Consider the following 118,896-nt stretch of genomic DNA (forward strand, 5'->3'; position numbering starts at 1 on the left):
GTTGGCAGCAGCAAGACTATCAACCAAGTCCCTAGCATGATCAATATAGGATCGCATGGTTTGGGACCCTTTCTTAAGGGCACACAACTCACAGTGAAGATGATGGACTTGAGCATCTGACTTTGAAGCATACAATGATTCGAGGGATCCCCAGATTTCTTTTGCTGTGTTAAGGCGATGAACGTGTCTAAAAACAGAAGGAGTGAGTGAAGAGAATAACCAACTTACAAGGATTTTATCTTGTTTAACCCAAGAGAGAAAGTATGGTGTAGGAGCAGCACCGTCAACAGGAGCAGCCGAACAAGATGTGGAAGCAGTGATATGATCTTCAAGATCATGACCTTGAAGGTAGGGAAGGAACTGAGCACGCCACAGGTTGTAGTTTGTTTCATCCAGCTTCACTGTTATGATGTGATGAGGCTGGGATAATTGTAAAGAAGACATACCAGAGTTGAGAATAGTTGAAATAGATGATGAAGCTGTGGACATTGCGGAAGAAAGAGGATCGACTAACCTAATGATACCAAGATGAAACTAATATAGGAGATGAGACTAACACAGAGAAAGAAGAGATGAGACTTAAACAGAACTTCTTGTTATTGATTCACTTAAAACTTAATAAATTACACAAAGTTGTAATGCATATATATACATGAGTTCCTTGAGATGCAAGGTAAACAGGTTTCCTAACTAAAGAGAATTGCCTAATATACAAGGAATTCTAAAAATAATAAACTCTAAAAATAACAAACTCTGAAAGCTTAGCCGTGTATAATTGTTGGGTCACAATATACACTAGAACTGGCAAACGGGCGGGCCGGGGCTGGTTTATTACGGGTTACACGGGTTCGGGTTAACACGGGTCAAAACCTGCGGGTCGATATTCTTCACGGGTGGTCATTTCTTCAACCCGCGCCCGTAACGGATAAAGCTTGCGGGTTCACGGGTTACCCGGCTTGTTTAGTTCAAAACAAAATTAAAGCTTAATTTTAATTAAAACAAAATTAAAGCTTAATTTAACGAATAAAGTTCTCAAAAACATCAAGTCAAGGAAATTAGCTAGGGCCTAGGCGTGCTCCTCTTATAGTTTCCACATTACACTACCGTATTACTTGATAGATTCATTCCATCTTCGCTCATTTGCTGAACTTCTGAAGGAGACAAAATTCGGATGCAACGGACACAACTAACGAACTCCCTACACAATGGAACCCAATTATAGCTTTTTATCAGTTCTACTGATTGTCAATTGTGTTATTTAATCTGTTTACAGATTCAAACAGAAATCGGCAGTACAAGTACTAGAAGCGACTTACTCCCACGGATCATCACCAACAAGAAGCACATCATTTTCGTAATCTACATATACAAGCTTCCAGCTTGAACCTCTTGGATCATCAAGCATACCATCGAGGCCAAACATGCAAGCTATAGCAGATCTGAGATCATCGTAGTTCTTAAACCTTGTAACATCAATTGATCTCCCAACGGATCCTACCTTTTGGACTTGGAAGATAAAACATCAAATGTCATCAGTATTCACTCTTAACAGATAATTTTCTGGCGACACTGATATCAATTCAATACCTTTGTATACGTTCTTAGAGGTGGGGATATTTGCTGCCATGAGCCATTCTGTAAGAGGCCAGTGTCATCGAGATCTATATTGCTAGATGAAGTACCTCCTGAATTGTCCTGTAGTTCTTGGAGAGAGAAGGCTTGAGAATCTACCATGCTTGCTGTGGTAATCTGAGACTGAACATCTTGGTTTGAACTGAAGTTACCAACTAAGCAATTAGAACTCTGGAAGACTGGAACCCTTCAATCCCCAATGAGCCAATTCCGTCGAAGGAGGTGCTCGACACAGAAGGATCTATAATAGTGCTTCCTCCATTGCTTGATTCAAAATAACCCCAGAATTTAACTACTAGAACCACATGTATACGAGCATTCCTTAGAATCAAAACCCATTATCTCAGACTAATACAGGACACCATCACTCATTTTCAAAACCCCACAAAATCAACAAAAAATTCCTCTACAAATACAAACATTCTTTGATAGAAACTAAACCAAATTCCATTTTATAAACATCAATTTCAACACCACAGAATTAACTAAAAAATCCTCTTCAAACACCAAACCAAATTCCATCTTCTAAACAGGAAAATTCAGTCAGCTCATCAAATCAGTAAACAAAAAATCCAGAAAATCAAAACCCTAATCAGTAAAAACCCCAAATCAACACTAATCTAAAAATTTTAAAAAATCAGAAAAAAAAAAATCAAAGATGGTGTAAATAGAAAGAGAGACAAAGAGAAAGAGAAGGAGAAGAAAAATCCTCACCAGGATCGCACTGCATGAAAAATGCTTCCACATCTACACCACGCAAAACAGAAACAAACATTAAAAACCAAAACCCATAAACCCTAAAATTCAAAACAAAATAAAAAAATAAAATCAAAATCAAACAAGAAATTGAAGAGTCAAACACTAACCAGAAGTGATAGCTTTAATCATCCCGGCTCTTCTACCTTTAAAATCCCTAAAAACTTCTTCTACTACTGTTCTTGGGTTATACTGTCCACCATTTCCATCCATCTCTTCAAAATTCCGGAAAGTCGATTACCATTACAAACACCCAGATCCCCTTTCAATTCACGACTTCTTCATCTTCTTTGTACTTAATTAATTAAATTCAATAACACCATTACAAACACCCACGAAACCTTCCCCTCAACTCTCTGTCCCAATCTCACCATTATAATCTCTAATTACCAGCCGAAGAACGCAGAGAATAAGAGAAGGAGCAGAAGAAAAAAAAGAGAAGGAAAGAGAACGATGTCTCTTTAGTTAGTTTTAGGTTTAACCTTTTATAACTTAAACCTAGGGATAGGATTAACCCTAGATAATCTGACGGTCAGGATTAAATAAAAATTAGTAATTAGGTATTGTAGACGGGTTAACGGGCTGAACCCGCGGATTTACGGGCCGGAACGGGTTAACCCGTTTACTCACAAGCCGGCATTTCTCCAACCCTAACCCGGCTTGTTTAGACACCAGCCGAGCCGGGTGCGGGTTTTTCACGGGTCGGGTCGGGCAAACCCGCGGGTTTTGGCTTGTTTGCCAGCTCTGGTATTATACACGGACTAGGTGTTGTGTTAACACTAATATCTGATCAATGCAAGTCTGGTCATATCAAGAACCTTAATGACGCATTAGGATACTTTTATAAGTTGGTTTCCATGAACCCTTTGCCATCAATTGATACATTCAATCATCTATTATCTTTAACTTCCCAGATAAGATGTTATTCCTCTGTTTTCACGTTGTATCAGAGGATGAAACTGATGGGAATCAGACCCAGTATCGTCACGTTTACCATTTTGATCAACTGTTGCTGTAGATTAAATCAAATTGATTATGGTTTTGGTGTGTTTTGTGAGATTTTAAAGAGAGGTTATGATCCAGATAGTATAACGTATACTTGTCTGATTAAAGGGCTCTGTTTAGAAGGGAGGATTCTTGCTGCACATGAACAGTTTGGTAAAATGACCGAGAGTGAGATTGTACCTACTGATGTTGCATGTGGAAGTGTTATAAGTGGGCTTTGTAGAATTGGTGAAGTTGGTCTAGCATTGGAGTTGCAAAAGAAAACGGATGATTGGAATTGCAATCTTTCTGTTGTCTCGTACGGTTTGATCATAGATACCCTATGCAAAAGTGGTTTGGTAGATGAGGCATTGAGTCTATTTTCGCAGATGATAAGTTACTCGAAAATTGTCCCGAATGTTGTTGTTTATAGTTCTTTGATTAATGGACTTTGCAAAGCAGGTCGGCTAAATGAGGCTATGGGATTGTTTCATAACATGTCTAATCGAGGAATTTCAGCGAATACCATCACTTATAGTTCTCTAATTCATGGTTTTAGCCAACGTGGGCTGTGGAAGGAAGCCAAGAGATATTATGATGAAATGGTGGACAAAGGGATTTTTCCCACAGTGGTAACTTATAGCATACTAATCGATTCTCTGGCCAAAGAAGGGAAGATGGGTGAAGCTGGTAAGTTATTGGGGGAGATGATTAAGTTAGGCAAGGAACCTAATATAGTTACTTATAACTCGATGATGAGTGGTCTGTGTTTGACAGGTAGGTTAGAGGAAGCACAGATGTTGTTTGATTTGATGGTGGATAAGGGTCTTAAACATGATGAACACAACTTCACAGTGTTGATTAATGGGTATTGCAAGAACTTTAGGCTGGATGATGCTATGCAGCTCTTCAAGAAAATGAAGCAGAAAGGATTAAAACCAACAAAAGTTACTCACGCTACGCTTGTGGATGGACTATGCCGTAATGGAAGAGACAGAACTGCAATGAGCCTATTACTCGAGATGCAATCAGTTGGTTTATCTCCAAACGAAGTTGTCTATGGTGCCATGTTGGATGGCCTTCTGAAGAATGGATATGTTGATGAGGCCGTAGAGTTATTTCAGTCTATGGAAGGTAAGGGTTTTAAAATTAATATTCAGACTTATAGTTTAGTAATTGATGGGTTGTGCAAGGCAGGAAAATTTGAAGATGCAAGGAAATTATTCTTGGAAATCTCAGATAAAGGATTAGCTCCAAATGTTGTGACATATACCATAATGATTAATGGCATGTGCAAAGAAGGTATGTTATTTGAGGCCGAAACATTGATGTTTGAAATGGAAAAGAATGGTTGCACACCGGATACCATCACGTATTACACCATCATTAAGGGTTTTCTTGGAGGAGGAGATGTTAAGAAAGCTGCAGAGTTTCTTCAAAAATTGCGAGAGCGGAACTTCCCCCCAACAAGGCCACTGTTGTCTACTCGAAAACCTAGAATTGCTAAACTCAGCTAAATTTGTGGTCTTGACACTATTTGCGTTCTCCACTGAGAACTGGCTTCCCCAGCAAATCAGCCAACCCTTGAGCCTCTTCGGGAAGAGAAAGAAAAAGGTCAGTCAACTCTTTTCCTCTACGTATACATCTCTGTAACACTGCTTCAAATTTATTTGTTGATGAATATATTTGTGTTATCAGGTCGAGGTTTATATAACTCGTTGAAAAAGCTGGAAGTATTCGTGAGTTCTTAGAATGACTGTCAACTTATCTCAAAGCTTCAAAAATGTGCAGCATTGCGTGGAAATCCCCCATCTTTGAATCAAGCAAAGTAGCAAATGGTATGGCCGGGTCCTTTGGTCCTGTAAATTCAAAATTAGTACCTGACCTCTAATGCTGCTTCAATTTTGCAGCATTTTATCAAACCTGTGCTCGTAGTGTCCTACCTTACCCAAAATTGGACCTTATCCTACTTTAGGATACCATAAACCACAAACTATAAACTGTGAAGACTTTGTACATTGATGTGCCATATAATCGTCATTTTTGACCTAACAAGCTGTCCTTTGACTACATTATCATGTGAAAAACCATATCTAACTCGTCTCTCACCATTAAAAGCATTCTCACTTCTTCTCAATTCCACTACTGGTTACCACAGACATCCTCGAGCCATCTTCCAAATCCCATGGCTTCTTATTTTTCTTCTTCTAGTATTCGATTTTTTCATCTTCTTTGCTTTTTCTTTGTTTCTCTCTCTAATTCCCAGCCTTCTTCTCCTTCACGACCTCAAGGACTCATCCTTCCTGTTTTCCAAGATCAATATACTCTTCAATTTGTTACCCAATTAAGCCAAGGAACTCCAAAAGTCACCTTAAATGTTGTCGTTGATCTCGGAGGTAAGTTCTTATCTGTCTATTCCAGTCAAGGTTGTTCATCAGTATCAAAGAAACCGATCCGTTGCAAGTCACCTCAATGCTCACTAGCCAGACAATCAGTTGATTATGTACGTTGCCATAGCAATACATGTGACTTTTACACAACCAGTCCAATAACACATTCAGCAACCAAGAGTGAGCTCTTTTCAGGTGTTGTAACTGTACAATCAAGCGAGGTTCGGGAGCCAATATCTGGGGCATGGATTGCAGGTCCAAATCTTACCGCTCGTGGGTTTGCAGTCAGTTGTGGAACAACTACTAGTGTCCTGCATGGACTAGCTAAGGGTGCTAAAGGATTAGCTGGTCTTGGACGTTCAGGACTTTCCTTGGTTTCTCAATTTTCAGCTGCTTTTCAAATCCCTGAAATATTTGTTCTATATTTATCACGATCTGAAAATGGTTTCATATATTTTGGAAATGAAACATATCTTTTGCAAACCCCTCTATTTTATACCCCTCTATTGGTCAACCCAGGGTTTAGTCGAGGTTCTTTGGCTGCTACTGACAGTGATTACTTCATTGATGTGAAATCTATCGAGATAGACGGTGAAAATGTCCCCATAAATAAAGAATTATTGTCCATTGACAAGAAAAATGGAGTTGGAGGAACAAAACTTAGCACTGTAGTTCCTTTCACTGTTATGGAGACATCAATATACAAGGCTTTCATTGGTATTTATATAAAGAGAGCTAAAGCTATGAATTTTCTCAGGGTTGCTTCGGTTGTGCCTTTCAGTGCTTGTTTTAATGCATCTACAATGCCTACGGGAGTGGGAGCATTAACATTTTCCATACCAAAGGTCGATCTTGTCTTGCCCAACAAATTGAGATGGCAGATGACTCGGCCAGATAATATTTTGGTTTATCTTCCGGGTAATTTGGTGGTGTGCTTGACATTTGCAGATGGCGGTGCAAAACCGAGGACTTCGATTGTTATTGGTGGGAAGCAGTTGCTATACACCGTTCTACAATTCGATATTCCAAGATCAAGATTAGGATTCAGTGCAGGGCTTCAAGTCTGATCAAGTTCATGTCCCAAACCTTCAAAATCATGTGGCATGTCAACCGTGCTCTCCGTGGCATTGTTAAAGTAGATAAATGCTGTTTATATATATATATTGTGCAGCGCCTCAGATCTTAACATTGTCGAACAAGTATAGATTATAGCTTAAATGTATCCAATCTTAAGACATTTCCCTTAATATATCATCAGTTTATGTTCATTTCCCCCCATAATAGAGATTAAATTCTTCTTTACATTTCTTTGGGTAACTATGGCCATCTGATCTTCACTAGAGATGGTTACTCATTTTAAATCGAAATGGCACCTTTGTTGGTGTACTTAGAGAGCAATACAGACTAGAGGCATGCGTAAAATTGCAGGAAACCAGGATTTTTGCAAGAAAATCAGAATCTTGTCTAGTTTCCGTACAACAATTTTAGGAGTAAGAAAATTTAAGAGCTGACTGAAAACCGCTGAATTCTTTATTTAGGTTCCTAGCGAACCCAGAACCGCTATTATCAGCTCGATATCTTGCATCCAAACTTGATTCGTCCCAAGAAACTGGTCCAAGTATTGTCGGCCTTGGTTTGAAAAAAATGCTAAGGTCCTCAGATGATGAACAGGGTGAAGATCGTTACGCAGGAAAGGAGGATGAAGGAGCTGCTCGTATACCCTGGTACTGGTGTTATATGCCCAAACATACTTCTTGTAACTAAGCATGACCACATTTTTGTCAACTGGACTGAAAGTTACATAACACCATTATAGGTAACATAATTGTCAGAATAATCGAATTCCCGAGTAGCACCCGGTGGACATGAAACATTACAAACAACCCATTCACCCGAATCAGAAGAAAACATTTCAACTTTAAATTCTTTCGTTGGAGCTTCAAACTTTAGTATGCGAACAACCTTATAACCCGTAGATTCTGAAAAACATTAACTATCGCAAATGAAAGCAGTGACAATACTATGATAAACATGATCTCGTGGTGGCAGAGGAAGCAAAACACATTCTTGAGTGAGTGGATTACATACGTAATAACTCATCGGACGAAATAAGGCTGGTGTGCAGAGAACCAAACCATTTCTGGAACCTAAAAGGTACAGATTTTTATCTACTAGTTGATTTAAGAATCTAAAAGAAAACCCATGATGAGATATATATCGTGAATGTAAATCAGGAAATGCACATTTGTATGTTCTTTGATGTTCACCTACAGGTAAAGGAACATCATGAACAAAACCCCATGGGAGGCATGAAATGTTGAGTATATACCATTTGTTAAGAAACCTAGGGTTTCAGAGAATTGAAAACCAGACCTTTGAAACGCATTTGAATCTGAAGATTGAATCAAGAGTAAGTTGGAGAAAGATTTCATACCAAATATCATCTGTTAAATGCTTTCGATTGACTCTCCTAGTTGAATAATTCTCCATTGATAATTTGATATTAGTTTCTTGTAATTTTTACTGTAAGGAGAGGGATAGTGAGTTGGGGATCTTAATATGCCCTTTTTTTTTCCTAATGCTGCAATCTTTTACATCAACTAGTTGGTGCAACAATATGAAGAAGTTCACACGCGACTTAACTAATGGGCTTTTTATTTTGTTATTTAGGGCTGAGCATTTGACCTGAAATCCACAGATTCGATCCAAACCAACCGCATTTGCAGATAGTTATCCAAACCGTTCACTGGATTAGATGCCAATGTAATTTTTAAAATCCAACAGATTTGAATTGAGTACGGTGCAGTCTTAAAGTTTTAATTATAAAAAAAATAATTATCGGATTATCCGCACCCAATCCGTCTATCCGTACATCCATTGAATGCAAACCCGTTGGATGATTAGATGCAGATGTCAAATTCGAAATATGTACAAAATTGAATTGGTTGCGGATGAGATGAAGACTGATCCATACCGGCCCATGTTCACCGTAGTCTTTTGTCTATTCGGTCCTTTTGTTTTTCGTACTTATAAATATTATATAAAATGGGCCCAGATCTATCCTTATCAGGTCTGAAGCCACCAAACCATGGTTTGTCATATCTACTGATACAGGCCCGTATATGCTTATCGTACCTGTATATGTTGACATTGATCTAAGATCCTCACTTTATCTATATATTGGTACCCGATAAGTATCTACACAAAGAGTCCGTAAATATTGCATCGATCTGTATCCATTGATATCGTACGCTATTAATGGGTACGGAAAGAATATACATGTTAATTCATGCTCAATATCTTTATACTTTGAAGAAACGGTCCGCGAGTTATAACCCCAAAGGTATCACTATCTATCCACAAAAAACCCGCCAAAACAAAAGTAACACAAAAACCCCAAAAAACAAAATTTCGATGAAACCTCATAGAATTTGACGAAACCAATTTTTGGTTTCATCATAAAATTTGATTCAAATAGTTAAAAGTACCACCATTCACTTGTGGTTCAAAGTCAGGCATATCGATCAACCTACATACATTCCCACTCACAGCTAAAATCTTGTTATTTCGCTTTTGAAACCAGCACAAAACACCGTTATGCGTAACATAATGCTAACAAGAATTGGATTCCCAAGTAACATTCTGAGTGTTGGGGTTCAGAGCCATCTACGTGCTAATCTTGCGGAAACATATTAGCTAACAACAAACACTTGATCTCTCGGATTGCTCCATGAACCTTACTATGATCTAGGATAAGAAGAAGAGAAAGAGAACCACATATATGCAAGCCATAAACAAAGCAACAAGAAGTAAAGTACTCACGGATTTAACGTGGTTCAACAATATACATAATGTGTGTAATATTGTCTACATCCACCAAACAACTACGACCTATTTATTCATTATAGAATCACCACTGAGAATCACACAACTGATTGACTAAATCAATCCATCGACTCACCACAACGTGACCGAACATAAGAACTCTCACAAGCACCCTATAATATCCAAAGTAACATCTTCACCCATACGAGATAATGTTTACCACAACCAGACGATCTTCTCTACACACCCTGATATAGATTATCATGGACGCCTTCGTCTCACAATAATCTAATCCAGCACCACCAAGATGATCTTCTCCTTAACAAGATGTCTTACCAACATCTCCACATGAATACTCCATAACAACATATCTTCCAACATCGATAAGTATCCCATAAACACCATAATGATGTACTCCTTCTACCATTGGGTCTCTCACATAACCACCTCAATAGGTGGGATGAATCCCTCACATCTCTATGAGATTTACATTGAGGATTCCATGACTAAAAAACTTAGCCTAGACCTCCTTATATAGGAGTCACAAACTTGGTTCCAAAGTCTTGGCCTCCTTGGATTAGGAAACCGACTCATACTAGGAAACCATGGTCAATTTAGGTATTCCATATTACTATGGGAATTGACCCTAATTAGGAAATCCACCGTTTAGCTACAATTCTCCACCTCGGATCATGCATGAGACGATCAACTGTTATCCCTCCATCTTCTGAACATCGATTGCACCATCACTGGTTGCCTACATATCCTAAATAGGAATCAAACTGAAATGTAGATTACCCAAACTTGTTCTGTAGAACCTCCACCAGAAGAGAGCAAACCAAATATGAATGTTAACAACTCAGACTTAACAATCCAACCTATCTGTGATTCTACAAATCTACACCACGGCGAAAAATCTTGACCATCTTACAACTATCATCATTTGATCATCCGTTATGTAACATCTTGAGAAAATACACCTTACTACTTTATGTTCACAACTCCACATTGATTGACACCATTCTAGGTGTATTGTACCCATATTGTCAAACCAATTTTTCTGAGAGTCCCTAATCTAGGTTTGGAACTGTGTGACTCCCAAGTCCTTTTGGACTATTTTGCATCTAAGTATAATATCTTTGAGGAACCACAGTTGGAATTAGCATGTGTACCCGTCCCTAGCAAAGTTCATTTCGAATTAGACCTTGTGCATGATGAACCCCCAAAACTGCGAGATTTTGTATCCAAAATTTTATATGTTGAAAAATCCAGGTTTGGGGGTAGCTCATTTTGTTTCACAGCTTCACTTGCATGCCTATCATATTATTATTGTGTGAAGCTGTTGAAACCTCTACACTTTGTCTTTTGGGTTGATCTTCAACTCTTTAGATTGTTAGTGTATGGTGAATTTTTTGTATATAATCCAGTAGATAAAAATTTTAAAAACCCTTTTGTTCCTTTTGTATATATTTTTCTAATCCAATATGATCTCGGCTGACATATGTTGGATTCTTGCCCTGAATAACGGAGTTCTAATATTACTTTCGCCGAAATCGGGTATTCTCTTTCCTTTTTCTCTACTCAACATGATCCTCTTCATATGTTGTATTATAATTTTGTTCATATTTTGAAACATTGAGGACAATGTTTAGTTTAGGTTTGGGGGTGAAAAGTAGATACTTTGATAATATGCCATAATTGAAAACAAGAACTCCCTCTTTTTGAAAAAATTTAAAAAATTCCAAAAAAATTAAAAAAATGAAAAATCATAAAAATGGAGCTCATTTACCTTGAAATGTTGACTCTTGTGCAAATATGTAATTTTTAGGAGTCTTAGTCTAGATATTTAGGCACCCTGATTCTAGCACAATTCACATAGTGATAAGAAATTTGCACGCGCACGATCTACCAATACATGTATAACCTCGATCTTCAAGGTGTTTGATAGGAAGTTAGATTGCCAATCACTTTAGAATACTGAATGAGACTTGACTAGCTTGTTCTTTGGTTGGCTGGGATAGAAGTTGGAGGATACGTTAAGAAAAGCAACCATAGAATTTGACCGGATGCATTCGATAAGGGCCACCTCTTGCTAAGAGTCATGTAATTATGTTTTTCTTTTTGTTCATGTATCAAAAGTGTCACTATGTTGTAAAGATCAAAGTTATTTCTTCAAAAAAAAAATCAAAAAAATCAAAAAAAAAAAATTCAAAAAAAAAAATCAAGTATTTATTTATTCCATGTTTTGTCATGTTAAAGACAATAGTTCTCTCTTGTTCCAAAAATAAAAGAGAGTAATCAATGTAAATAAGAGTCATGTAAAGAGTCATCTTTTATTGTTTTATTGTAATAAGCAAGGAGGGTGCAGCCATCGATGTATAACGCGGGTAAACTGAAATATCACCAACTCATTGGGTGAACATTCACAATTCTCGTAAAGCCGGACAGCTAGCTTGGCTTAGAATTCGGTTCTTAGCCTAAAAACTATCTCTTGGTGATTAGTAGTCATAACTTCAGGTCATTCTAGACACATGTGTAGATACACTTAACACTCTTATCACATGTCTTTATTTGTTATCAGTGCTAGGATTGTGCCTTTGATAGCTAGATTGACATCTCCATTTTGCTGTGAGCTTCTACTGTCTTGCACATGTCACATTTCATGGAATATGAGCTTATATTTTTACCTAGAACTTTGTAGGTACGTTCTAAGCAAACCTTCACGAGACTTCACTCGTCCACTAGGGACACTTAGTGGTTTAAAAGGCTTAGTGCATACGCTAAATGCATTCGAGAGACCAGCGACAGTGGTATAGGTAGGATTTCCTTAGTTTTGTTTTACTTGAGGACAAGTAAAATTCAGGTTTGGGGGTATTTGATGAGTGCTAAAAAGTGCATATTTCTATATATTTTCTTGGCATTTAACTCATCTTTTGTGCATTAATTCTACATTTTATCCCATATTCTGTATTTTCTTTGTTTTCAAGAATAAATATTTTTCTTATTTAATTTTGCATTTTTAGGTACCAAATAAAGTTTGGATGAATTGCGGAGCGAAAAGAGCAGAAAAGTAGTGAAAAGTCGGGAGGAATTACACAAGGAAGCCGCGAAGAATGTTGTGCGCAAGACCAAAAGGCTAGAACTGGGCTTGAAGAGGAAGAATTGTCCTTAAAGAAGATATGGGCTTGGCATACCCAAGGCCTAAAACCCTCACCCACATCCATTTCCTATATCCATACCCGTTTCCCTTTCTAGCCGTCAGATTGGATCATCTCAGCATCCTATGGTCGCAGCATCGCCAGTACATCAAAGTCTGAAGCTCCTGTCTAACACTACAGCACCTAACTCCATCTTGAGCCGTCAGTTTCGTTGTATCAGGCATCCGACGGTCGATACCATCCTCTTCACTTGTAGCCGTTAGATCAATCTATCATTTCCGCATCCCACGGCTCAGCTTTGCGAATCATCGAGACTTGATGCATCCGCTCAACACCCAAACACCTAACACCTATACCCTTCAGCCAAACGCACCTTACCCAAATTCTCATCTTCCTCCTTCGAGCTATGCTCCTGCCAACTCCTTACCCTGCCCCGCTCAACCACCACCATCTCCTCTCAAATCAACCAAACACCATAACCCATCTCCACTACCATCATTACAACCTATCTAGCCACCTAATTTCCCATTTTTATACACGTTTTTCTCAAAACCCTAACGTGTGAAAAATTGGTAAATTAGGTGAGTTAGGAGAGCAATTGGAGGTATGGGAAGCAAGAGAAGACTAATTCTAAGCATGGGTCGAAGTTTGATCGGAGTCAGAGATTAGGTAAATTTCTAATTTTAATTTCTAAAACCCTAATTTTTCTGATTTGGGAATTTTTTGGGGGAAATCAATTGAATGTTAAATTGAGGTATGGGTTAGTCTATTAGGGTTGTTATCAACATTAGGTAGGATTATTGTGATTTAATTTTGATTTTCACCAAACCCTAATGGGGACTGTTTTGGTCCTGTTTTGGGGGAATTGATTGTAACTATAAATATGGGTTGTGGGTGTTGTGTTGAGGGCATGCCTGGATTAACCAGAGCATCAGTAGAATAGTTTAGTTTTGTTATTTCCATGAACTGTAGCTTTGAGGGTTTCAATCTTTTCAATTCCATGATTCTCAATTCAAATGCATTGTTAATTTTAGCTGTTCAGAACTCCAACATGTATTTAATTTGAGTGTGTGATTGTTACATTTTATATCAAGCTCCTGTTCATGTTTATCTTGATGCCTGTTTTGTTTGAGCAATGGGAAGTAATCAGTGCTCTGGTATGCCTGTGATTGACTGTGCTGTCAAAAGACAGTCAATACTAGGGGCATATCAGTGAGCAAGCTGATTTTCCTCCCATTCTAATATATTGCATTGCTTTACTTTCTGTCACTAGAAAAGTAGAAACAACACCAGCTCCCTCCTTGTCCCTGTGGACTTCCCCTGCTTTTCATTATCTACTATCTGACCCTGTATACTTGCAGGTGTAAATATAACCATTGTTTTAGGTTTAATTCCTTAGCTACCAAGTTTTTGGCGCCGCTGCCGGGGACTCGGTAGCGGTGCTGTTGCTGTTTGCTCTTTATCTTTGCTCTTATTTTCTGCATTTTACTGCATACTTTTCATTGTCACTGCATATTTGCACTTTCATTGCATATCTTGCACATAACCTCATTCTTGCATCTTCATCTGTCACTCTTGCTGTCACTCTTACAAGTTATTTCCCTTTGCTCATTTGCTGCTCACTTGCTCTTCTAGCTTGCTCTGTAGTCTCTCCTGTACATATGCATTTTTAGCTCAATCTTCACTGTTGCCATTCTTTTGCATTGCATTCCATTGTCCTGTAACATATCCTGTAAGATATCTCATGTTGTAACCCTGAGTTTCCATGTCCTGTAACACATTGTTTTCTTAGTAGTGTTAAAAGTTGTGAAGCCATTGTTCTCTTACTGTCTTGACTGCCATCCTGTAGCTGTATCTTATAGTAGCTGCATCTTAGACATACTTTTGAAGCTGCATCAATTCATACATCTTGTCCTGTTTTTTTATTGTAGTGTAACTGAAGTTCATATCCATCATTTCCCTTTTTCTGTTCTAGTAGTTGTAAGTATTTTGTTGTGTGTCTTGTTTTGCTAGGTCACTTCTCTTTTGCACTTTATCCATAACTGCATATTGTGTCAACCCCTTTGTCAGTCCAAATAACTCATTTCCATGCAGTAAATTACTCTTAGTTGCTTACTGGTATCAATATTGTTTGAAACTGTCTCAATTCCAAATTTTTGAGAACTCATTCTCTTCTTTGAGTCACCAGGTACCTGTGGTGCTGCTGCTATTGCTGCTGTGCTCCTGTTGCTGTTGAGCTGCTGCTGCTATTGCTGAAGCTGCTGCAGCTGGTGTAAGATAAAGCCCAACTGGGCTTGTGAAGTGAACTGATTTGAACCAAGCCCAACTGGGCTGTAAGTTGCAGAAGGAGAGGAAATTGAACCAATCCCAACTGGGCCTTGAGTGTTGAAGCCAAAGCTTAGGATGATCCAAAGCCCAACTGGGCTTTTGCAACCAAACTGAACAGCTGGGCTGTGCTTCAAAGGTAAGCCTAAACCCATTAAGAGAACCCAACCTGTGGGCTTCCATTTTTAATCTGTGGGCATGTAATAATTATTTTAATTTTAATTTTATTTCTTTCTTTATTTGAGATTGTAATAATTTTAGTTTTATTTTTATTTTCTTTTTTTGTGGGTTTGTAATAATTAGTTTTATTTTTATTTCTTTCTTTATTTGGGCTTGTAATTTAGTTGTTTGTTAGGCTTGTAGTTTCTTAATAGTGGGCTTGCTCTAAACTTAACTTTTTGGATTTTGGGCTTGCCTCTTTTGTGAACCAAACTTAACTAAATTTTGGGCAAAAAAAAAAAAAAAAAAAATTGCTCATAATTTTGAAAACCAAATTTTTAATCCCATAAAAACCAAAGTTTTCAAAACCCATAAAAACCAAATGTTTCCCATCAAAAACCAAATGTTTTTCATTCCCATCAGAACCAAAATTTTCCCATAAAAAACCAAATTTTGAAAACCCTTTAAAACCAAATAGTGGGCTTTGTGTCTTTTCAATATGGGCCAACCTAATACTCTCCATGAATACATGTATCCCATAATAAAAATTCCATTATCATGTATTGTCTTACCTCAAACCAATAACCCTTTTAAAATAAATGCAAGCATGATACAAATACTTCCTTTATTTCGAGGGTTCGATTCTGAGAACCCCTATACTCATGTAAGAGAGTTTGAACAAATTTGTCGGAATATGCAACCTGATCATATGTCCGAAGACTCTCTGAAATTGCGTTTGTTTACATTTTCTCTAAAGGAAAGGGCCAAAACATGGTTTTACGGTTTGAGACCACAATCAATCAACACTTGGGACCAACTCACAGATCTATTTTTTAAAAAATTCTTTCCACATCATAGGACCATCGCTATTCGTCAAAGTATCAATTGTTTTGTCCAATTGGATGAGGAAACTGTTTTTGACTATTTTGAACGTTTTAATGATTTGTTGAGCGAATGTCCACACCATGGATTTGAGAAGTGGAGACTTGTCGCTATCCTCTATGAGGGACTAGACTTTAAATCTCGAGCCATGGTTGAGTGTATGTGTAATGGTGAATTTCTTGATAAAACTGTGGATGATGCATGGAAATTTTTAGCTGAGATTGCGGAGAAAACCCGTCAATGGGAATCCATTAGGGAAACTGAGACACTATCACATGATATAGGTGGTAATGAATTGAACTTTGAAAATAGCATGTCTAGTCATTCTCATGTGTATGATATTGAATATGAACCTAATCTAGAGGAACATGAGTTGACTAATGACACCACAACTGCTAATAGGGACAAGTATGCATATTACTATGATGATGATAATGATAATGTTATGTTAGAAGAACATGTTTATGCTGAAACTGTTGTGGAACCTTTGGTTTCAAATACAATAGGCTTTTCTGCCCCGACCTTCATGAATGATATTTCTTCTAATATTCCATATGCATGTGATGTTGATACTGATTTTGATATTGTGTAATTATCCTGTGAAGAGCATGACTTAGGTAAATCTTCTGTTGACACTAATGATCCTATGCAGGAAAACATAGTTGATGTGTCTGATTCCATACTTAAGCCACAATATATTGCTTCTGTTGATGATAATTTGAATATATCGGATAACCACGATTCTGAATTAGGACTTGTGCAAATTTTTTGTGATGATGAGCATGCTACACATCTTGAGTGTGACTGATAATACTGATATTCTTGATCTCATGCATGTGAGACACTTAGATGTCACTTTCTTGCCTAAGTCACAATCTGATACCCTTCCACCCAACCTAGAGTTGGTTTGTACCCATATTGTCAAACCAATTTTTCTAAGAGTCCCTAATCTAGGTTTGGAACTGTGTGCTTCCCAAGTCCTTTTGGACTATTTTGCATCTAAGTATAATATCTTTGAGGAACCACAGTTGGAATTAGCATGTGTACCCGTCCCTAGCAAAGTTCATTTCGAATTAGACCTTGTGCATGATGAACCCCCAAAACTGCGAGATTTTGTATCCAAAATTTTATCTGTTTAAAAATCCAGGTTTGGGGGTAGCTCATTTTGTTTCACAGCTTCACTTGCATGCCTATCATATTATTATTGTGTGAAGCTGTTGAAACCTCTACACTTTGTCTTTTGGGTTGATCCTCAACTCTTTAGATTGTTAGTGTATGGTGAATTTTTTGTATATAATCCAGTAGATAAAAATTTTAAAAACCCTTTTGTTCCTTTTGTATATATTTTGCTAATCCAATATGATCTCGGCTGACATATGTTGGATTCTTGCCCTGAATAACGGAGTTCTAATATTACTTTCGCCGAAATCGGGTATTCTCTTTCCTTTTTCTCTACTCAACATGATCCTCTTCATATGTTGTATTATAATTTTGTTCATATTTTGAAACATTGAGGACAATGTTTAGTTTAGGTTTGGGGGTGAAAAGTAGATACTTTGATAATATGCCATAATTGAAAACAAGAACTCCCTCTTTTTGAAAAAATTTAAAAAATTCCAAAAAAATTAAAAAAATGAAAAATCATAAAAATGGAGCTCATTTACCTTGAAATGTTGACTCATGTGCAAATATGTAATTTTTAGGAGTCTTAGTCTAGATATTTAGGCACCCTGATTCTAGCACAATTCACATAGTGATAAGAAATTTGCACGCGCACGATCTACCAATACATGTATAGCCTCGATCTTCAAGGTGTTTGATAGGAAGTTAGATTGCCAATCACTTTAGAATACTGAATGAGACTTGACTAGCTTGTTCTTTGGTTAGCTGGGATAGAAGTTGGAGGATACGTTAAGAAAAGCAACCATAGAATTTGACCGGATGCATTCGATAAGGGCCACCTCTTGCTAAGAGTCATGTAATTATGTTTTTCTTTTTTTTCATGTATCAAAAGTGTCATTATGTTGTAAAGATCAAAGTTTTTTTCTTTAAAAAAAAAAAAAAAAAAAAAAAAATCAGAAAAATTCAAAAAATTTAAAAAAAAAAAAAAAAAAAAAAAATCAAATATTTATTCCATGTTTTGTCATGTTAAAGACAATAGTTCTCTCTTGTTCCAAAAATAAAAGAGAGTAATCAATGTAAATAAGAGTCATCTTTTTGTTGTAAATAGTCTTGTAATAAGCAAGGAGGGTGCAGCCATCGATGTATAACGCGGGTAAACTGAAATATCACCAACTCATTGGGTGAACATTCACAATTCTCGTAAAGCCGGACAGCTAGCTTGGCTTAGAATTCGGTTCTTAGCCTAAAAACTATCTCTTGGTGGTTAGTAGTCATAACTTCAGGTCATTCTAGAAACATGTGTAGATACACTTTACACTCTTATCACATGTCTTTATTTGTTATCAGTGCTAGGATTGTGCCTTTGATAGCTAGATTGACATCTCCATTTTGCTGTGTGCTTAAACTGACTTGCACATGTCACATTTGATGGAATCTGATCTTATATTTTGACCTAGAACTTTGTAGGTACGTTCTAAGCAAACCTTCACGAGACTTCACTCGTCCACTAGGGACACTTAGTGGTTTAAAAGGCTCAGTGCATACGCTAAATGCATTCGAGAGACCAGCGACAGTGGTATAGGTAGGATTTCCTTAGTTTTGTTTTACTTGAGGACAAGTAAAATTCAGGTTTGGGGGTATTTGATGAGTGCTAAAAAGTGCATATTTCTATATATTTTTCTTGGCATTTAACTCATCTTTTGTGCATTAATTCTACATTTTATCCCATATTCTGTATTTTCTTTGTTTTCAAGAATAAATATTTTTCTTATTTAATTTTGCATTTTTAGGTACCAAATAAAGTTTGGATGAATTGCGGAGCGAAAAGAGCAGAAAAGTAGTGAAAAGTCGGGAGGAATTACACAAGGAAGCCGCGAAGAATGTTGTGCGCAAGACCAAAAGGCTAGAACTGGGCTTGAAGAGGAAGAATTGTCCTTAAAGAAGATATGGGCTTGGCATACCCAAGGCCTAAAACCCTCACCCACATCCATTTCTTATATCCATACCCGTTTCCCTTTCTAGCCGTCAGATTGGATCATCTCAGCATCCTATGGTCGCAGCATCGCCAGTACATCAAAGTCTGAAGCTCCTGTCTAACACTACAGCACCTAACTCCATCTTGAGCCGTCAGTTTCGTTGTATCAGGCATCCGACGGTCGATACCATCCTCTTCACTTGTAGCCGTTAGATCAATCTATCATTTCCGCATCCCACGGCTCAGCTTTGCGAATCATCGAGACTTGATGCATCCGCTCAACACCCAAACACCTAACACCTATACCCTTCAGCCAAACGCACCTTACCCAAATTCTCATCTTCCTCCTTCGAGCAGTCGAGCTCTGCTCCTGCCAACTCCTTACCCTGCCCCGCTCAACCACCACCATCTCCTCTCAAATCAACCAAACACCATAACCCATCTCCACTACCATCATTACAACCTATCTAGCCACCTAATTTCCCGTTTTTATACACGTTTTTCTCAAAACCCTAACGTGTGAAAAATTGGTAAATTAGGTGAGTTAGGAGACCAATTGGAGGTATGGGAAGCAAGAGAAGACTAATTCTAAGCATGGGTCGAAGTTTGATCGGAGTCATAGATTAGGTAAATTTCTAATTTTAATTTCTAAAACCCTAATTTTTCTGATTTGGGAATTTTTTGGGGGAAATCAATTGAATGTTAAATTGAGGTATGGGTTAGTCTATTAGGGTTGTTATCAACATTAGGTAGGATTATTGTGATTTAATTTTGATTTTCACCAAACCCTAATGGGGACTGTTTTGGTCCTGTTTTGGGGGAATTGATTGTAACTATAAATATGGGTTGTGGGTGTTGTGTTGAAGGCATGCCTGGATTAACCAGAGCATCAGTAGAATAGTTTAGTTTTGTTATTTCCATGAACTGTAGCTTTGAGGGTTTCAATCTTTTCAATTCCATGATTCTCAATTCAAATGCATTGTTAATTTTAGCTGTTCAGAACTCCAACATGTATTTAATTTGAGTGTGTGATTGTTACATTTTATATCAAGCTCCTGTTCATGTTTATCTTGATGCCTGTTTTGTTTGAGCAATGGGAAGTAATCAGTGCTCTGGTATGCATGTGATTGACTGTGCTGTCAAAAGACAGTCAATACTAGGGGCATATCAGTGAGCAAGCTGATTTTCCTCCCATTTTAATATATTGCATTGCTTTACTTTCTGTCACTAGAAAAGTAGAAACAACACCAGCTCCCTCCTTGTCCCTGTGGACTTCCCCTGCTTTTCATTATCTACTATCTGACCCTGTATACTTGCAGGTGTAAATATAACCATAGTTTTAGGTTTAATTCCTTAGCTACCACTACCCAACCTATAGCTCTGATAACAATTGTTGGGGAATTGGTATCTAACCTAATGCTCTGATACCAATTGTTGGGGCTCAGAGCCATCTACGTGCTAATCTTGCGGAAACATATTAGCTAACAAGAAACACTTGATCTCTCGGATTGCTCCATGAACCTTACTATGATCTAGGATAAAAAGAAGATAAAGAAAACCACATAGATGCAGGCCATAAACAAAGAAATAAGAAGTAAAGTACCCACGGATTTAACGTGGTTCAACAATATACACAATGTGTGTAATATTGTCTACATCCACCAAATGGCTACGTCCTCTTTATTCATTATAGAATCACCACTGAGAATTACACAACTGATTGACTAAATCAATTCGTCAACTCACCACAACGTGACCGAACATAAGACCTCTCACAAGCACCATATAAGATCCAAAGTAACATATTCACCTATACGAGATAATGTTTACCACATTATCTACCACAATGAGACGATCTTCTCTGCACACCCTCATATAGATTATCATGGACACCTTCAGCTCAACACCAATAATCTAATCCAGCACCACCAAGATGATCTTCTCCTTAACAAGATGTCGTACCAACATCTCCACATGAATACTCCATAACGACATATCTTCCAATATCGATAAGTATCCAATAAACACCATAATTATGTACTCCTTCCACCATTAGGTCTCTCACATATCCACCTCAATAGGTGGGATGAGTCCCTCACATCTCTATGAGATTTACATTGAGGATTCCATGACTAAAACACTTAGCCTAGACCTCCTTATATAGGAGTCACAAACTTGGTTCCCAAGTCTTGGCCTCCTTGGATTAGGAAACCGACTCATACTAGGAAACCATGGTCAAAGGTATTCCATATTACTACGGAAGTTGACCCTAATTAGGAAACCCACCATTTCCCTACACTGAGGACATAAAACTTCATAAATATTCCATTCACCCAAATCAGAAGAAAATATTTCAACTTTAAATTCTTTTGTTGGAGATTGAAACTTTTTTATACGGATGACCTTATAACTCGTAGATTCATTATCACACATGAAACCAGTCGCAACTTGACCTTTCAACAGTGACTGAGGAAGCAAAACAAATTTCTAAGTGAGTGGATCATACATAATAACTCCTCTCACTAGTGGAAAATGAGGTTTTTATAACCCACATCCGTGACCCTCGTTGACCGTCAATTGACCATGGACCAAAAATAGCGGTCTCTGATATGATAAAAACACGGAAAAATTCCGAGATGATTGATAACGGTCACTAAATAATTACTATTTTTCCCTAAAACTGCTACCGATCCCGCGACCCATGTAAACCGATTAAGATGTGATAATTTTTTATAATTTGATGGAGCAGATAAATACCTCTTTCTCTCTCCCATTTAACTTTCTTCTTCTTCTCTCTCGGTCTCCTCCTCGCCTCTCTTATCCATCTTCTTCACCCTCACCACGAAACCGAAACTGGAAAAAAACCTCGGAAGAAGTCAAGTAAACCTTAGATGTTGTTTCAACCAAACTAATAAATCCACCCTTCTATTGATTCTTATTCTAATAAACTCACTGGTGAAGTTGTAAATCTCAAATCTGCTGGGAACAAATTCAATCCAAGTTTGTTTTTTGTTTTTTTTCATTCTAGGGTTTCTCTAACTATATCTAAATAAAATCTTATGAATGCTTACTCCTACAGCTTTTGCTTTTCTAGGGTTTGAGAATCTGGAGTTGTTCTTTGAAGATTTAGATTGATTGGAGTCAGTCTTCAATTCAATTGAAGATATATATTTTGATTTAAATTTATTGAAAACCCTCAGGTATAATTTCTCCCTCATTTTTACTTGATTCAATTCAATTTTCTGTTAACGAAGTTATTAGATCCAGAGTTTCTTTTATAAAATTTAGGGTTTATGCTTAGATTTGGAATGAAATTAAGGATTTAATTTCGGTGTTTTGTTAGGGTTTCATTGAATTGGGTTTGTAGAGATTTTCATTCATTTTTATTTTGATTTGGTATCAAAATTCTTTGGGTCGTGTCTGATTTTCTGTAAACGAAGCCATTTAATTGGTGGGTTTTATCTTAGATACAGAAACTGTAAGGTATTAACTTCTAAATCTATTAATAAGGTATCACAGATCGATGGGTTTTTATCTTGATATAACTTATTTTGTAAAGATTTTGATATTTTGTGTATGTTACTTGTGTTTTATTGTGGTTTCAAAGCATGGCTAATTTTTAATTTCAGTTTAGTTTAAAGGTAAAAGTGATGAATCTGTTTGCTTTTGATGAAATTTGTTTGTTGTTGAATCTGCAGTGAGGAGGATAAGAGATGGCTCATGGAAGCTACATAAGCTTAGACGGTTGATGTGGTCAAAAGGATGAAAGAGATTACTCTTGGTATGAAGACTGATATACACATTTTTGTATCTAATTTGTCTCGATTCTATATATTGATAGTTCTCATTCTTGTATTTATTTTGGTATTTTATCTCTTTGTAGGTGTTTTTGGAGAAATAAGCTTTTGCGGCGAAATTGGCTCAAAACGTGGCATTTGAACCTCCGTAGCAGACGTACCAGTGAAATCCCAGAAATACCCCGGAGGAACCCCGAGAAAAGTGTTGAAAACATACCAGAAAAATTATTAGACGCACCCAAGGGAAAGTGTTATACGGACTCCAGAAGCGGATAAGGGGCGACCACTGGATAAGGGGTAACCTTTCCCCTTCACGTTCAAATTCTGAATTTGGGCGGGAAAATAGAAACTCTCCTGGCAGTTTTGGTAAGCGTGATTTGGAGGAGTTTGAGGTCGATTAAACCTCTGAATTTCATAGGATAGACTCCTTGTGGGTCTAGGAATCTAATACGGGTGTTGAAATCGATTATACTGGGCTAAATCGACGGATTTTTATCACAACAACAAAATATGGAAAGTCGCGTGTGTGACCTTGTTTGGGGAATTTTAGAGAGATTAAAGTGCTATAAACCTTCCCAAAGATTTGTATCTATCTAAGGAAGAGTTTAGGATCAAAAGGAAAGCTCAGAAACGCGTATAAATTCTAAAACAAGAAGTTGCCGCAACTTTGCCGTGAAGAGAAAGGAAGAGATTTTGGAAGATTTTGGAGAGATTTAATCGGCCTTTTTGATATAAATAGATTGGTTGGGTCATATAGAAGGGGTGTAGAGAGTTTGGGAACCTGAGGAGGGCCAGAGAAGAAGAAATCAGAGTTAGATCAAACTCTGTTTCTGCTGCTGCTGCTGAAGAACACGAAGAACGGACGTCCGAAGACAGTCGTTCTTCAACAGTGTTTACGACAAAGTTTTGGGGGTCGCAGCTGCAGTCTCAACATCACTTCATATATATCGTTCTTCTTGTAATAGTGAACAACGCCTTTGCAACAGTTATTTTTGTTGCGATTTTTCTGTTCAATTGTTTTACTCCCTTTTAATCAACTTTTGAGCTTTATACATGTATTTTGAGATCATGATTAATATGAGGAGCTAAACCCCAACACTGGGATGACGGAGGAAACCCTATTTCACGCATGTGGTAATTTTAATAATTCTTTATGACTTTTTGCACTTATTTTAATTGATTCATGATTTTCACTAATTAGTTGTGATTTCGTTTGATGGTGTATGCTTAGACGTAAGAGCTTTTGATACACCATGCTTGTGATTTACATCTAAAGTCTTAAAAATCTATTTTTGGCGAAGAATAAGAGTCCATATTTTTAATATTTGAGCTATAATTGATTGGAGTTATTAATTGAGTCACATGAATGGAATTTGGTGGAATTCTGAATCTCAGTACCTCTCGATACTGTGACAGCTTTCCTTGTACATATTATATTAAGTCTAAAATCGAATTTCAACAATTTTTGGCGCCGCCGACGCGGATTTGTATTAGGTTTTAGGTTTTAGATTTATTTTATTTCTTTTAGAATTTTTGTTCTCTTTTACGCCTTTGGTATTTTTTGATTCTTTTCATATTTCGATCGAAGCTACAAGGAAAGAAAAAGTGTTATAAAAGGAAGCATCGCCAAAGAAGGAAAGAAAAGAGGAATCCAAAAGGAGTGAAGAAGAATATTTTGTATATAGTTATTTTGTTTTATTTTTAGAAACTGTAAATAGGGTTTTAGTTTTTGTAATTTTTCTTTTTATTTTTGGACACTTTTTGGACTTTATTTTTGGACCGGACATTATTTTTTTAAAACCCTACGGAAGGGTTAAGATTAAATATAAACTGTTTGCAGGGAAGGACGACAGTTACGATACTGTCTCGGCCCCTCGGGTTCGTACACTGACATCGGAGTCGGTGGCCTGAGTCGACTTCAACGGTTCATCGTCCGTCTGGTACGGGAGGTAAGACTCTATCCACCCACGAATCCCCTGTCAGTGGGTTTTATTTTGTGTGACAACTCACACCCCTGCAGTAGAATGTCGAACTGGTATTACAATAGCCAATACAACGAATATCCGACTGAGTTTCAAAATGGACGTTACTACTTTGACCATAGTGTGAATAGTGGTTGGGAACATCAACCTTTTCAAGGTTATGGCTCATACCTTGATGAGCCCAATTACTATCCACACACGCACCGGTCATACGAGCAAAATTCTTATATTTCTCCTTTAGAAGAGTCCCTCAGGAAATTAGAGGAGTCGACACGTAAGTTAGCTGAGATGAATAACTTAGTTTATGACGAAAGAGAACTTTCTATAGAGGAATCCTTGAAGCTGATAGCTGAGACGAACGAAAGAATTGCTCGAAATAATCTTAATTTCCACTAAAGTGTTTCCAATAATACCCTTGAAACTGAGGATAGTAATTTTCATAATCAAGATGACGAGGATAAAATTGGTAACACTACTTGTTTAGATGAGGTTCAACCATTTTCATGTTATCATAATGATGATTATGATGAGGATAGTGTTGAAGAAGAATTTGAAATAAGTAGGCATATCGATCAGGAATTTGTTACTCCAATTGAGCTTAATAATAATATTATTTCTAGTTCAAATCCAAATAATTTTAATAATTATTCACCTATTCAAAAGGACGAGGATTTGACTAGAGATACTCCCGTTTTAGACGATGTAGTATTTCCTTTTGATTACGAAGCTAATAATGGTTTAGAGGAACGAGTTTTTCTGAGAATATTGTTTTAAAGTCTAGCGATTTAGAAACATTAATCTTAGACAAAGAAAGTGAACTCGTAGAGATGAGTGAGGATGAACCATTCTTAGAAGAATCAATTGACCATTTTCAGGAATCTAATGACCTTGAAATTAGGGAAGTTGTGACCAGTCTTTCTAGAGACACTGAAAACTCTAAGTTTGGGGGTGATTATCATTCTCCATGTGCTTTAACTATTAGAAAGGTCCCTCACTTGGGACTTGGCATATGGGCCTCAACCATTTTACAAGATTATCTTCATACACGTTTTCCTGAACCTAGTGATGTCTATAAGGAAGTTCAGTTGTTAGAAACCCATCCTCTGGTTGATGTGGTTTACCCAGGCTATGATATCCAGATTGACTTTGTTTTCCCACCAAATATTTTTCGACCAATTGTGGGAATGTATAAGTTTCATATGTGTCAATTATTAAGTTTTGAGACTAAACCTAATTACTTTAGGAGATTAGGGTCGACACATTTGTTTAAGATTGACCGCCAGTTTCATTGTGGTCGATTGTGTGAGTCAAATCTAATTGAGTTAGAGGATCCTCAATTATTCAGGTTATTATTGTGTGCTACTAAGTTTTTAGTTGAGTTTTTCAAGACTCTTAAGCTTGAACATTCGGATCTAACTTATGAGGAAACGCAACCCGTGAAAATATTTTATCTAGACCCAGTTATAGAACCTGAACCTGAACCACAACTAGATGTAGTTGTCTTAAACAAGAAACTAGACAAGGGTGTACTTTATTTGAGTTTCTTGGCATGTTGCAGATTCCTTTTACTCGTGATAGCTCTATTTGGTTTCGATGACCCACAATTATTCTGGATATTAATATATGATTCTATGAGGTGACTAAATCTTCCAATGTCTGGCTGAGGACTTTAAACTTAGCACTTCTTGGGAGGTAACCCAATTTCATGCAACACGGTAATATTTTTCCTTAACTATTTTGCTTCAAATGGTAACAGTTTCTCCTTGTTCATGCTTTTAATTTTATCTTTAGAACATTGAGGACAATGTTAGATTTAAGTTTGGGGGTATGGGAGAAATTTTTTAATTGCAGTATAAATAAACTCCAGAGCCTAGAAATTTATGTTTACTAAGAGTGGCACTAACTAATCTAAGTGGATGGAAGCATGTTGGTTGTAGGAGTTGAGGAACCAATCTGATTAGATGGCAACATCTAAAGAGTCTATTCATAAAAGCACAGAGCTCAGGTGTTAGAAATAACATGATAGTTTCACCATATCTCGTTGAGTCCTTTTCACTTCTATTTTTATTGGAAAATTTCTTGTTTGGTCCTAGGCCCATATAGTTATTTATAGTAGGGTCCAACCGGAATATTTTTTTATCCGGAGGTCCAAAATTAATTAAAACATGAAAATGTCCATAATGCCCATTACTACCAAACGTGTGTGTCTACACTGCTTACAAATTTGAGTACATATCTGGTACACTGCTTAAAAATTCGAGTACATATTTGCTACACTGCTTACAAATTTGAGTACATATCTTTCTGGGTACATATCTGTCGCACTGCTTACAAATCCGATTATATATCTGAATGCTTACAAATTCGAGTACATATTTGCTGCACTGCTTCCAGGTAGAGTACAAATCTGTAAGAATCAATGATAAATAAATTAGAAAACGTATTATATCACATACATTGTAGGATCATACAATGTAGCAACCCAACATTCTATGTTCCTCCAAATCCATTTGAAGCACACCTTCTTTGAAACACACGTCACAACCAATTTGTAACTTCATCAAGACCACCACCAATTTCACAAGCTTGCAAATCTGAACCAACAACAACTCCTGTTCCTATCATTCAAAATCTGTCATTTCTTGCAATAAGTTCTGAATTGCAGCTCCAGATCATCTCCATATCCAATTCCAGTACTGAATCAAACGTAACAAAGAGCATCTATTTCAGTATTTCATATACGTACTGAATCAAACATAACAAGGAGCACTTCCTATCAGTATGCGATATATGTACTGAAGATTCATGAACTACAAATCAACAGTATGACAACAACAGGTGACAGATCTATGAAAAATAAGAGAATCGAAAGACATATTACAGTATTTCACATAAGTACTGAAGGGTAAGACTAAAAAAGGAGAAAAAACACAGCAAATAGCACTTCCTATCAGTATTATACATACATACTCATGGATCGAACCAAAAAAATTGGAAAAACTTCAAATAAAACAAAATTAGAAGAGTTTTGTATCAGTACGCCATATATGTACTGTTAATTCATACACGAAAAACAACTGTAACAAACCTAAAAAATGTTATAATGTTGAACCAATGATAAATCACAAATAACCGCTACAGTTTTAGTTACATGTAACCCTGGGAAAACAGCATTGTTAATCGCAGATTCCATATCAACCCAAAGAACAGGATCTTTCTTGAAGAAAATCATGCCACCTCTGGGACCTCGTAATGACTGCAAATTGTAACAGAAGACATAGTAAACAACAAGACCCTTGAACCTAAACCAATAAAAACTAATGCTGCTTGTGTTGGTGTCAGTAGTTGCAGTCTTGCAGACTTCATGAATGTGACTAGGTGTACCTTGTGAGTGGTGGTTGTTACAACATCACAATATTCAAATGGGTCGGCAAGTACAGATGCAGTAACGAGACCACTTATGTGAGCCATATCCATCATGAGAAAAGCCCCAACAGAATCTGCAATATTCAAGAAACATAGCAGGAAAGGGAATTAGGTGTGCGTAATGGGTTAACTAGTCTGATTCTCTGATCACTAAGAATAACAACTATTGACAGTCAAAATATATGTGTATACCTTTCTCATTCGAGGATAATCGAAATCACGAGGATAAGCACTAGCACCAACAATGATGAGTTTTGGTCGAAAGAGGGTGGCAGTTTTCTCAAGCATATCATAATCAATAAGGCCTGCAAGTGAATTTGGTAATGAATGCAAATTATCAACGAATTATAAATGAACAACAATAGACCACATAGTCATTACACAATATAAGAATGCAGAGCAGCACCTGTTGATTCATCAAGACGGTAGGGCATCGATTCAAAATAAATCGAAGTCCCAGATACCCGTCTTTTAGGAGTCATAAATCCATGTGACAAGTGACCTCCATCAGGAAGATCCATACCCTGTGCCAGTTACATGAACAAATCCCTTTGTTGACAAAGTGTCTCTAGCTCATCAATGTACTCATTTCCACCATAATACCTACATTGCAGAATGAAATGATCAAATGCATTTCAATACAAATACAGGGAAAAAAATACAACATTAAGCACCATCTTTACCTTTTACCAGAAAGCCCTTCTGAATACTTTTTTGTGAGACAAGAACCCACAGCTTCCATCACTGCGCGAGATGTAAAATTCTCTGAAGCAATGAGCTCCAAGCTGTTAAACTGACGATTCTTCTCACTATCAATTATTGAACGTACTTCAGGGTCTGCCTAACTTAAGAAGGTAATCTATCCGCAGTAGTAGTACCCAACTTGGGAAAAAAAGTTGAAGAACCTTTAGTAAAAAGATTGGGTTGTTGTACAGCAGCACCCATTATTGCATCTCCACTGTATGCTGCATCTACTTCACTTCTCCTTAAACATAACAAGGAGCACTTCCTATCAGTATGCGATATATGTACTGAAGATTCATGAACTACAAATCAACAGTATGACAACAACAGGTGACAGATCTATGAAAAATAAGAGAATCGAAAGACATATTACAGTATTTCACATAAGTACTGAAGGGTAAGACTAAAAAAGGAGCAAAAACACAGCAAAGTCAGCAATCACAGGCACTTTGATAGCAAAATGATGATGATTATAATAAATGTATGCATAGCAGTAGGTATTTGGATTGGAACACTCTGCATCATACATGTTTTGAACCTGCAAATGTCACAAAGATGCAACAGTATTAAAATACAGTATTTCACATACGTACTGATGGGTCAAACTAAAAAAAGTGAGAGATCTATGCAAGAAACAGATTCTAAGAGCAGTTTCTATGAGTATGCCATATATGTACTGCAGATTCATGAACTACAAAATCAACTGCATGACAAAAAATAATTAAGAATCTAGGAGAAACAACAGAATCGAAGCACGTAATACGGTATTTCACATACGTACTGATGGGTCAAACTAAAAAAAGTGAAAGATCTATGCAAGAAACAGAATCCAATAGCATAAACAATGAGTATGTCATATATGTACTGCTGGATAATACGATCTGAAAGTGAAAACAAACCTGATTTTGAAAAGAAACAGAAATATAATCAAATCGAACTAAAATAAGCTAAAAACTTAACAGTCTAACCAAATAACTGAATAAATACGAACAAGATTCATAAAAAACAAACAGAACACAACCGATCTCCATGATCTATGCAAGAAACAGATTCTAAGAGCAGTTTCTATGAGTATGCCATATATGTACTGCAGATTCATGAACTACAAAATCAACTGCATGATAAAAAATAATTAAGAATCTAGGAGAAACAGCAGAATCGAAGCACGTAATACGGTATTTCACATACGTACTGATGGGTCAAACTAAAAAAAGTGAAAGATCTATGCAAGAAACAGAATCCAAGAGCATAAACAATGAGTATGTCATATATGTACTGCTGGATAATACGATCTGAAAGTGAAAACAAACCTGATTTTGAAAAGAAAACAGAAATATAATCAAATCGAACTAAAATAAGCTAAAAACTTAACAATCTAACCAAATAACTGAATAAATACGAACAAGATTCATAAAAAACAAACAGAACACAACCGATCTCCATGATCCAAAATTCAAATCTTATAATGATTCAAAAACTGTAGCAGAAACAATGAGTATGTCATATATGTACTGCTGGATAATACGATCTGAAAGTGAAAACAAAACTGATTTTGAAAAGAAAACAGAAAGATAATCAAATCAAAAGCTAAAATAAACTAAAAACTTAGCAATCTAACCAAATAACTGAATAAAAACGAACAAGAATCATAAAAAAAAAACAGAACACAACCTATCTCCATTAAACTGTAGCAGAAAAAAGAAAACGAAAAGATTAAGCAACATACTTGTTAAAAATCGCAGAAAAAAATCTTCAGAAACCCTAGTCCCAAATCCAGAAGAAGAAAGAGAGCAGAATTTTCCCAAGAATAATCGGCTGAAATGTTTTTTAGAAACTTTGAAATAGACTGCTTTAATATATGTAGGATTGGAAGGGTAGTTTAGGTATTTAGAAATTTCGTACAATTTGTCCCGCACGTGTACAGGACCTGGGCTTAAAAAATTTGGTCCATTTTCATGTTTTCTCTTAATTATGGACCTCTGATTAGTGGGCTTTAATGGATGGACCTGCCACTAACTAAGAACACTATAATGGTACCTATTGGTAATTCCTACATTTTTATTTTGTTTTGTTTTTAAACTATGTTTCTCAAAGTGATTAGGTGGGGCTCACGATTCAAGTTGTTACCAATGCTAGGGTGAATTAGAGTGATTGAGATACAAAAAAAAAAAAAAAAAGTTGAAGAAGAAAAAAAAAAGAAAAAAATTGAGACCAGACCAACCGGAATAAATTCAATAAAGTCGACCACTGGTACCCTTGTATATGCCAGCGGAGTTGACATAGAGTTAGGATTATCGACCACTGGTTCCCTTGTATATGCCAGTGTGTTGATATTAGTCAGACTAGTATCTCAGTCCATTAGGATAGGTTCATTTTAGCGGAGGCCTTCAGACAGATATGAGAAACACCGTTCACCTAGTAAACATCAAAACCATCTATGTTTTTCTCTATATCCATCTTCTTGATCTATCCATGTGATTAGTTTGACTCCGAATATGATGTCCATAGTGCAACTATATGAGTAGAGCTCTGTGACTTATATATGAATTTTAGTATGCTTGATTGCAAACTCGTGTACAACAATTGGAATTTCGCATCAGGGTACTTCCTCCTATAGTCAATAAGTATGCCAACCAAGGAGATTCTTTAGTGCCTTCCAAGGTTCTGCGTAGATAGCTAGGGTCTGGAGTAAAGGTTTCGTGGGTATATCTCTTGTATGCCCTCCCGAGACTATAACTCGGCCACTACGGACACCTAGGGGTTTAAAGGCTTATTGCATACGCTAAATGCAATCGACGATGCCTGCGACAGTGAGTTAGGATTTTGTTTCCTATTTTAGTTTTGCTCGAGGACTAGCAAATAATAAGTTTGGGGGTATTTGATAGACACATTTTTTTATTTAATTTGTCTCGATTCAATATATTGATAGTTCTCATTCTTGTATTTATTTTGGTATTTTATCTCTTTGTAGGTGTTTTTGGAGAAATAAGCTTTTGCGAAGAAATTGGCTCAAAACGTGGCATTTGAACCTCCGTAGCAGACGTACCAGTGACATCCCAGAAATACCCCGGAGGAACCCCGAGAAAAGTGTTGAAAACATCCCAGAAAAATTACTAAACGCACCTAAGGGACAAGTGTCATACAGACTCCAGAAGCGGATAAGGGGCGACCACTGGATAAGGGGTACCCTTTCCCCTTCACGTTCAAATTCTGAATTTGGGCGGGAAAATAGAAACTCTCCTGGCAGTTTTGGCAATCGTGATTTGGAGGAGTTTGAGGTCGATTAAACCTCTGAATTTCATAGGATAGACTCTTTATGGGTCTAGGAATCTAATACGGGTGTTGAAATCGATTATACTAGGCTAAATCGATGGATTTTTATCACAACAACAAAATATGGAAAGTCGCGTGTGTGACCTTTTTTGGGGAATTTTAGAGAGATTAAAGTGCTATAAACCTTCCCAAAGATTTGTATCTATGTAAGGAAGAGTTTAGGATCAAAAGGAAATCTCAGAAACGCGTATAAATTTTAAAACAAGAAATTGCCGCAACTTTGCCGTGAAGAGAAAGGAAGAGATTTTGAAAGATTTTGGAGATATTTAATCGGCCTTTTTGATATAAACAGATTGGTTGGGTCATATAGAAGGGGTGTCGAGAGTTTGGGAACCTGAGGAGGGCCAGAGAAGAAGAAATCAGAGTTCGATCAAACTCTGTTTCTGCTGCTGCTGCTGCTGAAGAACACGAAGAACGGACGTCCGAAGACAGTCGTTCTTCAACAGTGTTTACGACAAAGTTTTGGGGGTCGCAGCTGCAGTCTCAACAACACTTCATATATATCGTTCTTCTTGTAATAGTGAACAACGCCTTTGCAACAGTTATTTCTGTTGCGATTTTTCTGTTCAATTGTTTTACTCCCTTTTAATCAACTTTTGAGCTTTATACATGTATTTTGAGATCATGATTAATATGAGGAGCTAAACCCCAACACTGGGATGACGGAGGAAACCCTATTTCACGCATGTGGTAATTTTAATAATTCTTTATGACTTTTTGCACTTATTTTAATTGATTCATGATTTTCACTAATTAGTTGTGATTTCGTTTGATGGTGTATGCTTAGACGTAAGAGCTTTTGATACACCATGCTTGTGATTTACATCTAAAGTTTTAAAAATCTATTTTTGGCAAAGAATAAGAGTCCATATTTTTAATATTTAAGCTATAGTTGATTGGAGTTATTAATTGAGTCACATGAATGGAATTTGGTGGAATCCTGAATCTCAGTACCTCTCAATACTGTGACAGCTTTCCTTGTACATATTATATTAAGTCTAAAATCGAATTTCAACAAGTCTGAGAAACAAACACTTTACTTACCACTTAAAAACTACATCAAAGACCCCTGAGAATGTATTGGAAGAACAAGGTTTTACTTCCGTAGACGTCGAAGGTATACTAGCTTAACCATGAAATGTTATCATTTTGGGTTTCTTTCTGCTATCATTGTGTCAGTTTAAGTAACTTGCTTATGGTTCCGTAATTTTCCAAACTCGGGGATTCGTATTTTAGTTTGAAAAAAAAAAAAAACTTGTCAGTTACTAGCTAGATAAATGTTTTTGTTTACTTCTTCTTAGGTGCTTGGAACTGATGATAAGGGCTTTACTACAAATGCAAATGAAGCTCCATCAATTTCACAACTGTTGGAGATGATGAGTATTGGAGTGGAGAAGCTCAGGTAAGGTTTCATTCAACCTCTTATATATCATCGGATGCACAGAACTAGTAGTGTTTTCTTGACAATTTATATATGGCATTGGCAGTCACTTTTTCTACCCTTGGCAAGAAGACCACAATATTGTCTCCTGAAGTACTTATTGGTGCAGGAATTCCTTGTTGCAGGTGATGTTTTTGTACTGCTAGACCTTGCTTGTGATATTTTTGTACCGATAGTAATTAAAATGCTTCCTTTTTCCTTATGCTTAGTTTGTATAATATTAATGATGCATTCGACTCTCAATTGTCAGTGTAATTAATCTTTTTATACTGATTAAATTCATTTCAAGCTAAGTTGGTTCATTTTTTTCCATCACTGCATGGCATGAATGATGAATGGGGAGGTAAAGCATGCAACTCATCTTTGGTTAATAAGTTTACCTGAGTGATGGTTTAAGATCAATCCATATTGATACTTTTCTTTTGGCAGTGAAATTATTGAGTGTATATCTGTTGATTTGTGCCTGTTTTTATCATCTAAAGATGCATGAACCTATTTATATCAATTACTTGATTTAATACTTGAATCCAATTTAGAGCCTGTATTGAATTCAATCTTCTAGTGTGTATTTTTATGCTGACGGATCGCTCTTCTCATTGCAGGAAATAACTAGTTCTCCACATCATCTTGATAAAAGTGAATCAGTTCTCAGTATGCTCAAACTGAGAGTAATTCACTTTAAATAACTCATTTGGTGATTTTCCTTATCATTTTGTTGTAGTACATACTTAGTGGAAGATTGCCACCTGCTATCACATCCATGAGACATATACATTGGTTTTAAATACTTTCTTATTTTGTTGCAGGAAGAGGACCATGACATTGAACTCAGCAACTTTCAGTGGTATTCTGATCCTTGGGTCTGGTTTCTTGTTTTGTAATTGATGAATCTCCAAATTACAAGTGTTTATAATTACACCTAATGCATACATTACTGTTATCTGTATATTACCTTGAGTTCATGTAGTCTCCTTAGAAAAGTTCCGTGACAATGTCTTATGAGTTATGCTCATATTGTTGTTTTGAGTTTCCTTTCCAGGGATAGGATACTTATGAAATTACAGGACTGTATCTTTGGATTCCCTGAGTTTGACATTAATCTATGTGTACTAATTTTGGTGTGGTAACATGCAAGAGGGTTAAAGAAGCATTTGCTCAATGTGCTTAAGCATTGGATGCTTGTCAAGCTTGGTGGTACCTTTGTAAGAATCAATAGTCCCTTTCTTGTATATTGATATGCTCAATTTTGATGTTTATTTGGATTTTGGTTTTAATGGAAGATTTTTATCTTCGTAGGCTACATTCAGTGTGTCAAGGTACGAGTGATACAAACAACACTATTTGTATCTGGGATAAACACATTTATGCAAGTTTTTTTGGAACCAGGTTACCGGAAGTCATTGGTGGTTCTTCTGCTGATATTGTACCTATCATCTGCATTATCGGAGACTCATCTCTACAACGAATCACTGAACCTCATGAAGTAAGTTCTGCAGACAAACTTTGATTATCTCTCCACCTCTTTCCATTTATGTTTCTTAACTTTGACGATTCAGCTAGTTTTATGCACATGTATTCTCTACTTGCAGAGATTTTTACACAGTATGATGGAAACTCAAGGAGTCCTGATTGTAGCTGAACGAAGTAATTGTACTGTTGTTGATTTGTTTGCAGGAAGTCGCATGTGAACCTAGGAAACAACACATTGATGCTCTGCTTGATATCATTTGTGAAGTATTGTCATAGGAGGAGCTGAATTATCATTTTGTTTTTTTATCAGTTGTCTATTAGTTTGGGATGTTGTTGTCAGAACTTAGCAATCTTGGACATGTATTCTCTGAACTCAGTATTTTTTTTTTGTGTAGTTTTACACCCAATGGAATGAATGTTAAAATTCTCAGTTAAATTTGCAGTTGCACTTGAATTTCAGTTAAATTTGAGTTGCATTTGAATTTCAATTAAGTTTGAGGTTGCATTTGAATTTCAGTTTGACTGTAGTTTGACTTGACAGTAGTTTGACTTAACTAGACTTGACTTGACTGTAGTTTGACTTAACTAGACTTGACTTGAATGTTGACTTAAATACCAGTAAGATTAATTCAGATTTAGCCATTCAGACATTTCAACTGATATGAATCTGTATTTTTTTTATATTATAATTCAAATCTACGACCAGTGTATGTGGGTCAGCATCTAGTTACTATAAGAAACAGTCTCTGTTCAGAGACCCACGCAATAAGGGTCGTGCAATTAAAAAATGCTTTATAAATGACTCATTCAGAGAACCCTAGAACAGGTCGTTTAACTCGTTTATATGACGTGTCCTAGCGGTCGCGGAATGTCTCTGTTCTCCACTAGTGTCTGACGATATAAAGCTGGTGTGCAGAGAACTAAATCATTACTGCAACCTACGAGGTATATATCTCTATTTACTGCTTGTTGTAAGAATCTAAAAGAAAACCCATGATTTGATATATATCGTGAATGTAAATCAGGAAATGCACATTGTATTATTGGGTCATGTAATTCTTCCGGTTTAGGAACATTATGAACAAATCCCCATGGGAGTAATGATATGTTGAGTTTATACCACTTGTTAAGAAAACTAGGGTTTGAGAGAGTTGAACACCAGACGTTGAAACATACTTTAATCTAACGATTGCATCAAGAGTAAGCTGGAGAAAGATTTCATATCAAATATATTCTTTTAAATACTTTTGATTGACACTCTTCGTTGAGGAAGGATTCTACATTGATAATAGTTTCTTGTAATTTCTTCTGGGACGTGACGTGAGGGATAGTGAATAATCTTAATACACATATTTTTTCCATTTTATGCAACATTATCACGAAGGTCACACGTGAACCTGATAGTAATTACCGGGCTTGAATTTTTATTCTTTTACAGATTTGCTGGGTAGTCCAATAACCCGACAAATAGTTAACGTTAGGGTAAAAATTCCAGAGGAAAATACCATTAAACAGGAGGTAGAAAACTATTTAAATTACATAAATGACCTTGTTTTCCTTGGTCCTAACTCATGCAAGATAATAAATCTAAAAAATGTGTTTCACCAGCCATCCAAAACATAAAAAAACCTCTCGTATCTCTCTTGAAATTACATGTGGTCATGTGAGCGTCATCAAGAACCATGATTAAAAATCATCGGGAAAGAAAATAGACAAGATGAATAAGAAAACAAAGTTTCGTATAAGAAGATAGTAAATCAGTAGAAAAAAGGTACACAAGACGTACAAGATATTGATATGTACAAACCTAGATTCATTGTAGATATTACACTATGATCCAACAGTGGATATTGATTTATACTTAATGAAACCAAGATTCACTAAAATCAATACAAAAATACACTGAAAACTACCATCACAAAAATCCACCAGCAGATACTAACAATATGTTCAGTTTCACTTATACTTCTTTTATGTTGTGTTTCACATATGATCCAAAAGTAGATATTGATATGTACCAAATGAAAAAGTATATGATCCCATAGTACATATATGTATGAAAGGAAAAAGTATATGATCCCATAATATATGTACTAAGTAAAAACCTAGTTCACACTTGAATACGCATCACAACCCTAATTTAGGTATGATCCAACAATACATAAGAAAAGTGCATGTATTGTGGGATCATACAGAATCTCAAAATAAAATAAAAAAGTCATGATTTTAAGAACAAAAAAAATCAAATCAAATCAAACTGATGTGATTAGATGAAATGTAAATAAAAAGAGTATGTTGATGAAATAGATAAGTATAATCATTATTTTTGGAATTATGATTCGTACAAATATTTGGTTGGTAACCAAGCAACAAGATGGGCACCAACACAGTTTTGAATGGAAACACCTAATCTCTAAATAAGAAATTTACCTACCCTACTACTAGCATCATTACTAACTAGACAATTCTTTAATCTCTTTAAAAAACACAAAGTATCCTCACTAAGCTCTCTCAAAGTAGAGAAAGATAAAACACCTAAACCATACCCATGTGATACACATTTGTCCAAATATTTATTGCGCTTGCGCAAAACAGCATTAGAAATAGGTTGGCCTGGAATAAAAGCGCGGATGCCTTCACCTGCGAAGGGTGAGACGCCCGTGACATCCATACAAACATCTTGGCCATTTTCCTAATTGTACACAAGAATATCTGCAGGGCACAAATATTTGTTATTATCTGACAAAAACCCAGAGCCACCTCTTGATGCACAGGCACACCAACCTTGTAACAAATATCAGCAATTACATCACGTATAAGGTCATGTCGAAACTTAAACCCAACATATTTGGCACAATGGAGTGCGTGATCACCAGAAATAGCCATAGGTCTATTGCAAATTGAGCATAAGACGTCTTCGACAAACAATGGAATACCAAGGCGATAACAAACTACGACTCTAAACTGTCCTGGACCGAGGCACTGATTCAGCCCGCTGATGTACCGATAATCTTGTGCATGCTTTATACGGTTGGATTGCCACAAAATGGAATTTCTCACAGACATAGAAATGGGTGGGGATTTGCTTCTTAACGACGTCAAAATAAGTAACTACCAGGGAGTGTATAAAAAAAGGGGGGGAGTATAACCAACACAATAAGTAGAAGGTAATCCATATACCTGGATGAAGTTCTGAAGAGACAATTGATAAGAAGATCCTTTATCTAAGAAAAATAAACCACCGAGTATCACCTTTTGAATTGGAACAGTCTGACTCTGGGATGCAAGATAACAATAAGTCCGAGTATCCTCCATAGTATTAATGTCGAGGCCTCCATATTTGATAGACAAGTTAACTAATCGTTGTTGCAAAGTCCCAAAACCAGCCCCATCTCATGTGACCAAGAGTCTCAAATACTGAAATAAATGGTCGTCATAAAGTTCAGTGGCTTGTTGCAATGCTACAGAATTGGTAGTTCACATTGCAAAGTGTAATCTGGACACACCTGTGCAGTTGCGAAGCAATAACATCTCACTTTGGGGATATTTGAGTTTTTTGATGGCGGACATTAACTGAATAGTTTTATGAAACCTGCTCAGCATCATGACACTTATCAAATCAACCAAAAATATTATATCTTCCGTACAAAGAAAGATGTACTTTAGAATCATATGATAACATAACCCAACTGTAGATCTATAAACTTAGACTCATTCTCGAATAGCTAGAATCGAAAATTTTCTTTTATTTTTCACCAATCCTGAACCATTCTCTAATTTTCTTTTTCTCATTCTCTTAACAATCACTTTCAAGATGTTGTTCTTCATCTGCAAAACCAAAATAACTGGTAATTTCTAGTTCTTTTATTCATTTGTAGGGGTGAACATGCTCTGGATTGGGCCGGTTCAAGTCACATTGACATTTAATTCAAGATATAACGGATTTCAAACTTGATATTTACATCCAATGGAGATATGGATGGACGGAAAAGAGAGGATGCTGATGATCCAAAAAAAATCTTCTATAATTAATATTCTAAATAAAGAGAAACCAAACTAATGACTATCATTGACACCACTCCCAAAACAACAAACACCAGTTTTACTATATAGAAAAGTTCTCATGTCCAAAAAGAGGTAAAACATGTATAACAACTCATATGTATATCTAACAGGATTATAGCATCGACGACTAAAGTAACCCAATATTTTACAAAACGGGAAAATTAGGCTAAGGCCCAAAAGTATTTTTTTCTTATTGTCAGGACCAAAACATTTGTCTGTTTCTATGACACTCATAATTATTTTAAATTATGAAAAATGTTTGCATAACTCATTATGCATCCTAATTTTTCAGGATAAATTTTAAAGTAAACTTGAATACAACACATCTAAAGAATCGTGCCTTGGAATTTATCAAATTTTATTTCGTTGGAAAGATTTTAAAGAATCTACACAGCGAGTACAAACAACAATACGAAATTTAATATTTTTACGAAAAAATCGGAGGTGATTTTTCTTTTAGGAATTTTTTTCTAAAACTTGGTACATAACCATAATGCAGCCACCAAAAGGGATGCATAACACATTATACATACACAACAAAAAAATGCATAATACATTATGCAACCATATTTTGGCCCATGCATCTACTAATTTATACATAACATGTTATTCATCCATGAAAATGGATGCATAAAAGATTATGCATCAATTTTTTATATTTCAGTGCTTACAAAAGAGTTGTTGCATAATGCTTTATGCATCCATTTTAACGAACGCGTAACATGTTATGCATATATAATTGTAGGTGCATGACAAGTTATGCAGTCTATTTTATTTTTGTTGGTTTCAATACTAACAAAAAATTTGCTGCATAACAAGTTATGCAACAACTTTTGTGGATGCATAACAGGTTATGTAACCATTTTCATAACTGCATAACAAATTATTCAACCATTATGACCAACACCAATATGACCAATACATCCATAGCTTCCCAACCAACCGACACCAACTCCCCAAACTCAACTTACCCAACTATTATCCTCCATTCACAGTTTCGCCAACTCAATCTCTATAGACCATCAGTCCAGTGTACACGATCAAATCCAAATGCAAATTCATACTAGTCATCCTGCATAATGAACACTTTCATTACAAGGACAATGACAGAACCCATTTCATCTCAATCACCATCAACTCCATGAATTGCACTTCAGAATTGTCACATCCATTCAGGTTCCCTTTGCACAATCTCATTCTGTAATACCTAACATTCATCTAAAATTCCACCAGAACTTAATTCCACTATCTCCATGTCTCCTATAATTCATCAATCTCCCTACCAGTTCAATAACATCACCACAAATAATTCATAACTCCACAACCAACTCATTTACCTAATAAACTAACCTTACCCAACTCATCAAATTTTGATACATATCTCATATGGATCCCCGATTGAACGACGTAGGAGAATTAGTAAAATGTTCAGGCAAATTAAAATACCAATCCAAAGGAGATGAAATAAAAATTAATAAAAATAATTAGGGATTTCTGAATTAGGGGTTTGGGGAATGAATTGAATTAATTACCAAGGTTTCAATATCTTTTTCTTTCTTTTCAATTTGAAAACGAAGGAAAAATCACGGATTAAGGTTTCTGATATTGATCGCCGTTTGATACCATGATTTCTCCGTAATACTTTTCTGATTTCCATAATATGAAAGTCACTGTTATTCATTGACTGATCGAATAAAAATCTTCTTCCTTGATTAAAAGAGAGAAGATAAAGGATAAAAGAAGTCACAGGAAAAAAACAAATGAAGAATAAAAAATATGGGTGTGAGGAAAACTTCAACCTAATAAATGGGTGCATGCGTGAAGATTTCCGCATATGAGTTTGACAGTGAAAAAAATTTCAAAATGGGTTTGATTGTAGTTTCCACTTACGAAAATTGGATAAATAACCTTAATGTAACGGGTTGAGTGTCCAAACGGTTTTTTATCACAACACCCATATCCAATGCAAAATCTGTTGGATCCCACAAATGACACCAAGTCCAGTCTATTAATGTATAGATTGGGTGCCCATCCACAAAAAACGGCTGGGCCGAATCATATTCGTGGATTAGATCCTAGATGCTCACCATATTCGTTATCTTTTTTCCTTCTTTTTATTCTTTTATTTTTTTTTCCTTCTTTTTATTCTTTTTGATACATGGCATCGATCCTTATCTTCCCTTGACATATCTGAGACCACCGAGACTGCCACCATGAACAAACCTAGCCTATGATCATCGTAAGGTGCATGAAATCTACTCCATAAATTCAGTTGCCGGGAAGTAGAGAGAGAGTATCCATTCAAATTTCAAATTTGGTAGGATATATATAATAGGATACTTGGTATAGAAATACTCTAGACTCAATCTGTCATACTGTAATAGGCACGATGATTTAACACTTTCTGTTTCAGTTTTGGCTAACGTTTCCCAGAACATAGCTGAGAAATTCTAAGCATTAAATTACTGATCACTACACATGATGGTAGATTAGCAAAGGATAATTCTAGATGGCTTCTTACATCTCTGTCAAAACAGTGTATGAAAAGTTACCAATGTATCTTCAAGTTCATGTCAACAGTGCCCTTCGCGGCATTACAGCTTTAAAAGAAGGGTCCTTAAAAGAACACAAACCCAATGTTCATGGGATATTGTCAGTAGAGATGAATGGTGATTTTGCAAAAATAGATAATCAGCCTTTGCATATTTTTTGCTGGAGGTGGATGGCAAAACAGAGAGGTTGCAAAAGTGCACATTAATAAGATTTCATAACAATTCACTCGAAAACAAAGATCACATAACAGATAACTCACTCGAAAACAAGATTTCATAACAGATAACGTACTCGAATATAAAGATTTAATCACAAACAACATTCATGCTGAAATCAGACACGTTAAAGATAGCCATTTAGTCAGTCAGTATAGAACTACTTCCTCTTGTTCTTGCTGCCAAATAATAAAGAGATGTAAAAGAGAAACCTATAAAGAATACCTATAGCCAAAGTGATCCACAAGCAACTCCATTTGCTTAAATCGGTCGTATCTTGCTTTCGTACTATATCCAATCCAGTCGTTAAACAAGACTTATAATTTAGATTTACACCTTCAACTAGACACAAATATGGGTTGTCGAATTCGTTCAACACGATGGCTTGGAATGGATATTTCACAACAGAAATATAATGGAACCAGATCCAGTATGGGGGAAGTCTATCTCTATGGATAAAAAAACCACTGAATAAAAGAAATACACCAATTGTAGGCATAACTACAATGTAACCCAACATAACTTGAGAAACTAAACCTGAAACCAAGCTAACTAATGAATTACCTGCCCAAAATGATGCAAATATCGCAAAGAAATAGAATAAGAAACTAGAATATCCGCCATCCAGACCCACTGAAGAGAATGTTAATGATGCTAGTAATATAGACAATACGAATAATGTCGGTATAATTATGATTGAGTGATATAGAACATAAGATGAACGACGATACGCATTGTAAGCTGTTTCTCTCATAAATATGTACCTGTCTTGTAGGAAAACTGCCAGCACATCCGTGGTTCCAAAGAAGATGGTTGTCACTATGAAAACAAAGAACCCTATTCGTTCTTCAACACCTCCTGCTGTTTTATCAAGGCGCCAAAACACACTAGCCAAAACAGAACCTACAAACACAACACCAGCAACTTGAAGCATAAACTGTTTGGGCATTCGCTTTGTGTCAAGAATTGATAATAATAATTTGGTGTGTTTATTCTTATTCCATAAACATATATTTATACAAGCCAAGACTTGGGACTCAAGGAACAAAGACTTTCCTAACACACATATAATTTCTTTTCCTAAACCAAATCTAAGACTGTCTATCTGAGTCTTAAACAAATTCTACCTTTAAGAGACTTATATATGGAATACTTTCCATATCAGTCTCAGATACGTGTCTTAATACCCCCTCTCAAGACGGAGTATGCAGGTCACAAATGCCCATCTTGGACAAAATTCCATGAAACTGAGCTTTCCCTAATGATTTAGTGAAAATATCCGCCAATTGCACTTTGGTAAGAGTGTAAGAAGGTGATATAATCTTCCGCAATATTGCATCCCTGACCAGATGACAATCCACCTCTATATGCTTGGTACGTTCATGAAAAACTGGATTTTTAGCAATGTACAATGTTGACTGACAATCACAAAGAAGACACATTCCTTGTGTATGTTGAACTCCCAAATCTCGGAGTAATTATTTTAACCATGTCAATTCACACGTTGCTGCCGCCATCGAGCGGTATTCTGCTTCATCTGAGCTACGTGACACAGTGTGTTGCTTCTTAGTCTTCCAGGTCACTGGCGATTCTCCAAGAAGTACAAACTAACCTGTTAGAGAGCGCCTAGTTAGAGGAAAACTTTCCCAATATGAGTCACACCAACCTCTCAAGTTTAGACTACTATCCGAGCGCAACAGAATTCCTTGTCCAGGACTCTTCTTCAAATATCTAACCACACGCAGTGCGGCTTCCCAATGCTCCAGTCTAGGTTTTTGCATAAACTGTGACAAAGTATGTATAAAGTAAGCAAGATCTGGTCTTGTGACTGACAGATAAATTAGACGTCTAACCAGTCTTCTATATTTCTCCACATCATTGAGCAACTCACCTTTTTCCAAAGCAAGACGATGATTCGTTTCCATTGGAGATTCCGCAGGTTTTGCTCCCAACAAACCTGTTTCCATAATAATATCCAACGCATATTTTCTTTGGCATATGTATAAACCTTGTTTACTACGAGCCACTTCCAAACCTAGGAAGTATTTTAATCTTCCCAAATCTTTCATCTTAAAACATTGACCCAAGTATGTCTTAAATTTTGTAAGCTCAACTAGATCATTACCTGCAATAACCAAATCATCAACATACACCAGTATATTAAGTTGCATCTTTCCCTTAACCATAGTAAAGAGAGAATAATCTGAGTATGATTGACGAAACCCATAATTGTTCAATGCGGCTGACAATTTTGCAAACCAACACCGGGGAGCTTGTCGTAGACCATATAAGGATTTCTTCATCCTACACACCATATTCGGATTACCCTTGGCAAACCCAGGCGGTATCTTCATATACACTTCCTCCTCCAAATCTCCATGAAGAAATGCATTATGTACATCCATCTGATGCACTTCCCACTCTTTAGCCGCTGCAACGGCCAGAAACATACGAATAGTTGTCATCTTCGCCACTGGTGCAAACGTTTCATTGTAATCTAATCATTCAACTTGATGATTTCCAAAGATTACAAGTCTCGCTTTTAATCGTACCAACTTCCCGTTCTCATCATACTTTACTGTATAGATCCACTTGCTGCCTAGTGCCTTTTTACCCGGCGGTAACTCTGTCAAATCCCATGTACCTTGTTCTTCCAATGCTCTTATTTCTTCTGCCATTGCTTTCCTCCATCCTGGATACTCATTGCTTCTCTGAAACTTTTTGTTCTATCTACCCACCATTCAGGGTATCCAATAATTTTAAAACACCCATCATCAGAGTGTCATTGTCTGTTGCAATGCTTGCAGTGCTTAGAAGGATCATAGGCGCTATTTAGCATACGTTGATCAACTTGTACTTTGAAAGCCATGATATTTTCTTGTACATCTGCTGACACACCTACATCTCCAATTCTCAGACGCTCCAATTTGACAATTGTTTGATACGCAACGTCTATTGACGGGAGTGGATCCCTAGCTAATAGTTGTTCACGCACAGAACTGTAAACAGAATCCAGGCCAATCAAAAAATAATGCAAGAAATATTCTTCTCTTAATGTACTTACCTGAGTTGCAATATTACAAGTGCATAGTCCACACTTGCACTTAGGTATCTTCATATAAGTCACCATCTCATCCCATATTTTATTCAATCTTCCATAATATACAGCAACTCCCTCTGTTTTCTTTTGCTTGTAATCACTTAAAGACGCTTTTAGTTGGCATATTCTTGTTCCACTCACAACACAGAATCTTCTCTTCAAGTGTGCCCACAACAGACTCACATCATCATAGTCTCCTAAAGTTGATCTTACTGATGCCTCTAATGTATTACTAATCCATGAAACTAGCATCGAGTGAACTGCTATCCAATCTTCCAACTGTTCTGGTTCTACAGGTTGTTTGATGGTTTCATCAACAAAACAAAATTTTCTCTTGGCTATCAACGACCTCCGTATGGCTCTAGCCCATTCATCATAATTAGTTCCTCTTAGAATAATTGGCGTGATGATAATTCCCGGTCTATCACTAGATCCTAGATGATATACTGGGTTCTTCTTTTGTATATCATACTCCACCATCTTCCCTTTGGATGATTCTATTTCGTCACCCATCTTTTAGGGTTTGAACGTGTTTTTTTTTTAGGTTTTGTAACTGGCTCTTGATGCCATGTCAAGAATTGATAATAATAATTTGGTGTGTTTATTCTTATTCCATAAACATATATTTATACAAGCCAAGACTTGGGACTCAAGTAACAAAGATTTTCCTAACACACATATAATTCCTTTTCCTAAACCATATCTAAGACTGTCTATCCGAGTCTTAAACAAATTCCACCTTTAAGAGACTTATATATGGAATACTTTTCATATCAGTCTCAGATACGTGTCTTAATACTTTGAGTTCGTTAATGATCGTTTAAGTAGTACAATGATTTCAACCCAAAATGGATTAGCAAATTTGGAGATGGCGGATGTTTGAGTTATGTTGTTAATGTCTCCGTCAGTGAGTTCTCCACTTGATATGCGAGCATTTATTGCCTCTGTTAAGCTTAGACCTAACCCCTTTGAATAGTATGAACTGAATTGTCCATTATCATGAACTTTCGGCCACGATTTGCAGAATTCAACGATACATTTTGTCCCATCAGGTACGCCTTCAAGTTCACGGTATAAATAAAGCATGAATTCGGTTCTATCTTCATTCTCTGGTACGGGATAACCAAAATCTGACAAGTAAAGTGAGAGATTAGTTGGTGAGACGTAGTAGACAATTTCTCCCTGTGAGATGAAGATCATCTGGTCGAGTAGGCTAACAACTCTGGAACTGGGTTGGTGGACCGACATAAATATTATCCTCCCAGTTCGAGCAATTCGTTGCAGGGCTTTCACTACCATGAAAGCACAAGATGAATCGAGTCCTGATGTTGGCTCGTCAAGAAACAACAAAATTGGATCATGAATTATATCCACTCCAATTGAAACACGCCGACGTTCACCACCAGAGATGCCTCTGTTGGATTAACTTCAACATAGAAGTCACTAACAAGCTGGTTAGGACAAGATTAGGAAATTGATGTAATCCTAAGGGAACTAGAAGTCATCTAGTTCTAAGAAAAGGAAAGACATGCAATAAGGTAATAGGACTAGGAAAAGGAATTCATAGTTCTATATATATATGATCACCAAAGTTGTGGTTGATCATATGAGCAAGATTAGAGCTTGTGTTTAGTTTTGAGAGATTTTCTAAACATCAATAAAGAGAGTTGTCTTTATATAAGATAAGTTTCATCTTGCAGTTGCCATTAATTGGTATCAGAGCTTGTTTCTGAGCCACGGAAAACGAAACCACCATTGTGGGTGCAAAACAGTTCACGCCACCATCAATACAAGTTCCAATCCTCAACGCCACAAACTACACAGTATGGGCCATGAGAATGAAGGTACTGATGAAAATATACAAAGTTTGGGAAACAATTGATCCTGGTACATTGGACCCAGACAAAACAATGTTGCCATTGGATTACTCTTTCAAGCAATACCAGAATGTCTTGTTCTACAAGTTGGTGAACAGGAAACTTCAAAGAAAATTTGGTATGTAATAAAGGCACGTAATCTCGAAGATGATCGAGTTAAAGAAGCCCGTCTGCAAACCTTAATGTCTGAGTTTCAAAGAGTGAAGATGAAAGACACTGATACTATTGATAGCTTTGCAGGAAAGCTACCAGAGATAGCCTCAAAAGATGCGTCACTTGGACAATCCATTGATGAAGATAAACTGGTAAAGAAGTTTCTCAATAGTTTACCAAGATCCAAGTATATTCATATCATATCTTCTCTCGAACAAGTCTTAGATTTAAAGAAGACTAGATATGAAGATATAATTGGAATATTGAAAGCATATGAAGAGAGAATCCTTGATGAAGAAAACACTGGAGAAACTCAAGGAAAACTCTTGTACACAAACTCTTACCAAGAAAACTCTGCGACAAGAGGAAGAGGTCGTGGAAGAGGTGGTAGAGTAAACAGAGGCCGAGGAAGGGGAGGAAGGTTTAACTCACAAGATAGAACAATAAGTCAGAATGATCAAAACCAAGGGAAAGAAAATAAGGATAGATCAAACATTATTTGTTACAGATGTGATAAACCAGGACACTTATCCTCTGTATGCCCTGAAAGAATACAAAAGATGGAAGAAGGAAATAAGAATGAAACAAGGGAAGCAGATACAACTCTTTTCATGCACGAAGTTGTATTCTTAAACGAAGGGAAACTAATACCAAAGAACTACGAATCAAAGTATGGAGAAGAAGGAATCTGGTATTTAGATAACGGAGCCAGCAACCACATGACTGGTAAGAAACATTATTTCTCTGAACTCAACGAGAAAATCAAAGGAAAGGTGAAATTTGTAGATGGTTCTTATGTACAGATTAAATGGAAAGGATCAATCCTATTTCAAGGAAAGACCGGAGAACAAAAGCTTGTCACAAACATCTACTTCATCCCAAACTTATAAAGCAACATTCTAAGTTTAGGATAAGCTATAGAAGTTGGATGTGATGTTAGAATGCGACAAGATTATCTAACAGTTCATGACCCAAGTGGAAGACTTTTAGTTAGAGTCTCACGCTTATAGAGTAGACTCTACAAGATAAGTATCATGATTGGAAGGCCATTGTGTCTGAATATGAGACTGGAAGATCAGACATGGAAGTGGCATGCAAGATTAGGACATATAAGCTTTAGAACTTTAAAGGCAATGTCTCAGAACAAGATGGTTCGAGGACTACCACAGATAAACGATGAATCAAGGATCTCTGAATCATGTTTAGTTGGGAAACAAACGCGTCAAGGTTTTCCAAAAGCAACAACATTTAGAGCCTCAAAGCCATTAGAGCTTCTTCATGCTGATTTATGTGGTCCTATTACACCACAACAAAACGGAGTGGTGGAGAGAAGAAACAGGACTCTAATGGAGATGAAAAGAAGTTCTTTAAAGGCTATGCAGGTACCTAATTATTTATGGGGAGAAGCTGTACGATACTCCACATACCTAATAAACATGATACCTACGAAAGCTCTGAAAGACATGACTCCATATGAAAGTTTGCGAAAGAGAAAACCAAACATAAATCATTTAAGAGTGTTTGGTTGCAAAGCATACGCAAAAGTTGATTCTGCAACTCTTAAGAAACTGGATGATCGATCTCAGACCCTTGTGCATCTAGGAATTGAGCCTGGATCCAAAGCTTACAGATTATTCAATCCAACAACGAAAAGAGTAATAGTGAGTCGAGATGTGGTATTCGATGAAAAAGAAAACTGGAACTGGAAAGAAACTAATGATGGACCAAATAGGGATCCAAGAATGTTTCACATGAGATGGGGTCAAGTAATTGATGAAGGCGAAGGACCCATAATCATCAATACGAATGGAAAAAATGATGTTAATCAAGAAGAAGAAGAGAATAATGAAAACACTGAGAATAACGCAGAAGTAGAAGAAGAAGAAGAAGAAGAAGAAGAAGAAGAAGAAGAGGAGATCGATGAAATAACTCAACCCATTTCACTGCGAAAATCAACAAGAAAGATATAAAAGCCACAGTATCTGGAGGATTATGTTCTTCAAGCTGCAGAAGAATGTGAGATTATGCTACTTTCTGTTAATGATGAACCAAGGAATTTTCAAGAATCAAAGGTCTCGACTAAATGGACACAAGCATGTAGAGAAGAAATTATTTCAATCAACAGAAACAAGACTTGGTTTCTAGTTGATAATCCACGTGGGGTAAAAGTGATTGGTCTTAAGTGGATCTTCAAGGTTAAAAGAAATGCTGATGGAACTATTAACAAATATAAGGAAAGACTTGTAGCTAAGGGATACGTTCAAGAATCAGGCATAGATTTTGATGAAGTTTTTGCACCAGTTGCTGGAATTGAAACAATACGCTTATCAATTGCAGAGGCAGCATCAAACTCATGGGAAATTCACCACTTAGACGTTAAGACAACATTCTTACATGGTGAATTGCGAGAAGATGTGTATGTTGAACAACCAGAAGGTCTTGAAGTAAAAGGACAAGAGCATAAGGTTTATAAGTTATCAAAAGCTCTATATGGTATAAGACAAGCTCCTCGAGCCTGGAATATAAAGTTAGATCAAATCTTAAGAGAAATCAGTTTTGTTAAGTGCTCTAAAGAAACATCAGTATACAGAAGAGAAGAAAAGGGAACGCTTCTTGTGATTGTAGTCTATGTAGATGATCTATTTTTGACTGGCAACTCCCTTAAGGTGATCAATGAGTTCAAGAGAGAAATGTCATCAAAGTTTGAGATGTCAGACCTCGGAAAACTCACTTATTACCTTCGCATAGAAGTCCATCAAGGAGTAGATGGGATTCAGATTAAACAAGAAGCTTATGCAAGGAGAATTCTGAAAGAAGCAGGACTTGAAACTTGTAATCCAACTAAGATACCAATGAAGTTTGGACTTAAAGTTTCAAAGGCACAAGAAGAAGCAGAAATTGATTCAACGAGTTATAGAAGAAATGTTGGATGTCTAAGATACTTATTACACACAATACCAGATTTGGCTTTCTCTGTGGGAGTAGCAAGCCGTTATATGCAGAGTCCACGCAAGTTTCATGGTGATGTAATAAAGCAGATATTGAGATATCTAAGAGGAACAATCAGCTTTGGATTGAAGTATGGTCGAGGAGGATCAAAAGGAATTGTTGGGTATAGTGACAGCAGTCATAATATTGACCAAGATGATGGAAAAGGTACAACTGGTCATATATTTTATCTAGGAGAAGCACCTATTACATGGTGTTCACAGAAGCAAGACACTGTAGCCCTCTCATCCTGTGAAGCTGAGTTTATGGATGCAACAGAAGCAACTAAACAATCAATATGGCTTCAAGAACTGTTGGGTGAAATCAAAGGAAGAGAACCTGAAAAAGTTCTCATCAAGATTGATAATAAGTCTGCAATTGCACTCACTAAAAATCCAGTGTTTCATGGGAAGACGAAACACATTCACAAAAGGTATCATTTCATACGAGAATGCATCGAGAAGGAGGTCATTAACGTAGAACACATACCTGGAACTGAGCAGAAGGCAGATATATTAACAAAGGCATTGGCTCGGATCAAGTTTGAAGAAATGAGACAACTGATTGGAGTACAAGATATGTCACGGGTAAGGTTGAAGCTTAACGGGGAGAATGTTGGATTAACTTCAAATTAGAAGTCACTAACAAGCTGGTTAGGACAAGATTAGGAAATTGATGTAATCCTAAAGGAATTAGAAGTCATCTAGTTCTAAGAAAAGGAAAGACATGTAATAAGGTAATATGACTAGGAAAAAGAATTCATAGTTCTATATATATATGATCACCAAAATTGCGGTTGATCATATGAGCAAGATTAGAACTTGTGTTTAGTTTTGAGAGATTTTCTAAACATCAATAAAGAGAGTTGTCTTTATATAAGCTAAGTTTCATCTTGCAGTTGCCATTAGCCTCTGTGACCTTCGTCTCTTATTAAGGTCTTTGCTGCATTGCGCAACCCAAGCTCATCGATCACAGCTTGAACTCTTTCCATCTTCTTCAATTTCGAGAGAGAACGAGGCAATCTGAACTCAGCCGAGAACAAGAGTGTTTCCTCCACTGTTAACATCGGGAATAACAAATCGTCTTGCATGACATATGCGGATATCATCTTAAGAACGCCCGAGTCTAGAGCTTCGCCGTTCATAATAACGGATCCTTTCAAGCTTTCCTTAGTGATCCTATTCGCAAGTGCATCAATCAATGTTGACTTCCCCGAACCACTAGGACCGAGAATAGCTAGAATCTCACCTTCTTTAGCTTCATCTGAGATATCATTCAACAACACTTTTTTCTTCGACAATGTATCTATTGCTGAGGTATCCTTTCTTCCAAATATACTTGGAAGTGACATATCCTTACGTCTGTTAAGGCTATAGGTTAAATTATTGAACGAGAGAACAAACAGACTATTAATTGGCTTCATCATCTTCTTCTTCGGTTCTTCAAGATGATCATCATGCCACACCGAAGTTTCACCCAACTCAATCTCGACTTGGGAATTTAGAGCAGTAACCTTAACTTTTCTCATTTTACTGTTTTGGATGGCGATAATACTTTTTTATCTTGGGATGGTCCAGTTCATTTATATGAAAATATCCTTTGAGATATTTTGATGGCAATTCTCTCCCACTATTTATATATTTTTCTATATAATCACAAGTTCACCACCCTTGCAGACAGCTTGCAAGTTGAAACGTAAGTGGATGCCACGTTCAGCTAGTTCATGACTTCATCATATACGTATTCATGCATGACTCAGGTTAATTAACTCGTATATGTGTTCTTTCTTGCCGACGTTGGTACTTAGAACAACTCACCAAGCACTATTGCTCATAGTTCTATATTTTTTTTTAATTAAGATCATGCGCATTGCTGTAACTTACCCTAATAAGCATTGAAAATATAGCATTAGCAGCATCGACGAATAACGTGGTTAGTGGTTACCCATTCAGGAAATTTTGGGTGATGATTCGATCGAATACGTGCTCCACGATCATTCTTCAGCTCTATTATGCCAATCCAATTGACACCTTGCATCTCTGAAACTGGTACGTAATACGTGTTACTCTTTGTGTCATGTTCTGATAATGTAGACTAAATTATTAGACAACTGTAAAACCTTGTAGCTTCTTTCCGAATCAGAGCTATATGTCTATATATCTATGTCCATGTATCCAACAAATATCCGTGGAAAGCTAAGGTAATAGAAATTAATAGTAGTAGAAATTCTAATTTCATTTTGCAAGTCGTCTTTCCAAATCATCACCTCAACCTACATCAGAAATGGAGAAGGTGGTATGCGTTGAAGAACAACTATACAAAGAAATGGAAAAACTTCAAGCAACTGATGCAAAAGTCTGGACAGAAGAGGAATTGCCTGCTGGTCTAATTCGTGAACGTATACCAAAACACGTAGCGGTAATGCTGGACGGCAACAGAAGGTGGGCAAAACAGAAAGGTTTGGAACCTATGTTAGGTCATCACGGGTCATCTCATAGTCTGAAACTAGTTGCTGAATTATGTTGCAAATGGGGAATTAAGGTCTTAACAGTATTTGCATTCTCAACTGGGAATTGGGTTCGACCTAAAGTTGAGGTTGACTTCTTAATGAAAGCCTTTGAAATAAGTTGTGAGAGGGACCTGGAGGTTTATATCAGGAACAAGGTACGAGTATCTTTCATAGGGGATCGACTGAAGCTACCAATTGCACTACAAAAAGTGTTTGAAGAGACAACAGAAGCCACGAAGAATTACACGAGACTTCATGTGATTGTGGGAGTTAACTATGGCGGGAGAGAAGACATCATACAAGCATGTCAAAGTATGTGTCTCAAAGCAAAAGATAATCTCATCCAACCAGAAGACGTCGATGAAAATTTACTTAATCAAGAACTTGAAACAAAATGTACCGAATTCCCTTACCCCGATTTACTTATCAGAACTAGTGGGGAACGTAGGATCAGTAACTTCTTAATGTGGCAATTAGCTTATACTGAACTTTACTTTGAAGAATGTCTTTGGCCTGATTTCGGCGAGAAAGAATTTGTTAAGGCATTAAAATCATTTCAAGAAAGACGGAGACGGTACGGAGGAGATGATGAAGATAATTTGGGTGAGGAGGTTTATACTCAATCTCAGCCAATTATCGAGGAATATGGTAAGCATTTCATTCATTCAAGCAAGTAATCAAATCTTCCATGTTGGCAAGTTCAAGTATATATATGTAATTGTGTTATTTCTCTTTCAAGCTTTTGGTTGTACGTCCCCATTCTATTTTTATTTTTATTTTTAAATATCGGTTTTTTAATAAAGGGAATCTTAAATGTGGTTGTCCTTAGTTGACAAAAATGTTATTATGTTGACAAGAATTAGTGTGATATGATCGACATGGCACCACCTTTGCTGGTGTATTTTGACAGCAATACACTCATAAAAGACACCGGAGGCATAAATTGCAGGAAACCAATATTTTTGCAAGAAACTCAGAGTCTTGTCTAGTTTCCGTAATGCTTTTTAGGAGTAATAAATTTAACACCTTCACTTGTGCTGCAAGCAAGGAGAGGAATCCACACATGGGTTCACTGCAATTTGATGTCATTATCTTGTTTTAGCTTTTTGGGATCTCACTCTGAGACACCACAATTATGAACAAATGCTCTAAATTTCTACTGTTTCCCTTTACCAACATTACACTGCTATCCTTTTCTCAGTCAAACAAGGAATAAACTCCAATTTTCATACCACCAATGGACCACACCACAGCATTCTATGCACTTTGTACTAACAACAAATAAACTCTTTCTTTATCTTGTATCTTGAAGTGATGGATTTTGCAAGTAAAACAGCCACATGAAGTAGTAACAAGAGTTTTGTAGTTGTTGGTTCTTGAGTATCATCTTTTGTGCTTGTTCACAAGCTTTTTGAACTTGTTGGGAAATGTTGAATTTAAGCTTCACTTCTCAATTATTCTGCTTTTCTATGAACAAATGCCATTCACTTGTCTTCTAAATTTGATTTCTTTCTTTGTATTTTCACATGTTTCACCATGATAAAATCGTTATCATACTTCTCTGAAACGCAGAAAAAATTCAAGATTTATCAAGTAAACAGGAACAATGTTAAAAACTTTAAACATGACAATGGGCTCCTTCATTACCTATCTCGTATTTGAGCATCCAAGATTGATGTGTCAATTCAAGAAATTGGTGGAAGTATTGTCGGCCTTGGTTTAAAAATAAAATGCTAAGGCCCTCACATGATGATCAAAGTGACGAAGGCTACGCGGGAAAGAATGATGACAGAGCTGTTCAAATACCCTGGTTTTGGTGTTATATGCCCAAACATACTTCCTGCAACTAAGTATAACCACATTTTTGTCAACTGGACTGAAACCTACAACCTCGATATCATTAATAAAATCTTTCCAACCTGATCCATCAATCAACTGAGATTCCAATTCTGCTAACTGATCATGAAGTATAATATCATCGTGCAACATATACCAGTGATTTCCATCAAGCACCCAAACACTCAATCTCTCCTCTAATTTCTTGAACCTAGCCAAACAAATCAATCCTTCAGACTCCCCAAGAGATTCACTCAACCAGTTGATCTCATCACCATTCATTTCAAGCTCAGGCATATTGATCAACCTACATTCATGGTTGGTGTTGTTCCGGTTAACACTGACAGCTAGAATTTTGTAGTTTCGCTTTTGAAACCAGTAGAAAACACCATTATACGTAACAAAATTGTCAGAATTACCGAGTTTCCAAGTAGCAGTCAGAGGACGTGAAACATGGTAAACATTCCATTCACCCACATCAGAAGAAAACATTTCAACTTTAAATTCTTTTGTTGGAGCTTCAAACTTCGGTATACGAACACCCTTGTAACTCGTAGGTTCCAAAAAACATTCACTATTACACATAAAACCAGTCACAACCCGAGTATGTGTTGGATCATTATACATAGAGGCAGCCAGAAACTGATAAATATTATTTCGAGGTGGCGGAGGAAGCAAAACACATTTCTGAGTGAGTGGATTACATGCATAATAACTCTCCTGACGAACTAAGGAGCAGAGAACCAAACCATTACTCGAACTTAAAATGCACATATTGTTATCGACTACTTCATGTAAGAATCTAAAAGAAAACCCATGATGAGATACATATCGTGAATGTAAATCAGGAAATTCACATCGTAATTTTCGGTTATATGAATCTTCAGGTAAAGGAACTTCATGAACAAATCCCCATGGGAGTGATGCAATGTTGAGTTTATACCATTTGTTAAGAAAACTAGGGTTTGAGAGAATTGAAAACCAGAGCTTTGAAACACACCTGAATTTGAAGATTGAATCGAGAGTAAGTCGAAGAAAGATTTCATACCAAATATCATCTGTTAAATGCTTTCGATTGATTCTCTTAATTGAAGAAGAATTCTCCATAGTTTCTGATAGTTGCTGAGAGATTGGGAGGAGAGGAGTAGTGAATTGGGAATTGGGGATCTTAATACATTTTTCCTTACTGGGCTTGCAATAATTGTCAATCGTTTAGACTGACCTAGAGTTTTGAACACGTCCAAAACTGATTCTCACATTTTAGTTGACAGACCCACTTCACCCCACCCCACCTCCCGAGGATAGCAGGGACCTACCAGTGTGTCAGTCGGTTTTAGGTTCGTCCAAAGCAGGGACCTACCAGTGTGTCAGTCGGTTTTAGGTTCGTCCAAAACCCTCTGTCTATTAAGCATTTGCGTTCTTTTATTTGTTGGTTAGGTTTTCTCATTTAAACTGATTTGGTGTGGCTAGGAAAATATATTAAATAGGTGCAGCAAGATAAGAAATATGTGTCGATTTTATTTATATTCTTCTTTTTAATTTCGATGAAAACATGTGCAAAAAGGTTGCTTCTTTGAGCAAACTCGGTTCCACCTTCTTAGGGATCGATCTTTTTAAAGTGTATTGAGAATGAAAGGATGAATAATTGGGTATATACGAATGTGATATCGCCCACGTCGTCCGGTCCATTTGAAGGATGGATTTTAAATTTTACATACGTCCAATACAGTATCCATTGGATTTGACATCCGCAGGTGCCAAAGCTATCTTTTCGCCAAAGTGTGAACAAAAAGTAAATTATCGTGAATAAAATTGTTGAGGTCTTTAACAGGGGCGGAACTACATCCAGGATTCCCCTGGATGGAGCCACCCCAAAAGCCCAATCAGCCATTTTTTGACTATCTAATTTTTGTTGGATCTTAAACTCTTTGGAAATTTTAGGCTTAAGACCGGGGTCAAATGACAGTCAAACATGGGGTAAATGAGAATTCTAGTTCCCCCGGTCTTTAATATCCAATAATGATGACTAATTTAAGAACCATTCTTTTGCTAGATGTTAACTTAAGAACTAATCAATCTATCCATATGAATATTTTGAGTACACTTTCATAGGTATTTTCCTCAACTCAAGTAGGAGAACTTTATATGCCTATGAAGTTTTGTTTGTCTCGGGGAGGAATAGGGCTTCCTATCGAGCGTTCAAGTGGATAGCCAGCGATAGAGTCTATAACGCTAAATACTTCCAACAGTTCTTTCTCTGTCGTTTATAAAATAAGTGAATTTAGACTAGAATTTTTTCCACACCGAAATATCTATAAAAAAATAAAAAAAATTGAATCTCAGAAATCTTCAAATGGCAGAATTTAAAACCCAACTTGATTTTTCTAGAGTAGTACTAGAATTTATTGTCAAAAAGATACATGATAGTTATAAAGAAATAGATAAAAAGCAAACAACTCTTCAATTTTTGGATAATAACCAAGTGAAACCAGCAACTAAAAGACAAAGAAGAGGTCAAAACAAGGAAAATCGAGGCAAAGGCAATCAAAAATTTAAAAGTTAACCATACCGGTCAGATAAACAAAGGAAAATTTCCAGAAGAACTCATTGAGCGGAAGTTTCTTCAAACAAAAAAAACCCAGGAAGTCAAAAATTATCAAAAAAAAAAAACAAAGGAAGTCAAAGATTGTTAAAAAAATTTATTGAAGTTTTTATTTAAACTTTTGTTGTCTAAGTTTATATCTTATAAAATGGTGCTATGTTATTATTTAGTTCAATGTTTATGTCTTGTTAAATGGCGCAGTTGTTAATGAATTCGATAAACAAGAAGTATTGTTGAAAATTAGACTTATATTTTTAATTCATCGATATTTATATTTTAAAAGTTCCCGAAACAAAAAAATCCATACGAAATATGATCACCCTCATCAAGGATATGTAATATGGCGTTTTGCCGGTATCAGAGCATGCCATAGAGAAACTAGTGAGTTATTGGGCTAGGATTACACCAACGGTCTGGATTTGCTCAGGGAGGCAGTTCCAGTAGCCTCAGACTTGTCATGGGCAGATCCGGGCCCATTGCCTTGTATCATACTAGAAAAGAAAGAAAAAAAAAAGAGAAAACTCTAACAAACAAACAAACAAAAGAATAATATCCCCACCAACTCACTATCCCTCTCCTCAAAGTAATTATGGCGTTCTTTAATGCTTGTGATTTAGAGTTGCCAAGTACAGAGGAGATTGATTGTTTTCAGTAGATGGTTAGGCCGGTTCCTATGGTAACGAGTATGTTTGTTATTTTGCCATGTCAGATGGACTGGAAAATGGTGCACGGGTCGAGTTTCCACCTAGCGGTCGAGACTACACCGTTAGATTACCTAGCGGTGTAATCTCGACGTTCACGGTCGGTGCTCTGTCGTCTGTAAATACCCTTGTTCCTATCAGTTTTCGTTCACAAAACAAAAATTCTTTCTTCCCTTCTCTAAAGAGCAGACCAGAGCAAATTTTTAAAAATGAGTTCCAAAAAATAAAGACAAAGAAAAAGAAACAGGAAGGAAAAAAGGAAAATCTGTTGCAGATAGTGATATCGTATGGATTCAGGATAAAGAGCACGAGTTCGCTAATGTTAGGCAACTAGTTGGATCTGTTGTAACATTTACGCATTTATGTAACCATCCCGAGAGATTTTTTTTACCTAAAGTAAGAGGTGGGTGGTCTGAGCTAAGTGAAATTTATGAGTTACTCCCCAAACCTGTTCAAGCATCCTTGAGAAGATATCCTTGGCAGCGTTTATATTTCATGAAAAGTAAAAACCACAGGACTCAAATTGTGCGAGTTATTTGTGAACGTTGGTGGAACACTACAAATAACTTCTTTTTCAAGGATTTTGAATGTGGTAAGTTCTATTTCTTACATTCAATAGTTTAATTTTTAGTTCAGAAACAAATTTTAATTTGATACAAATTTTAGTTCCACATACAAACTTTAATTTTATGACCATGTTGTTTTTAGGGTTCACACCGTTAGATTTGTATATGTTGTCTGGAATAAAAAGTAAGGGTGAAATAGTACAATTTAACCAATTAATGTGGATATCAGAAGGAAGATGGAAACAATTACTCCCCTTGTACTCAAATGATACTGGAGAAAAGCCAGAATCCAGAGACTGACACTAATATGGATAAGCGTGTCTGGGTTGAAGATGGAAACAATTATCCCGAGCTTGAACGGATTTTTGTATTATGGATGTTAGGCCAAGTTTTTTTCCCCAGTGCTAGCTCAGTGTCATTAGTTGTTTTTCTGGAATCTTTACAAGATTTAAGTAAAGAGCCAAATTATGATTGGGGTTTTGCAATTTTAGATGAGCTATACATATGTCTCGGTGATTGCTCAATTAAGAAGACAGATAGATTAAATACATTTTGGGTCGTATTGGAGGTAAGAACTATTTATTATATTTATTATCAATGTTATTTGTCAGTGGTGAAATGTACTAACACATCAATTTTCGTCAATGTTCTTTTTCAGTATTGGTGGTATACTTACTTTGCGATCGGCGAACCTGATCTTCATGATAAACGATTAATTTTTTCAGTCGTGTACAAGTACAAAGCTGATAATTGGATTGGCCATATTAACGATGGTCAAAATGTTACTGATATGCAAAGGATGCAACAAGTGTGCAGAACTAGTATCAACACTATGCCAGCGCCGTATACAGTAATAGATGAGTTCAATGAACCAGTGACACAAGAAATGATTCGGTTAAGCTTTAAGAGAAGCGTGTTTTACAGTCCAGTTAGTGGTCAGGGTATTTGGTACTACGGAGAAAGACATCTTTTTCAATTACAAGGAAGAAAGGTAAAATAAATCAACTCGTTTCCAACTTCAATTATTTCACATGAGGATTGGATACAGTTGATAAATAATGGACAACCTTGGGAAGAAGCTGATGATTTGATCCAAAAACCAGAAAATGACTATGATTACTACAGTTGGTTCCAAAAGGTATGCAAGCTAAATATTGTTTTTCATCCACAAAACTTAGGTGGTGTGGACTTTACAGCAATTGGAAATTTTCCACTTGCAGATCTTCCATCCCAACCCCCACCACGGACAGGCGAACCATGTACGTACTGTAGCACTCAAATGAGGTCACATATTCCTCCATTATCTTGGGAAGTCCAGACTTTATCACCGAGTGGAGATGTTATTACAGTTCCACTTACTAGTGAAGGTATGCAACAGAGCTATCCATACGATGTTGTGGATGCAACAAAAGAAGAGTATCAGACCGAGTTGAACAAATATGCGCATTTTACCTATCAATTCCGCAATTTTCACTTGAGTCGGATGCAGGCTTTGAGGGATGAATTGAGTTATGAATTGCATGAGACACCAAATGGAAGTCGTGCAAGTGGAAGTCGTAGAGGTCGTAGAAGTCGTCATAACACTCCGATGGAAGATACTATGGTGGAAGAGACTCAGATACCATCAACAACATCAAACTTGGAGACGGATTTCCAGTCTCCTCTTGGTTTCATTCCTCAAGGTCCTGTACTTACTTCTGGTGGTGCACACGTCAATTTTGATGCATTTAGGCAATCCGTGATTTATACCCCAATAAGTTCATCATTTCATCGTTTTCAAGCACCTGCAATTCCTCCGGTACCATTTCAAGGTTATGACTCACCTGATGCTACTCAACCACCATCTCAGAGTCCAAATAATGATTTTTCACAAGATCCAACAGGCTTAGGGGATTATGTATTTGGTGGTAATCGTTAGTTTGGTTGTAATCGTTAGTTTGAGAGTTTTTCTTAGTTGTTTTTGTTAGTTGCTATTTCGTGGTTTGTTTAAATCGTTAATGTAATTGCACTTTTGTTTGATAAATAATAATCTTCATTTAAAGTTTTCTATATATGTTATAATTAAGAACTTAGAATTGATAAGCTAGATTAAATTGGGGAAACACTTTTAAGATTCCATAACAACTTGCATATCGGAACTTCTCTCCGTCGTCACGCAGCCACTTTGCACGACATATTTGATCAATCTCCACCAGGGTTTCACCACTTCTCATGTTTCGAGCCTCTTCTCATACCAATATACTTGTTAACATTCCTGGAAATTACGGAGAACCGAGCACCCAACCCCAACGAATTTCGATTGTAGAGGTTCGTTGTTTCTTCTTCAAATTTCATCAAAACGCGTTCCCAAAACGGAATTAGCCGTAATGCGCCATCAATGATTGGATGATAGTGTAGAAAAAATAATTCCGGCAGATGCATTCATCTTCGAACGTGCTAATTTGAGTTGTTGTGCAACTCTCCAACTATTTTATCTTCTTAATTCGTTTTCCACACTAGCTCGAAGTGCAACTCTTTGATTTTCGGCTGCATGTTCCTCTTCTATGAACTGAGCCATAGACATGTCTTGAGCCATTGCAAAAACTAAGAAAATAAGAAGAAGGTGTGAGTTAAAATGGTAGAGTAATATGGTATTTATAGGGGGGGAAATTATGACCGTTGGATCAGATTACACTCAGCGGTGCAACCTAAACCGGCCGGTCTTATAAAACCCGGTAGCGGTGCAGTAAACACCTAACAGTATAAACTGGACAGACTCGACCGCTCGGTGGAAACTTGACCTGGCCTGGCTAAGTGGCAAATTTACCACTTAGCCAGGCCAGTTTGCCAGTTTGCCCCCTCCATAGTGGGTGCTTAAATGGAAAACTCTTTGGTTTTCCACATCCATAGGAAGGGGCCTTAGGGAGTTTATAAGTTAATTTCCATTATAAGTTAATGCTTCTTCATGCTACGAAGATGAGAGAACGAAATGCTGTAGCATGGTAAATACATTCTGCTTGTTCTTGTAGGTACCTGAGGGAAGAAGCAAAAGTACAAGGTTTTGAAACCTCCAAAGCGCAAAGGCAGAAGCATCTAATTAAAAAGCTTGAAGTACTTCCAATAGCAGTCACTACGGGAAAAAACATCATTGACGACACAAGATAAGAGTTGAAGTACCCCTACGACAACTCCATTTCATGCATTGTGGAACGGGGGTATTGTAGAAAGTCCAAGTTTTTCTACAATGGATGACAAGTGTTGTAAAGGGTGATGTGATTCATGGTTCGACAATAGTTTGTCAATGTTGTGATTCTCTTTCGATTTTTTTTTATAACCTAACACAACTCTTGCTTGTATTGTAGAACAATTGTGGACAACATAAGTAGTATATCGTAGAAACATATACAACAACAATTACCAGTATTATGAATAATATTTGCACAACACTTGTATGAATTGTCGAACTATCTTGGACAGCACCTGGTTATGTCGTAAAGACATTTTTCACAACCTTTGGTATGTGTAGTTGAAATATGGAATACAACTCTTATTAGAAGTTGTGTGCATAAAACTATTTTGAAAAAAAAAAATTATAGCTGAAACTGAATTGCATGAATTGCCGAAAGTATTTCACATTAACATGCCAGTGTAGCACATTTACATTCATTCAAGTTAACCTACCACTCCAATTGCATTACCTAGCTAACTTCAAATCACCTTGTATGAAAGTGTGTTGCGCAACGAAAGAAAATAAAATGATAGATTCTTTGAACATGAATAAAAATATCATATAAATCGTAAAACACAGATATTGGCCTTCCCTACAAATATGACAGTAGCATACACGTTCCAGTAGGGTAGTCTGGGTTACATTGCTAAATGGAAATGATCCGTTTTTGCTGCACACTCTCTTCTTGGTAAACCTAACACCGATTATGAGAAACATAGTGGTAGATGATACCGTAGAGGCACTGGCTTAGACATGAAGTGTCGTAGTTCTCAACGAAATCCTACAGGAGAAGAGTGTCATTTAGCAATACAAAGTAACATTCAAAATTTTATAATACAAAGTAACAGTCAACCTAAGAGTGTCATTTAACAATACCTTACACTGAAACTAACCTTTCCAAGTCCTAGAGAGGGTTCACCGTTAGGTTGTGGACGGGGGATGACAATATTCATCAATGTACATGCAATCGCAAAATGTACGAGTTAGAAACAAATTATTCTGAAGGTCCAAAAGTGTAAACTAGTGGTTTAATTGGGGCGTGAAATAAAATATTTCCAAAGGCTGCGAAACACAAAAAAAACAAAAGCTCGAATATAAGAAACAAAGACATTAACTTACCAAATTTTCCACCTTCTACCCTCATATCTTCCAAAATATCTTCATACTCTTCATCATCTTTAAGCTCATCTGCAGTAACCACCTCTGTCAGGCATACGACCTTGGTAGCAATGCCACCTCCATTACCACCACCTAGACCACCTCCGGTTTGGAACAATTGCCTCTGCCAAAGAAAACAAGAAAACTCATTAGTAAAGAAACACGAAAAAAAAAAATCAGTAGCAAATATTTATATATTTATTGTATATACTGGAAACTAAGAAAAATATAAAGTGTGTTCCACTAACCTGCCACGCGACCTGTAGTTGTGCCTGTATTAAGACATTTCCTGCTCAGGTTTTAACTGAGCGGTGCCCAGGTTCGCTCGTCTAACAGTAAGAGTTTTATCACCCATTTAGAGCAGCACAAGCAATATCTGTAACTGAGAGATCCTAGTAAACGCAGAAGGCGTATCCTTTAGAGTTCCTTGTTTCCCTGTCCTTCACCAGATCGAAACCACGAAGGGGACCAAAAGATTCAAGCAACTCTCTAATCTGTGCTTTTGTGAAGTAATATGGGAGCCCAGTAAGTTGCTTGCATATACAGAAAAAACATGTTAAAAATTCAGCTTAATCCGATATATGGATAACCATTGAGAATAGGCTGTTCAGGATATAAATTCTGCAGAACGTAGTCATAGATTATGCAATCTTGGCAGTAGTAAACAGGACCTGATCATCATGCAATTTTTACTGTATATAAAGAGATGGATAACTAATTAATAGCTAAAGGATTCGCATATAACTGCTGGTAGGCTTCTAAAAGGTCCTAAAAATTATCCCCGGCAGCGGCGCCAAAAACTTGGCGGGCCCGGAGGGGAGTACAGAAATGATGCAATGGAAACGCGGGCCTACAGTAATACCGCAAGTGCACGGTCGTCAGTTGTAGCTCGTGCAAGTACGGGTCGATCCACAGAGATTGGGTGTGTTTCGGAAATGTGTGTTAGCTAATTGGGTTCCTAAATTTGCTCTGGGCTTAGAAGCCCTTTGGAAGTGTTGGGCTTAATGTACTATTGGGTTTGAATGCCCTTTGAATGAATTGGGCTTAGTGGGTTTGTTGAAAATAAAATGAACTGAGCTTGGGCTCAGTTGGTCTTTGAAAAGCAAATTGGGCTTGGCTATTTGAACTAGGCTTTTGGTCTTAACTATGGAATGGGCCTTAGTGAATTTGGGCTTTGGTCTTTAACAAATGGGCTTTGGTTAAGCCCACAGATGACTGAATTGGGCTATCAGTTTGAGTTGAGCTTTGGACTTGATAGTGGACCAGATTGGGCTCAGCTGGCTTTGGCAGTGAACTGAGCTTTGGGCTCAGCAGCAGCAGGCAGGAAAAAGAAGGCAGCAGCTTGGCAGCAGCAACAGAAGTGCTGCAGGGCAAGTGCAAGAGAAACAGCAACTGCAGCAGAACAAGCAGAAAAGCAGCAGCAGCAGCTGCAAGGGGAGAAAGGTAGCAGCACTGCAGTGCAGTAACAGCAGGAGCAATGCAAAGAAAACAGTGCAGCAAAGGTAATGCAAGTGCAGCAAAGGCAATGCAAGTGCAGCAAAGCAGTGCAGCAAAGCAGTGCAAAGAAAGAGCTGCACAGCAGCACAAGAGAGCACACAGCAGGGGACAGCAAATAGAATGTACAAGCAAGGAACAAAGCAACAGCAAAATAAAAGTGAACAGAAGCAAATGAAAATTACAGTGGACAAAACAATGCAAAAGCAACAGAAAATAAAATGAAAGATACAACAGGGCAACATCAAAAGCAAAGAACAAAACAAGAATGGACCAAGGCCTAAGGCCAAGGGCAGAGGTGATAAAGAAACTGACAAGAAGCAATACTAAGGCAAGAATACAGGCATTCCTATAGAATGGGTTGAAAACTAGCTTGCTATAAGCACTAGCTTCTCCCAATGCACAATCAACACTACAACCTAAGCATACAAGGAGAATGGCAAGAACATCAGCTTGCTATGAGCACTGATTTCTTGCCATTGCACAATCAGCACATTGCTTCACAGATACCTAGCCTAGCATTCCTTCAAATGACAGTAAAACAAACATGACAGGAACATTGATACTAACAGTGAGCATTTAAACTATGAACTAACATGACAAAACAATGAGTCTAACTAACAACAGGAACATCACACATTAACATTAATCAGGAAACAAACAGGATATGACAAGTCTAACATGAACATGAAACTAAGCAACAAATTGAACTAAAAAAAATCAACATTAACATTAACAGTGCATTAACAAGAGCACATTTAACAGTAACAAGAGAGTCTAACATGAACACACACAAACAAACATTTAACAATGGCAAACTAACATGACAACAAATGCAATTAAGAGTGGAAATGCAACTAACAGGAGCATCAAAAAAACTAACAGTGCAATTTACATTGAAATTAAGCTAACCCAAATTGGGTGGAAACTTGGCTAGTCCAAGAACAAGTTTTACATCTCATACATCAGTTCTATTTATAGTTTACAACAAAAATACAAACCCTAATTCGAAACCCTAAAATTTTGGGGAAAATCAAATTCTCTCACCAATTTTCTGAATTAAGCTCGACCCATGCCCTGTTGATGTTCCCTCTGCTCCTCTGAAGCTTTTCCTGCCCTCAATTTTGATTTCTCCTCGCTGTTGGTGAAACCCTAGCTTCTCACTGTTCTAGCTTGTAGCACCTAGTTAGATGCTAGAAACGAGACTAGGGAGAGACTTGGGATGGAGTGGTGATGGTGGAACTCGAGGTGATGGTGTGGTGGTGGTGTAGGCGACAGCGGCAGAGAGGGGAGGTGGTGTTGCAGAGCTCTGCAACTTTTTGGGAAGAAGGGGAAGAAGAGCTCGATGGGATTAGGATTAGGGGTTGTTTGGTTGGGAATAGGGTATGTGTTGCTATGGTGTGAGGCGGAGACCTCAAGTTTAGATGTTGGCGAATCTGAGATGTTGGATCATTGGTTCTGAGTGGAATCGAACGGATAGATGGAAGGATGTGTGAAGCGACCGTCGGATTCTGAGGTGCAACGAAGTTAACGGCACCAGATGGAGTTAGGTACTGTAGTGTAAGGCGGAATCATCGGGATTTGATGCACAGGCATTGAAGCGACCGTTGGATTCAACTACCATCTAATCTGAAGGCTTGGAATTTCAGCGCTGTGGTGCTCGGCAGAGACATCCGATTTTGATGCTCTATGAAGGAGCGACCGTCGGATGCTTCTGAGAACTGATCTGATGGCTGAGAACGGAGGCGCTTTTGTGTGTAGAAAATGAGGTTGTGCGCACCATTCTTCGCGGTTTCCTTGCGTAATTTCTCCCGGCTTTTCACTACTTTTCTGCTCTTTTCGCTCCGCGACTCATCCGAACTTTATTTATTACCTAAAAATGCAAAATTAATTAATAAAAAATATTTATTCTTGAAAACAATGAAAATACAGAATATGGGATAAAATGTAGAATTAATGCGCAAGAGATGAGTTAAATGCCAACAAAAAGGGATAAAAATATACAATATTTGGCACTCATCAACTGCATATACGAGGTTTTAGCAGATAATGAAGATATATATCTGTAAACTTCTCTAGTTCGATCCATGTTTTCTGAATCAAGCTCTTCGTACAGAGCATAATTGATCCTACACAAGAACAAATTTTGCCCATAAAGTCATCCCCTGCTGTCCACTGCACTACACAACCACCATTCCAGACATCCTCCTCAAAGCATTAATTGCATCAACATATGCAGCTTGACAACCTAGCCATGGCAGCAGCATCACAGTCACAGCACCAATATCCTAAGCCATTCTCCTCAGATCTATCAGCTGAATCCATCTGAGCTTTAACTGCAGTCCATTCATGTGCTACTGCAACAGCTCAACACCACCAGTTTCATGAGACATACATTCCCTTCTTCATAGCCATCATACCAACATTCCCCATTACCATTTCACATCACTCCATTCATCTTGCTTCCAAATGTCCTAACATACAACTAGGTTCGCAGGCCATTCATTGTATTGCGGCATCTCCATCACCAACTGCAATCCCATTTTTATCTCAAGACTCAGTTTCATCCATATTTATTTCAACTAAGAAAAAATACAAGAAAGATAAGCTGTAACTAATTCCATGCTCAAGTAGGCAAAATTGAGATGAACAGCCAACGAGAATAGCAATATCAAGATTATGAAATTTTTTACTTGAATAGAGTAACAAGTCACCTAGATATCATTCAGAAATGTGTAAGAGATTGCCTACATTGTAATAAGCGAAACAGATAGAGGTATAAAAGATGTCAACATCTTGAAATTTAGAAAGAAAGAGGAAGAACAAATCAAGGGTGTCATTTTCCCACACAAACTGTTACATATTAGCTTGCAATGGTAAACAAGCCAATACATCGTATCTAAGCCAAATCAACTGTCCCATAAAATATAGACATTTCATTTTAAGTAAAAGCAACTGCATTGGAGGGAAAAACTCCAATGCCCAGGGTTCAGAAATCATCATATTATTTAAAAAGCTCGGCTTCTAATGACATCAAGATCCATCTCAGTAGGATCAGTTGCTTGCAACTCTACCTGAATTCCGTCAAGCTCTCTCTTGAACCTCTCCTATGAACTCGCGTAAATCATCTTGGTCCTCACCCTTGTGGTATCATGAGACCTTCAAAACACAATAATGAGACAAAGGTTACTCACAGTTCTAACCCTGACCAGAATTCCTATCAGACAACAAAAAAAACAGTTGCAAAAGTTATCAATAGATGAAGAAAACCTTTCTCTTTTGGCAATTCTCATAGCTTTCAGCTGACTCGCCAAGCTTCTCCAGAATAATTTGCTTTTGCTTATCCTTCTCTTCAATTTTGTACACAACAAAACGGAAAGTCCTTTTTTCCTTCAATTCCAAAAACCTTTGTTTGCAATCATCGTGCACAGCAATCCCCGACGCTGCATTAGCCTAATACAAAAAATTCAATCCACAATTCAAAATCAATACCAATCCACTATACCCACATACCAAAATCAATACTAATCCAAATACAGGACCAACAAGAATCAATACCGAATACAAATTCCAACCTCCTCTCCCATTCTTCTCCATATCTTCCTCTTTCTCTTCCTCCTCTTTGATTTCAAATTCACTTTCCTTCTCATATTCAGAAGAACCAGGTTGTTGTGCTTGTTGTTTCATCCTCTCTCATTCTTCTCCATCACCCCTGATTACTTTAATTATCTTAAAATCCTCCTCTGAGATTCACAGCAAACCCTAATACAATTTCTGCCATTAACGACCATTACCATCTTCATCACTGCCAACATCAACTACCGATCACTTCTAGGGTTCGGTTATGGGAATTGGGATGAGGTTCTAGATTGAGAAGAAGATTTTGATGAATTGAGAACTTCTAGAGATGGAAGAATTGAGTTATGTGATGAAGATTTGAAGGAAACTTGAGTTAGGGCCGCCGTTGATTGTTACCGAGAAGAAATTTGGTTTTGTGTAACTTGAATCAGTGATGGGGTTGATTAGAATTTGGTTCAGATCTGGATTTGATGAGCTGCTACTATTGACTGTTGCGGATGAGAGAAAGGGGGAGTTAAAGAGAGAGATTGAGAGAAGATGATGAAGAAGAGGGGTCGAGAGAAGAGCAGCAGTGGTGATGGAGCGCCGCCGTCATCTGTGGAGTAGAGGTGTTCTTCAGCGGTGGTGATTGAGAGAAAAACAGATAGGAATTGGGTTCGAGTGGTTGAAGGAGGGTTATGCTTCGGAAAAAAAAGAAAGAAGAAAAGAGTGGATCCGAATGAAAATGATGGACGGTTGAGATTTTATTTGAGATGCTCATACGGATTAAGAAAAGATCTTGACGGTTGAGATTGTATTTAAGATGCTCATGCGGATTGAGAAGTATGTGTTTCATTTTGTGCTAATACGAGCTCATGTATTCGGTTTGATTATCAACCTTCGACACGAAAAAAATCCAAAAAAAATATAAATAAAAGTAGCACATTCTTATCGACATTTTGATTTAAAAAAATCCAAAAAATGTATAAGAATAAAGTTGAAAAATAAGAAATCAATGCGATAATTGGTGTGTTTCTTTGTGCTTATGTGCTTTCTCTTTGTGCTTCCGGTTTGAATTTCGACTAGTTACATAGGTCATGAAGTAATTTTGACTAGTCATACATGTCATGAAGTAGCTTTAGTTCACATTAATAGCATGATATATCATCGAAATCGATAAATATGAATCTCAATGTCGATTCAAACTTCAAATGTGGTATAACGACATACAAACTATGAACCAAGAAGCTCTGAGAGGGTTCTGACTTCAAACTTAGCATGATACATCATCAAAATCGATAAATATGAAGTTCAATGTCGATTCGAACTTCAAACTTGGTATAATGGCCTATAATCTATGAACCACGAAGCTCTGAGAGGGTTCTGACTTCAAAATTAGCATGATACATCATCGAAATTGATGAATATGAAGCTCAGTGTCGATCCAAACTTCAAGTTCGGTATAACGACTTACAAACTATGAACAAGAAGTCTGAAAGTCCACAAAAACGATGAATCCAACCATTTACTGGTAAGATTCCATGGAAATATTCTACGAAACCTTAAACACACACAAAACATGGTAAGAACGATGAATCCATCCATTTACAGGTAAGATTCCTTCGGAATATTCTACGAAACCTTAAACAAACCCTATTTCTGCACATTGGATGCAAACCAGACTCCGAGATCGAAACCTGGCCGCAAGTGGGCTACTCTAAGTCAGAAACTTGGTAAGAACGACGAATCCATCCATTTACAGGTAAGATTCCTTGGGAGTATTCTACGAAACCTTAAACAAACCCTATTTCTCCATATTGTATGCAAACCAGGCTCCGAGATCGAAATCTGGCCGGGAGTGGACTACTATAAGTCAGAAACTTGGTAAGAACGACGAATCCATCCATTTACAGGTAAGATTCCTTCGAAATATTCTACGAAACGTTAAACAAACCCTATTTATGCATATTGGATGCAAACCAGGCTCCAAGATCGAAACCTGGCCGCGAGTGGACTACTAAGTCAGAAACTTGGTAAGAACGACGAATCCATCCATTTACAGGTAAGATTCCATCGGAATATTCTACGAAACCTTAAACAAACTATATTTCTGCATATTGTATGCATACCAGGATCCGAGATCGAAACCTGGCCGTGAGTTGACTACTATAAGTCAGAAACTTGGTAAGAACGACGAATCCATCAATTTACAGTTAAGATTCATTCGACATATTCTACGAAACCTTAAACAAACCGTATTTCTGCATATTGTATGCAAACCAGACTACGAAATCGAAACCTGGCCGGGAGTAGACTACTATAAGTCATAAACTTGGTAAGAACGACGAATTCATCCATTTACAGATAATATTCCCTCGGAATATTCTACGAAACCTTAAACAAACCATATTTCTGCATATTGTATGCATACCAGGCTCCGAGATCGAAACCTGGCTAGGAGTGGACTACTCTAAGTCAGAAACTTGTTACAAACGACCAATTCATTTACAGGTAATATTCTTTCGGAATATTCTACGAAACCTTAAAAAAACCCTATTTATGAATATTGCATGCAAACCAGGCTCGGAGGCTGAGGATCAAATCCCCCCATCCCCATTTCTTCCAACGTTCTATATTTTTACTTCAACAACACTTATAAGTGTTGTTATGCATTTTTATTAAGAAAAAAAAACAACCAAAACTTGTGAACGGTAAGGATTGTTGATGAGCTAGACTTCCATGCAGTAGATTCATGTTCGAATCTCCCTTCTAATCTCATTTTTTCCAACATTCTATATTTTTACTTCAACAACACTTATACGTGTTGTTATACGTTTTTATTAAAAAAAAAGAAAAAAAACAAAACTTGTGAACTGTAAGGATGGTTGATGAGCCAGACTTCCATGCAGTAGGTTCATGTTCGAATCTCCCCTATAACACTATTTTTCATCATCATATTTTGGTGTTCTTCAACAACTCTTGTGAAAATTGTGATAGGCTTAGTCACTACCTTTATGGAACAGAGTTGTTATAGCTAAATGTCGTCACAACGTTTTTTCTTAAGGAGTTGTCGTTTGTTTTCTTAGGGAACCCCTTGTTTCCTAAGGGTTGGCAGTGATGATATACGACAACTCTTCCTTTGAAACCAGTTGTAAAACATATGACTTTCTACGATGTTTAGCGAAGAGTTGTAAATCTCCAATTGTAGATGTATATTTTTCCCGTAGTGAGTCCTTGCGGTTTTTGGTTTGGTTTTCAATAACATCCTTGGCATTCTACTTGATTACTTATACAGCTTTTGTTATTGATTTTCAGTCAAATTCCGACAATCTAATTAATTATTTACTGTTTCGCTAATGTTGGCAAAAAATATAGGAAATGACTTAGGTACTTGACATATAACATCTACATTGATCATACAAGAGGTTTACTACCCAAGGCGTACACGGTACAAGTTAAAGCACACATTTGAAATGCACTTAATGCTTATACACGTTTCCTCGCATACCACTATTTTCTTCATGACTGTGCAACTTCTATTTGTTTATTCTGATTCTGAAAATTAGGATTCTTTAGTTTTAGTATCTCAATTGAAGCACAGGTAGGAAGAGTCTAGTCCATTTGGGGCTTGACACTAGAAGAGCTTTAAATCTCATGAACAAGTTCATGCTTTTGCTTTTGCTAAAGAGTTTAAAACTTGGTACAATGACACATGACAATACTACCTCTCTAATGTGCTTTCAAATTGCCTCGCGTACCACTGTTCTCCTAATGAATGTTCAATTACTACTTGTTTCTTTCTTTAGCGTCAGACTTGGTAAAAGTCTGTCCGTCTCCTTCAAACTAAAATACTTATCCAAAGGACGCAACCATGCCCATGCTTTAATAAATCCAATTAAAGTCGATGAAAGTTTCTATGATCATGTGATGTTGTCTCAGATCCCAATAAAACAAACTCTAAATGAAAGAGACTTGACGAATAGGTCCTCAACTCTACATATGATTAGGCCAGTGTGCATAGTTTAGCATCTCAATTCTGGTGAAAATACAAAAAATGAGATCAAATTTAGAAGAGAAGCTAATGAAGAGAATGGCAATTGTTTATAGAAAAGCGGCAGAACTGAGAAGCGAATCTCAAATTCAACATCCACAGCAAGTCGAAAAAGCTATTAGAACCAACAACAAGAAAACTCTTTATACCAGAGAACTTAGTATGAAGACACGGTAAAATTACATTGCTATATAGAGCGTCCATGACACATTTCAGTCCTAATTAAGAGACTTACAATCTTACTCAAGGCACAGTAAAATTCAAGATTCATTAGTAAATAAAAAGAATGGTAAAAAATTAAACTTAGACATGACAATGTCTAGCTTCCATACAACTATTGTTTTTTAACCTCAAATTTAGGAGTAAGAAAATGTAAGAGCTGCAGAGAGTTTCTACTGAGAACCGGAGATGTTACCAAAGCTTCAGAGTTTCTTCAAAACATGCGCGGGGGGAACTTTGGAAAACCAAGAAGACTATTAGGAACTCGAAATCTTGCATCCAAAATTGATACGTCACTCCAAGAAATCGGTGGAAGTATTGTTGGCCTTGGTTTAAAAACAAATTCTAAGGTCCACAGAAGATGAGCAGAATCAATATTGCTATGCAGGAAAGAAGGATGACAGAGTTGCTCAGATACCCTGGTTTCAGCGTTATATGCCCAAACATACTCCTTGCAACTGAGTACAACAACATTTTTGTCAACTGGACTGAAACCTACATCCTCAATATCATTAATCACATCTTCCTCACCTGATCCACCAACCAAATGAGATTTTATTTCTGTTAACTGATCATGAAGTTTAATATCCTTGTGCAACATATCCCAGTGATCTCCATCAAGCACCCAAACGCTCAAACTCCCCTCTGTTGCATTGAACCTAGCTAAACAGATCAATCCTTCTGACTCCCCAAGAAATTGACTCAAAATGTCAATAGCATCACCATCCTCTTCTAGGTCAGGCATATGGATCAACCTACATTCATTCCCATAGGTTCCGTGGTTGGTGTAGTTTCCATTAACGTTGACAGCTAAAATTTTGTTATTTTCCTCTTCAAACCAGTATAAAACACCATTTTGAGCAACATAATCAACATAAGAATTGAATTTCCAAGTCACATCCAGAGGACATGAAACATGATAACCATTCCATTCACCCACATCCGAAGAAAAAATTTCTACCTTAAATTCCTTTGTTGGACCTCCAAAGCTTGGTATACGAACAACCTTATAACTCGTAGATGCTGGAAAACATTCGTAATTACATATGAAAGCAGTGACAGGCTTATAATATTCATTTCGAGGTGGCGGAGGAAGCAAAAAAAGATTTCTGAGTCAGTGGATTACATACATAATAACCTCTCTGACGATCTAAGCTTACTCTGCAGAGAACTAAACCATTACCCGAACCTAAAAGGTGTACATGTTTATCCAGGTGTAAAAACCCGAAAGAAAACCCAGGATGAGATACATATCGTGAATGTAAATCAGGAAATGCAACTTCTAACATTCGGGTATATGGATCTTCAGGGAAAGGAGCTTTATGAACAAATCCCCATGGGAGTGATGCAATGTTAAGTTTATACCATTTGTAAATAAAATTAGGGTTTGAGAGAATTGAAAACCAAACCCTTGAAACGCATTTGAATCTGAAGATCGAATCAAGAGTAAGTCGGAGAAGAATTTCATACCAAATATCTTCTGTTAAATGCTTTTGATTGGCTCTCTTCGCTAAAGTAGAATTCTCCATAGCTTTTTGTAGTTACTGTGAGAGTGTGTGAATTGGGGATCTTGAAACGTTTTTCCATTTTTATGCTGCAAGCTTTTGATGCAACACTACCACGAAGTTCACACGTGACTTGATAATAATTAGTGGGCTTCGAATCGTTCTATCCATAACTCTGGACCAGTGAGCTCCATGGATGAGCATTTGGCCCGTAATTTGCTTATTTAACTAGGACTAACCGTATTCTTGTTGATGGTTGCCCAGCCTGTTCGCTAATGGGTTGGATGCGGATGAAATTTATGAAATTCAACGAATTATGGATTGGGTCCGGATGTAACCTTGAAAATCCGTTGGACATTCATATCAGTTACATTAAATGCATTTATATAGTTTTTAGAAAATACAATTGATAGTTTATGAATTCTCGAGGTGTTTGTTTGGGGTGTTGTCTGTATCACTTTCATACTTGTATACATATAGAGAATGTGTAGGTTTTATAAGATGTCATCTATGAACAAATCCCCATGGGAGAGATGAAATGTTGAGTTTACACCATTTGTTAAGAAAACTAGGGTTTGAAAGAATTGAAAACCAAACCTTTGAAACGCATTTGAATCTGAAAATTAAATCAAGAGTAAGTCCGAGAAAGATTTCATACCAAATATCATCTTTTAAATACTTTCAATTGGCTCTCTTGATTGAAGAACTCTCCATTGATAATTGTTTCTTCAGGAAATTACTACTCCCAGGAGGGATAGTGAATCGGGGATCTTATCTGTTTTCCATTTTTATGCTGCTGGGCTTTTTTTTCTTATATTTGTTTGTTTGGTTTTCGTGGTTTTTCTGTTCTTTTTTCTTGAAAGGTTTTTTGGGACCATCCTTTTTTTGTGGGGACCATTATTTTATTTTTGGTAAGACATTAGAAGTAAATCTAGGTCACCCCTTATCTAAATATTTATGTTAATACCAAAATTATCTATTTCAATTAAAAAAGTGTAATGATTAGTTGTATCATTAGGTTAACATAATTAGTGATTAGTGCAAGATTAAATAAAAAAAAATAAACTAAATAATCAAAAAAAAGATAGTTGTATCATTAGATTAACTAAAATTACCCCTTAACATAATTAACTAGTTCGGTTGGGAAATGTTTTTTGTGATTTGCGAAATGACCGAACTAAAGTTCGGTTGGGAAATGGTTTTTGCAACTAACCGAACTTAGGGTTTAGTTGGGAAAAGTTTTTTGCAACTAACCAAACTAAAGTTTGGTTGGGAAATGTTTTTTGCATCGTAACCGAACTATTAGGGTTCGGTTAGGAAATATTTTTTGCAACTTAACCGAACTGATGTTCTGGTGGGAAATATTTTGCGAAATGACCGAACTAAAGTTCGGTTGGGAAATGGTTATTGCAACTAACCGAACTTAGGGTTCGGTTGGGAAATATTTTTTGCAAGTAACCGAACTATTAAGTTTCGGTTGGGAAATGTTTTTGCAACTAACCGAACTATTCAGCTTCGGTTGGGAAATGTTTTTTGCGACTTAACCGAACTAAGGTTCGGTTAGGAATTATTTTTGCGAAATAGCCAAATTGTTCTTCATGTTCATCATTTCCATTAGGTTCGGTTATTTCGACAGAATTTTTCACATAATTCCTAACCGAACTTCTCTCTGCAACTTCCATTTTCAACTCATTTTGATGGTTAATACTCGTTTTTCAACTAAAATTTTTCGATTCCCCCTGTTTTTTATTTTGATTTTGGTTAACAGATTCATTTAGATTAGATAATATGATTAAATTTATATAGTTATTAGGTTAGTTTTGATTTAAATTAAAGTAAAGGGTATGTGTATTTACCTAATTTTAGGACACCCTTTATAAGTATAGGGAGGTTGGCCTAATATGACTGATAGACACATTTTTGTGTCTGATATAATCTCAATTATATATATTGTTAGTGCTCGATTTTGTAATTATTTTGGCTTTTTATGTCTTTGTAGGTGTTTTTGGAAAAATAAGATTTTGCGGCGAAATTGGCTCGAAAATTGTTTTTTGCGTTCATGGGAGGACATTTTCTATTCGGACCCTCACTTTGGATAAGGGGTAACCTAATTACTAAGGGGAATCCTATTTCCAGGCAGCTGCTAATCGCACCCCTACTCTGGATAGGGGGCGACCATCTTCTACATTTGAAATTCAAAATGGCGGGAAATATCTTGACAGTTTCTGGCAGATTTAGGGTTCTTGCTTTGGAGGAGTTTGAGGTCGATTAAACCTCTGATTTTCATAGGATAGACTCCTTATGGGTCTAGGAATCTGATATGGGTGTTGAAATCGATTGGACTGGGCTCAATCGAGGGATTTTTGTCACAACAGAAAATATGGAAAGTCACGTGTGTGACCTGTTTTAGGGAATTTTAGAGAGATTAAAGTGTTGTAAACCTTCCCAAAGATTTGTATCTATCTAAGGAAGAGTTTAGAATAAAAAGGAAAACTCAGAAACGCGTAGAAATTCTAAAACAAGAAATTGCCACAACTTTGCCGTGAAGAGAAGGAAAGAGATTTGGGAAGATTTGGGAGAGATTTAATCGGTATTTTTGATATAAATAGATTGCTTGGGTCATATAGAAGGAGTGTCGAGAGTTTGGGGACATGCGGAGAGCCAGAGAAGAAGAAATCAGAGTTTTATCAAACTCTGTTTCTGTTGCTGCTGAAGAGGAAGAACACGAAGAACATTGACGCACGAGAAACAGTCATAAAACAGTGTCGTTGTTCAACAGCAGAAGAGAAGTAACGTTTATATACAACAATAATCATTGTTCCTCTTTGTACCAGAGATCTGTAACACTTTTACGCTGTTGCAAATCAGCTGCTTTACACCTTTCACTCTTTTAATCAACTTTTAAGCAACAAACATGTATTTTGAGCAAGTGATTAATATGAGGAGCTAAACCCCAACACTGGGATACGGAGGAAGCCATATTTCATGCGTGTGGTAATTATATTTAATTCTTTCATGACTTTTTGTAAGGATTATTAATTGTTTTATGGTTTTTATTGAACGGTTATGATTTCAATTGATGGGTTATACTTAGGTTAAGTCTTTTGATATCCCATGCTTTAGGTTTACATCCGTTGCTTTTCAAAAATCTACCTTGGCAAAGAAACAGAGTCAATATTCTATTTCAGCTATAATTGTTTGAATAACTATATGAATCGCATGAATGGATTTAAGTCTGAAATCAAATCTTTACAAGTCTTTGAACGAACTTTTATTTACCACTACAAAATTAAATCAATGACCATGGTCCCCAAAAAAACTATGGTCCCTAGAAAATGGTTCTTTTTCTTCATACCTGGCGCCTGGCGGCCCAGATTAATCCCTGATGGATCTGAAGTAAAGATGTCAGGCCCGATGATGTGGACGTTTTTCCAGACGGTCAGCTGGTACCAAGGAAGGATTCCTTTCGATACCTGGGATCGATGATCCAGAGCGATGGTGGAATTTACGAAGACAATCGACATTGGACCCAAGAAGGATAGAGGCGCAATGGAGATCGGCAATGGGGGTTTTGCATGACCGTAAAGTCCCACTAAAGTTAAAAGGTAAGTTCTACAAAACAGGAATTCAACCTGTAATGTTGTATGGTGCGGAATGTTGGGAGATTAAAAACTAATACATCAGAGAGATTTATAGACAGAGATGCGTATGATGAGGTGGTCATACGGGCATACGAGGCACGATCGAATCAGGAATGAATATGTACGTAAGAAATTTTGGGTAGTGCCAATCGAGGATATGCTCACCCAACGTCGGTTGCATTGGTTTGGGCATCTCCATCGAATGCCACCTGATGCACCGTTCGCGCAGGACGCATAGAAATGATGAAGCGCAGATGCCACCCGAAACTGACATGGGGCGAGGTGGTGATGTGGGACTTGAGCAAGGGGAATTTACCGGAAGAGCTAGCGTTGGATAGACGGAAGTGGGGAGAGGTGATACAAGTAAAAGAGGTAAGGTTTTTGAACTAAGACTGAGGTAAGATTTCTAAACTTGGAATGAGGATTCACCCGTTAACCAGCAAACATGTGAAATTATCCTAGCAGAATGTGAAGGGGGAACCCCCGTAGATATGCAGCTAGTATGATTGAGGGGGGAGGAGGAGGAGGAGGATCCCACTGTATCCCTGCAACATGGGCAGGTACCCGTAATTCCATTGAAGTGGCTACTACTTCATCCTCTGTAGCAGAAAAGAAACCAATGTGGAAAGTGCCAAGCACTTGCTCTTACCTAGTACTGGTTGTGTCGAGGCTGCCAAGCCGACGTGAAATCTGCCATACTTTCATAGAATGGATTCCACCTCTGGCCTACCCTGGACTCTTTCCGGGACAACAGGTCTTCGAGTATCTGTCTGTAATCTAATTGATTGGATGTGGGGGCGGAGTTAAAAGTTCGTTGGTCATCCACTTCCATATCTGCTAAGTTAATGATTAATTCTGATTAATTCATTTTTGGTATACTTATTTGGTTCGCTAATTTTGATTCATTTCTTTTCATTGCTTCCTCCCATATCAATCTTGGTCGACTTCTGCCTCTCCTTGTGTTTATAACACGAGTTATGATACCAGTTCATATTGGTGCCTCTAGAGGTTTCCATTGGACATGTCCAAACCATCTCAATCGGTGTTCAATAAGCTTCTCCTTAGTCGGGGTTATTACAAATTTGTCGCACAAATCATCATTTTTAATTTGATCATGATGCACTTATACTACACTCATCTTCTGAACTCTCCGATCACAACGCCATTTTACATATCCTTGATGAGGGTAACGTACTTTATGAGGACTTTTTTCTTTTCGAAAGAGCCTATTGCACATGATATTTCTCGGTACTTTGTCATACGTTTTTTTCCTAGTTGATGAATACCATGTGTAGATCATTTTTGTGCTTCGGGTATATGTCCATAACTTGTCTTGTCAAGAATATCGATTATGTGGTCGACCTCCAAGGCATAAAACTAAATTCATTATTCTTCACGCTTGTTATCCTCCTTAAATGATGCTCAATAACTCTCTCTCAAAGCTTCATTATATGGCTCATATAAGCTTAATTCTTCGTAATTTATACAACATTGAATATCCCTTTTACTCTTGAATATTGTCACCAAACTCTCCTCTTTTCCTCGTTCGACATCTTGCTTGATTGGATAATTTTGTTGATAACTTGGTTAACCAAGTTATACCTACATCCCCACGCCACACCTTAATAGGGATGTTATAGGGCCCCATCGCCTTTGTTACCTTCATTCTTTTTTAATGTTTCCATTATCTCTGGCACTTGAACTAGAAGAAAAAATCGTATGTTGGTCTCATCGGAATAGTTATCATGCTCAACCATGGTATTATGATCATCCCCGTTGAAAAGTTTGTCGAAGTATTTTCTCCATCTTTTACTTATCTTGTCATCCTTCACCAAAAGTCGTCTGCTTTCGTCTTTGATGCATTTAATTTTGTTGAAGTATCCTGTCTTACACTCTCGAAGTTTTGTTGTCATATAAATGCTCTTCTTGCTCTCTTTCATGCTCCGCCCTGAACACCCAACATAAACTTGAGATGAAGTTTTATTTCATTCAATAACTCATTTTTGAACATGCCTCGTACGAAAAATACCGGTGTTAGATAGCCACAATTATGTCAACTATATGTTCTCTTAGCTTTCCCGTTATGGATTCTACATTCTATTTATCTAAACTAGTCCAACTTACTTTGCGGCTAGCTTTCTTGCCCCTTGCACTTGTCGAGTAACGAAGACCCTCATTCATTTGTCAGTACATCCAGATGTTATGTAACATGCCACTAATAGGTGAAAGTTCCGTCCCTTGCTCATTTAACGAAAAACACAAGCCACTAAATAGATGACAACCCAACCTTTACTCTATGACACCGTACTCAGTTATGGTATTGCGCGTCCCTAAATGGCTAAATGGGTTACGCCCACAAAGCAAAAGACGAGCCACTAAATAGATGACGACCCAACCCTTACTCGTATAACACCATTTTTTTTCTACGATATTGCGCGTCCCTAAAAGGGTTAAGACCCCGGCGAAAAAACTATGGATATGGATGGTCCTTTTGCAAAAGTAGATAAATGCTGTTATATTTAGGAAAGAAGACACTAGTCATAACATTGTTAAACAAATATAGATTGTAGCTTAAATCTACCAGGCCAAATTAATTGGATATACCAAATGAGGCAAAATAAGATCATTTCGAAGTAAAACACAAAACCCCTTAGCCACGTATTTACAAAAATGGTTAATTTATCCTTGATTAATTAATACTAATAAATTTGATTAGGTTATTCATTTAGTAAGTTAATTAATTGATTAAAATTTTGAAATTAAGTTTTATTTTAGATTGAACTAATGGATTATATGGGTAGATTTTTGAGTTTTTTTTTTTTTCTTGAGAATTCTATTTGTAACGGAAATGAAATCGTACTACCCAAACACTTATAAATATGGAATTGTAAAGCTGTTGGGCGATTTCATACTCAAAATTACAAAAGGAATCAACACTTTCAATTCTAAAACTATAAAAAAGTCGGCAAGGTCGACAAAAAAATACCCAGCCGACTATAGGATTTTCGGCACACAGAGAAAAGTGTTTAGAAATGCATGATTAGTAGGCAAGGTATTAATTTCATAACCTGCCGACTAAACTATAGTCGGCAAGGTATTAATTTCGTAACTTTCTGATTAAAATATAGTCGGCAAGGTATGGGGATGGATACCGTGTCGACCCTGTAACTGATAATTTCAGAGATGAAAAGTCGTCACGGTATTCAACCTTATACCATGCCGACAAAAAAATACCCTGCCGACTTTTGATTCGTTTTGATTCTTCCTGTTTCTCTTTTTTTTTTTTTTCTTTTTGATCTCATCATGTATAGTTAGAGTTTTGAAGAAAGATTCTGAATTTTTTTTGAATATGTTTTAATCGGCATGGTTGTTTTATTATATCAATAGTATGGATAATTTGGTCTTTTTAATACCTTTTAGACACCTCTTAGCACACTAATTTGGATGGGAACAAAATGAATAATACCCAATTAACCTGGGTATACCCTAATCTAGTCATGTAAATCTATGCAATCTTGAAACATTTGCATTAAGATATCGTTAATAAATATTTCTTTGACTCATGTTCCAATGTAGATAAATAATGATCCTGTCAGGCATGGCATCTTGCAGCTCCACGCAAACATAAAGGACTTTCTCAGAACATGTTCATTTTTCCCCATAACAGGGATTTTATTCTTCTTTTCATTTCTTTAGGTAATTACAGCCATCTGATCTACAACAGAGATTGTTCGTGGTTAGATCATACTCATTTTAAATTGAAAAATGGCACCATTGTTGGTGTACAGTTTGACAGCAATACACTGATAAAACACTAGAGGCATAAATTGCAGGAAACCAAGATTTTTTCCAAGTAAATCAGAGTCTTGTCTAGTTTCCATAATGCTTTTCAGGAGTAAAAAAATTTAAGAGCTTCACTGTGATAGATACTCTGCAAGACAGGAAAAAAACCCCACATGGGTTCACTGCAATTTTCATGTCATCATCTTGTTTTAGCTGTTTGGGATCTCACTCTGATACATCACAATCATAAACAAATGCTCTAAATTTCTACACTGTTTCCCTTTACCAACATTACACTGCTATCCTTTTCTCAGTCAAACAAGGACTAAACACCAAATCTTTACAATCAATGGACCACAGCATTCTATGCACTTTGTACTAACAACAAATAGACTCTTTCTTTATTTGGGGTTCCATCTCTTTACTTCATTGGGGTCCTAAAAACGAAGGACTTTGGCATTGTTCTTCATTGGGGTTCCTAAAAACAAAGGACATTGTTATCTAGAAATGATGGTTGTTGCAAGGAAAACAACCACATGAAGTAGTATGGTCAGAGATGTAGTAAGAAGAGTTTTGTAGTTGTTGGTTCTTGAGTATCATCTTTTGTGCTTGTTCTGTGGCTTTCTGAACTTGTTGTGAGTGTTGAATTTGTGCTTCATTTCTCAATTCTTCTGCTTTTCTATGAACAATTGCCATTCGTTTCATTATCTTCTCTTCTAAATTTGATCTCATTCTTTGTATTTTCACCTGTTTCACCATAATTAAACCAACAACACCAAAAAATAAGCACACTGTTGAGAATTGAGATGCTAAAAATGCAAGCAGAATACGCTAGACTGGTGATACATATCCACGTGTTCAGGACCTCCGCCTTGTCAAGTCTCTTTTCGGTTTTAGAGTTTGTTTTATTGGGATCTTAGACAACAACATCACATGAACATGGAAGCTTTCATTGACTTGAAATGGAATTATTAAAGCATGGGCATGGTTAAATATATCATAGTTTTTGTCTTTCGGATAAGAATGGAGACAAATCAAGAACAATAAAGTAAATAAGAAGAAGATAGGAGAGGAAGAAAAAGATGAGTATGTTGACAAATTTTTGGGGCTCGATGAGGAAACAGACAGACTTTTTAACTACTCAAGAATTAACATAATAATAGAGCCATTGGGTGTTTGTCTCTAAATCTGGTTAAAGAAGAGGTAAGTGTTGTCAATGTCATGTGCCAATGCACCAAATCTGTTCAATCTTGAAACTCTTTAGCAATGAACAAAAACAAAGTCATAGACTAGTTCATGAGATCTTTAAGTTCTTCTAATGCCTGCCCCTAATGGACTTTTACTGCCTGTATTGTAATGTGAAATATAGATTCATTCTAAATATCGGAATTTCAAAGAAACAAGTAGTAATTGCACATTCATGAAGAAAACAGTAGGTATGCGAGTCAACGTTGAAGCATATTACAAATGTGTGCTTTAAACTTCAACCATTTGCGCCTTTGGTGACCTCATGCATGATCAATGTAGATGTTATATGTAAGATCCTAAGGCATTTCCTATGTTTTTTGGCCAACATTGGGGACAAATTATATAATTACTAATATTGTCGGAATTTAACTCAAAATCAATAACAAATGTTTTGTAAGTAAAATGCCATGGATGCTATTGGAAACCATAAACAGTAAAAACTGCTTAAACAAGGAAACTTCCATTGAAAGTACCTCAAGCTTTTTGGATTGAGCTTCTGCTTTCGCACTTTGGAGGTTTACCCAAGCTTGTATTTTTGCTTCTTCCCTTTGATACCTGCAAGAACAAGCATATTACTATCCAACTTGGACAAATTTACCACAAGTGATAAAATAGACATAGTAATTAGTAATGCAAAGAAAAATGTAAAATTGAAACTAACCTGCTACAGCATTTCGTTCTTTCTTCTTCTTCCCATGAAGCAGCTTTAACTTCAATTGCATTATTATGCTTCCTAGATCCACCACAATTAAACGTACTATCGAAATGTCTCAAACTCTTGGAAATCTCTTCTTCTTCCTCCTCTCTCGAGCTCCACTTCGACGTAACCGAATCAAACTGAGTCCCCATTTCAAGTTTTGCAAAATGATGCTCTGAAATATCTATGTTGGTACTAGTCCTTTTGGGTGTCGCTAACAATCCTGACCTATCTTGTGGCGTATTATGTCTAGCAGGAGAAGCAATCTTGAAAGGGGTATGACATCTAGAAGTTGTTGAACTTGCTAACGGAGTCATTTCTGTCCCAACATCTCTATGTTGAATTTGCGGAACCATTTCCGTTCCAGCATCTTTCATTGATTCACAAGCTGAATTTCGAAACAAGAATCCTTCTTTCGATGGTTCCGAATATCTGAAGTTTGGGAATATTGCTGCTGGCTCTATATTGTTTGTAAACTTATCTGCATTATTCAAAAACTACATTTAGTGCAAACAAAATTTCCAGTAACAAATTTCTAGGGGCATTGCCCCAAGAGATTTTATTGACTCCTCTTTAGTGCTAAAATGCCTCCTCCCCAACGCATCAATCCAGTGATGGAATTAGCCTTGGGGGGGCTATTGCCTGTTGGAACATGTAATTTGTAATGCTGAGAAGATTCTAGAATCCATCAAATCATATCATCTGAAAATTCATGTGAAGCAGATAAAAGAAACAGTGAGAGCTAGAGAGATAAGTGCAAGTCCAAGTGACTTTCCTGTAAGAAATTGAGTGAGCCAAAGTTGCGACATTAAAGTTCCATTGTATCACTTTCATTTCCAATTAATATAAGCCTCACTTATCATTCAATTAACCAATCTTTGTTTCTTAAATCATTTCTACAAACCCATCTCACTTCCGCATTGCGCCAACAAATTTGGTATCAGAGCTTCAAAACATTTCAGTTTCTAACATGGTATCAGAGCGGGTTCGATCCAAATGGGCGCTAAAGTTTCCGCTACAAGCTGAAGGTGATAATTACGCACAATAGAAGATGCAAGGTACGTCTCAACTATCCAAGTTCACTACTTATTTTACAACCCCCAATAGAATCTAGTTATCACCCAATTCTAAGTTTAGAAAAATATGAAAAGAACATAGCAGCTCGTGAAGTTGAAGTAGTTCCTAGAAATGATAAGTCTCCATATAACATAAAATACAGGTAAGAAATGTATAAGTTTCACCTCCTTCCATTAAAGAAAAATAAATAACAAAAATAAGAAGAGAAGTTTCCATCCTTGCAGGAGATGCACCAGAGAGTGCCTTTCTAAAGAAAATTTGAGGGAAGAGCATCAAAGAAATGCCTCCTCAAATAACAGAGATGGCAAAAATGAGAGTCATCCTGTAAAAATATTCTACTCATAAAGTTGAGTGGGCGGAACCTCTGAACCTACTATGGTCAAGTTTCGTGAAAGGCGAGGAATATCAACAGAAGGCAAAGCCTCTAAATTTAAGACTGTCAAGTTCGGTCTAAACCGTGAAGGAGAAGGAGATAATTAGCACAAGACAGAGGTTCTGAATCTACAAGGAACAGGCTGCGAAAATGCCAGGTCAACAAAGAAGATCTAAAACAAGATATGGAGACACTACGAAGGCGAGCTGGTTTCAATGTGACGATAAGCCCGAAATGAATACACTACGAGCAAGAGAAGCCAAGAGCTATCAAGAGATTGGGTGAAGAACAAATTGGACGCTAAGCCAATTACAAATTAAGAGGGGGTGTTGGAACATGTAATTTGTAATGCTGAGAAGATTCTAGAATTCTGCACATAAGTTTAGCAAAGTCTTGTAGTGTCAACTACCAAGAGCTAGTCAATGGTAATTTGTAATACAAGAAACATCTAGAAACTACAAGGCCTAAGGATGTACGGCCGGTGGAGAAGACTCTAGAGAGTCGGTTAGTGCAAACAAAGTTTGCTACTGTTTGAAGTCTAGATAAAGCTAGAAAAGTCTGTCGGTTATAATAGGATATTACCTAGTGAATATTCTAGAGAAATGTAGAGCTTGTAATGAAGGTTTATGTAAGACTATAAATAGGCATGGGCATCCCCATTTGTAAGCAAGCCAGATTCAATTCAATAGAAGATAAAGTTCAAATTTACAAAGTCCTTGTTTCCATCTTCACCACTAGAGTTTCTGGAGCTCTATACGAGCAACACCACTATGCTCGTATATCTCCGAAAATATAGTTCAACGTCAAAATTATAAAAATTTCTATCATTGCCCCTATTGATTTCCGGAACAACTAACTAAGTTTTTGTAATAAAAAGTAAATGGATATCCAGAAATGTGATTATCCCCAAAATTGCAGGATTAAAGGGTTTTAAGTTCATAATTTCTCTAACCACCACCACTAGACACACCACCGCCGCCACCGCCCACCACCAAAAAGTGAAAAAAGTTGGAATACAAAAGGCTATGAAGAAAGCAAAAAGGATCTAACCTTTAAGAAGTACTTCAGTTCCAGGAGCCGCACCACCACCATGAAAAGCTGAGACTGAAACTGTAGTGGTAGTAGGCTGATCAAAAGATTTCACGTTTACAGATTTCTCTGAGAAAATCTCACTTTTCTGTTGAAAAACTGGTGAGGGTTTAACAAAAGGATGAGCTGGTGAATCATGAGTGCTAATAATCCATTTCTCAGCATTATCCCATTTCGATGGAAACCCTTTTCTTGAATGATGATTCCCAGTACTATTACTGAAACTAAACACAGGTCTACCAGGTGTTGGTGGAGCTTCAATCAGTCTCATCCTATTATTACTCTGAACTGAATTCACCGATCCATCTCTCTTAGTATTCATTGGAAACGATTTAACAAAATCTGAAGTCTCTTTTAGATTCAGTTTACAAAGTGGGTCTACTGCTGAAAATGTATCATCAAATGGATTCTCTCCTTCGTTCTTCTTGTTGTACTCTAATGGTGTTGCTGATGAAGGAGGAGGAGCTTGGTAGTATTTTGAAGTCGTCTTGAGATCCATATCAACAAAACCCTTCACTGTAATTGGTTTTTTCTGACTTGCTTCATTTGTTGTTGGTATCACTGAAATCCTTACTGTTTTAAGCAACTGACTGACTTTAATGAAGCATCATGATACTTGGGACAGCTCAAGAACATGCATCAAACCCAACAGGTAAAAGAAAGACCAGTCAAGCAACAACTTTATTCTGCAACAACCCACATGAGTGAAGAAAAACCAAACTCAACTCCCAAAAATTCACACTTGTTTTATACAAACAAGAAGGAGAAGTGAAACTTATTTTATAGAAATGTACAAAAAGAAACAGGGTTCAAGATTTTAGCTTCAAAAGTACATCAAAAGGATGCAAATTCTTCTTCAACTCTAGACAATTGTAGCTAGCTAGAGAGTGATATAGTGAGTTGAGTGAGGGCAGGACTTGAGTGGGTCCCACATTTTTTCTTCCAGGTGGGTCCCACTTACACTGACAGGGTTCTTGATTATGGAAGCAGGAAATGGTTAAACTAGAGTTTACTCCAAATTCATAACTCATAAGGCGAACTTAATGCGGTTTTGATGTGCATTTTTTTGGTTATCTGATGAGTCTGTGGGTTATAGAAGCAAACTTGAAAAATCCCTATTACTGAGATTTGTCAGAAGTTGAATTCAGGACTCATAACAGTAGTACAGATGAGAAAGCCTGAAGACTTATGTTTTTGAATTCTTGTGGTTTGCTTGTTGGATCTTTTTTCTTTTTAAATTTCTACTCTGAGAGACTCAACTACAATCTGTCAATGGATGTTAACATGTGGCAAAGCTAATGCAGTATATTTGCCTCCGTGACTGGTTCTGTTTATTATAGAGGAAGAGAATCCTAACTCATGAGTACACATCCTTGATCTTGCCGGCAGTCACATCCTTGTCATTAAGTACCATTGTGTGGGACTAGTTATGAATGTACTGTAGTTAATGCTGGATAAGGGCAACCAACAAGCAAAACTCTTAAGCGGGCACGAGTTTTATGGTCCAAATTTGGGACAATGAATTCAGACCTTTGATCATTCTTTTCTTTACCCCGTTATCAATCCCAATGCTAGATTTATTTCGGTCTCTATCGTTGAAATTGTGTCGCATCTTGTCCAAAATCTGGACCATCCCCTGTGTCCCGGCTGTGGGAGTGTCGGGCAACCACCATGGAGTCGAGGCCGAGCTGGGTCTAAAAGAAGGGGTTAAAAAGAAACCTACTCATGCTAGGTCCTAGGATGCAAAATAGGCTTTGAAGACTATTTTATTCCCACAAAGACACAAATGGTTAGATTAAATATAAATGGGTTTGGGAGCTAGTTGGGCTGAGTATGCATCTGCACGCCGATGTTCTAAGCTGGCTCTGCCATCGCATGCAGTAGCACGGATGTAATACATGACGCCTGCTGGAATGGGTTACTAAATTTCATATGGTTATCAATTTTATAGACAATTACTTAATTTTGTATGACTGTGTCAATTCCGTAGAATTTAATACCCCTCCAACATCCTTGAAAAATATCTTCCCATAAAACTATTTTGACTTACTTTATATATGATTTTGGTATCTAATTTTGCATATGTAATGATTCTTCTCCTTTTAGGTTCACCATTTCTTTTTTTTTCTTTTTTTTTTATTACATACCATTGATTGTTCTTTCCAACTCTATTATATCACGTTGAGGTGTCTGGATCTAGCCAAGAAGAATCCAATGGAATCCATTTCCTATTCCTCTCTATATAACTCCATCATCATCCCATAAAATCCCGGCTTGATTGGGATATACCCAATAAGACAAAATCTGGTCATTATGAAGTAAAACCAAGCCATCCCTTAACCTTGTATTTTATAAATTACCAAAATGCCCCCATAATGATTAGCACTAATTTAATTTAAATGATTAGATTAGTTAAATTAGTTAGATTAGTTAGTTGATTTATAAGTTGGGTTTTAGAAATAATTTAGAGAGAGAAGTAGAATGAAGTAGTAGAGGAAGTTTTGGGAGGGAAAAATTAGGGTTTTTGAGAATTTTGTGATATGAGTGACTCAAATCCTGATTTTGAAGTGGGGGAGTCTTCTAACTTTCCTCCTACATATGAGTACTTGTATGATAATCTACCAGACCATGATCAAATGGATTACATGCATGACCCTCACTTTTATTTTCCTCAAACTCATGATGGGTATGCAAGTGATGAATATCTTGAGCCGAACGTAGAATCCAATGACCAAGAAAAAGAAAATGAAGCTACAAGTAATCAGGTAGACAACATACATGGTGAAGATTGTGATTTTTCCATGCAAATGATGGATTTTGGTTGTTGTTTTTTTCACTTTTGCTGCACAGGGTCGGCAGGGTCGACGCTTGTCGATCATGCCGACCAAACACGCCGGCGTGGTTTGTATTTCAACAACGTGCCGAATTTTCATGAGCAGTATTCATGTCGGCAGGGTAGAAAATCTACACCATGCCGACTTTCAGTTTTACAGCACAGGAGCCGTTACTTGAAAATGCTTAAGCCGACATTTTCAAGTTTTCGAACCTTGCTGACTCTAGTCTGGTCGGCACTGTTAAATTTTTCTTACGTGCAGGTTGTTTGCAGTCGGCAGTGTTTTATATGTGGACCTTGCCGACCTTGGTAATACATATCAACTAACTTTTGATTTTTTTAGATTGTTGCATTGGTACCGATGACGGATCAGCCCCAAGCTCAGAAAATTAGGGGTCCTGATACTTCTGCACATTAAGTTAATGATTTGGAATGTGAGGATAAAAACGACGCGGTCAAATGGATTGTTGAGAAAGCAAACGAGAAGATGTGCGTTCTAGTGAAAAACACCCAACAAAAATCTACGCGGTTTGAAATGGTATGCGAGTGTTATGGGTCGCCGGACGAAAGTCACAAGAGAAAGGGTTATGTTTATGATAAGAAGACGACTAGGGTGTACAAGACGAAGTCAAAGAAGTGTGGATGCCAATTCAAGATTATTTTTTGGAGGAACAAAGAAACCGACAACGTGTGGATAATGAGTAGAGTTGATTTTGGTTGGCATAACCATAAAGATCCGGAAACTCTTGTTGGGTATTGTCAAGTTTCCAAGTTGAAACCGCACGAGTTAAAACAAGTAAGAACAAGTTGGGAAATTAAACCAAGCAAGCTCCTTATTAAGTTCAAGAGGGACGACCCACATAATCATTCTTCATTGTCTACAATTTATGCGGCCAAGGCAACTATTACAAGAATTGAATGGGATGGAAGAAAGGTGATGGAAGAATCACAATGGTTAATACACAAATACAACTACACGGTGAGACACCATGAGTCATCGGAGCGGAAGGTAGATCGTATTTTTCTTGCGCATCCCGATATGATTCAATTGGCGCGTTGCTTTTACCAAGTTTTGTTCATGGATTGTACTTATAAGACGAATAGGTACAACATGCCTTTGTTGAAAATTATTGGACAAACCTCGGATAAGCAGTCGTTCACAGCGGCATGGTGTTTTATGGATCGTGTGAAGGATGGTATCTATATTTGGGCATTGGAAACTTTGAAGCTTCTCTACCACGAAGACGAGACTCCCGGGGTTATAGTCACCGACAATGAGCAAGCAATAATGAACGCCGTGAGGATAGTCTTTCCCAATGCACAAAATTTCCTTTGCACTTGGTATATACAATGCAATCTTAGAAAGAATTGTAGAAGTCATATCCAAAAACCGAAGTCAAAGAAAGGAACTAAACGTGAAAAAGAGGAAGATGAACGTCTTAGCAAATTCACTAAAGAGGAGCGAGAGAAGGAGAAAGAGAAAGAGAAAGAATACGAAGAATGGAAAGAAAGTGAGATCGAGTTTGGGTTATTCATGAAAGCGTGGGATAAGGTGGTTTGGTCAATGAGTATTGCAAGATATGAGATAAACTTGAAGGACTTCGAGGAAGATTGGGGGACTAATTACCCCAAAGTAGTGGAATATTGCAAGAAACAATGGTTGAGGCCACACAAAGAGAGGTTTGTGTATGCTTTTACTTACGAATATAAACATTTCAAACTTGAATCCACGAGTATGGTAGAGCAAGCTCATGGGAGACTAAAAGGTCTACTTTTCACAAGTCAAAATGGGATTGTGACGGTGCAACATGCTATCCATGAGTACACTAATAATGATATCAACAAGATAAAAAAGCAATTCTAAGAAAGTAGCTTCCGAAAGTTGAGGGAGTTTACGTAGGATAATTGGATGCTTGTTGGTATACATTGCAACGTCTCGTATTGGACAATACGTTTTATGATGAAACATCTCGCTTTGTTTAAAAAGTATGACGACCCGAGCACTCCTTGTAAGTGTAGTATAATGAAGCTTATCAGACTTCCATGTAGTCATATGCTTGGTAGGTATAAAACTCTCATTCCTCTTGATGATATCGATCCTTATTGGAAGCAATTATCTTCCATACCGGCTCCAAGAGAAGATCCCGGTGAAGATTTTGGCGACATGGAACTTGGGAGAATAATCCTTGAAAAGTACCCCAAGTTGAATAGGTTGGAAAAACAAACTATGAAGCACAAGTTGATGCCGATTGTTTACCTTTTTATGGAAGAACTTCAAGAAACGGCGAAACAAGATCCTAACGGTAGACCACCTACCACAAAGACGAGGGCGGAAGAAAGGGAACAAATTAAAGAGTATTTGAGTAGAAAGTGCGATCAATCCGAAAGGGAACAAATTAAAGAGTATTTGAGTACAAAGTGCAATCAATCCGAAAGGGAACAAATTAAATAGCATTTGAGTACAAAGTGCGATCCATCCGGACATGAGTATACCTAGGCGCAATACAAAGAGGAGCCGGCTAAAAAGAAAAGGGGTCAGCCGAGCAAAGAAAAAACTACACCAACGGTTTCAAACTTGAATCCAAATGAAACTCCACCTCTTGATATTCAAGCAAGTGTGCAATTTGTTGGAAAGAAAGGGGGTCGGCCAATGAAGGATTCGTCTACACCAACGGTCTCAAACTTGAATCCAAATGGCACTCTACCTCTTGAGAGTCAAGCAAGCCAAGGAGATGTTACAAAGAAAAGAGGTCGTACAAGGAAGGTAGTACAACCGGTGTTGCAAGAGTATCGCGCACAACTCCCTCCATCACTAACTTTTTCACCATCACTAGATTTTTCACCATCACTAGCTTTTTCACCAGCATCAGCTTTTGTTTTTCCCTTATCTGGACCTGTGTAGTCACCGGCATCATTGTAATAGGGGTTCACTCCAGAAAAGTCACATGTCATGTAAAAATTTCTTGGATCAACCTCCTATTCTTCCTCCTCTGATGATGTGCATTCTTCATAGTTGAGGGGATTGCTAGGACTGTTCATAAAACTTAGGAATTCTTCAGGATCTTTCTTACCCATCAGAAGTAACTTTCTTACAGGGCAATTCTCTTTAGTTTAATCTTTAGGATCTTCTACATTGGGATAAATTCCGTAAATAAATTCTAATAGCTCTTCTACAGTTACCATACAAGGGGTATCTTCTATTTTTTCCTCTGGGAACCTAAACAATACACAAATAAGAGATATGAAAATTCTAAACATTGCAACATGGTTCTGGTAATACAGCCGGCAGGGTCGAAAATATGTACATTTCCGACCAATACGTGGTCGGCATGGTTATAACCATTCACCAAGTCGACCAAAACACAGCCGGTAGGGTCTTATTCAAGAAAGATACCGGCCATAACTAATGAAAATCAAGTTTCTGTGACCTAAAATCGGCATGTTCCAAGTATAAGACAATGCCGGATAGATGTAAGTCGGCATGGTTTGTTAATATACCATGCCGACCCTGGTTATTATCTAACAGTGGCCATGGCTACTATGAAAAGTCGGCAGGTTATTCATCCTAATACCATGCCGGCTTTTACAAAATAACAATCGTCAACATGGTTGTAAATTATCGACCTTGCCGGCCAAAAACCCTGAAAATCATAATTCTCGATTTCTAACCTAATATAACAATCATATAACACATCATAATATTGGGTTGAGTTTAGAAATCACTTACAGTCTTATTTTCATCGGCGGAGGGTTGTTTTCAACATTCTCAGGGATTGAACTTTTGGGTTTAGTAGTTCCATCTTTTCCCTTACATTTTTTCTCTGATTTGGATCATTTGATACTTCCTGTTGAATCTGTGTTATCTGTTGATCGTTCGGAATCAACCATTTTTCAGGAAAATCAAAATTTTCAATTTCCAGAGATTTTTCTTACGAGTTTGATGGAAGATGGGATGAACATTAAGAGAAGATTAACGGTTTGTTTAAATTTTTAATTTTAGGATTATTATATTAAGTAATAGGGTTAATTAGTTCAAGGGTAAAGCCTCCCCTTAGTAAGGCACTATGTCCACATAAATCTGGATATACCTCAATTAGTTTGGTACACCTCAATCTCGCCGGGCATAAAATGGTTTGGTCACTTGGATGCCTCTTTGTTTGTCAAAGTACATTGTTGAAATGAGACTTGTAGGCAACTATTTGGAAGAAAAAAGTAAGTCACCTTTTTGGGTTCTTCTTTGCCTGTCCATGAAAAAAATAGTACACAGTATCCACTATCCATCTACACCCCACTACTGATATTGTGTATGTCAGATATCATTTCTAATGTTATGATTCTTATTCCTTTTTAGTGAGCAACGGACGGACGGTTGCGGATTAGGGGTCACCCGCAACCAAACCGTCAAAGTTGCGGATTTGGAAATTCAAACCGTGACCGGCCCAATCATCCGCGGATTTGCCCTTTGCGGATCAGCGGATTTTGCGGGCCGGTTGCGGATTAACCGCGGATTTGATCACAAGAATCATCAAAAAAAACTAAGTGTAGAAATTAGAAAGTTACAAACTAGAGTGCAGACGTTTTTTTAACACAAAAGAGTTATAATTCAGTAATTCAAAAGCAACAATAGACATAAGATAGTTAACAGCTAACACAAAAGAGTAGTAATTCAAATGCAACAAGTCTGGTGCCAAGCCATATGAATCTCTGATGCCAAAAACTGAAAAAGAGACCTTGGATTCAATCCGTGATAGATATGTCTGGAATTTCCTGCAAGATTTCTGCCGCATCTGTAAATTGAGAAGTTATAGATAATCAGTAAACACTATAAGGCAGATATAAGGCAGCAATAAACAAGAAGAAACAAAAACCAATCAGCATTGGTTAGTAAAGACCATTTAAAAGGGCTGATCACAACTAGACCGCAGACCCAATCGACATTGAGGAACAACAAGCCAGAGTTTTAAGATTGATTATGATTAATCAAATTCCAAGGAGACTAATAGAAAGTTATGCACGCAGACCCTATAATGAACTGATCAGGTCACATTTGCACACAAAAAGTTATGCCCCATAGGTCCCAAAGTTGTAGCATCACATCAAAATATAGCAAGGTTTGACAAATCAACTTAATTAGTGCAAGGCTGATCACAAAGAGAAAGATGCAAAAACAAAGGAAGCAAGGTTTGAGATTTACCTAAGTCAATTTTTTCAACCGCTTCTATCAGCTCCTCGAGATTGATTGGTTTATCTAGAAGCCAATTTTGAGCACAGATCAGTGCTTGGACTGTTTTTGGCAGCATGGAACTTCGAAACTCATTAAGAACACGACCACTCGTGGAGAAAGCTGATTCTGAAGCTACTGTTGATACTTGCATAGCAAGCACGTCTCGAGCTATCATGGACAAGATCTTATACTTGGAAGAGTTAACCTTCCACCAATTCAGAATATCGAATTGTTGATTAAAATCCTCTCTTTTCTCTGAGAAATACATATCCAGCTCTGTTTTCCCCTCCACTGTTTCTTGATGTTTTTCAGACTCAACAAATCTGTTGATCGGATTCTGAGGTTCTAGTGAACGAGAAGTCTGTACTGAAGTTGTTGATCTTGAATCCGTATCATCCCCTTTATATATCAGTGCATACTCCTCAAACATATTTGTTAAAATAAGTTTCACTGCAGTCATCATCTCATGGACCTCGTGGTCAACTGTAACATGATTCTCTTTCAGTAACTCTGTCAAAGCAAATCTAAGATAGGCTTCCTTGCGTCGTGGGTCAAGCAACACAGCAATGTATAACATTTTGTTGATTTTATCCACTGCCCAATACTTTTCATATTTAAGAACCATCCAGTCAGCCATGTCAGACAATAACACGTTACCATTCTTAACCCATTCTTGCAGTACGTCATTAATACAAATTACTTCGTCGAGGAATAAATTAGACGTGACATAAGTTGATCCAGAAAATTTCAATGTAGCATCATAGAAAGTTTTTAGCAATCTAACAAATGCACGAGCTGTTTCCTAATCAGAAGCAACGGGCCATACCTTAGGAACTGCTGGTACTGCTGGTACGTTTGTTTTACCTCTTGTTGGTGGTCGAGGGGGATTAAGAAATTTATCCGCATACCCTAATTCTTCAAATTGGTAGAAGGCCTCCTCATATTTTTCAGCTGCACTCAACATATGGTAAGTAGAATTCCATCTAGTCTCGCAATCCAAGCTAAGAAATTTGGTGATGTTAATCTTCCGTTGTTCAGCGCATTCCTTAAACTTATTCAATCTTTCTGCTGATCCTCTAACGAACTTAACGGCCTCGCGTATCCTAGAAATAGATTCATTATACAAATCCATACCGTCTTTAACCACTAAGGCAAGGATATGTGCTGCACATCTAAGATGCATGTGCTCTCCTCCCAAAATTGCAGCCTTCCAACCCACAACTCTCTTGGACAAATAAGAAACTGCTTCATTGTTAGAACTAATATTATCAACTGTCAAAGTGAATACCCTTTCAATCCCCCACTGTAAAAGACAAGATGCAACTGTTTTACCTAATTCCAGACCAGTATGATCCGTAACTGGACAGAAATTCAATATCTTCTTCTTTAACACCCATTTCTCATCAATATAATGACCTGTCAACACCATGTAGCTCATGTTTGTAACTGAAGTCCACGTATCAGTGGTGAGACATAACCTTCTACCATACTTTTTAAATTCATCTTTCAATTTGTGGTACTCACTTAAATACATCTTCATGCAGTCTTTAGCTTCAGTAAAACGAGAAGGAACATCAAACCTAGGTTCTAGTTGATGACAAAATTCTAAGAAGCCTTCACGTTGTACAAACATAAAAGGTAATTCATCTTTGATGATCATTCTGGTGAGGGCTGCTCTGCATGCATCTTGGTCAAACGAGTGATTCATAACGGAACGAGTCTCACCATTATCACTTACTTGAAAGGCTAACTGTTGTTGTCCAGGTGGAGTGTAGTTAGGACACCTTCTTTGCTTTATATGGTTGTTCATGTTTGTTGTTCCATGAGAGTTAGAACCCCCTATATCGTCTTTACCCCATGAAAACTTCCTTTTACAATGCTTGCACTGAACTTTAGGTGGCTTAAGATCAAGGCGCTTATCAAAATGTTGCCAGCAGTCTGATTGCTTCTTTCCAGAAGCTTTCGGAGGCTTTGAAACTTCAACCAGAGATGATGGTGTAGCTGTAGATATGCTCTCGACGGTTGCCGGGTTAACTGTAGCCATGCTCTCATCAGGATCGTCAACAGGAATAGAAGGTCCCTTAGTACTTGAAGCCATCTGCTCTCAGATTCTCCTGTTCATACCCATTGACAGTAGATATTGAAAAATAAGATTGACAGAATCAATGATGCAATGATCTATAAACTAAAAGAGTTAAAATCAACTCAAATAAGAAGGCTCACTTTTGGGATATACCTTACCAAGGGAATGCTTTCTACTCGCAACAATATGGATTAGTCAGATTGCTATTTGAAAAGGGACAAAAAAAAAGAGTAAAAATTGCGAAAGTTATCATACAGGCATGCAACTACAGTATGCAGGCACAAAAGCTCATCATTAATAAATTTGCATAAGCTGACCAATAATATGAGTTATCGATGAGTGAAGCGGTAGATCTAACCGAAACTCTCTAATGTTGGATACAATGCTAGACATGAATATAATTAGCCGAGATGTTAGGAAACCAAGTTTCAAATTCGACCCACATGCTATTCAAAAAATCTAATCTTATAATGAATACATATTAGTAGCCGCTATGTAATCATGCTACCGTTTGCAGGAACCTAATTTTGAAAACAATAACCATCTAATAAAAATGATGTACACACTGTACCCACATATGTAATACTATAAGTACTCTAAATCAGTTATCAGTATTCACATGATTTTCCATCTTATGTACATGATTCACATCTTAAATACTACAGGAAATTGCGGATACACTAAAGCTAAATGACTCCACCAGCAATTTTTCTTTATAAGACTATTCTTCCATATTTATTAGTAAGGTATACTATTTGATAACATTTTACACAGAAGTTGTACTACTAAGCTACATACATATATGGCTACAAAGACTTGCAACATGCATAGGAGGAAAAAAATCAGTATTACAAAATGCAAATAAGAAGATATGTTACAGAATGCAGAGATAGCAACATCATACCCAAACAATTGTAGCACTGATAATACAAGCTTCACCACCTACCCAAGGATTTTAAATACTGTTCTCCTGAAGATTCTTCTCTCCAATCCGTGGATCTACCTTGTTTCATAAATAACATACATGAATTAGACAATCCACACCCACAACTGGTTAATTTTCAGCACTGATAATGGTCTTTACCGACCAAATCACCCAAAATCTCTAAACTGGAAGAAAAAACTAATTTAAGAAAACCCTAAATCAAACATACTCAAAATTATTTTGACATCTAAGAAAATTCCAAACCAATTAAAACGAAATCAACATCACTAGAACATATAATAATCATTGAAAGTCAAAAGAAATGAAAATGAGAGAACTACTTACAGTTACTGATGCTGATGCTGCTCAGAGAAGAAGAATGAATGAGAGAACTAATTTACTGTGATGAGAAGAAGATGAATCGAAGGATATTTACTGTGAATCTGTGATGAGAAGAAGATGAATGAGAGAACTAATTTACTCAGAGAAGAAGAAGAATCGAAGGTCTCTTCCTCTGAGACTATTAGGTCTCTTTTCCTCTCGAAAAAAACTGATGCTATTAGGTTTCACCGAAAGCTAAAGATGTTTATATATCAAACTCCAACTTCCCATATTGTCCTTAATACATTTACTAAATTCCCTATATGTCCTACGGTGCGGGTAATCCGCGGTTATCAAATCCCAACCGCAACCGTAACCGCACCGCGTGCGGATTTGAGAATGCACCCGTGTCCGGTCCATAACTCTTGCGGATTGGTTTTCACCCGCAATTTTGCGGACGGATACGGGTCAAATCCGCGGTTCCGGTTTTTATGCTCACCCCTAATTTAATCCATGATTCAAGGTTTTTAAAGCAGTGCTTGGTACGTAAAATCACAGCCCATAACACTATCACTAGGAACCATTTTTTGGGACCATGATTTTTTTGTGGGTACCATGATTCTATTTTAGGCAAAACATTATAAGTAATCCTAAGTCATCCCTTATCTAAATGTTTTTCTTAATACCAAACTTACCCTCCTTAATTAAATGCGTTAATTTAATGATTAATTAGTTATTAGTTAATGATTAGTGATTAGTAATGATTAGTTACCATTAAGAAGTTCTATTACAAAACATTGAAATTTTTCTTTGCGAGAAATTTTAAATATTTTGCCGATTAAATTCGGTTACCCAAATTTATGACCAAAAATGAACTTAATGATTAGTGATTAGTATGATTAGTAATGATTGGTATGATTAGTAATGATTAGTTACCAGTAAGAAGTTCAATTACAAAAAATTGAAATTTTTCCTTGCGATCAAACCGAACTATATATTTGATGTAACCATTAAATAGTTCGGTTACAAAAAAATTTAAAACTTTTTTCGATCAAATTTTTTGCGACGTAACCGAACTAAAGTTCGGTTGGGAAATGTTTTTTGCGACGTAACCGAACAGTTAGGAAATATTTGTTGCGACTTTTTCGGTTAGGAATTTTTTTTTGCCACGTAACCGAACAATATGTTTTCTGTGACGTGACCCAACTGACCAGTTCAGTCGGGAAATGTGTTTTGTGAAGTAACTGAACTGACCAGTTCGGTTGGGAAATGTTTTTTGCAACCTTAATGAATGATGTTCGGTTGGGAGTTATTTTTGCGAAATAGCCAAACCGTTCTTCATCTTTATCGATTCCATTAGGTTTGGTTAGTTCGACAAAGTTTTTTACATAATTCCTAGCCGAACTTTTCTCTGCAACTTCCATTTTCAACTCATTTTGATGGTTAATACTCATTTTTTTCAACCAAAAACAAATGACAAATAATGGGTTTGTGAGAATACCTTTGTTAATGATTTAAATTAAGTTATATATATAGAGGTGGTGGTGGTAGTCGGAGGTGGTAGTGATGGGCGACGGTGGTGGGAGGAGGTGGTGGTTATATATATATATATATATATATATATATATATATATACAGGTGGTTATTAGGTAAGATTTAAATTAAATTAGTTTAAGGATAGGTTAGTCATTTCCACACTTTAGGGCACCCCTTATAACTATAGGGATGATCCCCAAAAAAAACCATGGTCCTCCAAAAGAACCATGGCCCCCAAGAAATGGTTCATCACTAGTAGTGTAGTATTTTAGTGAATCTTATTATTGGGGCTTTAAAATGGATAGGAATTTGGGGGCTGCATAGGGTCATGGAGCAGTAATTTTTATAACCTCTTATCATACTATTTTATATAATATCTAATTTTTCCTTGATGTAATTAGTATTAATTATGATTAGTGAATGATTAATTAAACTAATCATCCGACTAAATTGTTTGAAAATCATTTTTTTTTTCTTTTGATTTAGAAGAAGGAGAATAATGATTTTGATGAACTTTTTTTGAAAATTTTGGAAAAAACTGACGAAAAAAATCCTGAAAATCGTCAGAAAAGCCTCGTAAGCCTCTCCCAATCACAATTTTATTGGTTCAAATTCTTCAAAATCAGGGTTTTTCAAAAATTACGGCTGGGATGTAGTACTCGATCTAACCGTGAATACTGTTTACGGTTAGGAAGAGAAGGATTCCAAACCGTAAACAAAAGTTTACGGCTGTGAAATGAAGAACTCCTGGCCGTAAGCTCTTCCAGGATCTCCTGTGTCTGCATTACGGCTAGGTTCAAATTACAGCGAGGGTTTCCTAGCATATTTCTCAGCCGAAGCTCATTTTACGGTTTGGAATATCTAGTCGTACTCAACATGTGTTCGTTTTTTCTTATTATCATAACATGTCACGACTAGTTTTTCCTACTAGTAACTCATACTTTCAGCCGGGAAACCTGGACAATTGTACTACCATGGCTGGAAAAACCTAGCCGATCGCAAATCTCTATTTATTTTTTATTTATTTTTATGATTATCAGAATTACTTACGACGGCTAGGAAATCCTAACCGTGAACAACTCGTTATGGCTGGGAAATAAAATTTTCCCAACCGTAATATAAGATTTGCGGTTGGGAAAATAAGAACTCTTAGTCATAAACATCTCCAAAAACTTTTTTTTTTTTACCTGAAACTAATCGAATCAGATTTCTTTAGTCATTTACAAAAAAAAATAAATAATGAGTTTCCTTTATTTTTTTTCTTTTTATGATCATCATTTTCATCATGATGAAATTATGAGCATCATCTTCATCATTATTTATGAATGAGAAGAGAAGGAGGAGAAGATAATATTTTTTTTTTTATGATCATCATCATCATGGTGACATCATGATCGCCATTTTCATCATGATTTGTGAACAAGAAGAATGAGAAGATAATAGTTTTAGGGTTTTTTTTCTTCTGATCATCATGATGAAATTATGATCATCCTCTTCATCACAATTGATGAATGAGAAGAGAAGGAGAAGATAATTGATTTAGATTTTTCTTTTTAATGAATGGTGAGATTTTGGTTTATTTATGTGTACGAGTAAATTGGGCTTTTTATATGGATTAGGTCCCGTATCCATATTTAGGTTGGAACCCAATTAATCCCCAAAAACCCATGGGGTTTCAAGCCCCAATAATACGATTCATTTAGAAACTATGACAAGGAACAAAAACGTCACAATGATATTTAGTAGGGTCTGTTAGATAGGTAGGCCAAAAATTCATTTTGTCGTGCCACTTAAGAGTGGAGATAGTTAGAGGTGTAAATCGGTTTGTGCCAGCATGAGCACAGCCCAGTCTGGGACGCTAAGGCCAGGTCAACACATGACTTAGCACAACATGACATATCACCTTACGTTCGTGAGTTGTGTTGGGACAGACTAGTTGGCACAGTGGCACATTACAACGTGCGAAACGGATAAACACGTGGCACATCACAACACATCACGTTAAGAAAGAACGTCATAACATGCATAAAACACTACACAACATGGCACAATACATCCCATTTTGTGTAAATTTCACAAAAAATATTTATTCTAGCAAATTTTCGACATTTAATCTTTGTTTTGTTGACTTATTTTTATAACAACACATATAATACCTAAATATTTGAAAAATATATTTTTTTTGGAACACATAAAATAAATGTACCAGGCACAGCACAACATGGCACATACGTCTATATTTCTTGCACGACATAACATGGCACGACTCACATTAATATCCAACACTGCACAACACGACATGCAACATGCTAAGCACATGACCTCGTAGGCTGGGTTGTACCAGACTGGCACGTTTTACATCTCTATTATAGTGATACCCATAAATTTATTTTCAATTTCCAAATCATAGCACCATTAAATTCTGGAACAACAAATTAAGTTGTCATCACTATCATAGAGATGGCGGTATGATTGAAACTAAAATATTGGTCTCAACCAATAATTTTAGTTTCAATTTCCAAATCAAATTTGCTCTTGCACGTTTTACATCTCTACCAATAAAATATTAGTCTTAACGTCATTTTAATTTTGTGAAAATAACTAAACCTGATTTCAATGTAAAATTGCCATTTCACTATCACAACATTAGTTTTAATGATGAAACCAAACACACCAATTTCCGAGTCAAACCGAATATGATAGTAAAAAAATTAGGTGAAAATCAAATTTGATTTCAGTATAAACTTACTGTTTTCACCAACAAAACATTATACATGGTTTTCACGACAATATATAAGAAAAAACTAGTTGAGAACAGAATTAGTTTCAACATAAACTTATTATTTCACCAACAAATATCGGTGTCAATTTTTTTTAGTTTTGCCAAAATCTGATGAAATTAAATTTGGTTTCAACATACCCTAATCATTTCACCAACACAATATTTTCTTGTGATTCAACTTTTTGTACGTATAGCAATTGAAAATTGAAATGAAAAAGAAGTGGGTGTTGGTAGAGGATCATGGTAGTGGGTTTGGTGGTGGCATGAGAGTAAAAGAAGGAGGTGGTGATTGATCTAGGAGTTGTTTATGGTGGATCTGGACATGATAGTGGATTTGGTGGTGTGTGGAAGAAAATTGTTGGTGGCGTTAATGGGGAGAAGGAGGAGGCGATGGAGTTATAGGGGTTGGTGTTGGAATTAGTTAGGACATGTACTGTGTTTGGTGGTGGTGCGAGAGAAAGAGAAGGACGTGCTGGTGGTGTGATTGGGAGAGAAGAAAGGGCAGGAGTGCAGCTAGTGGGGGATCTAAAAATGGTCACGGGTTTGGTAATGCTATAGCGGTGGCGGTGGCGGCGGCAGTGGTAGTGAAAATGCGGGTGTCTAACAACCACACCCAACAATTCGTTTGGAAATCTGAGAGGACTTTCTCAAATATACTTTCTAGAGAATCAACTAGACAGTCAGACTCAATCTAGAGAAAATTATATATAAGAGTTTATATCTCTATCTCTTTATTCAATCTGCAATCAGCAAATAGAAATCTGCAAGCCCGATTGAATATTATAGAAGTAATTTGAATGGTACCAAAGACCAATGTTCAAGTATCAATCAATTTCAATCAACAACCAAAGGTTGGATTTCCTAATTGATCAGTACAATGCACAACCTGTGATATTTCAATTATATAAAAAATGTAATGCAGAAAAGAAATAACACAGACACCAGAATTTTGTTAACGAGGAAAACCGCAAATGCAGAAAACCTCGGGACCTAGTCCAGTTTGACAACACACTGTATTAAGCCGCTACAGACACTAGCCTACTACCAATGAACTTCGGACTGGACTGTAGTTGAACCCTAATCAATCTCACACTGATTCAAGGTACAGTTGCGTTCCTTACGTCTCTGATCTCAGCAGGATACTACGCACTTGATTCCCTTAGCTGATCTCATTCACAACCAAGAGTTGCTACGACCCAAAGTCGAAGACTTGATAAAAAAAATTGTCTCACACAAAAAAGTCTATAGATTGAATAAATCTGTCTCCCACAGAAATACCCAAGAGTTTTTTCCGGTCTTTTGAAAAATCAAGGTGAACAGGAACCAATTGATAAACCGGTCTTATATTCCCGAAGAACAACCTAGTATTATCAATCACCTCACAATAATCTAAACCGTATGGAAGCGAAACTAGATATTGTGGAATCACAAACAATGAGACAAAGGTGTTTGTGATTACTTTTTATCTTGCCTATCAGAGATTAATTCTCGAGCAAATCTTAGAGAAGATAGTACTCAGACGATAGAATCGGGCAAGATCAGAACACGCAACTACAAAGAAAATATTTGGGTTTGGCTTCACAATCCCAATGAAGGCTTTAAGTCGTTAACCTACAGGGTCTCGTGAGAAACCTAAGGTTAAAGGAGAATTGACTCTAGCTTATGCAACTAGTATCACACATGAGGTGTGGGGATTAGGTTTCCCAGTTGTTAGAGTTCTCCTTTATATAGTTTTTCAAATCAGGGTTTGCATTCAGTGTTATCTTATTAAAAAACATTCAATATTCACCGTTTGATGAAAAACCTGATTCAAACAAGCTAGTATCTTTCAACCATTAGATCGAACTTAACTTATTACACACAAATGAAATGTACCCTCATTTAGGTTTATGTAACCGTACCTAAACGTGTACACCATGTTGACTCAATAATAGTTAACCGAAGTTAGGCATATGATCACTCTCATATCAACCTTGTTCATCTTAACCATAACTAGTTCAAATGACTCAAATGAAACTAGTTAAAGAGTTGTTCAATTGCTATATTCTCATAGAAGTATACAAGAACACAATTGAAGAAAAATCGGTTTGATTCACTCGAATCAATTCATGAACATTATAGCCAAGGTTTGCAAAGATTGCATTCCTAATTATCTAAATGTTGAAGTTCATGTACATAACCGATTTTAGAACTTTAACTTTCAAGTATGCAAACGGGTACACATACTTGAAGTACTCGGACCAAGATTGGGTTTCGCTAGTACGCAAATGGGTACGCTCACTTCCAATCCCAGCATAAATATTCGGACCTGAAACTTACACTGGTACACAAACGGGTACGCATACTAAGGTTCCCGGATTTATCAAGCCAATAGGTAGGATTTCTCAAGCCAACAGATACGCATACGGGTATGCATACTATAGTTCCCGGACTTGGATTACATATGTGCAAGAATACACAACATGACATATCCAATAATGTTTAAGTGTTCTAAACTCTTATTTAAACCATTGAAACTTTCTTAGAGGATGAAAATATCCGTTTTCACACACTATTAGCATCAAAGCAATTTTCAAGTTATTGAAATAATCATAACGAAACATTCTAAGTCTACATCAAATGATTGTATCATACAAACCATGTAAGATGTTACTCGGCAATTTTCACATGATCATCTTTTGACTTGCGTCAAGAATATAAGATGAACTTGGTCTAAGCGAAAGCTTGCCAACACGTATTTCGAGAAATATGTAAGCGAGTTAAACTCAACTCGAAATCTCAACTGTATATAATAGAAAACTATATCGTAACACGACTTATGTCTCAATATAGGAGATAAAGTAGAAATAAACTTTCCAAGTGATATATGAGTTTCAGTCTCCACATATATTTTTTTGATGAAGTTCCACAAGCTCCCGTTAGTAGTTCTTGGTCTTCAAATGATGAACGCCGTGAAGTCTAAGGCTCAACTACACAATCTATGTCCTAGTCCGAGACATCTATAAGTATACTAGAAATCAAGACTTATAGTTTGATCACTAACATTGACAAACATGCTTGAGATAGCAACACATACGAGTTCGACCAAGCAGTGCTCTAACAATCTCTCTCTTTGTCAATTTTAGTGACAAGACTATCAATACACATGGATTACAAAATAAATAAAACTTTGTTGCTTCTCATCCAAATGCTTGATCTCCTTGGCATCTTCAACACGACTCGAAGTCTTCGTCACTTCCAAGTACTCCATGATTTTAAACGTGTTCAACTCAGCATCATAGTTGTTGAAGATCCGTAACGATAACAATGAGAAAACAGTTGCTCTCAATCATTGTTATACAGTGTCATGGTATCAATACACAACATCAAATTTCAGTTGTATCACAACTTTGACAACGATACTATGGTGATATGTATCACTCCCCCTTAGTCAATACTTCATCTCGACATGAAAACTACTCCCCCTTACATAATGATCCATAAACCATATGTATTTGTAGTATGAAACTACACATTAATTCTCCCCCTTTTTGTCAATATAAATGGGCAAAGGTACGAAAACTAGTGGGATCCTCATGAAATTTTCATAGAGATACTTTATGACCAAAAGAGAATAACATACCAACTTATTTAGATGCAATCATGTAGCCGAAGCTAAATGCATTCATCAAGGAGTTTATAAAGATACAATAAAACTCCTAAAAAATTCCACAGCCGCACTCCCCACAAAGATTTGGCAATTAAGCACAAGTTCAAAAAGAACTCTCCCCCATAAAATGTCATTCCCGAAAGAACAACAATAGGAACCTTACTTTTACGAGAAAAGAAGGATTTCTTTGGACATAATCAAATCACATGAGAACATGAATTTGTATTCAAAAAATCACAATTGAATTAGCCACAAAAATGATCAATTCAATTGTCCATGCTCAACATAAGAGAACTTATGGAGCAACACAATATATGCACAAAGATGTGGATCAGTGAAAGACAAATACTGCGGAATAAACAAAGATTCATTCTATTTTTCATCACTATTTGCACAATGACATATAATAGACTTAATCTTTGTAAAAAAAAGGTTATCCTTTCTTCCATCAAAAATGACATAAAAGGCTTTAAATTTTGTATTCAAAAGTTCATTCTATCTTTTGTCAGTACTTTCATATCGACATAATAGAGATAACTTTTGAATAAGTATGGGAAAGTCAAGGTTCACGGACGTAAATAACATATCCCATAACAAAATTTTCAATATATGAAATCATAAAGATTTAATGCAAAAATCATCTTCCAAATAACTTAGAATTTAAGAAAATAAATCTAAAAACATTGAAAATGAAAACGTTGGACATAGCTATGTGTACTCACAATAATGGCTATTCCAAACCTTAGTAATCCTTCTAAAAAACACAAGAATAAAATTCTCATCAGAAGTTTCCTAGACATTGAGACCTCTGAAAAATTCTTTATCGCCCCCGAATTGCTTATCGTCATCAGCCATGGGAACATATGGTTCATGTAGATATGAGTCAATTCCGACAAACCTTCTAGGCTGATGATGTTTAACCAGGGCCTTCTGAATTTCAACAGTTCTCATAACAATAACCTTTATTTTTTGAATCTCCTTCCTTGTTTCCTTCAACTCTTCAAGAACACCAGAAAACTTCTGAGAATTTGAAGGAACAACTCTTGGCTTCCTCACATTCCTTCTTTTTCTTTTCAAAGTTGGAGGTAAAGGGTATCTTTCTTTTTGCTTCATGATTGACGGCTTAACAATCATATTAACATCTTTTCCATCAGAAGACATGATGCATGGAGTATCCATAATAGTACGGGTTTGTGAGAGGAAATCACAGTAAAAACTCAACAAGCAGTCTTAAGATAAAAAGAGTTTTGGAGAAGGAAGGAGGAATGTAGGGTTACAAAACCTTTAAACACACAGGTTCGTGCACGCAAAACTCTTGACCCTAAAAAGGTAGAATTATCGAGAATAACCCTCTTTTATTGACTAAATAGGGAAGTTACTTCCAATATCAATTAGATATGAAAGGATGGAAGAATTCCAAACTTACAAATACAGCAAAGCTAAGAAAAAAAAAGAGATGAAATAAAACATTTTTTTTCTTAAAGTCTGAGGTGTGCACAGTCTTGTCTCTTTTGATCAGGTACATGAGACGAGATGCACCAAAACAACACAATCAAGGTTTGCTGCGATGAACAACAACCTGTCCAACATAACCTTTTTGAAAGGAATTCATAGAACCCTGTCTCACAGAGTATTTATACCATATTTTCTTCTATAATGGTCTTGTCTTATCCTTGGGAACTAACTTCTTTGAAGAAGATAAAATCTTACATACCTCAGTGATTTTTTGAACAAGTCTGAGCTTGTTTACTAATCGATTCGCTCTTCGTTGAAGTTTGTTGACATATCTCATCTTGTGTTTGTACTTGAAACACTTTGAAAGTTCATGACCTTTGAGTGAACAATAAGAGCATGTCAACGCTTAAGATGATTCAGACGCCCGAGATGTGCAAGCTTCTAGACACATAGTGGAACCTGAAAAATTATACAGAGAGTTTTCTACAGAAAGGTCAATTTTTTTCTTCCAAATTGGTTGAGTTTTCATCTGAAAGAATATCTAGATTGATGTAGCGCCCCCAAATCTAGCAGCGGACTAATCCAAGATATTAACTAAAATAAAGAGGCATTAAGAATCTAAATCATAAACTTAAGAACTCAATTAAGAAATCTGCTTCAAAACTTAACCCAAAAACTAGACCCGCTATGAAATATATATATATATACAAGAACTCCTCTCAAACGATACATATAAAATAGTCATTTGGTTTACAAATAGAATATACAACATAATATACATATCAAAAGTTAACCAACTAACGGACTCAACTCCTCGAAGCTTTCGCTGCGCAACTCTGATCTGTCTCTGAAACTGAAAGTGGGAATGGGCGAGCACATCGAGCATCCCTAAAAGGGGTTCCTAGTAGAAATAACATTTAACTTTCAAGTAATCATAATCAAGAGTTGGAAAACAATACATGTTCTTCCGAAACATTAAATAGTGACCAAGTCACTGAAACAAACAAACATATATATGGACAAACTCCTTCTTCAAACAATGTATACTATGGTTGTGCAATTCCGAACTCGCAAATCCATACCTAATCGTATGTATGGATGTCGACAGTTCCGAACTCGCAAATTGCCGACCAATATATCATAAAATCTCTAGGTATAAATGTGAAGGAGCGTATCCTATATACCACAGGTGGAGATTCTTATTTCCCATAAAAAATCATATTGACAACAAAACATTACAGGAAAGATTAACAGAATAAACAGAATTATCGTCAAACAAGTTAAACAATGCATAGAATGCACAAACAGAAATGCAGGAGGTTGTTAAACATAAACTTTTGTAAAAGAAACAACCATGGTTACCAAAGAGTCAAATGTATTCCCACCTTTTTTTGATGACAATCCACGGCTACCTCGAGATCCACGATCCATAGGTTCGTCCTTTGAATCGATCGTTGTTAATACAGACTAACTGTTAATCATACAAGAACTCTAAGAGTTTAGCCAAAAAGGGTCATACAAGGCTCATAACATAATCTCATACAATTCTCTAGTTATAAGTTTAGTGAACTATCAAATGGTTTTAATCCCATTACGTTTCTACACCTTTTCATTCTATTACTTATTATGTCTATAGTTTACCAATTCAATTAGGTTGGTTCTCTGGTCTAATATCTAAGTCTTATGAATATCTATAACTTTGTAGAAGAAGTCAAAGGTCAATTCAGACCATAAGGGTCCAAAATATCAAGCTAAGAATACATCGTACTAAGCCCAAGTGCACTAAGCAAGCCCATTAACTAAGGTCCAGTCCATCTGAGTCAATTAACGGTCAAACTGACGGTCACAGGTCTACTGACGGTCAACATCTAAGTCCATGGTCAAAGTCCAGTCAAAGGTTAACTCGGTCAACGTCTACTGAGTCAAGCCTAGTCGGGTCTGGTCACTGAGTTAACTCAGTCAGTCACACTAAGTTAGCTAAACAAGTTGAGTCAGCTAAACTGACTGGGATGACTAACAGGCCTAATACTCAAGAACAAAGGTTTATAAAATTTACTATAAATTTCATTCAATCAAATAGAATTCAATAATCATTACAACTGTGATTTAAGCCTACCTGCAATTCAGCAGTTCCAAGCTTCTACAACAACTACTAACTGCAACTCTATAATCATCACTAAACTCAACTACAACTCAGCTTGTTGATGAGCACGCAAGTGTGACGCATTTTCACCCATAACTACATTCGCTATGACTAATTTAATCACTAATAATCTTGTTTTAAGTCTTTTCAAGGAAATAAGCTCTTTTGAAAAAATAGCTCGAAAAAGTGATAAAGGAAACCAGAGGAACTGATAAAGGCACCCATCATTTCAGATACAGGCACCCAACAAATGGATAGAGGCACCCTCTTCTTCGTCATTTGAAACAGATTCACATAATTTATGGGAGATCTCAAAGATTTAAGGAAAAGATATCTTCTTGCCTATTATATAGGAAGTTTTCATATCTTGAAGTTAAAAGAGATAATATATTGATGATTTTTTTTATTGAAAAGGAGAAAGAAAATCTGTGGTTTTATTTATAAATAAAAAAAGATAATATCCCCAGGATTTTATTCTAGCAAATAGAGGAAGATGTGTGATAAATAGAGAAAGAAATTATTCCTGAGATATCTTTCATTAAAAAGAAGATCTGGTGGAGTTATGGAAGAATATTTTGAAAAGATGTTTGAGTAATGGGTTGTTGTGTATAAATAGGGTGCTAATAGGACCAAACAGGCATCCGGAGAGGGGGGAATTTCGGAGGAGCAAAATAGTTGCGTTTAATTTTTCTTCATATTCACCATTGTAAACACTTTTTGAGCAATAAAATAATCTTTTAAGAGTTTCTACAACATAATGAGCTAGACCCCTACACTGGGTCGACAAAGGAATCCGAATTTCATATATGGGTAAATTTATTTTATTTTTCTATTTGACTTTTGCACTAACTAAAATAGAATTATGATTTGAATTAATTAGTTATCATTTTATTTGATGGGTCATGCTTGCTTAGATGTTTGATGTCTCGTTCTTACAATTTATAACTAATATTTTGAGAATCTACCTTGGAAAAAATAAGAGTCCATGTTATTTTATTTATTAAGCGATAATTGTTGAGAATAAATAATTGAGCCTTATGATATGAATTCGGTGGAATCCTAGTCCCAGTAACTCTCGCCTTTGTTTATTGTTTTCGTCAAACCTTTAAATTTAGTCTTCACAAATCTTAGAGTTGGAACTTATTTACAACAAAGATTAAAAATCACATCACTTGTAACCCAAACTCTATATACTTCAACACCTCACATAACTCCAACAGCATATTCACTCTTGCCATTCAATTCTCAACACAACCACCCACATAATTCAGCACCAACAGTATCTCCAATTTCACATCCTTGCAATTGTAATTCATCAGACAAACCGATACAACCAGTCAAGCAACACTCTTGATTCTAACTTCAACTGTAACACTACAGACTCAACCCTCTAGCAAAAGACCCATTCCCTCTGCAAAACTCCAAACATTCATATAGTCCAAACCATTGCAGTCATCAATAACACCTCTTACAATTTCCAATTCCACAGAACCTTTGCAATTCACAACACCACCACCAGATACTCAATTCCATCCTCATCTCAATTCATACAATTCATTAACAAACACACAACTTCATTATAGAAAACAAATAACTTTACAAAATTACTGATGAAGAGTTATTACCTCAAATTAGTCTTATTGAGACAATTGCACTCAAACTCTTCTTCCCCTTGATTCAGTTCAACGGCTCATCACAGGATCATAAATTATCCACAGTTTAATTGGAAACCCTAACTATTTAATTAATCTTCAGAATAAATTCAATACAAAAATTCATCCACAACCCTCGTGTTCTTCATATATCCACAACTCAATTAACCCAACAATTCACCTGTAACTCGAATTCATTCTCGAAACCCTATTTTCACGAATTGGGGAAGAACATGACAAATCCTAATTCAAATTTCTTAATCAATCTTCAACCCTGTACCCAAATCTCCAAATTAAAACCATGGTAATCTTCCTTACATCACGTTCTTCAACACCCATCCTCTGATTTCTTCTTAATCACCTCCCATCATATTTTCAGCGAATTGCAGAAACCCTAATTCACCAATCCTTCTCTGAAGTTGTAATTCGACTAATGATTTTTCTTTATGGTTCAATTAACATAAAACCCATCATCAATCACTCGATCAATTTCATTACTCATGAACTCTAGTTTTCTTCTCACGATTTACAACATCATCTTCTTCATGTGATCGAATAAATGCGGCACCATCACCTTCTTCATCGATACTACTAACTACTATGATTTGGTGAATCACTCACATGAAGTTAATCTTACTACGTCGACTTGAAATCGACCGGAAGAAGAAAGAAGAAAGAACAAAAGAGAGAAAGAGAAGAAGAAGAAAGAAGAAGAAGAAGAAGAAGAAGAAAGAGAGGAAAGAAGACTTATCTTCTCGATCGGTTGGGGATAAGACCAACCAAAAATAATAAAGGCACTCTCCAAAATGATATGGGCAGCCACAACGTGTCCTTGTTGCATCAAAAGCATTTTCCCGTAAATGATGATTTTATCCTTCATACTGTCTTGATGTTTTCTTCTTCATCCAATATCAAATCCACACGTTCGAGTAGTCCATTTCACATAACTTTTCGAGATCTAAACGGTGGTACTAGTTTCGTATCTAAATCGTTGTTAGATTAATTTCTAATAATTAACGTTCGTGCTAAACTAATCGAGTTATTATCGACTAAATCGTCTCTTGAATAGTCTAATAGCGTTGACGAGCTTGAGGCTCCTTAAAATTGATGTATGTACTGCTATAGTTATCTAAATCAATCTTTACATAGAAGTGCAACACTTGATTTTTCGTCTTCATTAGAATCATAGTGATCAGACATTTCATCAAGAGTTGTAGCAAGACCTTTGTTCCTAGTGTATTTTCTACGGTTCGGACACTCATTTGCAAAATGACCAAAACCTTTACACTTAAAGCATTGTGGCATATCCTCGTCAACATCCCTATTTTTAGGAAGAACGCGGTTGTGAGGTTTAACTTGTGACTTAGGTTTATCTCTGGAGAACCGTTTACTTCCCTCAAAAGAAGATCTCTAAAATGTCTTGTGATCAAAGAGACTGACCATTCAAGATCTTCATCTGATGAATCAGCCTCAGAAATATCATCTCCAGAGATGCAGACAATTTTACTTTTATTAAGTAATTTAGTGTTCTTATGTTCTTTGAAGGAAACATCCTTTCCGGTTTTGGATGTATGCTCATGATCATTGATCTTTAACTTTCCAACCAACGTATTTCTGGAGAGCGCATCAAGGTTATTTCCTTCAACGATGGCATGCTTCTTAGAATCGTATCTAGATGGCAGTGATCTGAGAATTTTCATCACAATGTCCTTTTCAGGAATAGTCTTACCCAATGCAAAAGATGCATTAACAATTTCAGACACTTTGTGATTAAACTCATCAAATAAATCTTCATCTGCCATACAAAGGTTTTCCCAATCTGAATTTAGGTTTTGAATCCTGACTTCCTTTTCACAGGTATTCCCTTCAAATACGGTTTCTAAGATATCCCAAGCATCTTTAGACCGAGTGCACGTAGTCACATGGTGCTGAAGATCTGGGGTAATGGCATATATGATGACATTCAAACCGTCGAAATTTTGCTTTGCAGCAAAAATCTCAGCAGCGTCATATGCACCAATATCCTTCGGAACGATCGCATTTCCTACTGCAACAACGGGAGCATCATGTCCATTAACAACATAAACCCATGATTGAAAATCACGCGCTTGAAGAAAGGCACGCATAACAATTTTCCACCACAAGTAATTTGAACCATCGAAGACTGGTGGTACGTTTATAGAGATAACACTTCTGTCCATATCATATTGCTACAAACACAGACTTATAAGGTCTTTAATGTGTTTGCCTGCTCTAATACCAATTGAAAATACAAGGGTCTAAAAACCACACCCAATAATTTGTTTGGCAATCTGAGAGGACTTACTCAAATATACTTTCTAGAGAATCAACTAGACAGTCAGACTCAATCTAGAGAAAAGTATATACAAGATTTTATATCTCTATCTCTTTATTCAATCTGCAATCAGCAAATAGAAATCTGCGAGCCCGATTGAATATTAGAGAAGTAACATGAACGGTACCAAAGACCAATGTTCAAGGATCGATCAATTTCAATCAACAACCAAAGGTTGGATTTCCTAATTGATCGATACAACGCACAACCTGTGATATTTCAATTACATAAAAAAATATAATGCGGAAAAGAAATAACACAGACACCAGAATTTTGTTAACGAGGAAAACCGCAAATGCAGAAAAACCTCGGGACTTAGTCCAGTTTGAACACCACACTGTGTTAAGCCGCAACATACACTAGCCTACTACCAATGAACTTAGGACTGGACTGTAATTGAACCCTAATCAATCTCACACTTGATTCAAGGTACAGTTGAGTTCCTTACGTCTCTGATCCCAGCATCAAAGCAATTTTCAAGTTATTGAAATGTCAACATGACTTTCGTCACGAGTAAAGATGAACATGGATAAAGCGAAAGATTTCCAACACATATTTCGAGAAATATGTAACCGATATATACTCAGCTCGAAATCTCAAATGTGTATAGTTGAAAACTATATCGTAAATACGACTTATGTCTCAATATAGGAGATAGAGAAGAAATGGAATTTCTTAGTGATAAATGAGTTTAAGTATCCACATACCTTTTTTTCGATGAAGTTCCACAAGATCTCCTTAGTATTTCTTCGCCTTCAAATGATGAACGTCGAGAGATCTAAGCTCAACTACACTATCTATGTCCTAGTCTGAGACATATATAAATAGGCTAGAAATCAAGACTTATAGTTTTGATCATTAACATTCACAAACATGCTTGAGATAGCAACGCATGCGAGTTTGACCGAGCAATGCTCTAACAATCTCCCCCTTTGTCAATTTTAGTGGCAAAACTATCAATACATATGGATTACAAAATAAATAAAAAATTGTACCTTCTCGTCCACATGCTTGACTTCCTTGGCATCTTCAACACGACTTGAAATCTTCATCACTTCCAAGTACTCCAAGGATTCCAAAGGTTGTAAGTTTAGTATCGTCGTTGTTGAGGATCCGTAGATATAACAATGAGAAAACAAATGATCTCAATCATTGTTATACAATGTCATAGTATTATTACAGTATCAAAGTTCAATTGTATCACAACTTTGACAACAATACTATGGTGATATGTATCACTCCTCCCTAGTCAATACTTTATCTCAACATGAAAACCACTCCCCCTTACATAATGATCCGTAAACCATATGTATTTGTAGTATGAAACTACACATTAATTCTCCCCTTTTTGTCAATAAAATTAGCAAAGGTACGAAAATTAGTGGGATCCTAATGAAATTTTCACAAAGATACTTCATGACCAAAGGTGTATTAACATACCAACAAATTTAGATGCAATCATATAGTCGAAGCTAAATGCATTCATCAAGGAGTTTATAAAGATACAAGATAACCCCTAAAAATTCCACAGGCGCACTCCCCACAAAGATATGGAAATTAAGCACAAGTTCAAAAGACCTCTCCCCCATTAAATTCCATTCCCAAAGGAACAACAAAGGCGACCTTACTTTTGCGAGAAAAGAAGGATTTCTTTAGATATAAACAAATATCACGAAAACATGAATTCGTAATCCAAAAATACTCAATTAAATTAATCACAAGAGAAACCATGATTAATTCAATTGGAATATATAACTAAACTAACCACAAGAGTGTGAACAATTCAATTGGTCATGCCCAACATAAGAAAACTTGCGGAGAAACACAACTAAACAAATCATGAGAATGATCCATTCAATTGATTATGCTCAATCATAAGAAAACTTATGGAGAAACACAGTACATACACAAAAAATGTGGATCGGAGATCGATCAATACTGCGGAATATACAAGGATTCATTCTATCTTCCATCACTATTTGCACAATGACATATAATAAACTTAACCCTTGTAAACAAAAGTTCTATCCTTTTTTCCATCAAATAATGACATAAAGGCTTTCACTTTCGTTTGTCAAAAGTTCTATCTATCTTTTATCAATACTTTCATATCAACATAATAGAGATAACTTTTGAACAAGTATGGGACAGTCAGGTTCACGGGCATAAACAACATATCCCATAACAATTTGCAATAAATAAAATCATAAAGATTAAAATTGCAAAAAAAAAAAATCATCTTCCAAACAACTTTAGAATTTAAATAAATAAATCTAAAAACATGAAGATGAAAATGTTAGAAATAGCTATGTGTACTCGCAATAATGGCTATTCCAAACCCTAGTTATTCTTCTAAACAAAAATAAAAACTCTCATAAGAAGATTTACTAGACATTGAGACCTCTGAAGAATTCTTTATCGTCCCCGAACTCCTTATCGTCAACGTCCATGGGAACATAAGGTTCATGGAGAAAGGAGTCAATTCCAACAAACCTTCTTGGCTGATGATGTCGAACTAGGGCCTTCTTAATTTCAACAATTCTCCAAACAATAGCTTTTTGCTGAATCTCCTTCCTTGTTTCCTTCAACTCTTCAAGAATACCAAAAAACTTCTGAGAATTTGAAGGAACAACTCTTCGCTTCCTCACATTCCTTCTTTTTCTTTTCAAAGTTGGATCCAGCAGATATTTTTATTTTTCCTTTATGATTGATGGCTTAAAAATCATATTAACATTTTTTCCATCTGACGTCATGATGCTTGGAGTATCCATACGAGTATGGGTTTGTGATAGGAAATCACAATTTAAACTCAACAGGCAATCTCAAGATGAAAATAGTTTCAGAGAAGGAAAAAGGAATGTAGGATTACAGAACCTTTATCTTCACAGATTTACGTACGCACAATTACAACCCTAAAGAGAGTAGAATTGTCGAGAATAACCCTCTTTTATTGATTAAACAGGAAAATCCCTTCCAACATGAAAGAATTCCAAAGTCAAAAAGAACGTCAAATCAAAGAAAAAACAAAAGAAAAATTTTCTTTTAAAGCCTGAGGTGTGCACAATCTTGTCTCTTTTAATCAGGCACATGAGACAAGACGCACAAAAACAACACAATTAAGATGTGTTGCGGTAAACAACAATCTGTCCACCATAAACTTTTTGAGAGGAATTCATAGATTCCTGTCTATCAAAACATTTAGACCATACTCTTTTCTCAAGTGGTCTTGACCTATCTTTGGAAACCAACTTCTTCGAAGAAGATGAAATCTTATATACCTCGGCGGTTTTTTGAACAAGTTTAAGCTTGTTTGCCAGGCGATTTGCTCTTCGTTGAAGTTTATTGACATATCTCATCTTGTGTTTGTACTTAAAAAACTTTGAAAGTTCATGACCTTTGAGTGAACAATAAGAGCATGTCAATGGATAAGATGCTTCAGATCCCCGAGATGTGCAAGCGGCTAGACACAGATTGGTACCTGAAAAATCAGACAAAGGGTTTCCAATGGAAAGGTTAATTTTTTCTTCCAGATTGGTTGAATCTTCTTCTGGATGAATATCAAGATTGATGTATGTATTGATACAATTATCAAAATCCATATATTCACACAGAAGTGCAACACTTGATTTTTCGTCTTCATTGGAATCATAGTGATCAGACATTTGATCAAGGGTTGCAGTAAGACCTTTGTTCCCAGTGTATTTTCTACGGTTTGGACACTCATTGGTAAAATGACCAAAACTTTTACACTTAAAGCACTGTGGCATATCCTCGTCAACATCCCTATTTTTAGAAGGAATGCGATTATGAGGTTTAGCTGGTGACCTAGGTTTGTCTCTGGAGAACCGTTTACCTCTCTTTAATAAGAGATCTCTAAACTGTCTTGTGATCATCGAGACTGATCTGTCAAGATCTTCATCTGATGAATCAGTCTCAGAAAAATCATCCTCAGAGACACAAACACTTTTACCTTTGTCAAGTAATTTAGTGTTTCTTTGTGCTTTAAAGGCAACATCCTTTACGATTTTGGATGTATTCTCATGATAAAAGACCTTTAGCTTTCCAACCAATGTATTTCTGGAGAGATCATCAAGGTTATTTCCTTCTACGATGGCATGATTCTTAGAATCGTATCTAGATGGCAGCGATTTGAGAATTTTCATCACAATGTCCTTTTCAGGAATAGTCTTACCCAATGCAAAAGATGCATTAACAATTTCAGACACTTTGTGATTAAACTCATCAAATGAATCTTCATCTGCCATACGAAGGTTTTCCCAATCAGAATTAAGGTTTTGAAGCCTAGCTTCCTTCTCACTGGTAGTACCTTCAAATACGGTTTCTAAGATATCCCAAGCATGTTTAGACCGAGTTCACGTTGTCAGATGGTGCTGAAGATCTGGGGTAATGGCATGAATAATGGCATTCAAACTGTCAGAGTTTTTCTTTGCAACAAGTATCTCAGCAGCGTTATATGCACCAATATCCTTAGGAACGGTCGCATTTCCAACTGCAACAACGAGAATATTATAGCCATTAACTACATAAACCCATGATTGAAAATCACGCGATTGAAGAAAGGCTCACATAGAAATTTTCCACCATAAGTAATTTGATCCATCGAAGACTGGTGGTACGTTTATAGAGATAACACCTTTGTCAATATCAGATCGCTACAAACACATACTTATAAGGGTTTTAACGTGTTTGCCTGCTCTGGTACCAATTGAAAATGCGGGGGTCTAACAACCACACCTAACAGTTCGTTTGGAAATCTGAAAGGACTTACTTCAATACACTTTCTAGAGAAACAACTAGACAGTCGAACTCAATCTATAGTAAAGTATATCAAAGAGTACAATATCTTAATCTCTTGACTTAATCCTTATTCAAGAAAATAGAAATCTGCGAGACTTAGTTAAATACAAGAGAGATAACTTGGATGGTACCAAAGACCAATATCCAAGTGTCAATCAATGTAAATCAACAACCAAAGGTTAAATATTCTAATTGATTGATCTAACGCACAACCTGTGATATTTCAATTATATAACAAAATATAATGCTGAAAAGAAATAACATAGATACCATAATTTTGTTAACAGAGGAAACCGCAAATGCAGAAAAACCCTGGGACCTAGTCCAGATTGAACACCACACTGTATTAAGCCGCTACAGACACTAGCCTACTACCAATTAACTTCGGACAGGACTGTAGTTGAACCCTAATCAATCTCACACTAATTCAAGGTAAAGTTGTGCTCCTTACGTCTCTGATCCCAGCAGGATATTAGGCACTTGATTCCCTTAGCTGATCTCACCCACAACCAAGATTTGCTACGAACCAAAGTCGAAGACTTGATAAACAAATCTGTATAACACAGAAAAGTCTATAGGATTGAATAAATCTGTCTCCCACAGAAATACCCAAGAGTTTTTGTTCCGTGTTTTGATAAATCAAGGTGAACATGAACCAATTGATAAACCGGTCTTATATTCCCGAAGAACAACCTAGTATTATGAATCACCTCACAATAATTTAAATCGTATGGAAACGAAACTAGATATTGTGGAATCACAAACGATGAGACTAAGGTGTTTGTGATTAGTTTTTTATCTTGCCTATCGGAGATATAAATCTCAAGAAAATTATTCAATTGAGCTCGTACGATATATACAACAATATCAGATCACACAACTACAAGAGAAGTAGTATCGGTCTGGCTTCACAATCCCGATGAAGTCTTTTAGTTGTTAACTTACAGGGTCTCGAGAAGAAACCTAAGGTTAAAGGAGAATCGACTCCAACAATACAACTAGTATCATACATGAGGTGTGGGGATTAAGTCTCCCAGTTGTTAGAGTTCTCCTTTAAATAATTTTCAAATCAGGGTTTGCAATCAATGTTAGCTTAGTAACAAAGCATTCAATATTCATTGTTAGATGAAAAACCCGATTCAACCAAGCTAATATATTTCAACTGTTAGATCGAACTTAGCTTGTCACACACAAATGAAATGTACCCTCATTTAGGTTTATGTAACCGTACCTAAACGTGTACACCATGTTGGTTCACAAGTAGATAACCAAAGTTAGCCATATGTTTACTCTCATATTAACCTTATTCATCTTAACCATAACTAGTTCAAATGACATCAAATGAAACTAGTTAATGATTTGTTCAATTGCATAGAAGACACAATCGAAACAAAATCAGTTTAATTCACTTGAATCAATCATGAACATTATAGCCACGGTTTGCAAAGATTG

The 118,896-nt window shown here is 36.7% G+C and overlaps 7 protein-coding genes and 1 long non-coding RNA gene across 11 annotated transcripts; 3 read left to right on the forward strand and 5 right to left on the reverse strand.

Moving 5' to 3' along the window:
* Positions 1-3,228: 3,228 nt before the first annotated feature.
* Positions 3,229-7,040, forward strand: LOC113326592 (pentatricopeptide repeat-containing protein At3g22470, mitochondrial-like). Its single transcript, XM_026574289.1, has 2 exons — positions 3,229-4,986; positions 5,071-7,040. The coding sequence occupies exon 1, from the start codon at positions 3,246-3,248 to the stop codon at positions 4,887-4,889; it is 1,644 nt and encodes a 547-aa protein (XP_026430074.1). The 5' UTR covers positions 3,229-3,245; the 3' UTR covers positions 4,890-4,986; positions 5,071-7,040.
* LOC113326326 (basic 7S globulin 2-like) lies at positions 5,156-6,829 on the forward strand. The gene is made up of 2 exons (XM_026574074.1): positions 5,156-5,233; positions 5,639-6,829. The coding sequence occupies exons 1-2, from the start codon at positions 5,156-5,158 to the stop codon at positions 6,827-6,829; spliced, it is 1,269 nt and encodes a 422-aa protein (XP_026429859.1).
* A 35,354-nt stretch (positions 7,041-42,394) lies between the features above and the next one.
* LOC113325975 (ABC transporter G family member 20-like) lies at positions 42,395-51,778 on the reverse strand. 2 transcript variants are annotated; one of them, XM_026573797.1, is made up of 4 exons: positions 51,262-51,778; positions 46,134-46,746; position 44,860; positions 42,395-43,186 (listed from the first exon to the last, which is right to left on the reverse strand). In XM_026573797.1, exons 1-4 carry the CDS (start codon positions 51,776-51,778, stop codon positions 42,395-42,397), a joined length of 1,923 nt encoding a protein of 640 aa, XP_026429582.1. The 2 variants fall into 2 exon arrangements, with proteins under 2 accessions (XP_026429582.1, XP_026429581.1); XM_026573796.1 differs by lacking the exon at position 44,860 and adding an exon at positions 45,844-45,847.
* Positions 51,779-52,553: 775 nt separating this feature from the next.
* LOC113326575 (dehydrodolichyl diphosphate synthase 2-like) lies at positions 52,554-53,664 on the forward strand. Its single transcript, XM_026574271.1, has one exon. The coding sequence runs from the start codon at positions 52,636-52,638 to the stop codon at positions 53,536-53,538; it is 903 nt and encodes a 300-aa protein (XP_026430056.1). The 5' UTR covers positions 52,554-52,635; the 3' UTR covers positions 53,539-53,664.
* Positions 53,665-54,115: 451 nt separating this feature from the next.
* On the reverse strand, positions 54,116-55,816 carry LOC113326111 (F-box protein At5g07610-like). The gene is made up of 2 exons (XM_026573906.1): positions 54,509-55,816; positions 54,116-54,422 (listed from the first exon to the last, which is right to left on the reverse strand). Exon 1 carries the CDS (start codon positions 55,802-55,804, stop codon positions 54,581-54,583), a length of 1,224 nt encoding a protein of 407 aa, XP_026429691.1. The 5' UTR covers positions 55,805-55,816; the 3' UTR covers positions 54,116-54,422; positions 54,509-54,580.
* An 11,606-nt stretch (positions 55,817-67,422) lies between these two features.
* On the reverse strand, positions 67,423-68,113 carry LOC113326327 (actin-depolymerizing factor 1-like). Its single transcript, XM_026574075.1, has 4 exons — positions 67,940-68,113; positions 67,681-67,879; positions 67,567-67,586; positions 67,423-67,521 (listed from the first exon to the last, which is right to left on the reverse strand). Exons 1-4 carry the CDS (start codon positions 68,111-68,113, stop codon positions 67,435-67,437), a joined length of 480 nt encoding a protein of 159 aa, XP_026429860.1. The 3' UTR covers positions 67,423-67,434.
* Positions 68,114-81,327: 13,214 nt separating this feature from the next.
* LOC113326595 lies at positions 81,328-86,401 on the reverse strand. The gene is made up of 4 exons (XM_026574294.1): positions 85,629-86,401; positions 83,093-83,609; positions 82,905-82,986; positions 81,328-81,930 (listed from the first exon to the last, which is right to left on the reverse strand). Exons 1-4 carry the CDS (start codon positions 86,164-86,166, stop codon positions 81,685-81,687), a joined length of 1,383 nt encoding a protein of 460 aa, XP_026430079.1. The 5' UTR covers positions 86,167-86,401; the 3' UTR covers positions 81,328-81,684.
* A 9,059-nt stretch (positions 86,402-95,460) lies between these two features.
* On the reverse strand, positions 95,461-97,446 carry LOC113325991. 3 transcript variants are annotated; one of them, XR_003348221.1, is made up of 4 exons: positions 97,078-97,446; positions 96,712-96,810; positions 95,961-95,979; positions 95,461-95,838 (listed from the first exon to the last, which is right to left on the reverse strand). It is a non-coding gene; the product is annotated as an uncharacterized LOC113325991 (long non-coding RNA). The 3 variants fall into 3 exon arrangements; XR_003348220.1 differs by having other exon boundaries at positions 95,961-96,010; XR_003348219.1 differs by lacking the exon at positions 95,961-95,979.
* Between the last annotated feature and the right edge of the window lie 21,450 nt (positions 97,447-118,896).

Source organism: Papaver somniferum, unplaced genomic scaffold (assembly GCF_003573695.1).
Source record: "Papaver somniferum cultivar HN1 unplaced genomic scaffold, ASM357369v1 unplaced-scaffold_10, whole genome shotgun sequence".
Classification (NCBI taxonomy): Eukaryota; Viridiplantae; Streptophyta; class Magnoliopsida; order Ranunculales; family Papaveraceae; genus Papaver; species Papaver somniferum.

Coding starts and splice junctions, on each gene's coding strand:
- LOC113326111 (XM_026573906.1), bottom strand. CDS start 55,804: ATGGAGAATTCTTCTTCAATTAAGAGAATCAATCGAAAGCATTTAACA.
- LOC113326327 (XM_026574075.1), bottom strand. CDS start 68,113: ATGAAACAACAAGCACAACAACCTGGTTCTTCTGAATATGAGAAGGAA. Junction 67,880..67,939: donor TTGGATTAGTATTGATTTTG/GTATGTGGGTAT, acceptor TTTTTGTATTAG/GCTAATGCAGCGTCGGGGAT. Junction 67,522..67,566: donor GGTCTCATGATACCACAAGG/GTGAGGACCAAG, acceptor GAGAGGTTCAAG/AGAGAGCTTGACGGAATTCA.
- LOC113325975 (XM_026573796.1), bottom strand. CDS start 51,778: ATGATGAAGCCAATTAATAGTCTGTTTGTTCTCTCGTTCAATAATTTA. Junction 46,747..51,261: donor AAGAGACGAAGGTCACAGAG/GCTAATGGCAAC, acceptor AATCCAACAGAG/GCATCTCTGGTGGTGAACGT.
- LOC113326326 (XM_026574074.1), top strand. CDS start 5,156: ATGTGCAGCATTGCGTGGAAATCCCCCATCTTTGAATCAAGCAAAGTA. Junction 5,234..5,638: donor TGGCCGGGTCCTTTGGTCCT/GTAAATTCAAAA, acceptor TCTAATTCCCAG/CCTTCTTCTCCTTCACGACC.
- LOC113326595 (XM_026574294.1), bottom strand. CDS start 86,166: ATGGATCTCAAGACGACTTCAAAATACTACCAAGCTCCTCCTCCTTCA. Junction 82,987..83,092: donor AGAACGAAATGCTGTAGCAG/GTTAGTTTCAAT, acceptor TTGTTCTTGCAG/GTATCAAAGGGAAGAAGCAA. Junction 81,931..82,904: donor CTCAATCCAAAAAGCTTGAG/GTACTTTCAATG, acceptor ATGGTGAAACAG/GTGAAAATACAAAGAATGAG.
- LOC113326592 (XM_026574289.1), top strand. CDS start 3,246: ATGAACCCTTTGCCATCAATTGATACATTCAATCATCTATTATCTTTA.
- LOC113326575 (XM_026574271.1), top strand. CDS start 52,636: ATGGAGAAGGTGGTATGCGTTGAAGAACAACTATACAAAGAAATGGAA.